We start from the raw sequence: 109,742 nt of genomic DNA, 5'->3' as shown, positions 1-109,742 counted from the left end.
CCAACAAATTCATTTCACTGCATGCAGACTCAAACTCTGCCTATGAAGTCAGGGTTCATTCCTCTTCTCAAACTTTGTTTTCACTGACTCACTGTCTCTTTATAATGTTTTTGGCAATGGATGTAAAGTAGGAGACAATTTGGCTCTCTCTTCAAAGTCTCTGAAAATTATGAATATATGGACTATTCAAAATACGATCCTTTTGCAGCTCTGGGGTCCTTCAACTACTTACTGACAATATGAATTGTTCATAATTAATTCATCATATTCTGTGCCCTGGTTTGCTAAGTCGTGTGCTTCATGGTTACAGAGCAACCAATGACATCATGCGTGTGGGACAAGGTCATAATAATGATTAGTTAGTTCGACATCTTACAACATTGATTATATAATTCAATACCTGTGTTAAAAACACCTTGAAAACTGATGCCACTGCATTATTTACTTTCTAAAAGTGTATCTGTCTCTCTAAAGTGCAGGTAAATGGACTTTCTCTCCATCTCATTTCATGTAGCACAACCAAAACTTCATAGATAAATTCATTCTCAACATCTGGAAGGGCTCTGCAATATGCACAAATAGTGCCGTGAGTGATAATTCTTCTCAAACATATGCACAAATAATTAACTTGATCCAACTTCTATCGCTCACGAAACAGCAGTGGCCAATGTCATTTAATTACAGCTCTCTGATGTTATGAAAATGAACACATGGCTCCTGTTGAAGATTCCACTAAGGTTTATGCTTTCTAGTCATAAAGGAGAAAATCTGGTCCTATCAATTGATCTACTCTTTAGATTAAGATAATCGTTGTGAGCTTTGAGGCTTGATTGGTCGGACAAATTTAGACATGTTGCTGTAGTATTTCAGACAAAAACATTTGGTTACACTTTACTTCAGTAGTCCACTTTTCTACTAACTATAAGTAATTTTGCAACTACATGTCAACTAACAGTCATTAGACTAACACAAAGTCATTAGAGTATTAGGTGTTTGAGTTCAGGTTAGTAGAATAAGTTGACATGTACAGTACCAGTCAAAAGTTTGGAAACACTACTATTTTTAATGCTTTTGAAAGAAGTCTCTTATGCTCATCAAGCCTGCAGTTAAAAAAAAACAAAAAAACAGTAATATTATGAAATATTATTACAATTTAAAATAATGGTTCTCTTTTTTAATATACTTTAAAATGTAATTTATTTTTGTGATGCAAAGCTGAATTTTCATCAGCAAGTACTCCAGTCTTTGGTGTCTTATGATCCTTCAGAAATCATTCTAATATGCTGATTTATGATCAATGTTGGAAACAGTTGTGCTGCTTAATATTTTTTTTTATAACCTGAGATACTTTTTTCAGGATTATTTGATGAATAAAAAGTTAAAAAGAACTGTATTTATTTAGAATAGAAATCTTTTGTAACAATATACACTACCGTTCAAAAGTTTGGGAACAATAACTATTTTTTTTTTAAGAAATTAGTACTTTAATTCAACAAGAATGCGTTAAATTGATAAAAGGTGATGGTAACGATTTATATTGTTAGAAATGTTTTTATTTTGAATAAATGCTGTTTTTATGAATAAATGCTGTTAACGTTTTACTCATCAATGAATCCTGAAAAAAGTATTCCAAAAAAAAATATTAAGCAGCACAACTGTTTCCAACATTGATCATAAATCATCATATTAGAATGATTTCTGAAGGATCATAAGACACCAAAGACTGGAGTACTTGCTGATGAAAATTCAGCTTTGCATCACAAAAATAAATTACATTTTAAAGTATATTAAAAAAGAGAACCATTATTTTAAATTGTAATAATATTTCATAATATTACTGTTTTTTTTTTTTGTTTTTTTTTTTTTAACTGCAGGCTTGATGAGCATAAGAGACTTCTTGCAAAAGCATTAAAAATAGTAGTGTTTCCAAACTTTTGACTGGTACTGTACTTGCAAAGTTACTTATGATCAGTAGAATGTCTGTTGGAGGACCATCACAATAAAGAGTTAGCAGATATTAAGCAGACAGTCTACTAATACTCTAATGAGAGTTAGTCGACATGTAGTTGCAAAGTTACTTATAGTTAGTAAAATGTCTAAAGTGGACCATCGAAATAAAGTGTTAAACTTAAACTTTTTTGTATGTTGCACTTAAAATCCGCTTGAAGATTTAATGTACATGATGCATCTGGTGATGATCAATAATGGCATCAACTCTGCAGCATGATGTCATGATTATGATGTAATAAATATAGAGTCAGAGACTCTAAATAGCAATGAAAGGACGGTTATAGAGTCATTTGCAGATTCACATATTGTGAGCGCTACTACAGGCGTGCTGATGACAGAATATGAAGGCAAGCAGCAGACAGACCTTGGACATGTCAAGCCATCTGTTCTGAGATTTTGAAATGAGATATTGATGTAACAGGTTTGATGCGTGCTCAGGGAAAACTTATTGAATCAAATCTGAATGAGTATTTGACATTTACACTTGGTTCTCACACTTATTCTCTGTTGCTCTTCTAAACACGTACGCACACGTATATTTTAGATGCAATATATATTCCTTCCATGCCATAGGATTGGCCGACGCTATTGATTTGTTGAGTTGTTGGGGCTGGTGCCAGGTTTGAATTCCAGCAGGTGCTGCGCATTGGTTTCCTTGGCGACAAACTTCAAACTGTCTTACGAGTCTTGTTCGGATTCTCTGTCCGTGAAGTGGAAAGCAGTGAAGACGGTCTGCCAAAACTCATCACATCCTCCAACATGTAATCCATCATCAGATTAGCATGTAGAGAGATTGACAAAATGCATGACTCTAAACCTGTTTGTGTGTGCGTGTGCGAGTCTTTGTCTTTAATTTGACTCTTCACTTTGAATGAGAGAACTGATCTCCCACCATCACCAGAAACACAGCTTCCAGTTGCACAGATGAACATTAATATGAATATTTGCATGGAAGATGCATTTCTTTGCATATTTTTATAACTCTGCATATCAAAGATATCTCCAGCTCTGTGTCAAGAATGTTACACTAAATTCCATGGTGATTTTAAAAAGCTGATAAGTCCTGTTTTAAAAGATATTATTCATATTATTCAATGTTATTCATTTATGAACTTGGAATGATCCCAAAAATGATAAAATAATTTTTAGCATTTAGATAATTGGTTAACTGATATTGCTTCAGGACCCAGATGTAATACCAAAATTGGCATTTGCTATTGTACAAAAGTAAAGAATCTATTTGTCCTTCCGTCTGTCCATCCATCCATCCATCCATGTTTTGTTTTGGTTTTCAGTGACGAGGGCATGTCAGAACAGACCCGAGTTTCATGTTTGGGTCATGGCCTACCGTTACAGTATTTTTGTTAATCGAAAGCTTAAAAAGCCTTTAATGAATTGCTCCAAGAATTCATGTTTGTAAGTCAGTACTGTAGCCCACGCACAGTAATGCCTACAGTGATTCCTATGAATATATTATCTCTGAATATCTCACATATTACATTTAAAATATAACAAATATTTACTTTGCGTATTGCTGCAATTTGTTTGTTTACAAAGCAAGAGCGGCAAATTTAAGGATGTACTTGTAAAGGGGAGTTCTGTTTGTGTTTGCCGTGTGATTTACTGTTTACTGCTGCCCACTTTACATTTAATTACCTTGCTTCACTTTTCCAATCTGGAAAACAAAAAAACAAGTGCTGTGAACATAGTGAACTTTTTGGCTGGCTTCCTTTTAATAGGGTTTTTAGAGGATACAAATTAAAACGATGTCCTGCTGCTTGCAGGCAGCCTCCAAAGAATATAATTAGCTGGAACATCGAGAAATCAAAATTATTCAGTGTTTCTGTTCTTTTGTTTGCTCTAATGAGATACGAAGAACATGTAAGCTATATTTGTGCAGCGAATAATTTCTCCAATGACTCATGAAGCAAGAAATGGGATGCTTTTCAGGAAGTGTGTGTGCGCTCTCCAGAGAGCCTTGCACATTATAGAGGCAAAACGAGTGCCCTGAATGTTGATATCAGGCTATTCACACCTGCAGATCTGCGGGAGGTTTAGCCACATCTGAATTCCAGTGCACAAGTCCCCCTTCTTTACTGATCCTGCAGTTGACCGTATGTAAATGTGGACTGCATCTGACTGGGTGTTGTGTGTATTATGCAACTCTAACTTTGCACTTAGCTTTTTCTGTGGCAGTAGTATTGATGGTAGCATTGTTGTTGGATTTTTATCAGCATCTCTTTCCAAATGTTGGCAAATGTGCAAAGTAGAAAAGATAGCTGGAAATGAAATCATACATTTGCAGCAGTTTATGCTTCACATTCAAATAAGTGCAAATAGCGTTAAATGCTATTTATATTTAGGTGCAAATAGTGGCAGATACTATTTGCACCTCAGTGTATTGTAGTATATTATAAAACATGCAATGATAACATATTCGGTGCATATGATTATATTTGTTTAAATCATAAATGGGTGCCGCTTTATTCTATATCTCTATAAAGCCCTCCACTACACCAAACCCTAACCGTTAAACACTTGGTGTACTCTCTAAATTCACTTTTGTAGATGGTTTGAACAGCATTTTCTTTCTCAAAGGAATTCACCCAATATTCATCAGTTCCTCACCCTCGAGCTTGATATCCAATGCTTGTTGGAAAAGAGAAGCATGAACATTTTTCGAAATATCTGGTTTTGTTTTTGACGGAAACCATACAGGTTTGGATAGATGGCATTGATAAATGATGGCAAAATGAAAGTTTTAGTTTAAATATCTTTTAGCAGTTTTGCTTTTTATGTATATTTATCTAGATTTAAGGATGTTTAGATATTCCTGATAAAAGTTACGTTTTTCTCCCCAGTGTAGAGATGTCCAGAAGTTTTGCAAATGGCAAAATGCTTACAGGCCAAAAATGTAAACTTTAGAAATCAAAAGTATCCATTAGCCACACATTCCCTTGCGTTTATGATTTCCCAGAGACACAGCCTATAAAAGCTAATAACAGGCATGTCAAAATCCTGACATTTTCTGTGCGGTATTAGAAAATAATTCTGCCAATAAATCCTAACATACACTTTGCTTCACCTGTTTAAAGCTCCTTTCAGATGGTGATTGAGGACAAACCTCTCCAGAGGACTCCATTCACTCCACCCTTCATTTTTGTCACTGAGCTTTTCCATCTTCTTGCCAAGTGACTTCATCAGTAAGTGAAGAAAACTCACTGACACTTATTGGTGAGCATGTAGTTGATGTGAGTACATAAAGGAGATAATGGAGAGATGTTTGACATATGATATAAAACTTAACTAGCCCAACAAGACCAACTCGGTCAACCAGCTTAATCAGAAAAATTGGCTTTGCTGATTTACCAACTTTACCAAACCGGCATGTGACCATATGATTTATATCGACAATAGTGACAATCGAGCTCATATTTGCGACTTTATTTTTCAGAGACACATCTTTGTATCTCACAAAATGATTTTAAATCAAACTGTGTCCTTTATATGTGGCAGTGTTACTTTATTTTGAACGTTTCATGTGAATTTGTGCTGGGACACAAAAGCAATTTGGTGTAAAAACAATTGTGAAAAAGTAAATTTCACAAACAATTACAAAGAAACAGCAAGTAACACATTAAATCAAACAGGAAATTTGCAGTTGTTTGAAGTATTTGTGTAGTGTATATGCTGGTCTTTTCAGTAGAGGAGGAAGTGACATCAAACAAACCCTTTTTTCTTTTAGGAGAAAAATGATGCCAGAAAGAGGCCAACTCCTTAATATCCCTGAGATCTCCTGTGTGGCTCTGATGACCCCTTTGTATCTATATGATGGATAAGGTAAAGCGCTCTGTCTTTAACTCATAACTATGCAGATCTCTCATGCACCACCGTTCTCACACACACACAGACAGAGGCAGGAATATCAGGAATCGAAGCACGTCCCAGCGCCCTGCGCTCTCCTCCCCGGTGTTTGCATGCGGCTCTGTCTGACTCCAGACCTGCTGCCGAGGTTCATTATGATCTTCTGTAACACCAAACCGCTGTTTGATCTGCGGCTCACTAGCTTTATTATTAAGACAAGATACCAGACCCCCCATCCCCCCCCCCCCCTCTCTCTCTCTTTACAGACCATAAAGACAGAAGGAGCACCTGCCCGCTATTGAGCGCCATCTCTGAGAAAGGCAGCGCATGCTTTTTAAACATTTTTGATTATTTCATAAAAGCGAGGGAACATCAATCCGTTGAATAAATATTTGAGGTGCTTTGGAGAAAGGGGTTGTGGATTTCCGTTAGGATTTGTGCTTTTGAGACAGTGAGATTAAAGATTACAGACAAACAGATGTCGTAGATTTATCACTTTAGACTTTTTAGATGCTTTAATTTTCAGTGAAATGGCTTCTAGTCATGTTTTGCGAGAAATTTGACCTCTAAATGTCAGTCATGTAGAAGAAGATGGAAAGTCTCACATTTTTGGTTGTTTTTTTCTTGTTTGTGTGGCACAGAAATTTAATAAGATCTGTCATCATCTCTCTCATCAGATACTCGCGTATACACCTGAGAGTGGAACAATGAAGGTCATTTTGACTTTGTCTTGTAACTTGTTTTGCATTTTACAATTGCACTTTATTCTAACAAATATGACTTTTATCTTATCCCTTAGATTTCTTATGTAACTGTGACTTTATTTCTCACAATTGCAATTTTTTATTTTTTACATTGTGACTTTTTCAATGCCTTTAATTTTTGCAACTTTACAGAATGTTTTAGTTGAGGCTCTATATCTAATAACTTTATATCTAATAAAATGTGATTTACATTTTTATTTCACAATTACCTGTTAAGGCTAAATCTATCGCTCCCATCCAAAGAAATGTAAAGGAGAGTCAAATCATGAGGTAAATTAAGATTATTCTGCATGACTTATTAAAATTCAGGTTTTATTATGACACTAACTTGACTAAGACACACTGAATTGATTAGGTTAAGGAGCGTTCACACAGACAGCAATTAAATTGAAAGTCACTGTTCTTTTGAATGACGGTGGATGTTATACTAAACCATATCTGTATCCGGTTATATATCAGGTGATGCCAGCTCTGATTGATAATGAATGACTTTCAGTTTCCTGGCCCATTACTTCACAAACATTCTCCTTGTGACGCACACACTCAAAAGGTGCATTAGAGTACGAGTTCAACTGTCCAATAGAGGTTCATGAGGAAAAATGAAGTTTGTTTAACTAGATTGTGTGCCTTCCACATACACTCCAGCCATCAAAGGTCCACGGTGTTCTCCACACATCACTGCGGGATGCGACACAAGACTCCATAAACCACATAACAAATTCACCCGCAGACGTCTCCGTTCAGCAAGCGTGAATTCATATTTCAGCTTCTAATCAGCATTTAACTCCTCTAATTCTCCTCAGTTAGTCTCTCCTCCGATAATGCGCCGATGTGTACATATGGACGGTGTGCATATGAGTGCATGTTTGTGTTGCGCTACAGCCCACCTGGGATTTCACATCAGGGTTGAAGAGTCAGCGCGCTGCAGTAAAGGCAATGACCCAATTAACAACAAAGTCACATCACCGGGTGGCCAAACAAGCTGCTTCAGTGAGGAACAAAAGGAGGAGGAGAGCCGTCCCACTTCCGTTTGAGGGGGGATAAAACACCGTCCGTGCGCGTTTCCATGGTGAACACCCCCACACGCCGTGCGTTTTGCGTGTGCTACCTTTGCAGGCATTAGTCATAATTAACAAGGCTACTCGAGAGATTATTTTCTGGGCAAACATTTTAATTAAAATTGTTCCCTCTGTTGCGCGCATGCCATCTCTTCACTTAGTGCCAATTTCCACCCCTCTGTCCTCTAAAAGCAGGGACCGCGGCGAGGGGGGCCCCCAGATGGTGGCTAACAGCGGGGACAGGGTGATCGAGTGGGGTAAAAGAAGAGAAATGAATAAACAGTGTGTTTGTTCTAATGAGATTCTCTCCTGGCCCAAACAATCAACTCGATTGCCCTCGGACAATAGCGGTCTGCCCCCTCCCTGGATAATGTTTGCGCAGTTGGAGTTGGAGTGAGCACCTGAAGGCATTGTGCTCGGATTTTAAAACAACTTGTTGTTGTTTAGGAAAAGGAAAGACAGAATAAAGAAAAAGAATTTGATGACATTTAAGGGGATAAATACTTGGGGGGAAAAACAAGCCTGTTTAAGATTGCACATGCACAAACAGACAATTATGATGGTTTAAACTTCATTCGCAACCTGTTTTATTACATAAACTGACATTTCTGGTGAAAACAGAATATTCAGTGTTTTACTCGTTAGGAATTGATCGGATTGTGAATATTGGTCTCTGTATGACAGGTGGTTGTAGGGGGGAAGGGATGAAAAATAAAAACTATTTGTGATGTTAGACAAAAATAATTGCTCATAATGAGACCAGAAGTGTTTAAATAGGATCAATTTTGGGTAAAATGTCCCTTTTACCCACCAATATCCGAAATCCTTTTCCTTGTGGGAACATTCGTTGGTCCCCATGAGGAAAACGGCTTATAAATCATACTAAGTGATGTTTTTTGAACATTTTTAAATTCTGTGATGGGTAGGTTTGTGTGTGTGTGTGTGTGTGTGTGTGTGTGTTTTAGTCTGTGTCTGGGTGAAGACATTATCTGACTTCCCATCTTGGACTCTTTCCTCTCTGATAGTCATGTTCAGGTTCATCTCGCTGCATTATATCAACCGTCACTCAAGCAAAAGCTCTGCCTTCTTTCTGCTCTTATCGCTGACATATCTTTTTATTTCACTGCTGCTTTTCACTGCATAACCTCCCACTGTCTCAAATTTACTTCAGTCTGAAGTCTGAGACACTTTCATTGTAATTGCACAGGAAAGAATGACCAGTACATCATTCAAAATGTCTCCTTTTGTCTTCCACAGAAGGGTTTGGAATAACATGAGTGTGAGTAAATGATGACAGAATTGCCATTTTTGTGTAAACCATCCCTTAAGCAACTAATTATCGACTATATAATGCAATCACAAGCACTGTTATAACTTTAACATACTTTTCTGTAGCTCTTACACAATATGTTGTTTTGCAGTAAATCTCAGTATTTGAGCTAAAAGATTTCAAAATGTGATTGGCACAGTATCATTTTTACAAGTCGGATAGGGTGTGAAGCTGGCTGCCCGGGTTTACTGTATGTGTGCTAAATGCAGACTAATAAGGGACCTGGCTGAGTGAAAGCTGAAAGCAATTAGACGCTGTAGAAATGAACCTGTCACTGCGTATGCCCATGAGTCTCATCAAAATCCTGATGAGGAAATTTGACTGCCAGGCACAAAGTTTAGAGGGAAAAGTCCTTGATGGAAAGGAGGGTTTTTCTGTCACTTCCCATTTTCTGTCATAATCACCCTGGTGCCTGATCTCTGATTGGTTACAATCCAGATGAGATCGAGTCCTAATGCCTAGACCCGCAGAACCGAAATGTAAGAGCTGTTGGATTCATTAGCCTAAATCCTCACATCTCTTTCTCTTTCTGCCGCTGTTCTCGTTAAACAGCGATTCCTGATTCTCCTCAGCAGCTCGAGCTGAAGGACGTGTCCATATTTGTTGTAGGTGAGCAGGAAGAGAGCCCCGGTCACTGCCTTTAGGTTAGCTTCAATCTGCAAAGTTAAAAAGCCAAATGGGTGGGAGCTTGTGAAACTGCCTCGGGCCTGCTGAACTTCTGCACCCTTACCATCCCTTTCATCTCACAAATATATGCTGCAATTGATGTGTACGCCTTGATCTTACTGCGTGGAGTCTGCTCCCTAAAGCGTGGACGAGCCGGGATAATCACAGTCATCAGTACAACTCTATCAGAGAAATACTTGCTAGGGTGGAGGGGGATACAGGGAAGATACGCAGGTGGTAAACTGAATGTTTTTGAAAGAGTTGTTTAGATGTGTTTTCTAGTGATTGTGCCAGCAGTAATTAATCTAAAAGATCATCTAAAGGAGATGAGCATTATAAGTGACTATATATATATATACAGACGCACAGATTTTTGTTATTTTAAAAGATCTTATTGGTGTCCAAAAAGATCTTATTTTTTGCACCATTACCTTTTTACATGATACCTGTAGTAGTACAGAGGCTTTCAAACATTATGATGCAAGGACTCCCAAATATCATGATCCTCTGTGACCAAAATATGTATTTTGCTGCTTAAATTATGTTTTTAATATGTGTTAAAAAGGATTATATTAAACATTTGTAGTTAACATCTTAAGTTGTCCCTGTTACATATTTCTCAGGCTCATCTGCATTAATCCAGAAACATTTGAACACATCTTTTTCTATACTTTTTTACCTTTCGTCCACACTGAGATGGTGTCTTTGTCCTGCAATTTGTAGACGCTCTCCAAGCAAATACATTTGAAAATGCAGTTTTTGCATTGTAGTGTGGGAAATGAAAACGGCTATTTGAAAACTATGACGCATGTTTGTAGTCATGTGATGTGACACATATTGTACATGTTGCTTAACATACATGTTACTTTGTACAATCTTCATATTACATTCCTACAAAGATGACAGAAAATGTACTCTCAGTTGCTGTCCTGCGGCAAAACATGAGGGCAATTGCGTTTTAAAGGGGTCATATAATGGTACATGCACTTTTACAAGTTGATTGTACTGAAATGTGTGTTGGCAGTGCCTGTACACAACCATCATAAAATGATAAAAATCCATCCAGTGTTTTTTTTAATCTTCTTATATATTTTCCCCCATCTCAAATCAAGCCGTTCGATTTTGTGATGTCACAAAATCGACGCCCCTCCCACGATTGTTGATTGACAGCAGCGTTTCAACACAGACCCGCCCTCGCTCGTGAGCGAGCTGTCAATCATATTCCGCGCGGACCGGCGCGGTCATTGTTGATACGCTGGAGCACTGTCTATGAGCAGAATAGCGTCTAAGCGATTGTGGTGTTCTGTTCTTGGGTGTAATAAGGAACACAGCAGTCATTTTGATGTTCCTAAATCCGAACCGCTGAAGACGCAGTGGCTGAGTTTTGTTTTCGAAGGGAATATTCCCCACGATCAACGTCAATGCTTTCATGTTTGCGCGAATCATTTCACACACCAGACTGCTTTACAAACGAGGTCAGTATAAAGCTGGTTTTGCTAAGAAGCTGCTCCTGAAAAAAGGATCGGCACCAACTATTCCTGTTCCTGCTGCACCTCCAGAATAACTGAAGTGAGTGTAACATTTTATTAACCTTTATATTAATATTTATATTAATCTTTGCAAATCACTTGCTGCACGCTTCACGATGAATGCGGCTGTTTACACTCAGGGTACATTACGGCATGTTTTCTATGTACGATGTTCTCAATATAATTCATAATCCCACGTTTATAATGCAACGCGTTATGGTTATTGTGTTATTGTGTTACAAACAGAACAGAGGGGCGGGGTGAGCAAAGCTCATTATCATTTAAAGACACATGCACTTAAACGGCGTGCTGAAAACAGAGCAGGTAAAATGAGTGTTTTCTTACAATACTAATGAGAATTTTTAATTAAAGTATATTACAAACTAAAGAATCACATTAGCTTGTACAAAAATGGCATTATATGACCCCTTTAAACCAGACATGGAGTGCCGATTGACCAGATATTTTGCTAAAAAAGAGATTGTGCTAGAAGAATAGCATCTGGTCTCTAGTCTGGTTTCTCTGTATCATGTCAGTGAGCTTTTATGTTTTACACATGTGCAGTAAGATCATTTAAGCATCTTCCGACGTTTCAGAAACTTTTGAGATACGCTCAAAAATGCTAGTGTGGACAGAGAACGTTTTGAAATGAAAACGTCATTTTCAGATGTATCCAGATCAGTGTAGAGGTACTGTAGCCTCAGAGTTTTTCTGTAGCCCTCCAGAGGTCACCAGTTTGAAAACCCCAACTCTAGTGAATGGTTCTAAAACAGGTAAATAATGTGACGCTAACCATTCATTCTTAGTGAATTCCCTCAGATAATGACTGTGCGATAGTACTTTTCTGCTGCAGGGATGTGCATTAGCTAGGCACCTGCAGTTGGACTGCGAAACCTGGCAGATTTATAGCAGAGGGAAAGGAGTCAGTCATAATGCCTCGTGCAAATGGACCTCCCTCATCATCCCTCAGGTCCTGGCACGAGAACGGAAAGAGGAACAGCTACTATATATACCCCACTGACTCCTGGGTAATCACATCCTGCTGTCGCCCAAAGAACTTCTGCTTTAATTGAACTCTTATTAGGTCCGCTGCCAAATCAAGCTCTGAAAACGAGAGTCTCCTCCCAGATGTGCTTTCAGCTGCCACTAGCCACCCAAACTCCTGGTTAGCGGCTCAGAGGAGACTAAATGAGGGCTCGTTCGTTCTCAGATCGCGCGCTCGAATGACAGCGTCATCACTCGGTTTCACCTCTGCGCAGACATTGCCCGAGGAAGATCATCTCTTTTATCGTCTTGTCCGTTTCACTATGTCTTTTTGAATACACATTTCTGTAATTAGTAGCATAGCAACATGGAAAGGGGTGAAAACTTTTCATATCCTACAAGCAGGACAATTACAGCTGCATTAACTTAGCTTTACAATTCAGTCTGTGGTGAGGAAACATTGGCAGTTGGTTTAGAAAAAAAGATCAAATGAAGGGGAATTTATTATATATATATATATTAGTTCACGAGGCTTAAACTTCCTGAATTAGGAGCTAATTAGAAGTGTGTTAAAATCACAAAGGAGAAAGGAACGGATATCTTGAACAATTAATGAGCTGAAAGATAGAGACCTCATCTCATTTCTATTCATCTATCTTATTTTATCCCCTTGTCGTTCCCGTTGCATGTGTTCCCTTTAGCTTTCTCCCTCTCTCTTGTTCTCTCTCGGCAGAGCCAGCTTTCCATTAGGCGTTTGTCCGCTGACTGGCTTTATTTTGAGCTTGGCGTCCTGCCATACTTACAGCATGTGTGTGTGCGCGCGCGTGTGTGTGTGAATGGCTAGAGGACCACCAGACCTCAAAACATTTTCATGAGTTTTATCGCCAGTGTCACCATGTGCCAATTAGACGTCCATAATTAAACAGGAACAAGGGTACAGGGCATCTGTGACAAAATGTGTGTATTTGCAGCTTATGCAACCTCTAATAGATCTTTCCTTGTCTTTTCTCTTCTAAAAAACAAAATTTGTTTTTGTCTACGAGCATCAAAGACACAAAAGAAAAGACTTGTTGTGTTGTCTGTTAACACCGAGTCCCACAATGCAACAGAGAGCTGAAGAGAACCTACATAACCTCTACTGTCACAATAAATTATACAGGCAATGATGCTCGGCTGATCAGTCTGTTTGTTGTGTTATGTTTTATGTTAAGTGTTATGTTTTGTTACGTTTTATGTCGGCTAATCGGTCTGCTTGTTGAAGTGTTTGTTATGTTATATGTTGTTATATGTTATGTTATGTTTTATGTTATTTTTTATAGTATGTTATGTTTTATGTAGGGCTGTCAAATGATTAATCGCGATTAATCGCATCCAAAATAAAAGTTTGTGTTCACATAATATATGTGTGTGTGCTGTGCATAATTATTTTGTATATATAAATACACACACATGCATGTAAATATTTAAGAAAAATGTGTTATTTATATATAAAATATGTATATTTATTTATAATACAAATTATATATAATATATATACATTATATTTAAGCAAATATTTCTTAAATATATACATGCATGTATACAAAATAATTATGCACAGCACACACACATATATTATGTGAACACAAACTTTTATTTTGGATGCGATTAATCGTGATTAATCATTTCACAGCCCTAGTTTTATGTTATGTTATGTTGTGTATTATGTGCTGTTTTGTTATGTGTTATGTTGTTTTATGACGGTTGATCGGTCAGTTAGTTAAAGTGTTTGTATATGTTGTGTCATGTTTTATGTGATGTTGCTATGATATATGTTATGTTATTATTAACTTATGTTATCTTGTTATTTTTTGTCTTATGATGTTATTATATATATTTTGTCTTAAGATGTTATGCTTTATCTTATATGTTTTATGTTATGAATTGAAGTCAGCGTTCTTTTAAGCATATTGCCACTTGTACTCTTTTTGTAGGCTTTTTACACTATGCATAACCCTAACCTTGTGTCTTTTTTAACCAATATGAAGCAATATTTCACACTTGCCCATGGGAAAATATGAAAAGTTTGAAACCTAAACATAGATGTAAGTCAGGGTTAAAATGACCATGACCATGAAACTGCGTTCACAACCAATTTTACTTCAAAATTTCCTGAGTGAAACAGGATATTTAGTGAGAGCGTGGGAAAAGGGGCGGGGCTTGATGGTGACTCTTGATTTGATTGGATAGTGAAAAGTCTTGATATGAAAGGGAGATGTGAAAAAATAAGTTGTTAAAAGATGTTTTAAAAAAGGACTTTGAGACATCAGATGAAAAGAAAACTCGTATCAGAAGCATTTTAAACAAAAAGCTCTTCACCTTAAAACCAAGAGTGTGTGTTCAGAAAGTAAATATAGTAACTTGTGTTAAAGTTTTTCAACCTTCATAATATATTTCCAAGACCCTTGTGATGGTACATCGACTTACAATAGGTTGAATGACACGTCTGCCATAGCCTGATGGGGTCTGTATCGCTTTTACTGGCACTACAGAACTTCGGGGTTTGGGTAACCCGAGCACAAAAAGAACTACAAAATTCGACTGCTTTACGGCATACCTCACTTCCCCCACCACCCCCCACCCCCCATTTCCTCAAATTCGGACGTGAGAGCCCAACTAGCGTTTGTTTGCCGGCTGGTATAGCGTGTGTATGTTGTTGTCATGGCCGAAGCAGCAACGAAACCGAAGGCAAAGGTTTTGTCGGAGGAGACTAGGAAGAGAAAAAGGGAGAGTGACAAAATCAAAGGCCGGACGAGGATCAATATTGATCCAGCGTTCGCTGGCTGGCGTGAGCTAAAGGAGGAGGAGCGGTGCCCGACCGATGCTGACTTGGCCGTCATGCTGTTGGACTATTAAGTATATTGCTTGCATACTATCTCTAGTTTTTCGAATTTGTTGTCTGCCTGGCTATGTTACGGAAGCTATCTGGTCCTCCATTTATCTTCATGAATCAAGTAATGCTAGTAGAGGAGCGAATTATCAATCTGGTAGCTAGTAAATGCTAACATGCTAGTTTTCTATGAAAAAAATAAAACCCTTGAAATTATATTCATATGACATGCTGAAATATATGCCACTGTACCTGGGATGAAGACATTTCACACGCAACGCAGGCAGTCTGCCCAAGACGTGAGAACTCCTTCTGCAGAGTTCGGGGGTATCGGCTTGTCAACAAATGCACGTGTATCCCCTGGTGTAACCATGACAGATTTTACGACAGTAGTAGAAGACAATACTGTTTCCCAACTGTAGGGGGACCCCGAGAGCAAAACTTACACGGTGTTGCTTTAAAAGCCCATATGAGGTGGGAAATCAGAAAATGAAAAAGAGGGGACTAAAGTGAGTGTTTGACACAATATTGGTATCAAGCAACTATAATGTGCTGTGCTGACATCACTCTGTCTCTGAGGTGGAGGACTGCAGTCCTATTAGAATATTGATAACTGACGCCAGCATGGAGGAGGAAGCATCTGTGACAAAGTGCTTTATCACTTGAGAGTGTGTATGTGTTTAAGCACATCAGTCATTAGCCTGAACAGCTGTTCTGAGCATCACACCACTGCTTCTAACAATAATCACCACATATACTGGAAAGCAGGGCTTGATATTAACACCCGTCAGCCTGAGCCCATCAAATGCGGGTGATTTCAGCAGTGGCGTGTCACACAGTCACTCCTACTAGCCACTTTGGCGTGTTGAATTTTATATATAAAATATATACATTTTTCAATTGTAGTCTTTTAAAAAGTCATCGGAAACAATAAACTAAGTGCAATGAACTGTTGTCAAAAATATCTGATATGCTTCCAATACAGATTTTCTGCAGAATAGATGCATGATTTCAGCTGCGCTTTCTCTCTCTCTCATCTCTCCGACAGCAAGTTGACATATACAAACACACCTCTTCCAAATGAAACGCACTTGTTTCATTTGGTCTGGATGAATATTATTGGTGTTACAGGGCATGAATTTCGGCGTGGGATTTCACGTATTGCGCATAATTTTAGTCATTTTAGTCACATAAAGCCGCCTCTCTGTATTAAATTGAGTTCTTTTTCGCTGCTTATTGTGTTTAAACAGTCAAATACACAAAATAATGTCAAAAGGCCAGTCTTGGCGAGTATTCACGTAAACACAGTCAGTTTTATTTTAAGTGAACGTATACAGTTGAGAAAGAAAATGCACAACAGTATTGAATCCGTGTGTCAGGTCTTAAAGTGACAGCAGCCTAATAGACCTGCTGCCAAATGATGAGATAATATTAAAAATATCTATATTGCAGTTTTTCCACATGGAATCAATGTCAAAACTGTGGCCAGTGAAAATGGTAACTTTGGAAAACCATACAGATCTGTTGTTGTTTGAATTCTTTGGGATTTTTGGTAGATCGCAAAGCTTACTTTGTGCACATTGACTTTGGAGATTTAAAAAAAGACTATAATATAATGTAATATAATATAATTTAATTTAATTTGTAATAAAATGTAATAAAATAAAATTGTATTTTATAGTATGATTTTGATATATACATTTTTTTATATAACTATAGCTTTATATAAATACAATGGAAATCTACTGAATGTCTTGTAAACATGTATAAATGCAAATGTCTGTTTTATTGCTCATTCTGCAAATGTGATGGTGGTGGAGAGGAAGGTGGTGTTACAGATACACAAACTCTGAAAAGAGGGAGGAGGCTGTTTGGAAAGAAACGAAAAAGAACAAAGAAAGAGAATGAGCAAGGGGTTCAAAGAGGGATTGGGAAAAAAGAATGCAAAATGGATAAACAGAGACAGAACGAGTGGAAGGTGGTAAAAGGGAGAATGAAAGAGTGTCTCTGTAGGTCTAATTTGCCTACTTTGATTTAATTTAGTAAATTTCTCAATTTCATTATGCGGCGAACAAACAACCTACTTAATATCGGGAACATGAACAAAGAAAAACAAAGTAGGAATGCATTATTTTAAACCACCTACGCTTCCTGGCTCACTCTGCCTGATGCAGATTAATGCATTTAGCCCTTGAATAAAAATAACCGAGACACAAAAATGCTATTTGATAATCGAGTCACGCTCTTTTTTTTATTCTAAATTAATTCGTAATTTGCAGGAAATGATTTTACCAACTGTACAATTGAACTTGTTCCATGGAGATTAAACGGTGTGGTTCAAAGTGAGGTTGTATTGTCACATAATTATATGTTTATAAACTGTTTATAAACAGGTCAGAGGTCAACCTATTTGACTAGTAGCAGCCAGTCAGTATGAAGTAAAGATTATCTCCAATGTCTTTTTTGAATTTGATATTGATCATAAAACGGTGGAGCTGCAGTTTTTTCTCATTAAATGTTTTGAATAGGACTTTTGATCAGTAATAAGACATGAGATGAAGACTCCAGCCATGACACTAGCCTAAAAAAACGTCTCCTCATGGGGGCTGACATGATCATGTGACCATCTAAATATATTTTATCTCAATAACCCCTTTATTATTGGACACTTTCGCACACAGAATAAATGAGTCACTGCTGACTGCAAATAGCACTTTTCTGCAATGTTGTTTGTCTTTTTCCTGATGCTGCATCCACTTCACTAGATGTCTAAGATGACTCAGTGCACATTTAACTTCCTAACTGACTTCTTTTTTAAAAGCATGTCTTGATTTAAAGCTGTGTATATTGTGCGATCCTAGAGCGGAAGTAAAAAGTAGGAAGTTTGGCCTCACATGGGAATTCTTGTTTTTGCAGGGTTGCTCCAGGGACGGGGACTTTCAACCTCAAAACACACACGCTGCACAGTAAGCAAAGCATGCCACACGCAAGCAGACACCTATTTCAGTCACGCATAATCAAAGCACAGTCTCCTATGAAGCGCTCTACATCCTGAAAATGCTCTAATCCACCGCACAAAGTCCCTGAAGAGTCAGTCAGAGTGGGTCCTATAATAGAGCGCATAGTTTTTCATTAACACGTATCTACTGCGTGTGTGTGTGTGTGTGTGGCTAATGGAGCCCGGGCTGGGCTCTTAACACTAGCGCATTCACAGAGGACTTCGGCAGATGGCAGTTCTGGCACTGACTGAAGCCTCTCTTCCATTCAGTGATGCACCAGGACTGACAAGACAATGCATTAACACTCATTTTACTCTAGTATGATGCTTCTCTACTGGGTTTGCTTCGGGACCCAGATTGGACATCAAGTGACAAGCCAAAATGGGTCTAAAATTATCATACAAAAGTAAACAAAATCATCCTTAAATAACACATTTGAATGTTTTAATATTGCACAAACTGCGCAAACCATGTTTGTTCTTGGTGCAAGTGAACCTGTATTGTATTTTGGGTCATATTTTCATGCATCCTGTCTATATTGGCATGGGTCAACTTGCATTTAAGGTTTACATTTCTGCAATTCATGCATTCCCTGGGAATCGAACCCATGAATTTGGCGTAGCAACTCTATTGTTTAACTCCACTGTTTACAGGAATGATTTGTGCCAAACTACTTGCACAACCTCAACAACAAAAGATTTACATTTATGCATTTGCCATACATTTTTTATTAGCTTTATCAGTTCATGCATTTCCTGGGAATCGAGCCCATGACTTTGACGTTGTTAGCTTTACTGTTGGAACTACAGGAATAATTTGTGCCAAACTACTTGCTACTCTATGACCTCAACAACAAAACATTTACATTTATGCATTTGGCGTACGTTTTTATCAATTCATGCATTCCCAGGGAATCAAACCTATGACCCTGTCGGTGTTAGCTCTACTGTTTGAGCTACTGAAATCATTTGTGCAAAAACTACTTGAAGGACATTTGACCTCAACAAGAAAAGATTAACATTAATAAATTTGACATGCTTTAAGTTTTATCAGTTCATACATTCCCTGGGAACCGAACCCATGACCTAGCAGGCTAATGAGAAGCATTTTCTCCTCTTATTTACTTTTCTGTCTGAACTATGCTATATTGTTAGTTGCATGGATTTTATTATTTTTATGTTCATTGCTTTCCCCCTTCTGTCCACAGCCCAGAACAGATTTTGGGGGTGGCGATCCACCGAATGAGATCCACAGTCGAAGTGCCTTTACCTCGGACACTTATTCACCCTTTTTCTCTCTGTCTACTATAAACTCTCTTGCTCCCTCTCTTTTTCTTCCACCGATTATTCACATATGTGTTCTTTTCTCATCTATAGCAATGACTTTGCATGTTAAATAATTGATCAGTGGAGAAGTGCGCCCGGCTCTCAATCTTTATAGAGTGCCCGACAGCATGAGAGAGAGAGCTATATAAAAATCAAAGAAATAATAATAAAGGCTGAAACAAGATGCCAATGGCATGTCATTCCCCGAAGCGCAAAGCGTCTCCAATAAGGCGCATCAAAATGTCAGGAGCACAGCAGCTGTTAACGTTAGCGAGGAGGATACGGGCCCGTAAAGTAAACTTTCCCCAACTTCCCTCAGACGAGGGAGGAGGGCTGATATTATGGAGGACATCAGTATGGAGAGGCAGACTGAAGCGAGCAGTCAAACTGTCAGATGGAGGCGGCCAGACGGAACAAAGACGTACAGAAAGACAATTATGACCGTGCGGCAGAGAGCCGCGGCAGAATCTCACAAACACACACTTGACGTGACACTGATGCGCACCGCTTAAACACACGCTCTCTTCTCTTGCACTCACATTTTGCCTAGTGCAGTTGGATAAGGGAAATTATTGCACACCTGAACCTGCATAATTGGAAATATTTCTTCTCTGTCTTTGACACCTTAAGGGGGAGCAAATAAGATGTTCTGCAATATGGCTTAGCCCAGTTGTAATTTATAGGAAGGAAAAGTCACCCTCAGAAAGGAAAACGTGTGTGTGTGTGTGTGTGTGTGTGTGTGTGTGTGTGTGTGTGTGTGTGTGCGTGTGCATGTGTTCAGCATAAGTGGGGGACTTATAACCAGTCCAGATTGTTCTTAAATGAACAATTAACTTGGTAATCTTCATTCCGTCTGCCACGGTATTCTTGAGATCAGTTTAAGGAGAAAAAAATTAATTGTTTATCTTGTAGGGCCAATTCAAGTAAAGGACAATTTAATAGTCTACTTAATCTATCGTCTATTTAATAGGCCTACAGGTAAAGTGGTTTTATATTCTGCAGGCTATAAATAATATATGGCAATGTTTGGAATAATGTATTTTTTATATATATGAAAAGCTGCATATTTTCATAAAAAAATATATATTTTATTAATTCTCATCCTTTCAAAGTAATTACAGTCAAAATAAAAGTGTGCTATAAATTTAGTATATCTTTATAGTCATATTTAAGAATGACAACACTGAATGATGACAATATATATTTTTTATATATATATATATATGACTTCATTGTAATGTTTTAAGCATTGCTTTCCAATGTCAACACATCTTCTAGATCTACATGTACCAGGCCATGTGCTCGTGTCTCATATAATGCGCATAGTATTGTAAATGTGAACAGATACATGATTTATTATCAGATATAAGCGAGTGGATTAAGGTGAGTGGTTCATGTGGGTAGCTGAGCCATCAGTTGTGTATGAAGATGATATATGTTCTATATTGCCACTAGAATAATATCTGTTAAACTTATTTTTTCTAAGCAGCAACTTTGTCAGCAGATATTACAGGGTTCTTTTGAGTTTATTGTCATGTTTGGATATATATGTATATATATATATATATATATGTGTGTGTGTGTGTGTGTGTATATATATATATATATGCATTTTTTTTTTATATATATATATAGGGAATGAATGGCTTTTATGTCATTATTGAACTCTTGATTCTGATTGGCTGACACAAGGTATTGATTAATATATCTGCTTGGCAGTGAAGTAGTTCCAGGTCCATTGACCGTGTTACACTTATTCTTTATCACCATATTCTTTAAGAATTGTTATAAAGGCAATTCTGTGCTTTTTCTGTGCTCTTTGTTGTGTTTGTCTGTTTTTACAAAAGAGCCTGTTATGAATGAAGACCTGAAAGAAATCTTTCATTTAGATTTGCTAAAAAATTGCAAACAGTGCAATTTATATTATGCAATTTACAGTGCAATAACAGCTATTTATATTTTTCGCACAGTAAGTTACATCAAATAGTTTATTATATTATATACAACCCATCTTAACTTAAGATATCAGTACTCATAATTGATGTGGAGAGAGCAGAAGTGGGCAGCCAGGGGCGCTTGCACAGACTGACACAGCAAACTAAATATCACTCTTACCCCTCTATACCTCTCTCTCTCTCTCTCTCTCTCTCTCTCTCTCTCTCTCTCTCTCTCTCTCTCTCTCTCTCTCTCTCTCTCTCTCTCACTCACTCACTCACTCACTCTCTTTCACTCACTCTCACGCTCACACTCACTCACTCTCTGTCTCTGTCTCTCTCACTCACTCACTCACTCTCTCACTCACACTCTCTCTCTCTCACTCACTCACTCTCTCACTCACACACTCTCTCTCTCACTCACTCACACTCTCTCTCACTCACTCACTCACTCTCACTCTCTCTCTCTCTCACTCACGTTCTCACTCACTCTCACGTTCTCACTCACTCACTCTCTCTCTCTCTCTTTCACTCACTCACTCTCACGCTCTCACTCACTCTCTCAATCTCTCAATCACTCTCTCACTCACTCGCTCACTCACTCACTCACTCACTCACTCTCTCTCTCTCTCTCTCTCTCTCTCTCTCTCACTCACTCACTCACTCACTCACTCTCTCTCTCTCTCTCTCTCTCTCTCTCTCTCTCTCTCTCTCTCTCTCTCTCTCTCTCTCTCTCTCTCTCACTTCCTTAGTTGCACTTTCAGCTGCACTAGAACTTGTAGAAAAGCCTGTAAAGCATCTCCTTCAGAAGAAAAAGAAAAATGTTCACCCCAAAAGCCCAGGGCTGTCAATGCCTTTGAAGTCTTACAATAAGTGTGTTTTCCTGAGTTACAGATACAGATAGACATACTGACAGTTATACATGTGCAGATTCCATCGGGAGAGAAGTCCTGGATCCAACACAGTCTCTGTTATTCTGCACGGCTCCAACAGGAGCACCGGGGAAAAATGAATAATAATGAGTGAATTGGATGTGATTGTTTTTTTTTTACTAACTTTCTCTCCCAGAGGACAACGTTTTTTAAATAACCTTATCTGTTTTTGTTGTGTTTGTTTTGTAGTAGATGTCCATCTTAAAATGTCACTCCTGTTACCATGATTTTGTAAAATATCTACTTTAAAACTGAAAATTAAAAAGGAGATATAATAAATTCTTTAAGACAATTTTTCCATTCACCATCTTGAGCAAGTCGAATTAAACCGTGAAACTGTCATCAATGTTACCTTTTGAATGCATAATTATATCCCAATAAAGATGACAATGTTTGTTTAATTTAGCTTGAGATGGCACAATGCAGATTATTAATTACGTGTTGAAAATCTTACCCAAAAAAATGCACCAACAACCTTATCAAGCTGGAAAACAGAACACCTGTTTAATGCCCCAAAGAATAAAAGATCAATTTTAAAATGTTTCTGCAATATTTCTGCCTTTAGACTGCACTGCCCTCTAGTGATCACCAATCATTAGTCACTAATGGGTGAGCACTGTGGTCTTTAACTAATAAATGCTGTGGGATTTATTAATATATTTTAAGATGCATAATGGAGCCTTCTTTATATCATTTGCATGCATCTGGCATGTATGAGAAGATGATGTTTGAGCAATAATTTCTAAGTCTTCAGGGGGTTCATTATTCATCATATGAATGAAATTTAAAGACAGATAAAGGGAATTATTAATGAATTAAAATACTCAAATCAACCGGTATAATTTTAATAATCTATCTAATGATAAAATTCTCAGGAATAAGAAATAAAATATATATTTTCTTACATGACACTAGTTTTTGCTGTCGTTCTCAATTTGTTTAATTAATAAAAAGGGGGTAAATAAAGTAATAGCATGGTAAAAACATGGTAACATTCAAAAGTGCATTCACTCATTATTGAGAAGGTTCTGATTAGATACAATATGGTTTTAGTTGAAAAATAATAAGTTATGGCTGTTTATAGTTACAGTTAAGCTTATGTTCCACCGGGTCCAAAAGGGACCCAGAAATGTAACTGTAAAAACAGTTTTTAATGCATTATGAGGGTAAAGCTTGTAACTTTTGTCTCTTGTAAAGTTAAAGGGAGTTCACCCTCAAATGATTATTTGTTTATTTTGGGGCAAACTATTTCTTTAAAGCTACACTGTGTAGGATTTTCTCCCATCTAGCGGTGAAATTGTTCATGACTACCAACTGAATATTACTTTCTAGCTCCTCCCATTCCGAGGGCGTTTTAACTCCTACGGTGACCGTATTATTTCAAATCTGCCGGCAGTCGCGAGTAATCTCCCCCTCGCATTCGTCACGGTGCCACTGAGTGTCAAAACGCGAAAGGCAAAGCTTTAATTTCCAGGTATGTCCCTCTTTGGCACATGTATTTTCAAGATGGAGGCACAACATGGCTGCCGCCATTCGAGCGACTCGCTCATAAGTATTCTAAATGGCAGATTCTACGCTTACGAGAATACTTGATTAGTTGGTAGAAGTAATTACACATTAATGAGCACATATGATTTTTGCTAAGAATCAACTTAAAAAATGACACAGTGTAGCTTTAATAACACTATTCCATGAGACCATGCAATCGTGTAACATTAAAATACAAAGTTGCAGTGCTCACACTGCTTTCTTTTTAATACCTGATTGGCGATTAAAGGACACATGTATATCAGAGGCACTGATTTGTTGCCATAGGAACTTAACTTGTCCTTTGGTGCCATCTGTGATTGTTCAGAAACCTCTTTGTGCTCAGCATGCTTCAGTTTCCAACTGTTGTTAATCCAGCATCTTAGATGTAAGCCGCTGTGTTAGCCGTCTTTTTAATACTGATACGTTGTATTTACGCTCTTGGCAAGAAAAAAAAAAGCAGAAACAAACAGTAGGCAAACTGAACTTCAAGGCCTGAAGATGTCACTTTATTAATAAACCAGCAAGCAAGACTGACAAAAAAAAAACAACAATGTGTTGAGTTACATAAAACAGCATAGCAGTCTAAATCTGCAGAATGAGCAGTACATGTTGACTTAGCCAATGAGTTTCGGTTGAGTCCCACACAGTAAAGATGTGGGGAATCAGGCTAATACCAGAGACAATAAGCACTGGAAAGGGAGTATGAGCGTGAAGAAAGAGAAAATGGTGTAGAGGAATAAATTCAGTGACACTGATGACGCAGCGTCCTGATTGGATGTGAGCTTTCAGCCTCTCTCCTGTCTGTTCTCTTCCTGAATTAGGTGATTGGCTAAATTCGGAATAGCATACTACTCATACTATTTGCTATATGGGGAGAGAGTAGTATGCTAGTGTGCTATTTCAAATTCAGCCATGTGCTCTTTCCTAAATAGCATACTAGTACACTACTCTTACTATTTCTATAGTACACAGTACAGTGTGTATAGTGTGCGTAGTATGCACATTTTCTGTATGCATTAAATATCGGATTACCTACTAGCTTTTTCCAAATGTGCATTAGCGCACGCTGCACAGAAAACAATGGAAGCTTGTTTCCGCCATTGCATATAAACTATGCCAATTGTGAATTTTTATCTCACAATTCTTTTTCTCGGAATTGTGAGTTTATATTTTGCAATTTGGAGTTTATAGCTCGCAACTCTGAGAAAAACAGACAGAATTGCGGTATATAAACGTGCAATTGCAAGGAACATTTTTCTAAATTGTGAAAAAATAAAACTCGCAAGAGAAAAAAAGTCTAAATTATGTTGGTGGTTTTTTATTCCATGGCTGAAACTAGAAAACAGAATGCCACATTAAAATGCACTCCACCTTTAATTCTAAATGTGTTGCAAATGAACCAGATGTAATATCTATGTTATCGTGTCATTACATGATCAGAATGCCAAGAGATTTTTGGGATCAAAAATGCAAAATAGTCATTTTATTTTCTGACACAACCATCGCTCTCTGAATTAAACATGCGCTTAATGAGGTCATGTGACAATGTGGCATACAACTGATTAAACTATTTAGTGGCATAATGCATACGTACTATTTTTTTAACAATAGCATACTGTAGGCTACAGTATAGTACCTAGTATGTTAGTATTCCATTCTGAACTCAGCAATTGTTGGATATGTGAGTCACTTTGTTATGAGTGCTGGTATCTGAGTTCACCTTGCGCATCTTTTATACTTTTGACCAAAACATAATGATGAAATACAAACTCATATCTGCTCATAACAACACTTCTGATGCATTATTTTACGATATGCATGTAACTGATGCGAAATGTTCTAAAAAGATCCCCTTCCTACTCTTCGATAGAGTGTATGTTCATGTGAATGACCCTGGGGATGATGCAAATAGATGCGATGCACTCAAAAATGAAAATATAGATGTAATCAAGTGAACATAACCATGTGAATTACCTTTCGTTACGGTATCAATGAATAGCCATACTATACATACCATATAAGTCAAAGCTGTCTAGAAGCCACTAAGAGAGGTGCACAAGAAGAAGCGAAATGACATTCCACACATACTTTTAAGATCTTTTGGCCAGGAGCCAATCAGCATTCATCATGAGGCTCAGGTTTTCACGACCTGAGTTGTGATTGGATGACTGCATATTTGGTGCATCTATTAGCCAATGATTTCAAGAATCCTCCTGAGAGTTTGTCGTAAGGGCTTTAGCATATAGAATATAGTCTAAATCATTTTAATTTCTAATTTTTAATAAATACACATTTCATAAGCGCCTTTGGGATATGGAATTAGCTCTGTACAATGTGCAAACGCAACAAGCACTGTGCTTACACTTCGGACTAGCACTGCTGATGCAATGTTAATGCAAATACACAAGAGAAAAAAAAAAAAGCCTCTTAGTAACTGTACTGAGAATTAACTTTCGAGTAGTTAATGAAAGCATTGATGAGCAAGAGATGGTGGGGATGGAAAGATAAAATCTGGATGGGGAACGTCCATCAGGTGACATTAAGCACAGCAGGTGATTGGTTGGTTGGTTTGTTGTTTGAGCGGTTAACGGATAGTCCAGTGTCGCTTCCTCACAGGTTAAAGTCAAAGGTCAGGTCAGACTTTGCCATCTTCTGTCGGTAAACACCGTCAAACTTTTCGTTCATGGACACAGTGAAAACGTCCTTCCAAAGCCCAAAACGACCTGAAGCAGATGAAAACAGAGTTAGAGGAGCTCTTGATTTCAACATTACCTCACACTTTTGGTTTCAACACTAGTTAAACTCTATTGGCAGCATTTGTGGCATGAGTTTGATTGCCAAAGAGAATAATTCATTCCTCAGTTGTGTTTTCAAAAAAAGCACTGACTGTAAAATCTTTCAACTTAAATATCATGCATATAATGCTGCTAACTTTTATATGATAGAACTTGTAGGAATTACATCAGTCAGACAGGTTAGGTAATCCATCCATTTTAAAAAGGACAATTTAGATTAACTATAACTATACACCTCAAATAATAATAAAAATGTACTGAATAATTTATGTTTTAGTTAAGTGTGTCACGCTTCACATTTCTTCTTCATACCTTCCGGAATGCTGGCTTGGTTTAATTGCATTGTAAGTGCCTATTTTTGTCTTTCTTTGATTTTATTGACAATTCAGATTTTTTTATGGTAACCAATATTATGGCGGTCGGATCCAGAACATTGCTTAAAGACTTGACATCACCCAGACTCACCTTCTTGTACCTCTCTCACACACATTTTCCATCTTCATGTTCACTGTTTATATAATAAGTACTCCCTACTGTACTGTATGTAGTGAGTAGTCAGCGTCATGCCAAGCCAAGAATCCATGCACTAAAAGAAAATGGAACAAGACACAAGAAAACAACAAAACAGAACTAAAGTGCAAATTATAAAATAATCTAAAAATAAATGACAAATCCTCTCTTTTATGTAAAGGGGGGGGTGGGGGGGGGTGGGGGGGGGGGGGTGGTTCATAAAGTTTATTAAATTATAACAAAATAATAGGATAAAGGCAACAGATAGCAACAGAAATTTCCATAGAAATAAAGATGCACCATGCATATTCACCACATGATGGCAGTGGTTCCCAAACCGTTTCTGGAAAATATTTTCATGCCCCCCACTGACGTGCGCCCACATAAAGACACTCTCAGACATGACCTTGCTTGAAACATTGTACAGTACTACAGTTCAACAAGCTTCTCTTTGTGTTTGTGATGTGAAGTCTCTTAAAGACAGTTGACGGCACCCATTGACTTCCATGGTATTTTTTTTCCTACTATGGAAGTCAGTGGGGTCCGTCAACTGTCTGGTTACCAATATTCTTTAAAATATCTTCTTTTGTGTTCAACAGAAGAAAGAAACTCATACAGGTTTGGAAGAACGTGAGGTATATTTTTGGGTGAACTATCACTTTAAGGCCGGGACACACGTTTTTTGTCTTATTTTTTGGTTGGCTCTTGTCAGACGCGTTTCAGCCAATCATGTCAAATCAGAGGCGGAGCTCGTCGGTGAGAGAGATCACTCTGATTGGCTGTTCAGCTTAGCGAATCAGCTAGTTCTTTGACGTCGGGATAGTTCGCCCAAAAATTATATTTAATCCATGATTTACTCACCCTCAAGCCGTTCGAGATGCATATGTCAATCTTTTTTCAGACGAACATATTTTCAGTTATTTTAGAAAATGTCTTAGATCTTTCAGTGGTTAGAATGTGAAGCAATGGGGTCCAGCTGCTTCAAGACCGAAAATGTGCATGCATCCTTCACAAAAGTAATCCATCCGGCTCCAGGGGTTAAACAAAGGCCTTCTGAGGGTAATCCGTGCGGTTTTGTCGTAAAAATATACATATTTAAAACTTTATAAACGAAAATAACTGGCTTCCGGTGGCGGTCGGCGCGCGTTCATGGAGATGGAAGCGTCGTGACGTAGAACGAACGTGACAGCGCAGCCAGAGAGCAGAGCAAAACAAAACTCTACGTTCGTTCTACGTCACGACGCTTCCTACGTTACGTCCTACGTCATATGCCAGCTTCCATCTCCATGAACATATGCCATATGCATCTCGAATGGCTTGAGGGTGAGTAAATCATGGCTTAAATATCATTTTTTGGCGAACTATCCCTTTAAGTGGCGTCTTAACTTGTTTGGCTTCATACTGTCAGAAGCTAATCTTTTGAGGCACAGCAGGCAACACACTGTGGTCTCTCTTTATTACCCACCGTTGTACAGGTGATTCCAAGGGCGAGATATGTCTCGTCATATTTTCTAGTCTTTAAAACACAGTGTCTACACCGGTCGTGATGGTTGTCGCGTCGCACAGCAACAGTTTGATGAGGCTGTCTATACTGGACAAAGCAAAAAGCCTGCGTTAGAAATAGAACGGGGCATCAGTTTACTGTCCGGGATTTGTCGTGTCGCGATGCATCCAGTGTAGAAAGCATCACTGATTATAATGGGTTCTGTTTGCTTTTTTCTCGCCGCGCCGCTCGCGTCTGGTGTAGACACGTTGTTTTGGTAGTTGTGAAGTTTAAAGTAGATTCATCGTCTGCTTTACGTTTACCTGGCACAGGCAGTCCTTTTATAAACTTGTCCATGCTTAGTGCAGAGCCATGCATATTTCAGTTATATTTCTACACGGCTCCCTGCAATACTCAATTCTGATTCTTCAATTACACCATCTAGCGGTCTGTTACTAAACGATAAAAACCACTACAAGTGATAACAGTACTGCGAGTCATCATGAGGTGATAAAATGTCAAATTAATATTTTGTGCTCAGTTATTTACTTACTGAAGAGGTTTCTTTTGCATAACAATCTTCTGAATGTATACTATCCCTTAGCCTTTGCTGCGCCCCCCCTTTATAGCTTCGAGCGCCCCGTTTTTCTCCTGTCGCCTGTCTCTTACCCCGGTAGATGGACAGGGCCTCGGAGTTGCAGCACTGCTCAATGAGTTGGTTACAGCTCTCCACCATGCTCTCCCGCTGGGCTTTATCACACGCGATACCCAGGAATCGAGCCAGCTGCTCCACCAGGGTCCCCAGATCCTCCAGAGTCAACAATTACAGGCAGCAGGAAAGGTGGAGAGAAAGAGAGAATGACAGTCTTTCAGTTATGTAATTATGACTCACACCTTGGTCGTACTCAGATGAATACATGAACACGTAATAGGCTTACATAATTAACTTTTTCAAATGATTTCAGGGACCTCGAGGTGCAGCTGACTTTTTATCTACCAGCTGTTCTGTGTCCAGAAAAAATGTATTTCTAAAAGTACATTATGCAAAGCAACTAATTCATGGATGTGCATCTTTTGCTATTTGTTTATATTTTATGTTATTTTAGTTTATTATTTATAAACTTATAAACAGTAATAGTTTAAGTAAAAATGTAATTAATATTTCTTATGAAGAACTTATGAAGTGTTGAAACAATGAAAACAACAATTTTATATATATGATGACTCTTTACAATAAGGTTTTATTTGCTAGCATTAATTATCTACATTAGTTATCAAACTAACAATGAACAATACTTCTACAGCATTTATTAATGTTAATCTCAACATTTCCTAATACATTATTGAAATCAAACATTGTGTCTGTCTGTGTTAACATTAGTTAATGCAATAGGAACTAACATGGACATTTTTAACAAAGGTTAAATGCTGTAAAAAAAAAATATATATATGTATGTGTGTGTGTGTGTGTGTGTGTGTGTGTGTGTGTGTATATATACATATATATATGTGTGTGTGTGTGTGTGTGTGCGTGTGTGTGTGTATATATATATTATATATATTATTATTATTATTGCAGCTTGAGGCAAGACATGTTTCCATATATATATATATATATATTGCTCATTGTTAGTTCATGCTTGTTAATGCAAATGGTGCCTTATTGTAAAGTGTTACCATATTTGATATTAACTTATATAATATCCTTTATGTTCAGCATATAGTCTCTGACCTCTGTCTCTGCTTAAAGAATAACAGACTCCTGAAACATGGTGTCCTATTTATCTATATGTTTCTAAACATTAGTCTGTTGCCTCTGTCACATGCAGTGAGTCTCTGTTTGTCTGTTTGTGCTTTCCTGCTGGACTATGAGCTCTCTTAATCACATTACCCCATAAAGATATGGAAACAACATATTCAAGCAGACTGACTATCAGTGATCCCCCTCCTATACACACATAACACACTACTATCTAACTTACCAGGTACTGTTAAGAATGAAATGTACTACCAACTGTGATAATGGGTGATTATTAGGGGCCTCTTTGTACTGATACTACATAGACAAATGTAAAAGAGGGTATGTTCAAAATAAAATACTAACGCACCGCTTACTGTTAAATAAGAAATAGTGAAGACTGAATATACTGTACACTACTATTTTTTAAAGATTGTATGAAGCGGTATGCGTACATACACGCTATGAGATCATTTACCATCTCTGCATCACGGTTTACAGGAAACTGTATTAAAGCGGAAAGTAATATATCAGTGTTATTATTGTTGACTAAAAGTATTTTTTTTTTAATTCGATACTTGAAATAAAGCTGAAATAAAAGAAAAATTAAATATACATTTTAATAAAACATATATTTAAAAACTTCAATGAATATTAGAAATGTTGCCTTGGCAAGTACCTGAAAGAAATTGAGGTACAAGTGCTAAAACTAAATTAAGCTAAATCAAACTAAATTGATTTCTAAAACTAAAATAAGAATGACTAAAAGCTATACTGTGTGTGTGTGTATATATACATATATAAATCACATACCAGAATTACTAAAACTTGAAAATATAAAAATAAATGCTATATATAATAGTATATAAATAATACTTAAAAAACACTGATATGTCTACAAAACATATACAGTCGAGTAATACATTTTTAAAAATCAATAATATTTTTAGTAGTATATTTTGCAATAACAAAATCGAAATAGAAAAACTGCACACTGTGGTAGGAGAAATTCTGTGCGTGTGTGTGTGTGTGTGTGTGTGTGTCTCAATGCAGCCGGTACCTTGTACATGTCCTCATATTTCAAAAAGAGAACATTAGAGTCCATGCGATGCTCCCAGAACTCCTGAACATGCTCAAACCAGGAACCGTATCCCACTGCAGAGACACCGGAAACAGACAAAAATAGTTTTCATTTTCATTCTCATACACATACACTTTCCTTTAGAGCAAACCTGTCACTTTTGTGTCATGTCTCTTACTCACACTTGTCGTTCATGAATCGCCTGCAGAACTCCTGGAACGTTCCCCGGTAGCTCATGGTTCGTAGAGAGCGATGAAACTGGTAGTAGGACACCACCAGGTCTTTAGGGTTCCTGGCCATATATATCACCTAGAGGACATACATTGATATGTTTGTCGAAAGGCATATTCATACCAAAATCTATACAAAAAGTGAATCACTGATGAAAAGTATACTATTTGTATACTACTGTACTACTCTTATGCTCATCAAGACTGCATTTATTTGATCAAAAATACAGTTAATATAAAAAGTAATATTGTTTTCTATATTTAATATAGCCTTTAATATGTAATTAATTCATGTGATGGCAAAGTTGAATTTACATCATTACTCCAGTCTTCAGTTACCCTGGTAATCCAGAGTTCTCGCGAGAGCACAAGTTGAGTTTGCTCAGCGAGTTACTCTGGTGTCTAGTAATGATGCTCATTAAATATGCCCCTCGGTCTGAGCTGCACCAATCACATCGGGTTATCTGATATAGGCGGGCCAGAGGCGAGCTAAACAGATGATGACAGCGCTGTGATGTCGAAGTCATTAGTAAACATTGCAAGATGGCTATGGATGAACACCAGTTGTTTGAAACGGCTTTGGCCGCTACAATGAACGAGTTAGACTTGGCTTTTTATCTAAAACAGGAACAGAAGACGGCGCTCGAATCGTTCCTTTGCAAGAAGGGCGTTTTTGCTGTTTTGCTGACCGGATACGGCAAGAGTCTAATCTACCAGTTAGCTCCGCTGGTAGCTAAGCGTATGGGGCTTGTTGTGATTGGTCGTAGTGTTATCCAATTGCGTGCAGTGAGATTTTCAAATGCACGCTTGGTGCCGCCCCTCGAGCTGGACGATTTTCATTAGTCGACGCCAGAGCATTAATCTTTTAGATTTAGGTCTGGATTTCCAGGCTAATTTGCTAGTAGAGAAACATTTCTTATTATTTTCAATGTTGAGAACAGTTGTGCTGCTTAATATTTTTGTGGAAACTGTGAACATTATTTTTTTTTCAGGATGCTTTGATTGAATAGAAATGTAAAAAGAAATCTTTTGTAATGTTATAAATGTCTTTACACTTCTAAACACTTTATTGCATCCTTGCTGAATAAAGGTATCAATGGTATGTATAATAATAGAGAAAGTTTTGCGTGAATAGGCCCTAATGAACGATTGGAAGTCATGATTAATATGTTGGATTGTGTTCCAGCTGACCTTGCCTTCTCCGTTGTGCATGGCTGTGGGCAGGAATCGGTACGGCAGGTGGCTTTTGATCAGACGAGGCGACGTCAGTTCCTACGTCAACAACAAATAAAACTGCGGTTTGTCAGTCAAAGAGGTCAGAGGTCAGCATTCTCATGCTGAAGGCCATAGTTTTGGTAAATATGTGCACGTGAGCGAGAGTTTACCTGGATAATCTCTAACCCCGGCTGTGGGTATTCCAACACAGGAAGCTGCTCATCAATATTCATGAGGCCGATTTCATCTGGGTCCGCACCCTGGCTCACCAGATACACCACCTCCTGTAACAAACTCGTGCCTGTGTGTGTGAGAGGCAGGAAGGAAAGCCATATCGGATGTATTATTGATGGGGAAAAGATGACTTTGCCTGCTGCACTTAACTGAATTGAGTATTAGTAAACGCATGCATTTGCCTGAATATAGCCTGACCTGCAACCCCAAAACCATTTTAAAACCATACTTTGGTTGACTTTTCTTTGATATCTTGATAATAATTATTTTCTTTTCTTTTTTATTAGTTTTGACCATCCCAGCTAATGAGGAGCAGCCCCTCCGTTTAACTCGTCCTACAGGATTACTATTGATAACAGGTGAAGATCTAATGTAAAGTTTTAATTTTATTTATCTATTTGTTATATATAAGTTTGTTCTGACATTTAGCTTTGATGTTAATAAAAGGATATTTTGTTTAATGTGCTGACCAACAGGAAGATGTCACATTCCAAGAAAACATCTTGCACAAAATGTACAAATGAAATATTTATAAGCCATTACAAATTAATTGTAAGAGTAATTATGCAAGACAGAAACACATGACAAGCATTAGACAACTGACAAAAGAGCCTTTAAAGCCGGACAAGTTTTATTTGGATCCTCTAAAAAGCCGTAAAAATGCAAGTTTGTGGACTGACCGTATTAAGTGTATATAATCAAGTAGATTTTATTTTCTCACTCTTTGTTTTGTGTGTGTGTGCGTGTGTGGAGGCGTATCAGTGTCCTCTTTCACTTCTTATTTTTGCTCATTTTAGATGAAAAGAACAGGCCGGCATGTGACTATCTTCCGTTTAGTTGAGGTTGTTTAGTAGTAGTTTTGCCAATTCAGCCGAACTCATTTTTCTTTAGGAGTTTTCAGGCCTTATGGGAGCACAAAACAAAGGCATAATGCAAAAATGACCTTAAAATGATCATAATGTGTCTCTTTCACTCTCATCGAGCAGCTTAGTTTACTCTTGGCTGATTTGAGAGCAGATAAGTATAAATTAACTTCATTAAATAACAGAATAAACACATAATGCCTTCTGACGGGCGCTTCCTCTTAAAAGGACAATCAAGTTATTCTAAAATGTATGTAATCATACACTGGGCCATAGCTAGGGTAACCGGGGCCCTGGTGCGAGTGGTTCATTATATATTATGCAATTATATAATTTAACCATATAACGTATATGCCGTATATATATATAGCGTATATATATACCTCCTACAAGAGGTATCAACCTCAAATGACATATAGCCAGTTGAGGTTCACCATTAAACATTCTTACAACCATTAATTTTTTCTATTTACAGCTATTGGAATAGTTATACAGATACAGACTTTGTGTATATAGCAACATCATTTTGCTTGTTTTTTGGGAGGGAAATCATATACAGTAGAGGCCAAAAGTGATGTCTAGCCTAGGAAAATTGACATCTTCACCCTTTATTAAAAATGTGTTAAAGATTTTGTAATCATATTGCATAGTTGTGCTTGGATTCAATTGTTCTTGATAACGCAATGAAACATGGCAAATTTTGCAGACATAATTTTTGGCCAAGCTGTTATACAAAGAAATCATTAACATATGCAAACACAAGAGAGAATCAACAAAATATTAATAACTGATCATGCTGTATGTATGCTTTTCCTGTGAGCATTAGTTTCTATGCATTCTGTATTTGCATAGTAAAATAAACCTGTAGCTGTGGTTTTTGCCTTTTTTGCCAAATACTTTTGCCAGATACATACCTTAACCATGTGTAGGGGTTTATTCTTCCCTCATATTTAAAATATTTTTTAAAGAACATATGTTCCTCATATTTTGATGGTTCAATCGAACTTGTAGGGTCATTAAAAACGAATCACTTGACCATTACTGTACATTAAACTCTCATTGACTGGATTCAGTACATCATTAATGATGATTAGAGAACATTCAATTCTGCATGCTAACTTTTACAGGAACAGCATACACAGAAATGAATACAACCCCACCAGGTCTCTCCCTGTTACATTTAATTATGTCAACAAAAAAAAATCTTGATTTGCTGCACAGATTCCTAGAATAATGTTTTGTAAACAGTGTTATGTTAGCTTCTTTAAAGATCTGGAACTAATTTCCAGGATTTTAAGGGCATAACAAACATAAGCAGGGTCTATGTGTCAGTACGACGATGACGTGGGTTTATTAATCCATTTTAAATCAATTTTACTCCTTTCTTGACAGTCAAATAAAAGTGATGAATAAAATGAGAATGTGTTTGATTTGCAACCGATTTTTGTATTCAAAATCAATCCGCTTCAAGAAAACACACCAACAGGGTCACATGACCCTCCTAGTGGCCACTTCCTCCCACTGGACTGGAAAACAAAATGAGTCACTCAAAAAAAAATTGATACTTTATGCACTAGCAAACTTCCTCGATTGATTTGGTTTTTTTTATTTGAGAAGTATCAAGAAGCTTGTAATGTTTGACTCCCCCATTCCCACAACACCTACAGTATCAACAAGGCAATGTCTGTTTACTCTGCAGATTCGACTGGCAGTGCAACGTGTGACAGTGTTGACCTGTCATCCATCACGGCCCCGCTGGAGACACACATTTCAGTGTGTAACGCAGCAGAGCTCGGCCTTCCCTCGGCTCTCCGGACTCAATTACACAGATGCTGGTGCGACACAACATCCTCTGCAGAGCCAAGCCATTTCAGACCCTATTCTCTCTCACTGCTGTCTGTCTGCCTCTCAATTCTTCTCTTTATAACGGTGCAATCATGGTGTATATATATATATATATGTATATCATTTAGACTGTCCTAATGTTGTTTACAAGCCAAGGATGGTTTTTCTTCTTGGCTTCTCAAAATTGCAAGCAGGTTTGAAAGCAATGTAATGCATATGCACGTTCCAGTCTAACTTGCTTTTTTTGATGCAGGACAACAAAAAAAGTTTGTCTGTTTTCAGCAGCCTTATTACACAAGTAAACTGACAAGCATGCGTGGGAGAGGGAGCAATATATCCTAAAAGGAAACAGCGCCTCTGCAGTGAATGAACACGTGTGGGCATGGCAAACATTTCATATTGCTGTTTTATTTCACATCAACACACAATACAAACACGCACCCAGAATTCTGATTTGTCATTCTTACTAACCAAACAGCACACAATCTCTAAAATTAGCAACCTTATTTTTTTTAATCAAACTAATCAGCTCTAAGATGTAAGGTGGCCATCAGACTCTCAGGGTGGACCAGACGTGATTAGGGGTTGATTTGATAATATTTTGAAAATTATTAATGTTTGAAACTAATAATATCGCCAATGCCATCCAGGCCGTTGATGAGACACACAGAAGTAAACATATTTTTCATCGTCTAGAAAGGCTATTTTCACTAAACAAACATGCTGTATAAATATGCATATTAGTGTTTGTTTTTATTCATTTTATTATATGAAATATGCTTTGATGCAATCTAAATCATATTGTCTAAAAATAAATATGCAAAAAAGTGACGTGCAGTGATGACCGTTTATTTTGGTAAAACACCTCTGCATCCGCTATAGGAAAAGAGCATGTAAACTGTAGCTAGGCTATATGATTTCATACCTGATTTGGGGTATGTAACGATCCATATGTCGCTACTTCTTAACGAAAAGTTGGCGATCTCGTCCATCTTGCCCCTGCAGAAAGGAGGGAGTCGAACTCCATGATATTCGAAGTATTTGCTCTCGTATTCAATCGGGGTGCTCGGCGTGTCCACCTCGCTTTCCGCCATGCTTTCAAACGATTACAGCACGAAAAGCTCGCAGGGATTGATTTTTTGAAAAAGATTTGGGGAGAAGAGGACGCATTTAATATCCACCAGCCCTTGATTGTTTGGTAAAGACGTGCCGCTTTGCTTGCGCCCTGACCTTCAGCCAATCAGGTGGCGTAGAGATGATGTAATAGGATTCTCTCAGTGATGCTCAGCATCAGCACCAGTCAGTCGTCCGGGGCGGATCCTCGAGCACGCCAGCTCTTCATCAGTTATGTAAATAAACAACGCGTTTCTACAAGTAAAACTATCGAATTGTGGTTGCTGATTGAGAAAGCTGAATCCATTCATGCTTTAATAGCCTACAATAATACACTCATATCACGTTTGACTGATTTCTCAGTCAAAGCACACATTTTATCGTGCATGTACACTTAAATACGAGTGTATATTGTAGCCAATATATCAGGCTATACGATCTATGCTATTTTTAGCATTATGTAATGACTAATAATGTTTGTTAATGATAGGAATATCAAATTAGAGTGTTTTAAATGCCTACTGATAACTTGGAGAACTAGTGTCTAGCAGTAACAAAAGCATATATTGAGCTGCATTCAATTCTCAGGATGATTTTTCCCTGCAGACATTCGTACTATAAGAATTATAATTGTTTAAATTTCATCATGAAGTATTGGTATTTGATATAGGCCTAAGTCTCAATTAAACTGCTTAAACCCCTGGTTTCACAGAATCCAGTCCGAGACTAAAATGCATTAATGAGCTGTTTTATCTGAAAGCAACTTGCACTAAAATCTATGCCATTGTCTCAAGATGATTGGTCTGGCTCGGCGAATGCATAGACTGTAAAAAAAAAAACACAATAGGGCGAATGTAACGCGAACCACGTGACAACGTTGTGGAGAGAAGGCGCAGTGTGGACTGAAGAAACAAGCCCCGCCTATTCAGGAACTTGCTTACTCCCCTTTTCTACCTTTATTATGCAGCAAGTTTCCTATTGGCTCCAATGCTGACAGACTCGAGAGCAAAACTCCTAAACAACAGCAAGCAACTCCTTCTGCAGAGACAAGCAAACACCTTTACAGAAGGCATGCTAGTTACAACGCGAGCAAGAACAGCCTGAGATTTTGCCGCAGTCATGTTTGATTTAAAGGAAGGGTGGAATCTGTCGTTCGCTGGATGCGGGTTTTTAGGGATCTATCACATCGGTGTTGCGAGCTGTCTTCTGGAGCAAGCGCCGTATCTGATCCGCGGGGCCACTAAGATCTACGGAGCCTCGGCAGGGGCTCTCACTGCATCCGTGCTCTCTACTGAGGCGTGCTTAGGTATGCAGATCATCAGCTTGTCCCTTTCAAAAGTGCTGTCTTTGTAGGCAGCTTACTAGACTTTTGAGTCATTTTGCTGATTTTAGTTTTCATGGAGATTTCTGCATTTTCCTGCCTTAAATGGATAGAAGAGACAGGATTGCTTAATATGATAAACAGACTGAATTTAGTCTTTTTTTTATTTTTATTTTTTTATTTTACTAAACTCATCTTTTTGGGGTATAGTCACCAAGTCACACAATTCCCACCAGACTTGATTTATGCATGAATTTAGACGGCAACTTATCGAATTTTTTAAGCATGCAAGCCTTGCATAATCAAATACAGTTAATGATTCTGAAACCATTATCATGTTTGGTAAATCTCAAAAGTGGAAGTCTGTGTCATATCATCTGCATGACTGTATTCTTTCACTTTCGTGTTATATCTGAACTAGAAAGCTGATTCAGGAGCTAATCGACCTTTGGTTTATTACAGGATCAGAGATTGTGTGTATTACTAAAAGCAAAGATGGAAAGATAATGTGCAATATCTGTATTACAGTTCATTTTTGTTAATTTTATGTTCTTGACTTCCTTTTCATATTTCTTAAATCCACTTTTTGTGTCCGTTTCTTTTCATTGCTGTAGAGAAGTGTTGTGAAGATGTCATCAACGTTGCCAAGGAGGCACGGAAGCGTAATCTGGGCCCTTTGCACCCAACATTCAACATAGTAAAGGTGCTACGTGAAGGCCTGTATCGCGACCTGCCGTCCAATGCGCACACGCTGGCCTCTGGGCGACTGTGTGTGTCACTTACGCGGGTCATGGACGGGCAAAATGTTCTGGTGTCGGACTTCAGCTCCAAAGATGAACTCATCCAGGTGAGGGCACTTTAACATAGAAACATGATTTTCTGTCAACACTTTTATTACTTTATTACCACGTTTATATACCGTTATCTATATGAAAATGATTTCATGGGGTCATAACCTGACATCACACTAATTCTCATGATGATAATGCTCTTAAAATGATGTTCCCAAGAATCATTAGGCAAATCCCAGTGCTTGTTCATTATTGAATATTGCGGTTAAGCTCATTTCAGCTATCAAAAGAGCTCAGTTGAACACATTTAATAAAGTACAAAAAAGCTGCAGATTCTGTCTGGGTCATAACAATATCATGGTATGGCTAGAGTGTTTTTTTGTTTTTGTTAATTGAAATAAAGCAGAAATAAAACACGAGATTAAAAACTTAAGACTTTCAAAAATGACAATTACAAATGCTGCTTTGGAAACTAACTGGAATGAATTAATTCATAGTTGAAGTACTAACATGGCTAAAAATAGAACTGAAAAAAAAAAAAAAATTATTAAAGCAAAATAGATTTTTTTTTTTTAAAGCACAAAATAACAAAAAATTTAAAATATAAAATTAAAAGCTTATTCAAAATCATAATACATACTATACTAGTATATAAATGCTGGGGATTGACACAAATTTCATGATTTGATTCAATATCAGTTAATTGGGGCCTGTCAGGTACAGTATATTGCAAATTTCCTCAAGGAAAAAAATATTTCTCAACTACAGTTGGTACATCACTATAATATTAAAGGTTAGAATTAACTGATTAGTAGGCTACTTGCATTTAAATTACACTTAAAGAAACTTTTTATAATAATGTTATAATACATTTTTAATTTATAACATAACATAATATGTTTCTACTATTTTTTTTATATATATAAACATTTAAATGATGGCTGTCATAAAAATATTATTATTAAAGAACAGATTAATGAATATGTAATATATTTAGCAAAAAGAGAGTCTAGCTGACTAACAAGTTTATATTCAGTGAATGGCTTTTCTGAGGTAAATGTAATATTACGTTACATTTACAAGCTGTTTCCTTGACGTCTTTCCAACGGTTGAAACGCTGATTGAGTGATTACATGAGACATGATTCAGAATTTAGTAAGTTGTACTGTATCTTTCAACATACCTTCTGATGTTCATTCATTTTTATTTCGTGCTGTAATTAATAGTAAAGCGAAAGAGATGATCAGTTCACGTGCGCTTCGCTCGATCTGAGGCGTTACAGCGATCTGTCACGCCACATTAAAGAGCGCCAAAATTATGTTTATTGTTTAATTTTTGTAATAAAAGTGACAAATTTGAACTCTGAGACTTTGGATATCAGAAGTAACAAAGCACAACGTTTATTGCGATTTATTGGATGGGAGGCGCTACAAAGCTTTATTTAAAAGATCGATTCTTGGGATTTAAGAATTGATATCAGTTCTTCAGAATGAGAATCGATTAAAATAGAGATATCGATATTTTTAACCCGGCCCTAATAAATAACACCGCTTTAACTCTATTTTCACTTTCTGTTTTCTCTCCATTCTCAGGCTCTTGTTTGTAGCTCCTTCATTCCCGTATATTGTGGTTTAATCCCTCCTGCCTTCCGTGGTGTGGTAAGTATTAAAGTTCATAACAGAAATGATGTCATTTTTAACTTCAGCCAATCCATGAGGCAATGCATGAGGTGACATGGCTAGAAAGTTGGATTTTATTTCATATGGAAGAATTGGGACATGATTGCAACTGGAGTTCATTGCACTTCAAAGAATTCAGTCACTGGGGCACACTGACCTAACACTGGCCTGAATAAGAGTATTAAACGTGCTTATTGTTTTGATCAAGATCTTCTGGTTGAACTGTTACCTAGTGTGTCTGCAAATAAACCACCCTCCACTCTATAGTCTGTACATTGTGTACTTGTTCTTTAGAAAGGGGAGGAGACTTCAATGTATAGAAATAGCTGAGAGGTCAAACAGTTCCTGTAAAGCTTCGTCTCTGTTTACCTTGACAGTTTCAGCCCAGTGCTGTTCATTATTTAGTTACTGTATGGAACAATGTTCCCTGGACTTCAGATGAGACTTTACTCATACACATGCCAATTACTAATCATGACTTGCATTAAAAAAATAATCAAGCCAGATTAATGAAAATCTATCAAAACTTTAAGTAGATTAAGCTGTGGCTAAAGTGGTTCATTGCGTAAATTTAAGCTGTGAAGTTGACCTATAAAGGCTGTTATATAAGTCTTGTGGTCTGATCACACCACCAGTCCTGAATCAGCCCACCCTGAACTCACAGTAGCCTGCAAATGCCTCATTACAAACAACACATGTCCCATCAGGGATCAATAAAGTGCTGCTTTCTGGCTAGCTATCATTTAGTCATTAGGATCTGGTGAATGTGGGGTGGCTTCCTTTATATATTTTTTAATATCATAAATGGTGAAAAAAATGTAAGCTCTTTTAGTCTTTTGTCAAAATAGTGGTTCTAAAATGTATTTGTATTATTTTATTGTTCTGTTAGTCAAACTCTAAATGTAAAACTTAAAAAGAACAGTGGAAGAGAGGCGAAGTAAAAGATTTTGGGTAGTTTTGACATTCTATATTGAAAAGTATAATTGTATAATCTGTACAAAATATATAATTATTATATATTCAGCTTGTTGACATTAATGTTGACATTAATTGAGAGGCTGCGTGTACTATTTGTACTTTAAATTTGGAAAAATGTACTAAACATCTGTATTTAAAAGAATATATATTTTATGCATAACATGTTCAATTATAAATGTATAAAACAAATACATATTATGTAGACATACATATACTGTCATGTGAAAAAGAAAGGACACCGTTTTGAAATCTATGGTTTTAAGTATCAGGACATAATAAAACATCATCTGGTCTATAGCAGGTCAACAACACATATTTAACAAAAATAAAGCCAGAATGGAGAAGACATGTGGGACAAATTAAGTACGCCCTATGATTTAATTGCTCATAGAAACACCTTTAGCGGCAATAACTTAAGGTAATCATTTTCTTATGGGACTTATAAGTCTCTCACATCATTGTGAAGGAATTTTTGCCCACTCTTCTTTACAACGTTGCGGTTTGTGGGCTTCTGTTTATGCACAGCTCTCTTAAGGTCCCGCCACAGCATTTCAGTCGGGTTGAGGTCTGGACTTTGACTGGGCCAGTACAACGCATTGATTCTTTTCTTTTTCAGCCATTCTAGTGTAGATTTGCAGGTGTGCTTGTGATCATTGTCCTGTTGCATGACCCAATTTTGGCTCACATTTGATTCTAGAATACTTTGGTATAGAGAGGAGTCCATGGTCGACTCAATGACTGCAAGATGCCCAGGTCCTGTGGCTGCAAAACAAGCCCAGATCATCACCCCTTCACCACTATTTTGGCTTTATTTTTGTTAAATAAATAATGACACAGTGTAATATGTCATGTCATGTTGTTGTTCATTTGAGGTTGTATTTACCTGATTTTCAGACCTGCCAAGAACCAGATAATTTCCTGATACGTAAAACCATAGAATGTGTGTGTGTGTGTGTGTGTGTGTGTGTGTGTGTGTGTGTGTGTGTGTGTGTGTGTGTGTGTGTGTGTGTGTGTGTGTGTGTGTGTGTGTGTGTGTGTGTGTGTGTGTGTGTGTGTGTGTGTGTCTATATATATATATTTATTTATTCTTTTTTTTTTTCATTCTCATCGAAGAATGATCAATGAGACCTAAAATAGCACATCTCTCTCTTTTTCTTTCTCGTCAGCGTTATGTGGATGGTGGAATCAGTGACAATCTGCCCCAGTCGGAGCTGAAGAACACCATCACTGTTTCTCCATTCTCAGGAGAGAGTGATATCTGTCCAAAAGACAATTCCCCCAGCTTCCATGAACTGCGTTTCACAAACACTAGCATACAAGTCAATCGTGACAACATGTACAGACTGAGCAAAGCCTTGTTCCCCCCAGAGCCCAAAGTAAGAACACCAAGCACACACATTCACATGCCTGAGCTGCAATGCAAATTACACAATCACCGTCTTACATATGCCTTTGAGAAGCGTGCTGTTAAATGCCTCATATTTATTGCTCAGTGGCTGTTAGATGCACCTTTGGTCTTCCTAGAACATGCACAGTAAATTGCCAAATTTCAGATGACTGTGGCTTGCTATTGGTCGATCTCATGTGAGTGAACGTCATCAGAGAAGAGATTAGATGTTGCTGCCAGTGGGGAGGGAAGTTGTTTTAATTAAAGGGATAGTTCACTTTGAAATAAATTTTTGATATGTTTTAGCTTACCTCAAGGGCATCCAAGATGTAGGTGTCTTTGTTTCCGCAGTAGTTTCAATTTTGATATTTTTAGGTCAAACCGTTCTTGTCTGTCAGTCATATAATGCAGGTCTATGGGGAATTGTTTTAATTTGGACTCTGTGCTTGTGTTTTGAGACAGTCTCAAAACACAAGCACAGAGTCCAAATTAAAACAATTCCCCATCGTCCAAATTAAACAATTCCCCATCGTAAGTACACATTGATGGCCTAAGACACGAAACGAGCGGTTTGTGTGAGAAAACGAACAGTATTTATATCGTTGTTATCTCTTGAACACAGCACACGTCCAAATGATCTGACGGCGCGGGCGGGTATAGATATATACATAGATGTCGCATTGGCTACGGTTTCGTTCCAATGAACTGCAGTAGCCAAGGCGACATCTATTTATATATCTATACCCGCCCGCGCCGTCAGATCATTTGGACGTGTGCTGTTTTCAAGAGGTAACAACGATATAAATACTGTTCGTTTTCTCACACAAACCGCTCGTTTCGTGTCTTAGGCCATCAATGTGTACTTACGATGGGGAATTGTTTCATTTGGACGATGGGGAATTGTTTTAATTTGGACTCTGTGCTTGTGTTTTGAGACAGTGACCATCGACCTGCATTATATGACTGACAGACAAGAACGGTTTGACCTAAAAATATCAAAATTGAAACTACTGCGGAAAAAAAGACACCTACATCTTGGATGCCCTTGAGGTAAGCTAAAACATACCAAAATTTTATTTCAAAGTGAACTATCCCTTTAAAGATTACAAGGGCACGTGAATTTAAAAAAAAAGTATTGATGTACACAAATAAATCATTTATAATAAATACTACAATATTCCATAAAAAAACAAGAATTATCAAATTTAGATTTTATGGTGACCCTAAAACGTATTTACTGTCAGATTAGCAGTCTCACTTTGATGGATATTTTGGATCATTTAATTTATTTTATAACAACATCTTAGTTTGCCATGATCATTTCTGTCATTTCTATCCGGTTTTAAATGGTTAAGAAACATGAATCCAGAGTTCATTCATGTTCATATTTATCCAAGCATCATTTAATTCATTTAATTTTTAATAATGAATTAAATCATGGTCTCTGCATGTGTTTGGCAGGTGCTGGCAGAGATGTGTCAGAGTGGGTATAAAGACGCCTTCCGATTTCTCCAGGAAAACAGTGAGTGCTTTTTATCTTTAGTATCTCTTTATCATTCAGACGTTATGCCAAATATGATATGTGCTGCGGTTTAGAAGATAACCGGTGATGTCTCTTTATAGATTTGCTCCAAGCGGCGTGTCCTAGAGCAGACATGGCTCTGATTCAGGCGTCTCCCACCTGCTGCTGCCCAGGCAATCAGAATCCTGTCGTGGTGGAAACCACAAAAGAGTGGGTTCTGCGGAGACTCCGCCTTTTGAGAAAACACCACTGGTGGTTGGATGAACAGCTTGTGGATAACCTTCCAACGCCCATTAAGAAAGGTAGCACTGAATTATACTTAATGTCAGATATTCCAGATATTACCTTTCATGTAGTGTGTGTAAAATAGCTGTTTGTGAATGTAAAAGCTCTGCAAAGTTTCAAAAATCAAAGTGCACGATAAATAGAGTTCTTGTCTCCCAAAAGAAAGAACTGATTCTGAACTGCTGAAAAGAGTCATCAGTAATTCCAGTCTTATGAATCTACATTTGTTACAAATTTGCATAATGGCTGCCCGCAAACAATGTCGACAAAGACCCGAGATGATGCTGTGTCATGTACTTTCAAAGGATGAGGACTTGAGCTTGAATTGATATGGTAAAACTGATGCCATCATTACTGTTGGTATCACTGTGTATCAAGTGCTGAAGATGCATGAAATTCAGATGTGGTAATGTGCGTTTCGTTTCTGACACTAGCTGTAAGCGGTAGACCAATCACAACTGACTGGGCCATCTGACCAATCAGAGCAGAATAGACCAATCACAACAGACTGGACCATCTGACCAATCAGAGCAGAGCTGACCTTCTCGGCTGCCAGAGTTGCAACTCTTGCGTCGTTAGAGCAGGGTGTTCAACGCGCCACCGTTTCCGTTTGAAAAACGATTTTTGTCAGGGCGTTTTGTTGAACGCAGCCCAGACTGAGCCGTCTGACCAATCAGAGTAGAGGAGGCTCTCGGAAAGGAGGGGTTTAGCAAATTGAGGTGATGCTGCAATGTATATTATATATGAAATATATTGGATTCATAGAAAAATATTGTAGGAGACCTCCAAAACAAAATTAGGAACCTTTAAAAAGCACAATTTGGGCAATTTTAAATGGAGGAATGTACTATTTAACTTTAAATTGTGACTGTGACTGTATTACTTCAGTCTATACTATGTGCATGTGTTAACAGTGTTTTGCGACGCCTGCAGAGAAAAGCATGGTCTACTGGCACAGGTGACTGGTTTGCTGCCGCTACGCGTGGCCTCCTATATGCTGATGCCGTACACGCTGCCGGTGGAATCAGCGTACTCTGCAGCTCAGAGGTCTTGAACTCTCTATTGCCCAGTGACTCCATTTCAGGCTCTGTTGATATCTGTATGGATGTCGGAGTGTTGTGTCCAGATGATTTTTTAACTTCGGCTGTGTGCTGTTCATGTTTGAAAGGTTTTGGGAGTGGATCCCAGAAGTCCCTGCAGATGTGCGCTGGCTTGCTGAGGTAGCAGGCGGTGTTTACAAACTGGCTTGGAAAGGTGCAGCGTCAGAGAAGAGCAGGTAAGATCCCTCAGGAATTGTTCAGTTGTTACTCTCAGCCTCAGACGTCACAAACCGTTGGCTGAACGTCTGATATTTTTATTTCTCTTAAATTTGAATAAATCCAAGATCATTAATTTTGTGTTTGGAATAAATATGTGAAATATAAGTTATACCTTAATTGAGAAATGAGAGATCAGTGTTATTCCACAAAACAGCCAAAATCAAAATGTCTTGAATGTCGTCATCTTTTTTATTGTGCAGTGACGCCCCCTTGAGAAGATGCGTGAGTGAACCGCCAATGGTAGATTTACAGATGCCCGTCACAAACTACAACGGACACATACTTCATTCTGCCAGCAACCTTGATAGTTACAACTGGACTTTTCCAGGAGACTTTAATGCGGCTTCTTCTCTAAACCCACCGGACGGTCCTATTAACAACACAAGCCCTTCCTCTAAGCAGATGTGCTTTATTGTTGGCTCACAAAGTAATCATGAGAAGCAAATGGACCAATGCAGAACCTTTTCAGCTTAGGAAACTATATACATGACTGCCCTGGTCATTCATATCAAATTTAGGCAATGGGAGAGATGAGCTTGGGTAGGTAAATGCTCTGGAATCCAGCGTCGAGAGTAAATATATCTTGTCAAGCACTCCTGTGATATTTTGAACAATCTCCAAATGTGCCTTTCTCTATTCAGAACCAAAGATGTGTAGTTTGATCTGTTGTATCAGCCTGTACCTTGTGTTTTGCTGATGTGGACAGTGTATGCATATTAGAGTTTACATTATAATTGGTGCTTGTACTTCTCTAAGACCTCAATATACTTTGATATGTGCCTCACAAGTCCATGCCACAAATGTGTACAATCAAATAAGACGTTTGGGCCCGTTCATCTTTTGATTTAAGATATCATGCATTAAAGAGCCTGTTCACCTTCCATTCTCTCCCCCTCACAGCACTTTATTGGCAAATGGTGACATTTGTAAAGAAAAATGGTACTGAACATGATGAAAGACAGAATGTGTTGTTATTAAAGAAGTTCAATATATAAAATAATGTAATTTGTGTATGTGTTCGTGTATAAAAAACAAGACAGTTTTAGAAGAAATACACTTTTAATATGTATATGTTTGCATGGAAAAGCTTTCTGTCATTGTGCTACAAATTCAGAATGTATTATATTTATTTAATTGATTACAACATTTTAATTTGTATGTGGCCATATAGTCATTTCACTATCAAAGGTTATTTGTAAAATAATTTGAAAAAGTAACCTTACAAAAAACGTTGCTTGCGGATTTCTGGAATGATTCATTCTGATTGGTCAATCGAAACAGAAATAAATATTTTGAGCATAAAACGTTTTATAGATAAACAGAAGTCAATCATTTGAAATAAATGTTAATTTGTAACTAAAAGTAACTTGGATTTTATATTAATGATAATACATTAAGAAATATAGTTCGGTATTAGTCTTGTTGCTGGGCAGATTGTTTTATACATTGTAATTTTTCTTAGCGGATACTAATCTACAAATACGATTTAAACAATAATAATAATTTTAACTCCATTAATTAATTGATTTTTCTACTAAGTAGCCGTATTCTTACAGTTAATTCAAAGTAAAATTGAAAGGATAATAAATTCATTTTATACTGTGTGTCCCTCATTTATTGACCGCTTTTTAAACTTAAAATTGGCATAAAATGACCGGACTCTCTTGAGTATAATCATAATAAAACAAACTAAATCAGACGCGCTGGCCCTTTAAACGCGTTACCCATAATGCACCGCTGCCTGCACAGTGCACACATGTAAGTTGTCAGAAAGAAAACTAGCAAAGATGCAGAACGGTAAAGTGAACGGAGAGGAGGATGAAGAGTATCAGGTCTTCCTCTCTCTGCACACTCCCGCTTTAAAGGCGGCAAGAATCCCTCCGCTTTACTGGAAGAGTTTGCATTTAAAACTAGCCAATGAGGTAAATTACGTACACAACCATCACTGCTATGAATGTGTGCCAGTTTGACAGCGTCTGGGAGTAGTTTTATTTTTATGAAACTGAAAATATTCATAAATATTTTTATTTAAATAATAGTCTTACTGTGCCACGATTAAAACCAAGTACCAAGACTCCAATGTTGTTTGAACTTGTATGGAGAGGTAAATGAATAGATTTTCTTTCTCGTTTAGGTATTTGACGCTGGTGAAGTATTTGGGATTATGCATGTGGAAGAAGAGGAAGATGAGGACAGTGAACGCAGAGCCAATCCTCAAGCTGAGATGGGTTATAAAGTGATTGTGACCAGCGAGAGTGGCCTGCAGGCTGCTGATCCCACCAGGTGAGGGCGGCAGGGAGTCATTTGGCGGACAGTCAGGGAAGTTTAATAGGTTTGAAGACTGTAAATATGTATTGGGCTCTCAGTTCTCTTATGTAACTAACCAGCCCTCCCCTCTCACACTATCATTACTCACTATATATATATAAAATACCCAACAAAACGTGACAGGTGTCAAAACCCACACAGGAAAGAGAAAGTTCACCGAGATGGAAACAGGGTCTTTATCTAATCTAGAACAGTTTCTTGTCACAAAGGCGAGTAGCATTTATTTGATTTTTTTCTGGGGAGTGCATATGGAGATGACACATATGCTTGGAGGCTGTTTGGTTTTGATTTGGTAGTCTAGACTTGATAAATATTGTTGTATTTCTATCCGGCTGTAACCTCTAGATCCTTTCTAAAACATTCCCATAATCTGCTGCAATCAAATATTGCCCTTACTTTTAGATTAAAGATGTAAGATGTCGATTCAGGGTCCTCTAACCAGTTCAATCTTGGATTCGAATGCACTGGGCGTTTGCCAATATTAATATTTCATTACAAAAATCATGGAAAAATTAAAAAGTTTTACGAATCACCACAACATGATTTCGTTTCATTTGAAAAAGATTCAGAATAATACAAAGTAAAAAATAACATAAATATGTATAAGTTTACCTGAATTGCGGTCCCCTGAAAAAAAACTTTTTATAGTAACCCTGCTATAGGCCGCCTTCTAACTATGGGCTGTCATTATAGAACAGCCAATTCCCTTATAAGGTAAAACTTTTGTCTCATCTTAGTCCTTTATTAACATATGCATAAGCACATATTCAAAAATATCGATTTCCTTTTCACACCCATTTTATGCAGCACATACACAAAAGCTTTATTTGGTTCGTTCTTCTATCGCTGCCCTTTTGTCCTTTCTCTAGTTTCACGCATTTTCTATTTCTGAGGCAAGCGATGTTCACAGTTCCCCTTTTAATAATACATGTGGCCCTAACAACCTAAACATGTTGCGACACACACCACTGTTAACACTTCTAACAATGACTCTTAAAGGGACTGTGTGTAGCTTTTTAGGTATTTTATTATCTAAAATCAATATTTTTATTAATAAATATGCCCTCAATGGTGTACAAATACCTATGCCAATGATCAGACTAATCCTCGTAAACGAAGAATTTATTATCTTTATATGCATGGGACGGGTAGGTCCACGGAGGCTTCCATGTAGTTCCGCCATCTTGAAAAACTATAATAGCAGAGAGGGACAAAAAGTACTAGGCCAACGCGTTTCCACAACGCGTTTTCGTTCAGAACCAGCGTCACGTGACTGAAGCCAGCAGACGCGGAGGAGCAGAGCAGTTGAGAGGCGCTTGTCACTGCCGCGGCAAGTTTAAAAGGCTGCACTGCACTGTTATTTACCGGTATACACCGTTCATTCATACATATGCTGAGTCACAGGATGAGTCCTCGTCCTCGAAAAAGTGCAAAATAGACCGTAAAAGGAAACGTGACCGGAGATTACAAAAACAAGGGTTAATGTCGGGATAGCTAATGCAGGAGAAAGCTTTCAAAACAAGAGATGCTGAAGTTGCCTGCTTTCTTCTCGACAGGTAAGTCAATGTTACGGTCTTAATTACAAGCTTTTTTTTCATTGCTTGGTTGTGTACTTTATTATATAGACAGTAGAACATTTATAGCAGGGGTCACCAAACTTTTTTCTCTGGGGGCCACATTATCGTTCCTGACTGTGATGGGGGGGCCGTGGCCGGGTCAGCTATATAACATAGAATTGTATGACCCAGACCAAAATGACCACCAGCAGGCCTTATTGTGAGATTACTAGCCTGGCACAGCCATCCCCACTACTATAGCCACACTATCAACACTTGATTCCTGGCACATATTTGTTTATCTTTACTAGTGGTTTGCAAAAGTTGTAAACGAGTCTTCACACTTTGTTTTAATTAAAGTTATTCTTCACAAATAATAGTTGGTCCACTGTTCTTTGAAAACTCTGCACTCTTTTTTAGGGGTGGAATGGTACACAGTCACGGTTCAGTTCATACCTCGGTTCAGACATCACGGTTCGGTACGAGTTCGGTACAATGGAAGGGAAAAGCAAAACAAAAATAAATGTCTTAAGCCTTGTATTTTTTTTTAAATAAGTTTTATTAATAAAGTAAAGGCATAGAACTAGTTTATTTGTAGTGCACTGACAATAGTTTTATATAATTAGTTTATTAATTCACTTAATAAAAAAGACCTTGATATGTTTGGTTATTGTACCTGAATGAATTGAAAATTAATCTGCTACATTTCAGATTAATATATTTGTTTTCCTTAATTGAATTAACAGTAACTTAAACACTTTGCAGTTTGAATTATGTCCTGCATAAACTAAATGACGGAGTATGTTTTTATGTTTCCACTGTTTGATCGCGGCCGCGCCTCACACTCACTCACACACACAAACACACACACACACACGCACACGCACACAAATATAAGTAAACACTTTACGACTTTTCGATCGCGCCCACACCTCTCTCAACAGATTCCAGCATTGCAATCTTTACATCTTTACTGCTTCAGAGCTAAGGCGGAGCTACAGATTAGGTGTCCCTAAAGAACCCGCGTATCTAACAGTAGTTCCGCATTACATTAATTAAATTGCACGCGAGTTTTATTTATTTTTATGCCGTGTATTCTCCGTGTAAATGTATGCACCAAACCGTGACGCCCGTACCATGATGTACCGTCCATGACGACTTTTGGGGATTGCCTCATAGGGCCAGTTCAAGTAGTGGGGGGCAGAGGGGCTGGGGGGCCAGTCAAAGGGGGGTGGCGGGCCTGAGTCGGCCCGCGGGCCTTAGTTTGGTGACCCATGATTTATAGTTAAAAGTTAAACAGGCTCTTTGATGAATAGCAGCTATTGAGTAAAGTAACGTTAGAGAAGGCTCTGATGATGATGATATCTAACAGTGCACGTACTTCAAAAAATATAACGAGTAAAGAAGGCATTATTACTAATTACCATAGTTAATGTTTTTCACAGTCAGTAATTCATACTGTAACATTCTTTTTTTCCGTTGTTTCAAGTTTCAGTTTGTTTTAAATAACAAACCTGTTCACCCGAAGAAAAACTCGAAGTGCTATTATAAGACATCCTGTCATAGCTTTTTGGTACATAACGGCTGAAAAAGTGAGGCGCTGGAGAGCATTATTCGTTTGAATGCAAAATACAATTTCACCACTAGATGGGAGAAATTCCTACACACAGTCCCTTTAAGTTCGCAGGTCAAGCTCAAATTATGCTTTGAGTAATTCGAGCTTGTCCTGCAAATTCAGCACATCCTCGCTTGAGCCATCTATTTCATTTTCAACCATAAAATTGTTCACAATGTGTATTATTTTCTTATTTAATCGTTCGACTTGTCTGATCATGCAGATAGTCTTTAATATTTACCTGTTCTGGGGATTTATCGTAAGAATTCATAATCATTTGTTCTCCATTTCCAGCATTTATTACAATATGCACACTCAAAAAAATAGAAGATTTATCTGGGTTAGTAGCAGGTGTCTTATGTCAGAAGTAGAGTTTTTTAAGGAAACTTCTACCACAATGATTTAATTTTGGGGTGAACGATTACTTCAACAAAATGTGCAATAGATGGAGGCAAAATGGTACAAACAAATTCACAAATGACAGTAATAAGCACGCTTTTAATCACCATGTTCTCTGCCTTTACACGAAAATGATACCAGATGGAATGTTGATCTATGCCATGATGCTGAATGATTAATGATGAAAAAGAAAAAGAAATATTTATTGCTTATGTTTTATCATTTAATCATGTAGATCTTAAATATCATATAACCAAATGTAATCAGTCATAATTTAAGAAACCATTATTATCATTTTGATGCGTTTACCATTATTATCATTTGGATATGCATGTTGAATGCTTTTCTTTATGCTTCAGGGTGAACTTTTCTTCCTTGATGTTTAAATGAGGTCAAAAGTCTATAAGTTTCCAGTAGACAGACCACAAATGCTCGAATGTCTCCGAATAAAGTGGTAAACGAATGTTATCTTGGCTAAACATCTTGCAGAAGAGACAAGTTGTGCAGTAGTTTTTTATTGTCTATTGTATTAAGATTAACAACTTCCGGACACATTTGACACATGTGTACAAGATCATGTCATCGTGGTAATTTGTCCAAAATATATTGCCATGGTACAAATCCATGAAAACATTGTATTACCATGGTGAAGGTTTTTGAGAGTTTTTTTTGTGTGCAGACATGAAGGCTGTTGATTGTTGTTACATTTCCGTTTATATGCGTTTACAGTTATGAATTTAGCAAAGCGACTTGCATGTATCAAAGCTATATTTATTATTATTATTTATTTCATTTATTAACTTTTTTCTGATCAAGCTCCCCCTTGGAATTAAACCTTGCCATTGCTAGCGCTAGCGCTAGCGCTATTCTTTACTCTATGAACAATAGCAGGAACGCTTGGATTTTTTTGGTTGATTTTGAATTTTTTTTCCCTCTTTTGGTTTGTAGTGTGTTTCTTGTAGATCACGCCTGGACGTACAGGGTGGAAAGCGCCCGGCAGCAGCTGCTGGAGATTCCTGGACTGCTGATCCGTATGGCCAGTCTGATGGGTCTGCCTTTCCACGGAGAGGCTCCTGATCCGGACATCGTGGATCTGGTCCTGGACAACATGTGGAAATACAACCAAACCTATCAGCTTGCCCAAGGGGTAAGAGAAGGAGAAATATTAAAGGGGCTATATGTAAGAAAATTCATGTAATAATAGCCTTTTTTTTGCCAATGTGTGAACATCTTGTAACGTAACCTAAATATCGAGACCTTACCCGACTTCCTAGGTTGTCCATGAAAGCCTGTAGACTGATTTTTATGTGAAGGACTCATAATGGAAAATCATTAGCATGTGATGTTTACATGCGCTCCTGAGAGCCTCTCTTCCGTTCTAAGACACATGAAATTAATCCTTATGTTCAGGATAATGCAGAATGTGGAGGCAATGTGTCATGCAAAGAAAAGGGATTCATTCAAACTATACAGTAGTCTCACATAACCAGATATATAGACATGATGCTGGTGAACAAGGGTTTCTGAATTCTACATATACCCCTTTAATCGATCTCTAAGTGTGAGATATGATGTTGCTCCTGAATTGTGATTTGATGATGATAAGGATGATGTTGCAGTCTGCAGAAGAAAAGGTGCCTGTGTGGTACATCATGGATGAATTTGGATCTCGGGTTCAGCATTCTTCCCAGCCGACTTGCTGTTTGGCTCCTCTGTTCTACTCTCCACAACAGATCGCTTACTCAGTGCTGTGGCCACTGCAAGACCTGGAGGATGGAGGTATGCAAACACTAAAACAAGTGCAAAATCAGAGCAAAGACACAACTTAAGAATAGTTTTGCATCTCAACTTTCTGTTGTACTTTAAAGCGATAGTTCACTTTGAAATTAATTTTTGATAGGTTTTAGCTTACCTCAAGGGCATCCAAGATGTAGGGGTCTTTGTTTCCGCAGTAGTTTCAATTTTTATATTTTTAGGTCAAACCGTTCTTGTCTGTCAGTCATATAATGCAGGTCTATGGTCACTGTCTCAAAACACAAGCACAGAGTCCAAATTAAAACAATTCCCCATCGTCCAAATGAAACAATTCCCCATCGTAAGTACACATTGATGGCCTAAGACACGAAACGAGCGGTTTGTGTGAGAAAACGAACAGTATTTATATCGTTGTTATCTCTTGAAAACAGCACACGTCCAAATGATCTGACGGCGCGGGCGGGTATAGATATAAACATAGATGTCGCCTTGGCTACTGCAGTTCATTGGAACGAAACCGTAGCCAAGCGACATCTAGTGTATATATCTATACCCGCCCGCGGGCGGGTATAGATGTATACACTAGATGTCGCCTTCGCTACTGCAGTTCATTGGAACGAAACCGTAGCCAAGGCGACATCTATGTATATATCTATACCCGCCCGCGCCGTCAGATCATTTGGACGTGTGCTGTTTTCAAGAGATAACAACGATATAAATACTGTTCGTTTTCTCACACAAACCGCTCGTTTCGTGTCTTAGGCCATCAATGTGTACTTATGATGGGGAATTGTTTCATTTGGACGATGGGGAATTGTTTCAATTTGGACTCTGTGCTTGTGTTTTGAGACAATGACCATCGACCTGCATTATATGACTCACAGACAAGAACGGTTTGACCTAAAAATATCAAAATTGAAACTACTGCGGAAACAAAGACACCTACATCTTGGATGCCCTTGAGGTAAGCTAAAACATATCAAAAATTAATTTCAAAGTGACCTATCCCTTTAATATAAATGTAATGTCAGATGACAGATACCAAACACAGAGTGCACTACACTCCCTACAATATATAAATGTCTTTTCCAAAATGTATTCTTGAGTGTTAGATCATTTGTCATATAATTTAGGTCATGAGCTAGAAGGTAAGGAATGTTCAAGGATGTCTGATGTCTCCAGCGTAGATAAGGAGCAGGGAGGGAGATAAGTGAGATACACAATACACACTGAGAGCAGGTTTTTATTCTCACGCTGAGTAATGGTTTTGCAGTATTCCCTCTGCAACATAAGATATAATACGAACATCGCTCAGCTGGTGCTTTTTTTTCAATGAAGCAGTCAAGCTAATTGCAGAATTGCTCTGAATCAAACACACGCCGTCAGAATCATTTGAATTGGTCAGGCAACACACTTGCACAGTAAATCGGCTCAGATGATTCGCTCGCTCACTGAACCACAGGTCATAATGCTTCTGTGTAATGTGTACTCGACTGCGGCAATGTTAAAGCAGTTTAAATGGGTTGTGATATGTCTATTTTTCATTGTTTTAATATGTTTATTGAGGTTCATTTATCATTTTAATAACATTTTTTACACACAAAAAAACAAATATGTGTGGAAAAATGGGTTTCCAACCCATCTTTTTTTAAGGGGCGGCTCCTTTTAGACTTGTCGGTAAACGGCCACTGTTATGATTGGCTAACGTCATTGCATAGGAAACAATATCGACGCCCCATTGCTGTTGCGTGTGAGTGTTGTGAAAACATCCATGTAAAACCATCATTCACAGACAAAGCATTATGGTTTACTTATGGTTTGCGACGCAGCTGCTGTCAGATCTAATACAGCTGGCTGCTTACAACAAAACTTTCTTTGCTAAATCTCCATTACACCTTGCCTCTTTTACAAAACAATCTGCAATCAAATGCACATTTCTGGATAAATTGAGTGTCACGATTTTTTTGTGTAAAATGGAGATCGCGATTCTTCCATGATTCTGACTTTGATTCAACTAAAACTAGAAATATTTGCGTAGTTTCCACCAAAGCTTGCTCTTTTTTTCTGTTGATCATTAAACCGTTACGCTGCCCCAGAAGTCTGTCTTAAATAAGATTTGTGAGGTGCCTTTGTTCACAAACGCCGGCTGCGAAGTCATTGCCTGACAGGGCAGGGAAGCAACAAGTCAGACGCCTACGTTTTCGGAAAACAGCCTTTATCTAGTGTGAATGGCCTGTCCTTGTCTACACTGATAACAAGCTTTCAGATACTTGTTTTCTTAAGGGAGAGCAGACTCCTCAATCTCCAGGTGTCTGCATGGTTTTGTAGCTTTGTGCCTTGTGCTCTGTGGTGGGAGAACTCAGCTCGCTCCAGCATTTCCTGATGGATTCTCCCTGTAGGATTTTAGCAGAAATACTTAGGCTGTGTTTAAGCAGTACATGGCTCTTTCCTTTTATTACAATGACAAATCTACATTAGAGTGAACAAGAGTAATTTACTGGAATAGGCCAATATCTGTTGTACTGATATTGATATCTGATTTGATAAGTATGTTTTTCCAAGTCACACAACTTCTGTAAAAATTCCAGAGCAAATTCCCTACTATTTTCCCACAAACGCAATGGTCCTCTGAGAAATCGAATCCCGTCTGAATGCGAATGCCTGTGATTGCCAGAATATTGTATTACAGTAAACTAACGCTTCTCCGCATGTCTTTTTTGACCTACCTGAGCTACCGTTCGCTCACCAATCTTTCGCACGCTGTCATTTAATTTCAATATAGACGGTATCCGACGAAAAAATGTAATTAATGAATAGAGCCAAATCACGGAAACTGCCCATTTTAATCTCAGTGTCAGGTCACTTATGTGGGTTTATTATTAATAGCCAGAAAACCACTGTTTTGTCATGTGCATTTGCATATATCAGGTATTTCTGATGTTAAATGCTGTAGTGTTTACCTCTAATTTTAACATCTGTCAATGGTTTATATATTCACTTATGTGTCACACTCATTTTTCATTGGCTTCTTCTAATCTTGTGATTCTTTGAGAATAAAAAATATTAATTATGTTCCAGGAACAGGGTTATTATCGTTACAACTATTAAAAACATTTCTGTTCATTTAAATAATGCTGAAATAAAATAAAAATGTATCTTTTTTGTTGTTGTTCAAATTAAGTTTATGATGCAAGGAGGAGATCCAGTCAGGTGATAAAATCTATTTTATCTTCTCAGCAGCAGACGATCAAATAATAAATAATATTTCATCCATAATCAGGATTTAAAGTGTAATAAAGAAACATAAAATGAACAGATAAAAATTACTTCTAATATTTCTAAATACAATTTAAGTCACACTCTGAGTATAATAATATTCTTGCTTAAAGAAAAGTTAAGTTGTTGAGAGATCTCTCTTTAAAAACACAGAGTCCAAGGATAGACTGACCTGTACTGAAATTGATCTCCCTCTTATACAGTTGCTTATATCCTCTTTTCATAGTATATCACAGCGAAACAGCCCCACAAAACATAAAGATGTCTAGCTTTTATGGCTTCACACCCTGAGATGTGGGCACATACACACATCGGTACCACCATATGTGTCAGGAAGTCGTTAATATCAATGCAATGCAAAAGAAAGAAACTGCTATACAACATCTTCAACACATCCACATATACATTTTATAAAATGTTCTGCCTCAATTTCCAGAACTCTGGCTTTCTCATTATTGTTCTGTATCTCCCCTCCTCCAGTTTAGCCTGCACCTCCAGTCTCCAGTCAGGACCCCTTTCTCTTTCCCTCCCCTCTCGTCTGACTAGATCTTTTCCAGATGTTTCATGTGCATTTTTCTTCTCGTCCTGTGGCTTCAGCTATGCTATAGAAAATCTGCAACTAAGACTATGTGACTAAACTTAACTTACAAAACAACATTTTCAATGAAAAAAAAAAAAGACCAATTAGACATCGTCTTTATTTTGGGGAGTAACTATTTTCTCCTTCCATCACATTAATCAACGTTATCTTCTCAGTCGCATGGTTCCATATATTTTCGCTCTTGCAGTGTATATATTTTAGTCGTGATTTCTATAATGAGAATATGATACATTTTACCCAGAACTGATTAATATCAGCATTTGGGATTTAACAAATTCGATTAACAATCCATTTGAATTAACAGGACGTTAGAGAAATTCGTATTTCACAGGCATACTTTGCGATATTAATCCCGTCTGAATCTGCCAAGTCGTGTTTTTCCTCACACAACTTCTGTAAAAATTCCAGAGCAAATTACCTACTATTTTCCCACAAACGCAATGGTCCTCTGAGAAATCGAATCCCGTCTGTGATTGCGAATGCCTGTGATTGCCAGAATATTGTATTACTGTAAACTAATGTAAACATGTCTTTTTTGACCTACCTGAGCTACCGTTCGCTCACCAATCTTTCGCATGCTGTCATTTAATGTCAATATAGATGGTATCCGACCATCCGATAAATAGAGCCAAATCACGGAAACTGCCCATTTTAATCTGTGTCAGGTCACTTAATGTGGGTTTATTATTAATAGCCCACATAATCTCCTACATTTTCATAATAAATTAAAATTATATCAATAAATAATAAATTAAAAGACTGCACAACACATGATCATTCAGAATCAGAATCATATTTGTCCTACTAGCAATTATTTTCTTTTTTTAGAGCAGTGTTTCTCAACTGGTGGGTCGCAACCCAAAAGTGGGTGTGCAGTCAAAGAAACATCAACTCTCAAACACTGACTCTTCTGTCAGACGCAGTTTAAGTAAAGAGTGCCTGAGGAAAAGCGTGTTGCCTGATTCAGTATCTGTGGTCAGATGAGATGTTGTCAGGCTATAGTGTCGTTGTTTGTGAGCATAATTGTTTGCACAATACAGCTCTCAACCTCTCTCTCTCTCTCTCTCTCTCTCTCTCTCTCTCTCTCTCTCTCTCTCTCTCTCTCTCTCTCTCTCTCTCTCTCTCTCTCTCTCTCTCTGCATGTTCACATCTGTATGTTCACATCTGTTTTTCGTTACTGTTATTCTCCGTATTGTGTTTGCTGGAAAGGATTTGCATGCAGGTATTATGTTTATTATATTCATCAGGAGCAGTTTCTGTATGTTGCATCAACAGTTCATGTTAGGAATACGTGTTTTCCATGGTAGCTGTTGTCTCTGTGGTATATGTGACATTTTTCATATTCAAATTTATTCAGTTTGCATGCGCTTTTGGCTTGGAGAAGAATATTTCCTGATTGGAAATCAAGCAAAGCATCTTTTGTTTCACTCTGCCCTAGTGATGTGATGCTGTTTTTGAAATTGGTCTCTATAAGATCAACCTAACGTTTTTATTCAGTATGGTCTTTTGAAAAGGGCATAACTCTTCCCCCAAACTAAAATTGATAGTGAAATGAAAAAGGCCTGTGCACATTATAACGGATATCAAGACACAATGGGCTAACAATCAGACACAATGGGCTAACAATTATGTAAATTATTTTCTCTGTTTGTATTATCAGAACTTTGAGATTTTGTTTTTCCATTTTGGAATTTGTTTTTATTTGTTATGTTTAATCATTGTTGATTTTTATTTTTTTATTTTTTTGGGTGTGGAAATGTGAAAATTTTCTTTTAGAGATGGTCCTCACTGCAGAACACGAAATCCAGGGGGAGGAGTTGGATCCAGATCCAACTCCTCCCACCTTACATATACCTAAACCTACCCATCTCCACCCCCAATCCCTAAACCTACCAATCTCCACCCCTTAGATCTGGATCCAACTCCGCCCCCTGGATCTCATGTACTGCAGTGAGGTGCTACTGGTCTTTTATTCACTTCTTTTATTAATTTTTCCTTTTTATGTTACATGATTTGTCCTGTACATGTCCCATCAGAATTGATTACGTGGTGTACCTTAGTATCAAAATATGTTTTCATCCTGTTTCCATCTCTGCAGATAATGCAAGATCTGCGATATTCTCTTAATGGTGTTAAAACTAAAATTGCTCAAGTTATTCCGTGTGCCTTACAAGGACCATAGTGACTTAAAAAGACCAGCTAGGGTACATTTTGTCTTGAGTGCATCACTAAATGGTTGCAAGGTTCAAAAGGTAACAGGAAGGAAGTAGGGCTTCTGCTTCTGCTTCTCTTTTTTCCTCTCCTTGTATTCTGCAAATATCTTACTACTTTTTCTCTATACTCTGATCTTTACAAACTTCATCTGTGAAATACAATACTTTGGATATTAATGCTCAGATTTATTTTTCTGTCTTTTCTTGAAACTTATTTGCTACATTTTAATAAGATATATTTGAATATTTCTTAAAGGGTTTGTTCACCCAAAAATGAAATTTTTGTTATTTATTGTCGTTCCAAACCACTTTGACGCTTGAAAAAGTTCATAACGAGATCATAAAACTAATCCACATGAATTGAGTGGTTTAGTTCACATTTTCTGAAGAGACTCAATCGCTTTATATGATGAACAGAAATAAACATTGATCAGCAAACATAAACAAGCTCAACCGAACCTGCTTGACGCGTGAGAACAAACCTTTTTGTTTCTCGCTGAAGCTCAAACGTGCTGCGTAACACGAGAATGAACCTCGTTGGTTCTTGCTGAAGCTCAAACGTGCTGCGTAACATGAGAATGAACCTCATTGGTTCTTGCTGAAGCTCAAACGTGCTGCGTAACACGAGAATGAACCTCATTGGTTCTTGCGGAAGCTCAAACGTGCTGCGTAACACGAGAATGAACCTCGTTGGTTCTTGCGGAAGCTCAAACGTGCTGCGTAACACGAGAATGAACCTCATTGGTTCTTGCTGAAGCTCAAACGTGCTGCGTAACACGAGAATGAACCTCGTTGGTTCTTGCGGAAGCTCAAACGTGCTGCGTAACACGAGAATGAACCTCATTGGTTCTTGCTGAAGCTCAAACGTGCTGCGTAACACGAGAATGAACCTCATTGGTTCTTGCTGAAGCTCAAACGTGCTGCGTAACACGAGAATGAACCTCATTGGTTCTTGCGGAAGCTCAAACGTGCTGCGTAACACGAGAATGAACCTCATTGGTTCTTGCTGAAGCTCAAACGTGCTGCGTAACATGAGAATGAACCTCATTGGTTCTTGCTGAAGCTCAAACGTGCTGCGTAACACGAGAATGAACCTCATTGGTTCTTGCTGAAGCTCAAACGTGCTGCGTAACATGAGAATGAACCTCATTGGTTCTTGCTGAAGCTCAAACGTGCTGCGTAACACGAGAATGAACCTCATTGGTTCTTGCTGAAGCTCAAACGTGCTGCGTAACATGAGAATGAACCTCATTGGTTCTTGCTGAAGCTCAAACGTGCTGCGTAACACGAGAATGAACCTCATTGGTTCTTGCTGAAGCTCAAACGTGCTGCGTAACATGAGAATGAACCTCATTGGTTCTCGCTGAAGCTCAAACGTGCTGCGTAACACGAGAATGAACCTCGTTGGTTCTTGCTGAAGCTCAAACGTGCTGCGTAACATGAGAATGAACCTCATTGGTTCTCGCTGAAGCTCAAACGTGCTGCGTAACACGAGAATGAACCTCGTTGGTTCTTGCTGAAGCTCAAACGTGCTGCGTAACATGAGAATGAACCTCATTGGTTCTCGCTGAAGCTCAAACGTGCTGCGTAACACGAGAATGAACCTCGTTGGTTCTTGCTGAAGCTCAAACGTGCTGCGTAACACGAGAATGAACCTCGTTGGTTCTTGCTGAAGCTCAAACGTGCTGCGTAACATGAGAATGAACCTCATTGGTTCTCGCTGAAGCTCAAACGTGCTGCGTAACACGAGAATGAACCTCGTTGGTTCTTGCTGAAGCTCAAACGTGCTGCGTAACACGAGAATGAACCTCATTGGTTCTTGCTGAAGCTCAAACGTGCTGCGTAACACGAGAATGAACCTCATTGGTTCTTGCGGAAGCTCAAACGTGCTGCGTAACACGAGAATGAACCTCGTTGGTTCTTGCGGAAGCTCAAACGTGCTGCGTAACACGAGAATGAACCTCATTGGTTCTTGCTGAAGCTCAAACGTGCTGCGTAACACGAGAATGAACCTCATTGGTTCTTGCTGAAGCTCAAACGTGCTGCGTAACACGAGAATGAACCTCATTGGTTCTTGCGGAAGCTCAAACGTGCTGCGTAACACGAGAATGAACCTCATTGGTTCTTGCTGAAGCTCAAACGTGCTGCGTAACATGAGAATGAACCTCATTGGTTCTTGCTGAAGCTCAAACGTGCTGCGTAACACGAGAATGAACCTCATTGGTTCTTGCTGAAGCTCAAACGTGCTGCGTAACATGAGAATGAACCTCATTGGTTCTTGCTGAAGCTCAAACGTGCTGCGTAACACGAGAATGAACCTCATTGGTTCTTGCTGAAGCTCAAACGTGCTGCGTAACATGAGAATGAACCTCATTGGTTCTTGCTGAAGCTCAAACGTGCTGCGTAACACGAGAATGAACCTCATTGGTTCTTGCTGAAGCTCAAACGTGCTGCGTAACACGAGAATGAACCTCATTGGTTCTTGCGGAAGCTCAAACGTGCTGCGTAACACGAGAATGAACCTCATTGGTTCTTGCGGAAGCTCAAACGTGCTGCGTAACACGAGAATGAACCTCGTTGGTTCTCGCTGAAGCTCAAACGTGCTGCGTAACACGAGAATGAACTTCGTTGGTTCTCGCTGAAGCTCAAACGTGCTGCGTAACACGAGAATGAACCTCATTGGTTCTCGCTGAAGCTCAAACGTGCTGCGTAACACGAGAATGAACCTCGTTGGTTCTCGCTGAAGCTCAAACGTGCTGCGTAGGTTCTCGCTGAAGCTCAAACGTGCTGCGTAACACGAGAATGAACCTCGTTGGTTCTCGCTGAAGCTCAAACGTGCTGCGTAACACGAGAATGAACCTCGTTGGTTCTCGCTGAAGCTCAAACGTGCTGCGTAACACGAGAATGAACCTCGTTGGTTCTCGCTGAAGCTCAAACGTGCTGCGTAACACGAGAATGAACCTCGTTGGTTCTCGCTGAAGCTCAAATGTGCTGCGTAACACGAGAATGAACTTCATTGGTTCTCGCTGAAGCTCAAACGTGCTGCGTAACACGAGAATGAACCTCGTTGGTTCTCGCTGAAGCTCAAACGTGCTGCGTAACACGAGAATTAACCTCGTTGGTTCTCGCTGAAGCTCAAACGTGCTGCGTAACACGAGAATTAACCTCGTTGGTTCTCGCTGAAGCTCAAACGTGCTGCGTAACACGAGAATTAACCTCGTTGGTTCTCGCTGAAGCTCAAACGTGCTGCGTAACACGAGAATGAACCTCGTTGGTTCTCGCTGAAGCTCAAACGTGCTGCGTAACACGAGAATGAACCTCATTGGTTCTCGCTGAAGCTCAAACGTGCTGCGTAACACGAGAATGAACCTCGTTGGTTCTCGCTGAAGCTCAAACGTGCTGCGTAACACGAGAATGAACCTCGTTGGTTCTCGCTGAAGCTCAAACGTGCTGCGTAACACGAGAATGAACCTCGTTGGTTCTCGCTGAAGCTCAAACGTGCTGCGTAACACGAGAATGAACTTCATTGGTTCTCGCTGAAGCTCAAACGTGCTGCGTAACACGAGAATGAACCTCGTTGGTTCTCGCTGAAGCTCAAACGTGCTGCGTAACACGAGAATGAACCTCATTGGTTCTCGCTGAAGCTCAAACGTGCTGCGTAACACGAGAATGAACCTTGTTGGTTCTCGCTGAAGCTCAAACGTGCTGCGTAACACGAGAATGAACTTCATTGGTTCTCGCTGAAGCTCAAACGTGCTGCGTAACACGAGAATGAACCTCGTTGGTTCTCGCTGAAGCTCAAACGTGCTGCGTAACACGAGAATTAACCTCGTTGGTTCTCGCTGAAGCTCAAACGTGCTGCGTAACACGAGAATGAACCTCGTTGGTTCTCGCTGAAGCTCAAACGTGCTGCGTAACACGAGAATTAACCTCGTTGGTTCTCGCTGAAGCTCAAACGTGCTGCGTAACACGAGAATGAACCTCGTTGGTTCTCGCTGAAGCTCAAACGTGCTGCGTAACACGAGAATTAACCTCGTTGGTTCTCGCTGAAGCTCAAACGTGCTGCGTAACACGAGAATGAACCTCATTGGTTCTTGCTGAAGCTCAAACGTGCTGCGTAACACGAGAATGAACCTCGTTGGTTCTCGCTGAAGCTCAAACGTGCTGCGTAACACGAGAATGAACTTCATTGGTTCTCGCTGAAGCTCAAACGTGCTGCGTAACACGAGAATGAACCTCGTTGGTTCTCGCTGAAGCTCAAACGTGCTGCGTAACACGAGAATTAACCTCATTGGTTCTCGCTGAAGCTGAAACGTGCTGCGTAACACGAGAATGAACCTCGTTGGTTCTCGCTGAAGCTCAAACGTGCTGCGTAACACGAGAATGAACCTCATTGGTTCTCGCTGAAGCTCAAACGTGCTGCGTAACACGAGAATGAACCTCATTGGTTCTCGCTGAAGCTCAAACGTGCTGCGTAACACGAGAATGAACCTCATTGGTTCTCGCTGAAGCTCAAACGTGCTGCGTAACACAAGAATGAACCTCATTGGTTCTTGCACGTCAAGCTTGAGCTTCTGTTTACCACAACTGATGTGTGAGGAATGTTTATATGTGAATAAAAACATACATTACTGTCAATGGAGGAACAGAAAACTCTCAAATTTCATTAAAAATATCTTCATTTGCATTCCAAAGATGAACGAAAGTCTTGCGGGTTTGGAACGACATGAGCGTGAATAATTAATGACAGAATTTTCATTTTCGGGTGAACTAACTAAAAATTTTGACACTCTTGTGTAAGACTTCCCTTGTTTAACTTCTTTCCGTTTTGTTATGTGCACATCGTGGACACACCTAGACAAAACAAGAACTAGACCTTAGCTTGGTACACTCGCACAAACCCAAGGCATGCACATACATTAGATCGCTCTTACTTAATACTATATTTCTTAATATGCCATGTATCGTAAGGTCTGATCTTTGAGTACTATGATTGGATGTCCAGCACATCCTGGATGTTATTGCCTTATCTTGTGTGTATAAATATGACCCATCTTCCTTAATAAATAGGAGAATGCTGTGGTATGACACTGGCTTTGCGTGTACTTGATAATTCTCCCGAGACATCTCACGCTGCTGCTGCCGACACACATGCACATGTTTCCAACTGATGAATGATGATTGATAGCATTGAGGCTTCAGATAGTCTACCTGAAAATTAATCGAACAATTTATTATTCCTTATTCAAATTTGATCTCTAACATAATCATTGCTCGTCTGCCTGGATCTCACTGCATCACTCTGCAACCTCAATATTTTGTGTTATTTCATATATTTTTTAATTAATGTGGTTGCTCATACCAACTTACTAGCTTTATTGTATTAACAAAAACTAGTTTGGGACTGCTATCACAACACACTTTATGTATACTACAATTTATGTGTATTAAGTAAAGTGGCACGGTACTTGTGTGTGTCAACCATGTAAGGGGGGTACAGTTGTAAGACCCAGGACCAGATATGATGAAAGAAGACCAGGAGTCGTGAAGTTCAATCAAATAGGTAAAAATGAGAATGGTGTCTTCGAGTCCATATGTTGTATATCACAGAGTTCAGAACCTGCAAAGAACATCAAACGCACACAACACTGACGAACAACAATGCTCTTCAAGGCTGAAGAAGGCCTGAGCTCATTATCAGAAGAGCAGTACACCATAACAGACTGAAAACACATTTCACTCCTTAGAAAAGCAGGAACGATAATATGAGAAATACACATGAGGATGTTCACTTAATGAACATAAGGTGAAATTATGTATAAATTGACCTTCGAACTTATACAAGTCACCCAAGACAGATATATAGATGCAGATATATGGATATAGTGACCCTCGAACTTATACAAGTCACCCAAGACAGATATATAAGCAACACATGGATACAGAGTCCTTCTCGCCGCTCTCTGAATCCCAAGAGAATTATCATCAAAAGGCCCCTTGCATGTGAACACAACCCAAGCGCACACACTGGAATGCACCTAAAAGAAAATGGGTAAACACTTACAGAAACCATATGGATACATGGATATACATGATTGTTGAATTTTTTATAAGAATAAAGTAATCATTCAAAAGGATATATATTTAAACTGAAGAGACAAGGGATTCTGACCCCAACCCTTCAACAATTTTTGTTAAATAAATGTTTCATATATATATATATACTACCGTTCAAAAGTTTGGGGTCAGTAAGATTTTTTATGTTTTTAAAAGAAGTATCTTCTGCTCACCAAGGCTGCACTTATTTGATAAAAAAAAACAATAATAATAAAAAAACTGTAATATTGTGAAATTATGACAATTTAAAATGACTGTTTTCTATTTTAATATATTTTAAACTGTAATTTATTCCTGTGATCAAAGCTGAATTTTCAGCATCATTACGCCAGTCTTCAGTGTCACATGATCCTTCAGAAATCATTCTAATATGATGATTTGAAGCTCAAGAAACATTCATTATTATTATCAGTGTTGAAAACAGTCGTGTAAACATTTTTTTTCAAAATTCTTTGATGAATAGAAAGTTCAAAAGAACAGCATTTATTTAAAATAGAATATTTTCTAACATTATAAATGTCTTAACTCATCCTTTATTTTATTTCTTTCCCCCAAAAATAAAATTGAAATTCTTACTGACCCCAAACTTTTGACCGGTAGTGTTTAATGTTACAAAAGCTTTAGATTTCAGATAAATGCTGTTCTTTTGAACTTTCTATTCATCAAAGAATTTTGAAAAAAAATTATACACGACTACACAACTACACAACTACACAATACACGACTGTTTTCAACATTGATAATAATAATGAATGTTTCTTGAGCATCAAATCATCATATTAGACTGATTTCTGAAGGATCATGTGACACTGAAGACTGGAGTAATGATGCTGAAAATTCAGCTTTGATCACAGGAATAAATTACACTTTACTGTATATTCACATAGAAAACAGCTGTTTTAAATTGGAATAATATTTCACAATATTACTGTTTTTGTTTGTATTTTTAATCAAATAAATGCAGCCTTGGTGAGCAGAAGATACTTCTTTTAAAAACATTAAAAATCTTACTGACCCCAAACTTTTGAACGGTATAGTGTGTGTGCGTGTGTATATATATATATATATATAATTGCAGCTTGAGGCAAGACATGTTTCCGTGTTGTGTAAATATGCAACTGAGGCATTATCTAATTAAATATGCACTAATTTGCATACATTTCTAGAACAAAAATCTGAACATTGGATAAAGCCAGGTTCAAAATTCTCGTTTAATTATTTATTTTATTTATTTTTGACATATTAGAGTCTCTTTTTATCACTCCAGAAATCAGAAAATACTTTCAACTGCCAATTTTTATTGTTATTTTTTTCACCATTTATTTTTAGTAATAAAATGTATAAAATCAGGCAAATATGAAGAAACCCCTCTGTAAGACCCTTCAGAATATAGATAGTAATAAAACTGTAAAGGTTGGTGTATGTAAGTGTTACTGAAGTGGAGATTTCTGACTCAGAGCTGGAGAAAAAATGTGGGGCTGTCGTGGCCTAATGTTTAAAGAGTCAGACTTGTAACCTGAAGGTCCTACACAATAACCGTTTACATTTTTTTGAAATGAAAGAAGTCTCTTATGCTCACCAACATTGTTTTCTTCTTCAATTTTATTCAAATAAATGCAGTTTAAAAAAAGTGCAATCGAAAAAATACAGTAAAATACATAATGAATCATTACAATTTAAAATAGCCGTTTTTTATTTAAATACATTTTAAAATGATAGTTTATTCCTGTGATCAAAGCAGAATTTTCAGCATCATCACTCCAGTCTTCAGTGTCACAATATTCTTCAGAAATCATTCTAATATGATGATTTGCTGCTCAAGAAACATTTCATATTATCATCAATCTTAAAAACCGTTGTGCTGCTTAATATTTTGTGGAAAATGTGATCAAAAAGATTTCTCGAGATTCTTTAGATAGAAACACCATTTATTTGAAATCTTTTGTGACATTGTAAGTGTCTTTACTGTCACTTATGATCAATTGAATATGTCCTTGCTGAATAAGCGTATTTATTTCCTTAAAAAAATAAAAACTTACTGACCCCAAACTTTTGAAGGGCAAAGTAAATTACCAGCTTTAAATTATACATATAATAATATTTCATTTAATAATAATATAATTTGACTTAAGTCTGGTGATTTGTGGGTTTGTAGAAGCATATCTCAGAACATGTTTGGACCATATGTGTCAGGAAATTGTTAGTCTCAATACATAATTTACATAAAAGAATGAAGCTGCTCTTGCCCCTACATGCAAGATGTATTTACTGCAGACATGATGGTTAAGATAATATATTGTATCATTTTAACAAAAACATTTGTTCTACCGTGCCACAGTCTATTGGAAACTTTAGACTTCTGCTCATGTCTTACAGAAAGAACAAAAGGTTAAGATTAATAAGTGAAAAGAGCATTGAACATACATTTCAAATGATAATAATGATAAACACAACTAACTATATAATTAATTAGATTTGATTAAATTATTAAACAAACAAGATATATAGAAATGTTTCCGTTTTCTGCTTCTCCCTTTCTCTTTTAAATCAGGTACCTTCGGTTGATTCTTACATCTTTACTGAGTACGTCTGTCTTTATTGACTGGCTGTTTTAGTGAGCAGGTACTCCACCTCTTTCTTTTTATCTCTTGATTGAGAAGATCAAATAGATTTCAATCTCTCTGACCTAAAGCTCCGCGGGGAACAAAGGGGGTTATACCTCAGTGGAATGACTCGGGCCACTTTAGGCTGTCCCTCATGGAGATAAGTGTGCTTCACATGTCTGCGCATCATGACAAAAGGCAGATCAAAGATGCTCCAGAAAGTCTACCAATCAAAAATTCAAGTGAGATTGGGAGAAATGGCAACCCTAGACGAATGTTAAGATCAGAATGAAGAGTTCAGATGCAAAAGCCTCTAAGTGCCATCTGAAATTTTCTTCTAGAATGATCATTTTTATCAAGCTTGTATATTTAAGTTCAGTTATTTCACTTAAATGACAATTAATAGGTCATTTTCATTGTCATTTAAGTGAAATGACTGAACTTAAATATACGAGCTTGATAAAAATGATCATTCTAGAAGAAAATTTCAGATGGCACTTAGATCTGAACTCTTCAGATGTTAACAGGGCTTTTCACACTCGAACGACATGTTTGCTTTCACGCTCCACGGGAAACAAAGGAGATTGTCGTTCACACACATTTTAGAGGTCTTTTACCGCTTGGTACTTATGCCGTCAGTTCGTGTATTCATTTGATCTTGAAAAGTTCTTAACAGAGCAAAACCTGGCATATGAAATAATAGTCCAAAAACTGTGATATATAAGGCTGTTATGGCTCATATATAGTAGAATATGAAGCTCACACCCAAAGAAGAAGAAAAAAAAAAACTCGGTTTCATTCAGAGGACCAAACTGAGGAATCTAAATATGCAATTGATGCAGTTGCTGATATTTATATTGCCAAAAAGTAAGATTGTTGTTTATGATATAAATTGCTGAAATCTTTATAACAGCATAGTAGGCTACTTATATAAAATGCATTGAAATATCAGTTGCCACTCTATATCTCCCAATATGATGTCTAAGTAAGATTATATTTCAATATTCAGTTGTATGATCAAAGCTCTAGTTGTATTATGAGGGCAAAACATATAATGCCATACAATGGTGATTTAAGAGATGAAAATGTTCATCAAAAGCTTGATATTCACATTTTAACATGAGATAACAAATATAAAAGTCATGTTTAGTTTATAAAAATCATATAAAAGTATTTTGCAGCAAAAAGTATGTATTTCTCAGCACACGTATATGAAAATATGTGAATCATAGTTATGTTCATAGAGAATTCTCCACATTTCCTAAATCCATGGTAAATAAGAGGATGCCGCCTCTCATTAACTGCGATGGATTATCACGATTAATACCGTTCCAAATTATCCTACATCCTAGCCTGGGTGCCAGCCCGAACCCCGCCCACAACATTTTTTGGTCGGGAAGTTCGGTCTGGACTCGATCCGTTGAGGAGTAATTATGCTCGGCTACCAGAAGGCCGAGCCAATCAAATTGCCAGGGCGGGCTTTAATCGATGATGGACAGATGATCTGCGGTTACCTAATCACCCACGTCACCAAAGAGCGCTTGGGTTGAATTGGTTTTCAACAAAGACAACTGCACCAGGAGAATTGAGATGTTTAGATTCCGCTATCGCGTCTGTTATAAAAGAAATCGACAGGGCATTCATTTTAAAAGACGAACAGAGAACCGCAATCAAGGCATTTGTCGATCGGAAAGATGTGTTTGCCGTCCTTCCTACGCGATTCGGCAAAAGTTGATTTTATCAGCTGACTCCGATGGTCGCTAAGAAGATGGGACGCAATGAAAACCCTGTGGTCATTGTGGTTTCTCCTTTGGTCGCACTCATGGAGTGCTTTATTATTACTTTACTCATTACTTGGTAACACTTTACTTGAAGGGGTGTGCATAAGACTGACATGACACCTTCATAATCATGACATGGCAGATGTCATAAATATGAAGGAGGTCTTATGCATGTTTATGACAACTGTCATTAAGTGTCATTTGCTCAATTATGACATTTTTAATGCAAATATGACATTGTTTGAGATGTCTTTGTTATGACAACTTGACATAAACCAATACATCATAATCTGTCAGTGTCTTTGTCATGACAACTTGACATTACCAAGATAACATAAATTGTCATAAATATGACATAGCAGATTAATTATCAAATTTAAGAAACCACTTAGCTTTATGGGTTAACATTTCATTAAACTGTCAGGTGGTTGGTTTTGACATTGGCTGTCATGAGGCCATTATAACTATGTCATGAATGTTTTTCTTGACCTCAACTACAGTGGTACAAATTTTATTTGTCATTAAAATGTTATAATGGCCTCATGATAGCCAATGTCAAAACCAACCACATGACAGTTTAATGAAATGTTAACCCATAAAGCTAACTGGTTTCTTAAGTTTGATAATTAATCTGCTATGTCATGTGTTGTGGAAATTCTTTTCCCAACTTTTATCAATAATTGTAAGACAGTAGGATATCTCAAAGGTTAACAAAGATCAGCTTTATTTCTTGCAAGAAAAAGGCTGTTCACACATCAGTCAGAGTCTGATATGAGAAGCGCCCCAGGGTTAGTTCCCTTGCCGAGGTTATATACCCCTAACACATCCTGGGTAGGCTTCATTTGTCTCAAAAGATCGCTTACCTTAAAAGGAAACAATTTCGTTCAAGATCTCTTGTCTGGCATAAATTATATCTAGACAGAACAATACCATGCCTACTACAAGTTCCTGTTTTTAGCTGCAGCTTTTTCACACATTTTGCTTATCTCTATTTCTATCAAAGCTGCGCACATACTTTTCACACTTGAAGTACAACAATAGGTCACTTTGAGTACACATAAGCCCCTTTCACACAGAGATTCCGGAAAATACACGGATAAAGTGACCCGGGATTTGACCCGGGTTCGTTTGATTTTGGTTCATTCACACTGCCAGTGATTTGCCGGAATCAGAGAGCGCGTTCACACACAACCCGTGTATGTCCCGGAAAGACACGTGACATCGATGTGACTTGTAATGTCTCAGCAGCGTCTTCAGTTTGCTTATGAGCTGCGATTTCTCTCTCGAGAAACCACGCTTGTGCATTTATTTCTCTGATTCGATCATAAAATTGCGCATTTCGTACCGTTTCACAGCTGGCGAACGATCCCGGCTTCAGCGTCATCACTACGACACGGCATTATTACGGCTTTTGTTCACACAGCGCGCGTCCCGGGACTGAACACGGCAATGTTACTAGGTCCCCAACCCGGCATCGATCCCGGCTTTAAACCCGGGTCGTGTTTGCGTTCACACAGAAGGCGTTCCGGAAATTTGCCGGCAATTTCCCGGGTTCAATGTGCTGTGTGAAAGGGGCTATAGTCTCTTTGCTACCCTGAACATTTTGTTCCTGCAAGCTTATATGATTATATTTCTTTAAATGCTTATGAGTAAAAATAAATGTTCAACGTTAACACAAGTTGCACACATCTGAAAGTAAAAAACACATCTAAATGTAAAATTTCCAATACACATGTTTATGACATATTTATGACAGGTTGTGTTGTCTTAGTAATGTCAAGTTGCCATAACAAAGACATCTCACACAATGTCATATTTGCATAAAAAATGTCATAATTGAGCGAATGACACTTAATGACAGTTGTCATAAACATGCATAAAACCTCCTTCATATTCATGACATGTGTCATGTCATGATTATGACGGTGTCATGTCAGTCTTATGCACACCCCTTCAAGTAAAGTGTTACCCATTACTTTACTACTTCTTCCTGCGTGTGTGCAGTTGAGCTCTGTTGACAACTATGCTTCGCTCACTGCGTTGCTCTGATTGGTTGTAGGTCTATCCAATTGAGTGCAGAGTTTTTTTTTTTTTTTTTCTGGTTCGGTTAACGCCTCATAATCAAAGCCCTATGGAGCAGTAGCAGACTCACATTCTGCCTAGAATACGAGTATGACGAAGTCAGGCTACCTACATCCTATCCAGGACATATAGATAATCCCGCGGTAACTAAAGAGCCTATCCTTTAGTCGTGTCCTCAAGAGTTAGGCGATCAGTCTCTACAAATTCGTATTCTATTATAAAGATAATAGATTTCCCCTTCGTAGTATAAGTCTACCTTTTTAGGTTCTCTTCAACCGTGTTCGCTATACAACAATAACCCTGTCGTAAGATGCCTCTTTGGCTAGGCTTTATTAATCCATCTAATCTCACAGTGATTATTCTTATATCAAAAGAATGCTCACCCTTTTGTCGTTTCCTCCAGTTAGGATCTTCCTGATCCAGATAGAAGAATGTGACACGTACCCAAGAATCCAAGGTCCAGTCAGATGGTTATGATAAATGTTTAACAATATTTATTAAAAGAATCAAAATGAAACGAATACTTGTTACAGATTACAAAATGAGTACTAACTAACAGAGAGGTACTAGCTAGGCTTAAAGCTTCTTGCATCTGATAACTGCTGGCGTATCAGACTGGAGATTGCAAGGAAGAGCGAAGAGTACTGTCCAGGTCTCTTTTATAGTCTGAATTCAGCCGTCTTCATCATAGTTACTGTAAGGCACATGACTGCTATTTCAATATCACGCGTGTATGACTGCTGGTCCCAGCAAGTGTAGTCCTGCTATTTCTGTACAAGCATGACTATGTCTAGCCAGCGGCTTGTTCTCCGAAGATCCAATAGTTCCTTTGTATTTGTGGATAATGACCCTTGTCATGTGATTTGAGAGAGGCAGAGATCAACAGCAACCATCAATTTTTAGATGGTTATATTCTTTATTAACCAAGTCAGCTCGTGGGCTGCATCTGTAGTTACAGATTTCTTATTGTGACCCTTTCTGCGTTGACGTCGAGTTGCAGGTTGTTGTGAGATCTGATATTATCTCATCTCCTGATTAGCCTCATTATAACTTAAGTTATCTAGAATAGCCTTGTGCTGTCAGGTCAGTTTCTTAGGATTAAATCCCCTCGGCTTGTCTAGCATATATCAGCGTGCCTAGGAATATTGTACTCCCAATGTGTCACAATACATGTATACAAGTTCTAACCTATAGAACCAAAGTTATGCTTACCTTCCAGCAGAATCTGGTCCAAAGGTGTTCTTTGAAGAATAGAAGTCTTGTTCCCTATTCCTATAATGCTCTGGTATGATATTTATACGACTATCTCGTGATGAGCTGAGATATACAATAACGATACTTATCTTTATAAAATAAAATTTATTTATACAAAAGATTAAGACACTGGTTATACAATACAACAGGTTTGTAGCAAATCAACAAAAGGTTACAGGTTATAACTCATTCAGCTCTATCCTATTCCAGGGCAGTCCTGTGAATGGATTCACAAAAAGCTAAATACCTATTCTACAGTTTAGCAGAATTAATTAACTTGTCCTCCTTTGAGTTTAGCAAGTTAAAGATACCACAGAGCAATATCAAGTCAAAGAGTAAAAGTATAACTGAAGATGGGCTATATTCTCTTCAGGGCTTCAACGACATCAAGATCAAAAAGAAAAAAGCATCGATTGATACAAAAGCACTCATATATATAGGAACGTTTTAGTTACATCAGTTCCTGTGCCTACGCTGGGGTTTTCCCCGAAGAAGTAAAACCATGTGACTAATAAATCACTTGACAATGTAAAAAACATGTGACATCCCTAAATCATGAAACAATGTGACTTTCAGTACTTCATTGTATTAACTCCTGGGAATTGTGTTCAATTTATGTTTACCCCAAGTGTGCATTCATATCGGTATTCTTTCTTCCTTTCCTTCCCTTCCATCTCGGGAACCTGTGTGTGTGTGTTCTAGCGTATAGGTCCGGAAATGGAGATGTATTAGTTAGTGCATTATAAACAGCACCTTCTCCTGCAAGGTGTAAATGAAGCGAAGGAAGTGCCACTCTCAGGTGGGCCTCCCTCAACACCCCAAACATAACTTAGCATACAGAAACACCAGTACCTATTGGCATACGGAAGGCCAGTTTGACGTCATTTTGGTTAACAGTACACATAATTCTAGCAATCGTGTGCAAATGTGTATATTTAAAGACAATATCTTGCGTTAAAGGGATAGTTCACCCAAAAATGAAAATTCTGTCATCATTTACTCACCCTCAAGTTGTTTCAAGCATGTATGAATTTCTTTCTTCTGCTTAACAGTGAACACAAAAAGAAGAAATGTCAGTAACCAGACAGTTCATGGCCTTTATTAACTTCCGTGGTATTTTTTTTTTTTCATACTCATCTGGGTGTCTGATTCTCCTGGATGCTGTTCTTTTGGCATCCTCACATGCTTATCATATACATATACAACCCCTGCAGTGCAGACACAACATTAGATAAAACATAGGCAATGTCTTTTTCCTTCAAGGTTGAGTTGCAGCACATCACTGGAACACAACAATACATCCACACAAAGCAAACTTGAGCTGATATAAACTACTAGTTAAAGATTCTCATTCATTCATGCAAATCTCACAAATCTACTGTCTCCAGCTGTTTTATGGGAGGTCAAAATAAACACTTCTGGTGCGAATGGTAAAGGGGTTTTCATTCCCGCAGCAGCAGAACAGTCAGGACAAAGGAAACAATGCCTGTTCTTCAGACGCGGGAGATGCCCAATAAAGATCGTTGATAAGATTTGTCAAGCTTGGGGCACAGGAAAAGGTCCAACGAAAGCTGAATAAATACTTTGGGTGCTAGATGTTTATTGTTCTTTTGTTCCACTTGGGCATTTAAAGGGAATTGGCAAACCACTCAAGGAAGCAGAACTTCCCACACGGTTGCTTTGTGTCTCTATTGCTGATCCTTTAAACAATTTTTGATAGTGCATTTTGAAAAATGTTTGTATTTTATGCTGATCAGTTATGTATCCTTTTAATTGATGTTTAACTCAGTGTTTAAATAAATGTTACATCTTGCTTTATTCTGAATAATTCTGAAATCATTATTTTAGTAGATTATAAGGAGGCTGATGCTACCCCAAATCTTAGTCAGGGTAGATCAAACTAAAGGCGCATGTATGAACTGAGCTGTAGGCTCGTCATCTGATTTAGCAAGTTGTATGGAAGTGGCTAAAATAAACTAAAAACAATCTGTATGAGTGAGCAGTAGGCAACCGACTTAAGAGGTATTAGCCAACCCTGCATCCACTGACTAAAGTCAGACCTGACAAGTTTGTGTCAGAATTAAAATTAGGAAGTTTCATTTTTAACTGGAGTTTACACTGACAATGTAACCTTAGCCATATATTGCTCAAAGGTAATAACTCTGATGCACGACTATAGCGACCGAATAATTTTTCTCACTTGAAGTTCAAAGAAGAAAATAATAAGTTGGAAGAAACAAAGAAGACAAAGCAAGATTGCAAGACATCTACCTAGACACTTTATAGGCTAGATTATGTGACAGGGAAGTACCTTATTTTGACCATTATTGGAACTTTTTAAAGGTCATGTGAATGTCTAGCAGGTCACGGTGACATGTCAAGGTGCAGGATAAACTTGATGAATTACTGTGGTTTCGACTCCAGTCTGAAGTGATCACTATCGCTGGGCCCTAAGCATATGTGAATGAGTTCCTCTTAAATCTTTGCAGAAATATAACATCAGAAAGCCACAGATGTCTTTACAGCTATCATGAGAACAGCTAAATAAAAATAAGAACAAAACATCAAACTTTAGAACTCTTGATTCATTTGCATGATGATCAAATCAGTTAATTACAAAATAAGTGGAAGCCAGACTAAATGAATAAAAACTGAAGATCTGGCTCACGCTAGTAATAGTCACCTCTCAGATAACAAAATACAGATATTTTCCTTTACATTAATAGCAGAATGTATGCAATAAATTTCAGGAAACTATGATTCCCTATCCATTAAATAATAAAAGAGAAAGGGATTATAAATCCACCCCTTCATTACAAAGTGGTTTTATTCAAATTCCTGCCTTTGATTTGATGAGAGTTTTGACATTTATCAGATGAGGTGACGCGTGATTTTGCATACGGAGAAGCAGACGCTTTGGTGAGGAGATGCCGCCTGTTGCCATGGCTACCCGATGACCTTGAGGCAGTGAGCGACGACATCCGGGAACCGTCTGACCTTTACTATGAAGTGAGTGAATTTAATCATCTTTAAAATGTTATTTGGAAGTGTTTGTCTATGTGATATCTTATTTGGTTGTTGGCATTCTGTAATGGAAATTTGATTCTTACTTATGCTTTTGTAATGGAAACTTTATTCTTGCTTATCTTGAATGCATTGATGGATATAAGCTGCATAAAGCACTTAGGCTTGAGTGAAATATGGTGGGATATCTTGTCCCTAGTGGGCTGTGTTCCCACATAAAGGAAAGGAAGTGTTCTGTGTTCTAGTGATTAATTACTCTGTTTTTCATATCAAACTCTGTTTTTTTTTTCTGTGCACGCATAAGAGCAGGATCAGCAGAATTGAACATGCCATATAGGGTAATTTGTTTGCTGATACACCAATAACAAATGAGACGAGAGGTGTTGAGGAAGGGTGCGGATGCTGAAGAAAGTACTATATTAACTTTGAAAAGAGGAGGACACTTTGCCTTCTCATGCTAGACATTGTCTGTGTGTAGAACGCCTTTCTTGCAAGAAATAAAGCATTGCTTATTCACTTTTGAGAGGTACCACTGTGTCTCTTATTTGATAAAGTCTTAGGATAAAGAAATTTCCACGACAATTCCTACTTGTAATATGTCAGTCTGTTTAGGTGTTTTTGTGGACATCATTTTGATCCAGAAAAATCTTTTAAGTACCATTTTCTCTCTACATCACTGAACTTTTCCAGACGATTCTACAAGAGAACAAAGAGAAGCTTCCTGTAGACATCCAGCCTTGTGGTGTACCAGATGGGAAAGTTCTAAAGTAAGCCTTTATGTTGAATGTCAAGTATTGTTTGATTGTGGTCTTTGCCACTCTAAAGTCTTATTTTCATGTCAAAAAATGTTCTACATTATTTTGTACAGTATAAAATCCATTACGTCTATGGAATGTCCCCATTTAGATAGCTTAGTAAATGTGTGTGTGTGTGTGTGTGTGTGTGTGTGTGTGTGTGTGTGTGTGTGTGTGTGTGTGTGTGTGTGTGTGTGTGTGTGTGTGTGTGTGTGTGTGTGTGTGTGTGTGTGTAAATGAGGATCTGGAACATGTCTCTGCATGTAACAATTACAGCCCCTTAATGAACCATTATAAATCTTGGGTCACAGTGTGGGCAGTGTTCTCTGTCTAGATCCTTCATCCTCAAAGGCTGGGGAGGTTTACAAAAACTGCTAGGCTTTAAAGGGTCTTGGTTTTTTATGTTAACAGATATGTACATGCACTCATTATAATTGACTGTATTATTAAGGGAAAAGTGTTAAGCTAAGATAAGTGTTTAGCTTTTCTCCACATTTATTCATGCAAATAAACTCTTTTAATCCCACTGTGCAGTATTTATGCACAAGAGCGTTTGCGCGCTGTTCGTTCACCTCTGGCTTTGCGTTCTGCGTATCCTCCATACAGTAGAACAAAAGTATTGTTTGCATTTCCCCCACAATGCGGTCAGAGCTGGAGTTTGACTACCAACACATGGAAAATATGACTGTAACATTATTTAATATATAACAATACAGCGGGCGTGAGATCGGTTTCACAAACGCCGCAATGAGTTTAACAACACTTGCAACACGAATCACAGTTTATATCCCGAGTGCGATCAAGTGTCAAGTTTTTATGGACATATTTCATATACTCTAGTCTAGAGCTCCAAACACGAACCACAAATGCAAACATAATTCATCATGTCTTCTTCAAATGAAATATGTGCAAATAAGGACCATGCAGCGATACGTATGTCTCATGAACGCAATGACACGATTAATTATTCTGATACACACAAGACAATGTAGACCAAAAATTCAAAGAAGAATGGACAAAAAGTAATTGATGTAAACTGATGTGTGTTATTTCTTCAGAGATTGTAGTGCTTGTAAACTTAATTAAAATATTATTAGACCTTTTCTTCCTCATTTTCAGATCGACCAATTAGGCTTTAGCTCAAAGTTATAATGCTTAGGTGTTGTTGATATTTCTAAGGATAATTTATCAAAACGTATATGATTTGTTCATGATGGTGTTGGGGAATTGCATCTGCCTCATGCAGAAGTCTGTATGCTGTAATGCCAAGCAGAAACTAGGTCACAGGGTTTTTTAAGGATGTAAAAGTACCCGAAAACCTGAAGGAGGGATGCAGGTGGTTGTTATATAATATGTTTGAGGTTCTCCACCAATAGAAAGAAGGCCTCAGGGAAAATGTTTCTAACGGTGGCGATATCTCGAGGAGGAGCAAAAAAGATAACTGTACAGATGCCTATTGGGTACCTACCTAACGATAAGAAAGAGAAACATTTTCAGAGATACAAAGCCGAGTTGGTCTGCAGACTAGAGACTAGAGTTTGTCCTCACACACTCTTTTAAACAGTTTTCCAAATGCTCTTCCCCAAGATGGGGTCAATACATTACAGACACAACACACTTCTTTATCAACTTTTTTGACTGTGGTGAAGCAGGAAAAAGAAAAATTATATATCTTCCTATTAATCTATGTCTTAAATGTAGCTGATTGACTCAAGGTGAACTTTTGTACTTGCTGTTTTTACTGTCTTAAAGAAGTCAAAAGTCTATTGTTTTGGCAAAAAATTTCATCATGTTGATATGTTTCTTATTACTATAATTTTGATGTGTTTACGCTTATTATAATTTGAAGTGTATGTTTAAATGCTTTTCTTTTATTAATCTATGTCTTAAATGTAGCTGATTGACATTAAAGGTAGGGTAGGTAATACTGTTCAGAAACACTTTTTTTTATACTGGGTGAAATGGTCCTTCCATCCTGATAGTAGTCAATACATTATGTGTTTAGAAAAAGGAATGAAAAAAATCAGACCTCTGTAGCAGCTGCAGGACAGTAAAAACTCTGACCAATCACTGCCATTCGGTGCGAATGTAAAGAACCAATCAGATGCCTTCATGTCTCGTGCCCGCCCCGAGCCCCATTGCTCGCGCTGCCCTGCGTGCACTCATCACATGTCACCGTTCCCGGAAATATTCAGCTCAAAGCATCTGCATATGCAGTCAGCGAAGGCAAACAAGGCAAAAACTACTTCCTCGGACCCTGCCCGCACTCTTGAACGACCTCCTCTGCTTCGCCCTCAACCCCGGACCTGTCCTCGAACCGACGATGCGGTACTTGTCTCCGGACTCGGAGTGTACGTTAGTCTTCATTAGAGTCAACAATGTTTTCATCATGGAAACTCTTACATGCAAAACACCGTATATGTTATGAATCTTACACAAAATTCATCTTCATCACAGTGTAACTGATGGTAATGGAAAAACGTGTATCAATGCAACCTGTTTTTAGTTTTGCCTTATAAATATAGCTCGTTACCGAATGAAACTTTACCATTATCGATATGCTAGCTTGATAGTGAGTACTAAAAGAAATCTTATTTGTTTATATTCATAGTGATAAAGTTAGGTATTTTATTACATGTGATTCTGACATGATGTCACTGTATGTACTGCGCTCCTTCCTCTCCACTCGTCTCAGGTAATAAATGCGTCTTGTTCCAGCCTGAGCGTTTGGCGTCGCGCGTTCATGTGTTTTGGGGGCGTGGCTTTGGAAGGAGCTCAGAAGGGAGGGGGTGGAGTGAATGGAAATAATGAGCTGTGTTTATTGCAGATTAAAAGGTCTACAGTCACTTGATTTTTATATTTTCTTTTTCAGAGTACTTACATTTTAATTATGTATTGGTATATAAAGACAGTTTAAACAAATTTGGAATGTTTTTTTTTTTTAGAAAAATGATTACCTACCCTGCCTTTAAGGTGAAATCCGTACCTTTTGTACTTGCTGTTTTTACTGTCTTAAAGAGGTTTTGTGGTGGCAAAAAATCATATTAAACCCTCATCACTGCGTAAGAGACACTCTGAATCAAATTGTCTTTAAAAAGTATTTCTTCTTGCAAGAAGGCCCAGTCACCACACAGAAGTTACGCTGTAGGGTGAGTGAGACACAGACAGGAAGAGCTGGGAAGCTCTTATTCAGCAGGGCTTCTTTCCGCCACACATTCCATAGATAATGGACCCACTGTTGCATATGCTTCGATTCATCACTAGCTGATCCTTAAGACCTCTGGGGTCAAAGGTCCCTTCCCAGCTGACACCAAATGTCTCACTCCTGCACTTCCACAAGTCTACAAACATACATAAAGTTCCTGTTCACATACATATGTTTCCCGTTACCATACCACACTACAAACAATATAAACATGTGACTCACATTCCTTTGTAATATCTACTGAGAATCAATGAAAATCCAATTTTTCCATTACAGTATGTACCACCAGACAGACCACAAAGAGTTCAAAATTTTTAGAATAAATGGACATGCTGATTGTATCTTAGCTGAACATCTGTTTGCAGTGTGTCTGTATTGTGTATGGTATTAAGATTGACAAATTTCTGACACCTCAGGGGTATCAGGCAATGTGTGCGAGTGTATGAGTGTCTCATATTGAGCACATTGCATTCTCTTACAGGCCTCTGCACACACACACACACACACAGTCAAAAACATGACTATAATAGAGTAACTCATCATAAATGGCTATATTCACATTGATCATACCTGATTAATTTATGTTCTGAAATATTCCAATAGTATTCACTTAGTCTTTTCCTGTATGCACAAATCAGGGTCTACACTGAGATGAAGCAGGTTTTAGACCATCTGAAACATCCACGTTTCCAATTCACTGAAAACGAGGAAGAGGCTGACGTAATCTGGACCTTCTCCCATATCCGAGATTATCGGTGAGCAGATTTACACACACGCACACTTCAGCCCTATCCCTGAACCTAACCCTCATGCAAACCTTTTTTGCAATTTTGAATTTTAATCAAGACATTGTTCATTAAGCTATTTTTACTTTGTTTTACTTGATGGTGGGCGGTTTCAGGTTTTTATCCTTGTTGAGGACGTATGGTCCCCAAATGTTCCACAATTTGGGCAAAACCTGTTGCCCAATTGGTGATCTGTCACTTTTCTTGTTTCACTTAAATACTTTTGTTTGCTCAACTGACTAATAGGAAACTGAGTGAGGAACGGCCTCATGTCCTGCTCAACCAGTTCCCCTGTGAGACGGTGCTGACCACTAAAGACTGCCTGGCATCTGTGGCATGGAGAGCCAGGGGAGGTCAGGGGGCTCCGTGGCTCCCCAAGACCTTTAACCTACAGACTGAGCTGCCTCAGTTTGTCAGACATTACTTACAAAGACAGGAGAGGTGAGCGTCTGTCCGATCATAGTGCTGCAAAACTCATTTGTAACGGATTGTGGTAATTCTCTCACACTATGTAATCAGACTAAACGTGCTAGGGAAAAAGAGAAACGGCTGGGAGTCTATTCATTCGTGGAAACAGCGCGACTGCCTGAACAGAAAAACGCACACACATTTATATTTAAATATTACATAGTTGCACAGAATAAATTTCCTTCTATTTGACTGCACATCAACAGTTTCCCATTGTTAGCCACTTCCAAAAGTCTAGACTTCTTAATCATACGACGGATCTAATTAAAGCATACTCTTGCTCCACTTCCTTTTGTGGCTGTTGTAAGATGGTCTTTTGAACTTCCTAAATAATGCACAATACTTTTTGAAATTTCGACATAAGGATGAAACTTAAAATCAGCATGAAAAGGGAGTTGCGATAGTCTTTCCTTCCCTATTTTGTCACTTGAAACGGCTTCTCGAACAGAGAAGATCTGATGTTCTTGACTTTTTCAAGAAGATCTTCTTGAAGATCTTGTTTTTTTTCCCCATCAGGAATTGATTGGATTGGATGGTTATGGTTTGCTATTGTTGTGATCTCATGTAAGGCCAGGTTGAGAAGAGATGACGCTGCAAGTGCAAGCCTATACACAAGAAACATTATTTTGTAGCTGAACAGTGACTAAAAAAGGCTGGGCAAGCAATATCTGAGTCTTCTACCAAGGGCATGATGAGCAGGGAACTTGTGTCCAGTTATCTGAGGCCCTTAATATCCTTAGTCATATTTATAATTACTAATAATAGTAGATTATATACAATATTAACTATAGTAAATGTAACATTTTAGAATAATATATTGAAGAGGACCCTTTATGCTGTTTTACATCTTCTACTTTCTTTAGTGTAATGTCGCTGTTTGAGCATAAAAAGGCCTACAAAGTTATAAAGCACAAAAACGCCTCAATTGTAGTCTTGAGTTTTCTTCCGGGAACGTACATATCATATTATCCCTCATTTAAATAATTCCTGCCCATGGAAAAGGTCAAATAATGATGTGAGGCCTGGTTGAGTTGCTAAAGTATTGTGTTAAAACTCACCGTTATGGTAAGGGGGCGTGACATTTCTGAAACACGCTGGAAGCGGTTGACCAATCACAACACACTGGTCTAGTGACAGAAGCTTTAAATATCTGTATTGTTACAGTTACTGATCGTATCAGTATTCTTTAACAATCTTCTCACAATTTCCATACACTGTTTTTAAAGAAAACATTTCTCTCTCCATCAAGAAATTTCCATCACTGGATACAAAGCAAATTAACATTATAAATCTCTTTTAGTCTAATATGACATTCTGCATAAAGGATGGTCCTAAGATGAGGTCTGAAATATCAAGCTTACGTGTTGTCTATTATTATAGTAGTGTATAATGTTTGTCAATGATAATTTCAGAGGACTGGAAAACCACTGGATCTGCAAACCTTGGAACCTGGCCCGCGGTCTGGACACACACATCACGAACAACCTCAACTACATAATCAGACAGCGAGAGAGCACCCCAAAGGTATACATACACACACACACACACACACACACACACAAGCCTGTTATCCCACTTTCTGTACTGAGTCAGCGCCCACAGAATTACATAGAAAATAATTCTGTCAGGACCACTATCGTTAAATGCGATTGACAATTAGCATACAGTTTTGATTGGCGGTATGGTTCCGCTCTCTGGGCAAGAACTCCTTGCGCATCCATGCAGCCTATCATGGATAAGAGCAGAGAGAGCAGCGATAACCCCCCTTTGGGTAAACAGAACAGAACCAACATAAATGTAAGCAGATATCATTAATTCGAGATTTTAAAGTACAACATAATTCGAGATTTTATTCTGATTCAAGGGCAATCAGAATGCCAAATCCTGACTGGACGAGAGGAGGAGCTGGGGATGGAGGAGGGTAATTAGCTCCTGACCTAATTAGCTTGATAACGATCCATTCAACACGCTGTCAATAATTCAATCTGCCGTGGTCTATTAAAAGAGCAGCACAAAAGATGGCCTGTTGTACTCCAGCCACCCCATGACTTACTACCAGCCTTCTTTTCTGGAGTTCCCCTCTCTAAGAGTCTCCCTGAAGGCTTAGCCTCTGTCACATGCGTTATAAAACAATGAATGGTCCCTTCGGGCAGACCAAGAAAACAGTATCTTCTCCCCCGTCAGGGTTAAATGTCTTTTGGACATAGCTGGAATGCACAGCCTCAAATATTCCCACGACACTGAAACAAAACCTGGAGACAAAACAACTCCTCCACTCAGACCTGAGGAAGAATGAACTACTTCACATTTATTGCAAAATAATGAAATTACAGCATAAAATCAGCTATGCAAAAAGAAAAGAAAAGGCTCTTGCTATTCTGTTCCTTTTATAATAGAATCATTCTCTGAAACTTTTTTCTGACCCACCAGGTGTTCTTTCCTTGTCGCCTACTTTTTTTTTTTTTCTTTCCTCTGTATTCTTTGACGACATTATTTTTTGCTTGTGGTTTTCACACTTCATATTTACCCCCTGTGCCCTATCAGCAACATTGTAGAAAGCTGGAAACATTTATATCTATATTACAAACAAAGGAAGTCACTTAGACTGTGACTTTCAAATTAAGCAAATAATGTTTAATCATTTCTTTAAGCCAATAGCACTGCTTATATAATGTTTAGAGCATTTCTTATGGCGCTTTTCCACTGCATGGTACGGCACGGTTCGGCTCGGTACGGTTCGACTCGGCGCGGAACGGTTCGGCTCGCTTCGCTTTTCCACTGCGTGGTACGACTCGACTCGGTACGGCACGGTTCGGTTCGCTTTAGCTCGGTTGCTTTTCCATTGCAGTTAGTACCGCTTCAAAATGGGTGGGACTGATCGTTATAGTTGCCGCCTCTACTGCCATGACATCATCGTAAACGCGCCACATTTCAAACGCACAACACAGGGGATGGTGCTCTTGATTCTCGGCATGTGGATGTTTTTAAATTAAATTACGTTAAAAAACGTTCTTATAATGGTTTACTATATGGAAGGAAAATTTTTAACGTGTAATTAAACGTTGCGTTCATATTCTGGGCTCATCTGATTTTTTGTACATAGCATAGCCTACTTTATGATTTTAGTATCATAATGATTAATAAATGCACGCACAATTATCCGTGAACTTGATTTGAACAAATGCCTTTCAACTTGTGTGTGCAAAATTCAGAATTAAATGAATGTGCAGCAATCTTTACAAATAGAGAGTCTAGGTAGCCTGACGTTGTCATACTCAGATTCTAGTCAGAATGTGAGTCTGATACTTCTCCATAGAGATTTGATTATGGGGTGTGTCTCAACCGAAGCAGGAAAAAAAAAAACTCTGCACTCAATTGGATAGACCTACAACCAATCAGAGCAACGGAGTAAATGACGCATGTTCTTCATTCATATTTTCAACCAACAAAATGTCGCGGCTCTCTGTTCCTCTTTTAAAATGAATGCGCTGTCGATATCTTCTATAACAGACGCGATGGCGGAATCTACACATGATGTTTCATAAACAAAGTTCGGGAGGAGCACGTACAAATAATCAATCCAATATCAACTTGTCATCAAACAATACCATGTCTAACGTTACCCTATCTATAAGCATGAGGAAGCATATTCACTCTGTAAACTTACCTAACACTCCTTGACAGTTTTTCAGCATCCCTCCACCACCCCGAATCCTCACTCTTGTCTTGTTCTCTCACAACCAGGAATACGGGGGAGTATGGCTACCGAGCCCACAGCCCTCTCCTTGGACAGCACGTCATATACGCATTTATTCTATCGACTTATTTGTAAATGGGAACTAGTGAAATCTCAATTCTCCAGCAGCAGTCGTCTTTGTTGTAAACTAATTCAAATCAAGCGCTCTTTGGTGACGTGGATGATTACGTTACCGTTGCTCATCTGTCCATCATCGTATAAAGCCCGCCCTGACAATTTGATTGGTCCGAACAATTTTTGTTCGGGCATAATAGCTCCTCAACGGAGCGAGTCCAGACCGAACTTCCCGACCAAAAAATGTTGTGGGCGGGGTTCGGGCTGGCACCCAGGCTAGAGTCTAGGCCTAATGTAGCCTACTGTTTTAAACTACTGCCATTAAAAAAGCGCATTTAATGTTAATGTTATGTTATTTTTTTCCATCTGCCTATGTTGATTATGAAAAGTGAACAGCACGAGACGAGTAGAGAGACATGGAGCGAGTCAGACATAATTTTGACCACTTCATTAAGTTTTGTTCACTTTGTTTTCTTTAAAGTGAATTTCGTTTTGTATAAATTGTATCTTAATTTTAATAATTTTTTCATCAAACAATTGCCTGGATTGAATAAGATGCAAAATAGACAATTTAACCATTGAGGCGCCCGAGCGGTCACTTGCATTGTACGTTAACTGGAGCGCATCTCATCCTCAAATACACAAAGCTTGAAATGTCTTTAAACGAAATAATTCAAAACAAAAAGAAATAGGCTACTCTCTTATGTAATCCATTATGTGCATCGTCAACTTCATCTTTGCCATGCACAGACACTGACAGAAAACACTATTTTATAAATAAAAATCAGTGCACGCGTTTTAATAAAATTAAAACTTTAATTGTGATCATTAAAATAATTGAATATTAAATAATTTGTGGCCAATTTTTGCTCATTTATTAATAGTAGGCTATATATATATATAGGCTATATATAGGCCTAATTTTATTAAATTGAACAAGCGCAAAATTCAGCATTCAATCAAATATTCAAAAAGACTTAATAATAATAATGTTATTTCAACATAATATCTCGTTATTTCGACATAATGTGCGTGCAACAAGCAAGATGTGCGTTTGTAAATCCGGGGACGCGTGCACTGATTTTATTTATAAAATAGTGTTTTCTGTCAGTGTCTGGCAAAGATGAAGTTGACGATCGCCATATTCTGAGAGAAATAACATTATTATTAAGTCTTTTTGAATATTTGATTGAATGCTGAATTTTGCGCTTGTTCAATTTAATAAAATTAAAACTTTAATTGTGATCATTAAAATAATTGAATATTAAATATTTTGTGGCCAAGTTTTTCTCATTTATTAATTATATATATATATATATATATATATATATATATATATATATATATATATATATATATATATATATATATATATATACATACACACACATATGTGTGTGTGTGCCCTCAGCACATGCGTTAAAAATTATCCGGCGCCGCCCCTGACTGCAAGAAACAGTTTACAAGAAACTTTTTAACTGCAAGACACTACAGCGTTGGCTGTTGTCTACTGGCTATTTAAATCTAGCGGGTTTGTCTCGTGCATGGTCTCCTGTCGCAAATACAATGACACTGGTAGTGACGATTCTGTCTGACTAATCAGTGATCTTCAGTGTTTTCACGTCACATTTTAGTACCGGTACGGTACGCTTGGAACCTCAACAGAGGTGGTACCATTTAAAGCGAGCCGAAGCGAGCCGTACCGTACCGTACCATGCAGTGGAAATGCGCCATAAGCGTGCCGTACCGAACCGAGCCGTACCGTACCATGCAGTGGAAAAGCGCCAAAGCGTGCCGTACCGAACCGAGCCGTACCGTACCATGCAGTGGAAAAGCGCCATTACATCATTTAAAACCACTTATTTTGTTTTAATCAAAAAGGCATCTCTCATAGCAAACCTTATAGTAAAGTGCTACCATGCTTTTCTATGTTTGTTCTTAGTTGTTGTGTATGATAATTGGAAATTAATACTTTTATTTAGCAAGGATACATTAAAGGCATAGTATGCAAGTTTCACCCCTAGAGGTTGTCGTAGATTTTACCCTAAACCTAACTAAGTCCCATCTCATCTGACCTAAGTCTACCTGGGCCTATAATATTTATACTCTAGCGCGTCTACACATCGACGGCGGCTGAGTCTAATCCAATACCCTAGCGCGTCTACACATCGACGGCGGCTGAGTCTAATCTTATACTCTAGCGTGTCTACACATCGACGGCGGCTGAGTCTAATCTTATACTCTAGCGCGTCTACACATCGGCGTCGGCTGAGTCTAATCTTATACTCTAGCGCATCTACACATCGACGGCGGCTGAGTCTAATCCAATACCCTAGCGCGTCTACACATCGACGGCGGCTGAGTCTAATTTTATACTCTAGCGCGTCTACACATCGACGGCGGCTGAGTCTAATCTTATACTCTAACGTGTCTACACATCGACGGCGGCTGAGTCTAATCTTATACTCTAACGTGTCTACACATCGACGGCGGCTGAGTCTAATCTTATACTTTAGCGTGTCTACACATCGACGGCGGCTGAGTCTAATCCAATACCCTAGCGCGTCTACACATCGGCGTCGGCTGGGTGCTAATACCTGTTCCCGTAACTAGCTTACTTCCTGCGCAGGAATAATCGACAAACAGACCTCAGCAAATGTCCTTTAAATGCTTTAATCACGGCCGGAGGATCTCTCGAGCAGTTCTCAGAGAATTTTCCCCAAGAAGAAGCAAGGCCGGAGGATCTCAGACAAATTCCATTGAGAATCCCACCAGCTAAAAGAATACAACAGTTTTTATAGAATAAGGAGGTATGGTAAAAATGGCATGCTGCATTACATAATTTCCCCACAATTTGATTGGTTCAAATTTAGTCATCTGTCTAGTTTCAATTCCCATACAGTATTTGCTATTTATGCACTCACACAACCAAAGTAAAATGGGCATGGCAACACAACATACAACATTCAAAAACAGGACCGAACGTTTTAGTACATTGTGTTTCAAAGTGTTATCATGTTAGACCTAAAAAGAGAAATAAGGTTAGATGTTAGAAACATGTTTAGTTTAATATACAGTTTATTAAAAATCCACCACAAGGTCACTTGTTCAAAACAATTACAAAGATGTATCTTTGGCGACAGATCCCGTAGCAAATGATACTTATTAATTGTAGTCCATCACAAATGTGCAAAACTAGCTTGCTAGAGGCTACCAGAGGTCGTCGGCTTGGACAACTTCTACTTCCTCATTTTTTCAGGAAGCGCACTGTGTTTCTACTGAGAGCTGCGAAATTGCAAATTTCTCTGGATTTAAATATTGTTGGAAACATTTAAGATAATGTAAGTACACAAGTCAACAGAAAGATCAAGTCAACAGAAGTCTGCGCTGCACAAATGCGTTTACCATGTGTTGCAGGTTTTCATATGTGGTTTTGGTAACTTACAGCAATGGAGATATGAGCTGTGTGTTATCTGAAGATTTTAGATCCAGTCACTGTTCTCTACCAGAGCTGCTGCCGTCAGTTTTGTGTTCGACACGCACTCTTAAATGCTCCGCTCTCCACCCAGATATAAAAGCTGCTGTCAGGTATAGACGATTTGACAGATGAACTCGCGGCTCGATTGGACTCTTGACGTATCTAAAGTAAATAGTACAATGGTAAATGGACTGCATTTATATAGCGCTTTCAACAGACCCATGGCCACCAAAGCACTTTACATATTGCCTCACATTCACCCATTCATTCACTCATTCATACACCGACGACATTTCGAGACTCGAGACTCAAAACTCCAAACTCAAAGAGACTCAAAACAAACTCCAAAACTGGCGTTGTGAACAGAGCCTAGTGTGATTTGATGTACATGTCTGTGAAAATTACAAAAGCAATGACATCTGATGACATTATGTTCCTTCACACCCATGAGGGCTTAACCTGTGTGTGTCTCTCTCAGGTGGTGAGTAAGTATTTGGAGGACCCTGTGCTGTTTCACAGAGATGAGGTGGGCATGGTGAAGTTTGACATCCGCTACATGGTGCTGCTGCGCTCTGTGGAACCTCTGCGTCTTTATGCATATGACGTGTTCTGGCTGCGGTTTGCCAACAAGTAAACCTCCACACACTTTCCACATCCTTTTGACATATCTGGGTAACACTTTATTTTACAGTGTCCTTGTTACATATCCTACATGTACTTAAATTACTTACCAGTAAATTATGCATAATTACATGCAACTAACCCTCAACTAAATCCTAATCCTACCCTAACCCTATAGTAAGTACTAGGGATGTCCCGATACCACTTTTTCACTTCCGATACCTATGCCGCAGCTTTGGCTATTTGCCGATACCGATATCAATCCGATAGCCTGCCTGTTAATTTTGCTGCGTTCACACCAAACGCGAATAGGGCGTCAAATTTGCGTCTTTCGCGTCTAGTTCGATGCTTGAACAGTTTGAATCCATTTGCGCGTCCAAAGCGAATAGGACGCGCCGCGCGCGTATAATGATAAAGTGAGCGTTTGAAGCAATAGACGCGCGTTCAGAGCTAAGGCGGGGCTACAGATTAGGTGTCCCTAAAGAACCCGCATATGCGCGTATCTAACAGTAACGTTAGTTCCGTATTACATTAATTAATGTGCACGCGAGATTTATTTATTTTTATACCGTGTATTCTCTGTGTAAATCCATGCACCGAACGTACGTTCAGTAAGAATACATACCGTTCCACCCCTAATGGGTATCGGATCATTGGTATCGGATAATTTTTTTTCTCCCCTCCGATATCCGATCTAGCGTTTTGGGCCAGTATCGGCACGATACCGATGCCGTGGATCGGATCGGGACATCCCTAGTAAGTACATGTAGTTGCTTAATATTACTCAGTATTTAGATATATAATTACACTGTAACAATGACACCTTAAAATAAAGTGTAACCCATATCTGAAAACCCTTTGTCCAGAACAAATCATTCAGTATAAATGGCATGTGGCTAAGTATTTTATTGCAGTCGAAATAGCTCCATAAACAGTGGGAAACCAGGTCACCTAAAGGTCAGGGAGATAACAGATCTGAATGTCCTGATGCTCACAATGTGTTGCTGATAACCAACAGGAATTTAGCTTGATGAATGAGAAAAAGTGAAAGAATGAAAGTATAAAGGTATTGAAAAATAAGAATGTGATATTTGATGATATATGATTGTTTGTGTTTTATTTGTACTTTTAGTTCGTCATGATATCAGTAAACCTGTCTATGCATTTACATTAATCATACAACACCATGTCTGCATATTTTCATACATCGCCTGCATTACAGTGCTTGTCTTTCTGTCCAGACCTTTCTCGCTGGATCACTTTGACGACTATCAAAAACACTACACAGTGATGAACTACGCCAAAGATGTGCAGCTCAAACAAGTACAAAAACTCTGCTTAGGCTATATGCTTAGGTCTGTAAGGTTGATCTCAGATGACTTAGATGTTTTTGTTTCCCATCAGATTCACTATGATGAATTTATCCCTATGTTTGAGAGCCAGTATCCACAGTATCCATGGAAACAGGTTGAGGTATGGCTTTATGCACTTCAAATTTTCCATACAGTGGTCCTGTTGTGAAATAGTCTCAGGTTTGGTTACTCATACACAGATCTCTTACACTCCTTTCTATTTGTAACCTACACAGTGTTCCCACTTCAGGTTTCACATCCTAATTCTTCTGTTTATGAACGTTTTAAAGTACCCCTGCAGTCAATAATTGTATCCAATAAAACTAATCTTTGATAATCACAATTGCATATTTAAACGTTTTTTCCTGTTAAAAAAAAAAGCCTTAAAATAGCTTAAATGTAACTCTACACCCTTGCTTCATTTAGTATATGCGGATCTATGAAATTAGTCCCCGCCTCCAGTCGTGTTTCCACTGTCACTTCCTGGGCTTGTTTGGGCCTTCTCAAGGGGGGGTTTTGACCCGCTGTATAACTTAGTCCAAAGCGGGCCAATTGTGGCTTGAGGAGTGGTCATGAACAAAGACAGTGTTTATCTGAGTCAGGAGATGTTCAACACAGCTGCTCATTTCCGATGTTTTCATATCAGGCTACCAGCTAACCTCAACATTTAAGATTTAAGCATTTAGGGAGGAAGAGAAACCCACAACTCTCTCTCAAGGTTAAGTTACTCCAGACAGTTGCTGTTATCTGCCCTTTTACCGAAACAGCAGATTCCTGTGAACATTCACATGGTTCTTTCTTCAATAGAATGATTAACGTCTTCGAAAGGGAAGAAACTAGAGAGTCTCTCTGACCTTAACCTGTGACCTTAAGCACTTAAATCATCAGTGAACGTGACAATATGTGCATACTTGAGTGCGTGTAAATTATATAGTACTTCTAGAAGAGACGAAAGAATTAAAAACAACTGATTAAATCACATTTTCTTATAAATGTATTATACTCGCTCAATAAGGGATCAGTACTAATGCAAGGAGATCCAGTCAGGTGATAAAATCAGTTTATATTTCTTAGCAGCAGATGATCAAATAATAAATTAGAAATAATAATATTTCATCCATAATCATGAGTAAGTGTTCAATAAAGAAACATAACTTCTAATACTTCTAAATAAAATATAATTCTTGCCTATAGTAAAGCAAAGTTGTCAAGAGATCTCTCTTTCTGAAAGTCAGGTTGCAAAGGAGCCGAGGTCTCTGAGGTCTTCCTTTATATACAGTTAATTTAGACGAGCAATGCCAAGTTCCTCTTTCAATTGCCATTCGCAACAGGATAACCTCACCAGACACAAATGCAATATCAGATATCTGCCCTTTGTGGTTTAGAGGTCGCCAGGGTGAAAGTACAGTTTGTCATATCCTTTTATGACATGGTATACCACTGGTAACAAATTAACCAATCAAAGTCAAAGTTGTTGTGCAAAGTTATTTGTTGTTCTTTTGAATGTTGTTTGTTGCAGGCAGATATCTTTAAATCGTTCTCGGAGCTCTTCCAGGCAGCTTCCTGCCGTCCTGCTCCATACGGGATCTGTGCGTACCCCTCCTCCAGAGCCATATACGCCATCGACCTCATGCTGAAATGGGACCAGACGGTGGGAGGTAAATCCTATAGACGCTCAACACACTCCCCTATATGCATGCTACATAAGTTCAGATTAGAACACCTTTTACTTAGATTTTTGTTTTGGAGAGGAGTACAATAAAAAAGCCATGAAGGTGTTATTTAGTCTCGGTGCACGTGTAATCAGCAGAAAATAATTTGCCTCTGAGATTTGAATTGCCTTGTTTTGTAGTGGTAACATAATGGACATAAACGAAACATGGTGACCCTGAGTCAAAATAAATTCAGAGCGAGGACATGAGGACATGTGTCATGGGAAAAGAAGTGGAACTTCCTTGTATTTGAAAACGCAAAGGACTCACATCGGTTAAATTGCAGAACTCGTGTGATTTTTCTTTTTTCAGGAGAACGTGTGATGCAGCCTCAGATACTGGAGGTGAATTTCAGCCCAGACTGTGAGCGGGCCTGTCGTTATCATCCCAGCTTTTACGACCACATGTTCCAAACACTGTTCCTGGATCAGACAGACCAGTGTCCTGTCACTCGGATTTTATGACCAACCTGAATTCCAGCGCTAAAATAACATCTCTACGTGTACCATAAATAAAGACGACTAAAGCCTCTTTAACACAGCGTTTATGTCATCAGATTGCTGTGGTCTATGTAGCAGTTACACAGATGGATCACTTGTGTGAGGATGTGTGGATTGTTCACTCCTGAATCTGATAACTTTGATTTTAGTGTCTTAATGGAAAACTCAGTATAATGAACATAAACATAAGGAAATGAAGCTAAGTTCAAATAGTAATATAAATATGTTTATGGAGAATGGTATGTTTCATTAATATTTGTTAGAGCTTTTCTTTATTTCAGTCAGGAATGATTCAGCTGAGGGAAGATGTTTAAGCATCAACATATATAGCTTACACCTTAAAATAAATTCAACAAGCTTTTATACATTTTCAAGGAGTGGTGTAGTGATCATCCAATAAGAATATACATTACATTATATATAAGTCCTTTTATGGAAAAATCTCCATTCCATCCTGCTTTCCAAGATGAAATACATGCATACAGAGTGTATATGATGATATAAAAAACAGATATGGAAAAGAGCAATATGTAATAAATAAAACGTATGTAGGCCCACCAGACAAAGATACGAGATTACCTATCTGGCCTTTGTGGTTTTGAGGCCCCTGGGGTGAAAGTACATTGAAAGTTTGTCATATCATTCTGGACCATATGTGATAAAAATTGTTAGTCTCAATCCATACGCACACGCTGCTTTTGTCCCCTTTCCTCATACTAGATGTTTCCTCTGCAGACATGGTATTTAAAATTACATCTCAGCACTTTAATAAGTCTATCTATTCGAAACTTTAGACTTCTGCTCACCTCTACAGAAAGAACAAAAGGTCAACCTAAATCAACTACATAGAGACATCAAGAATAACAGGTGAAAAGAGCATTAAACATACATTTCAGATGCTAATAATAGTAAACACAACAAACTATATGATTCCTTAAGATATGATTGGTTAGATTTGATTAAATGATCAAACAAAAGATTCTACTTCATCAGTAATAATCAGTTTTTAATGAGAGTGGGGCACAAAGTAACGCTTTTTGACTTTCTCAGTTTGTGTAAATCTCCTTATGGTTCAGAGTATTTGATTTTTTTTTTTTTCTCATTAATTTCTCACATGTCTAGTACAATTATGTAGTTTTGTTTTATTAATACAGTATATACTTTTTTCTTGATATACCCCGAAAGAATGGAAGTGAAATGCATAGGTGGGGTACATTGTAACGTGAGGGGATCTAATAAAAAAAATATACAAGACAAACTAAAATATTTTCTAAATACAATTAAAAAACTTGTTCATATAAAATAATGGCAATTTTTAATAATTAAATATAAACTCATTTTTGAGTTTTGACTACGAACACTGGAAAACACAGCTATACAGCATAGTTCAAAACAAATAAATAATTAGTCATTTCTGAACATTGACTCTCAGTCTTTATTCACCTTTTTCTCATGTTTTCTCAATAAAATTAATAAAAGTATAGAATATAATAGCATATTTCTAATAGGGGCACAGTGTAACGCAGTGTGACAACATGTCCCGCCTGCACAACTGGGATTTAAACCCTGCTAGTGTCTTCTGCTAGTTAGCGAAGCATTAACTATCTCAACTGTTAAATAACATATTGGAGATTAAAATAATTTTAAATAAATACAAAAAATAAAGATGAAAAATTAACTTAAGAAATGTAGCCTAATTTTGTTATGGTTTAATAAATGTCTATGGATATCTTACCAAATAAAAAAATATTCTGGCGCAATTTTTTCTCTAGGCTATAGTGTTGATATGGCAACTAGTAAATACACCAAGTTTCGTCATGCAGCATGCTAGCATGTGTGGAAGTATTTAAAACAAGTGTGTTACAACTAGCCCCGTGTTACGTTGTGCCCCGCAGCCTAACAATAAGCAAGTCAAATTACCAAATTAAATGGTTGTATCGATTCGAGAATACGAATAATCATGCGCAGATCTATCTATCATGTAAAATACCCGTCAATGTGCAGATCCTGCGGCTCATTCGCATATGAAAGAGTAATTAGCGGCAAAAGGCGCCAGCACTAGTGAGAACTACTTCTCACTTCAGGTGGTTGAGACGATCATCACCATCAGCTGAGGAGTGTTGCGCCCAACCCCCATCGAGGCTATTTATCACCGCCATTTGTGCCATTTGTGTCTTGAAGAAATGCATGTGTTTCTATAAAACTGGTGCAACAGAAAAGAAAAATAAATATAATATAATCAAACATATTTTATCATATAGTATTAGGGAATTTCATTTGTCATGTAAAAAGTCTATGCTGATGTAGCTATCAAGCACAGGACCAAAATGCTGTACATTAATCTAATGATGAGGCTGAAAAAGCACTGGAAAAGGTTATATAAGATGATTTGGAAAGAGATTTTCCACCAATAGAAAGTAGGTGGAGTTATTTTTAATTGTGGCAAAACTAAGAGAAGAGGCGAAAAGAAAAGATAGCTAAAGGTCTCCATTGGATCCCTAGCGATAAGAAAAAGGTATGGCAAGATGAACAGCTGGCATCTCACTTTATTGCTTGCTCAATAAAACAAATTCTTCTGAGCCCTCGAACTTTCTTGAGACCCGAAAACTGAAAAGACCGAGAAACTTTGAATCTGCTACAACAATACTCAATCATATCTTCTTGTGTTGATTTATCATCTGTTTCCTTTGATGGTTTTGCTTCTCAAATAGTATCAATGGTGGATCTATATTTTTGACTGTACCTTTTGTTCTGAAGATGTAAGCAAATTTCCAATAACTGCTGGAACAAGTTGTTTTTCTGTAAGTGTATAGTATATTTTAATGCCACGACTACAATGCCCGAAAAATTTAGATATACTAATCTGCATAAGTACTGTCTCTTGAGGCATAATACCAGAATTTTCCATCATGTGTGTTGTCTAGCAAGATGTTTGTCTGTTCTTATGCCCCAAAGATGTCAAAACTATCTAGTTTTACAGCTGTGGGCCCCAAGAGGCGTTACTTAAAGGAACTTGCCCTTGCTTATCTGATCAAACTCATGTTTAAGAAGTGTGTTTCCATGTTTCTTGTTTAGCTAGTCTCTCAAATCTCTCTCCTTCTCACACTCTTGCTGCACTGCAAGAGAGCTCTCGTCCGCTTTATTAGCCTTAGGCGAGAATATTTTACTCCGATATTAAAAGTGATTTTTAACTTATGTTTATTTTCCTTATTAAACTCTGAATTCTGAATATTCCAAAATATTTTATTCATTTTTTGTTTTTCCATCTGCTATTAAGAAATAAAATTGATTTCTATCTGCATTCCTTCATCTGACTGGATCTCCGTGCATACACCACAGAACATCTCAGAATTGAGAATAATATTCTGAGAAGTGTGTTCAATGTCCTCAATATAACTTCCCATCTTGAACCGCTTTTCTCCAAAAAGCCAGTTCCTAAATTACATCATCCTGCAGGAACTTCTGGTGGGGCGACTACGGAGCCTTTAGAGGGACGTGGTGGTGGAAAACTTTTGTGATGGGAGAATTTTTTATTATTATTTTTTTCAAATCTTTTGCGTTCCCCCGAGAAACGTAAAGAAATGTGGTCAGTGCTTAACTCAAGGTGGAGTTTTATATATTCACAGATTCGAACTTCTCGGATCAATAACTCGGCTAAACGTTGTTAAAACACAAACTTGTTTACAATCGAGCTACAACCAAATTTCCATCAAAACGGGCTTTATAATATAGGCTAAATGGATCTCTATGAGCAGGCGGCTGAGAGACAAGTCCGAAGGGACCAAAAGCATGACTACAAAAATAGTCATTAACTTCAATGGTACAAACTGTGGTGCCACCCAATTCAGTTTACACATCAATACTGTCCAACTGGTCATAGGCTATTCCACTGCTTTTGCACATTTTATATTATGAAAAATATTCAATAACTTCACTGTAACACCAAATTTAGTTCACACATCACTGCTCTAATGTTGGTTATACAACACTTTAGTTTGGGAAGTAATTGCACATAAAAAATAAGAATAGACCTATTCTTTACTAAATTTATATTGGTACTGTATAGCTACAACCATAGCTTTTGCATTATATTTGCTTACTGAATTTGATGACATTACACTGTATAACAGTATGAAGTTATTGCATATTTTTTCTAAAAAGGGTGAAGTTGTTGATTTTGTTTCATAATAAATAATCATAAAAATTATGCATTTTTATCAAAATAAGTATTGTATAACCAGCAGGAGAGCAGTGATGTGTGAACTGAATTTGGTGAAAGTATATTAGTCCAGTCATTTTAAGTCAAAATGGGGGTCAACCTTGAACAAATTGCAACAGAAGCAAACTCAACTGATTTTGTAAATATCAAATATAGCCTATTCATACGCCTATTCATTCTTTTTCTTACGTGAATAGGGTAAAATTTTTAACCTTTAGATATCACCATGAAAATTACTGAGTTGATTACTTACATCAAGACAAACAAAAAATGTATTACAAGTTTTTTGAAATTGTTTGTTAACATGGACAAACGGTGCACAATCTAATTACGTATGTGCTAATTTGCATAAATACCACAACAGGTCTAAACATTGGGTATAGCCAGGAGAAAATGTCTTGTTGAATCTTGTTGACACATAACAGTAAAAGACTTGATGATCTGGCTTTTTCCATTCAAATAAATACTGTGAACGATATGTCATAATTATCATCTTTAAATGGTATGGGTAATTAGCAGACAGCTGCAAGTTTAATATATACAAATTTGGTTGGTCTAGTCCAAACAAGTCTCTGAGTAACTGAGAAAAATGCAAAAAGTGTTGCAACTTGTCCCCGGTCTCCCCTATATGCAAATTAGCACATACGTAATTAGATTATGCACTGTTTGTCCATGTTAACAAACCATTTCAAAAAACTTGTAATACATTTTTTGTTCGTCTTTTCAGTCATTTTCATGGTGATATCTAAAGGTTACAATTTTTACCCTATTCACGTAAGAAAAAGAATGAACAGGTGTGAATTTGGGTCTTTTTCGAAACTTTGCCCTAATGGGTTTCTATTGGGCTTTTTTTCTTTTCTTACTCAGGACATATTGAGGATACAAAATCAGTTGAGTTTGCTTCTGTTGCAATTTGTTCAAGGTTGACCCCCATTTTGGCTTAAAATGATTGGACTAATGTGGAACTTCTTGACTTGAGAGATTTTTGGGGGATAAAATAAGATTTTACAGCAAAAGCAGCAGCACAAACAACAGTAAGTATAATACAGTAAACTAGGCCAGAGGGACTGCATCACGAGGGCTCCCCAGGAAACCCGAATTTAGCTCAATTGGTGCTCAAGGGTGAAGAGAAAGCAGTATTATATGCTAAACAGTGTGAGCAGACTTGTGAAGGACGTTGTTTGCATATTTATCACATACATCTTAAACTAAAAACCACATGCATGTCATGCAGAATGTTGCAATAAGAGCAAAATGCATCAAAACCACACTTTAGATATGTGTTTCACATAGTGTCACATGTGTGGGAAGATTTATTGTTATGAGGCTGGTAGCCTAATTGTCCAGAAAACTTCTAAAATGCTCAGACGTTTTCTATTCGCTGATAGAGGACATTGGGATCCTATGCATTTTACTGTTGCTCTTTTGCAAGGCGTGTGTTTGGATGTTGTCGTTACAGGTGGTGGTTATCAGTAGATGTTTCTGGGCTGTGATTACGTCAGTCCTAAACGTGCTTGTCGCACATCTGCAGCAGGATGTTGTGGTTTTCACCCCCCACCCCCGCAGGCTTTATATTTCCCTTTAACGTTACATGTATAAAATGCGTGCATGCTCACAAAACCTATTTCAATTGGGTATTAGTATATGCTACATTGAAAAAATGGAATTAAAATGCTATTATGCTATTAGGACATGTATAAAGCGAGAAAGAAAATAATAAGCTTAAGTGAATGTCACAGAATAGTGATCGATCTTTTCGCACTTGGGTGCATTGTTTAGCTACATAGTGCTGCTTATTAACAATGCTGAAAGAAGATAACAATTTCAATTGGGTATTAGTATACCTATTTCAATTGGGTATTAGTATATGCTACATTGAAAAAATGGAATTAAAATGCTATTATGCTATTAGGACATGTATAAAGCGAGAAAGAAAATAATAAGCTTAAGTGAATGTCACAGAATAGTGATCGATCTTTTCGCACTTGGGTGCATTGTTTAGCTACATAGTGCTGCTTATTAACAATGCTGAAAGAAGATAACAATTTAAAAGTACAAGAAACAAATTCCTTTGCTTACATGTGGAAATTTACATATATACCCACCCACCCCCACCACCCCCCATAGGTGATAAGTGATGGGCGGAGGATGTCTTAAGACAGCCCCTTCTTTTGTCATGCATTGGCATCTGCACATTCTGCAGATTCTGTACAACATGTGCTTGGGTCGCGCCCTCACAACACGAACTGAGTTCCGTCCGCGCTCATCTCAACTTCCATGACGATAATGGATGTGCAAGTTTAATGCAACGCGTTAAAACCAAGAGCGTTCGGGATTCTCATGCGGATTACATCTTTGTTTTGAACAGGATAAGTTTGGAGATCCAAAAGTGGACAAGGAGTCGATGTCAGAGATGCACTAGTAAATTGTGAGTATCGAAGTATACGGAGTTAGGACAGTTCAAACTTAAATGGGAGGGTCTTAGAAGTTTCGAGAGTATGTTAAAATTGCCTGGTTTGTTTTCTGGAAATGTTTCTATCTTTTTTTTTAATCCACCCATGTTGTTTTGATGAGATGCATAATGTTACATACATTATCTGCATAATTTTTGTTTTGTTTTTTTGCATCGTCCTACATGCATTGCCCACACACACACACTTAGGTATGATAAGTCGTTAAACGTGTATTCATCTGAACTTTTTATGTCACTATTAACCCAGCTTTTAATCACTAAGTTATTTTATAGAGAGTCGTTTCTTCAAATCAGTAGATGCAAGCAGTGTCTGTCGCACGAGCCCCGATTTATTTTACTGATAAACAGAGTTGGGCAGATTACTGGCAAATGTAACATTAGTCCGTTAACTTCACTTATTACAAATGACTTGACGAAAATTAGTATTATTATTACATATTACTAATATATAGCCTACTACTATTACTATTACATTGCCTGCCGAATGTATAAAGTGATTATTTCCGAATTCGCCATTCAATAATAAATCTCCAATAAACCATGAATCGGTTAGTCTTGACTGGCAACGCCTTTCGCCTCGCGCTCGCGCCAGACGATTTCGAGCAGAGCGAGAGACCTGAGAGTGAAAGCGCCCCGGTGAAGCAGAGAGAAAAACTAATGACCTGTTCAGGTCTTAGTCTCCGTGCAGGTCAGTTTCAGAGAGCAAAACTAATGACCTGTTCAGGTCTCAGTCTCCGTGCAGGTCAGTTTCATCTGTAATTGTAAAATAGGCTAGTTTTGTCTTTGTTTACTTTTAAGCATTAGCGGAGTTAACATTATCACCCCATTACTACCTATGCTTAAGAACATCATTATCTATTGTAAAGTTGCAGTAGTAATTTAGCTGGCAAATATTCACATCGTTTTATAATAGGTTTAGAGCGAGCTAGGGCAGACAATAACACAACAAATTAACCATGGCTTTACCACAAATAAAACCATAAACCATGGTAACGATAGTTAAATCATGGTAACCACAAATTAACCATGGTTTTGCTACACTAACCATAGTTTAACCATGGCATTTGTTGTAAAGCTCTGATACAAATGGTAATTTATCCACCCAAAAAACGTTACTATACTTTTACTATGATATCACAGTCAACATTTTAAATGATTAAGATTTTTCTATAAAGATATTTTTTTTATGATGTAGTTGTACTAATTTTGACATTTAGGCAATTTAGAAAATATATATCTTTTTAAATCTCGAGTATCTGAGTCATTTAAAGATAAAACAATAACACATGGTCATAATGTATACTCTAAATTGAACTAAAATAAATGTATGCCTACAGTGATAGCAAAGAGCGCTATCTACAGTTCCTTGAAACAAAACCTGCAAATGCATCCAGGTGCAGCTCATAAAAGACTCTGTATTTCTATGTATCAAACCAATAACAAGTACAAAAACGGCACTACATTACCAGGTTCTTTTAAACACGTACCCTGAAAATAGTAGATTTCTATTAGAAATCCAGTATGTTTGTGGTATGGTTTTGGGAGCAAAATGAGCAGAATTAAGACTAAGAGACTGCTCCTGAATTCATGACCACATATCAATACCCGTGGTGTGGTTATGGAGTGTGATATACAGTAAAACTACATAATATGGTTAAAAAATCTTTAACACATTTTTAATAACATTTAAAAAACGGTTGAATATGTCAATTTGTCTAGGCTGGACATCACTTTTGGCCACTACTTTATCTACTTAACTACTACTATATCAGTATGGTATGTGTTTGTATATATATATATGTATATACATACACTACACACATACCATACTGATATCCAATACCGCCACTGCCTCCGTGCCCCTAAAAATATTGGTGGTACTTATTCATTAGCTACTAATACTCATTCCAGTAGTAATTTGAATATATTCAATATTATATTATATATACACACTATTGGAAAGAGTACTAGTATCTAATGAAACGTTACTAGTGAAAAATACTCATCAACATTTCATATTTAATTCCTTTTTAAAAGAAAAAGTACTAGTAACATGCAAATAGAGGAATAAATGTTAAAGCCGTCTTATAATAAATGATAAAATGCAGCTGAGGGTATTTGTAGGCTCTGTATATAAAATGGAATGACATATTGAACACAGACAACAGCTTGAGTCTGTTCTTCTGTGAACTTCCACATAATTACAGAAGCCTAATATTACACTAAAAAGAATGCTGAACTATAGTTAGCATTTGAGGTCATGACTAGTCACAGGTCAAAGGGAACAGGAATATGGGCATCCTATTACAATGAACAACAGCTGCCGGTGTTTGAGGAACAGGGGTTGGTCGCACCATCTATGCATTACAGCTTAGCCCAGTTTTAAATGTTTGACTCAAGGACTGTCAAAGGACATTTATTTTGAGTGATATCTGTAAGGTTGCAGGGACATTTTAGGCATGACATTAAAAAAACTGCTTGCAGCAGCATTGATGAGATATAATTTTTTAATTTTCTTTTCTTTATCATCTAATCCAGGGTTTCTCAAACTCAAGCACAGTTTAGCTCCAACCCTGATCAAACACACCTGAGCAAGCTAATCAATGTCTTCAGGATCACTAGAAACTCACAGCTAGGTGTGTTTGATCAGGGTTGGAGCTAAACTGTGCAGGACAGTGGCCCTCCAGGACCGAGTTTGAGAAACCCTGATCTAATCAATCATATTTTAAATCATGTAAGATCATGTTCCTGTGTTCATCATTATATCATCTGAAATATCAGCATCAAAGTACTGCGAAAGTAAATCGAAAAGTATACGGAGCCGCCTGCTCTCTAATCGCTCTTGAGGTCACTTCAGTGTCATACACTGATCGGTCTGCGCCGCGCCGCTTCAAGTCGAACACACCTAATGACTTAGGCCTATCAAACAGATTTCTAGAAAACACATCCCCCTTTTCCATATCTCTGCATATTAAGCTAGGACAATTCCTTCTTAAGTGTTATTCCTTTGATTTTTAATGTTATGTGACCCGATTTCCATATTTGCTTTTATTAACATATTTTTCTTTGTTTAGAACACTTGTTGAGTAACTCAGCATAAGAGCAAAGGCAGCAGCCATTGAGGAACCTTTACCATGCAGGGATACACATGGCGTTCAAATCAACGTCCCCCGCCACAGTACCTAGAACGTCCTTCACATCAGTACCAAGAACGTCCTCCACCTCAGTACCAAGGACGACCTCCGCTTCATTACCAAGAACAATACCCGCCTAAGTACCAAGATGTCAGGAATGAACAACCCAATATGTTCCAGGCACAGTTATACCAACATTATACCACATCAGAGACAAGATATTCCAATGGACAACAAGAGGCTTCAAATCATTGCCAATCTTTTCGATCAAACTTGCATGGATATAATACACAGACAAACCAGGCCCATCCTCAATACCCATGTGCAGCCTCCAACACACAGCAGTACTACCCATCTGAAAACCCAAACACAAATGGGTATTATGCCCAATTCGGGACACAATCAAACGTTTCCTCCTCTCAGAACTACGGAAACACAGGGCACAATCAAGCTCACATGTATCGGTCTCCACAGTCAGACCATGGCAGCTCTGTGGGTAACAACAGCAATTGGAGATTCCACATGTACAACAATGGCAGCCCTTGTTCCATGGACAATCAGCAACAACTTCAACCTCCTAGAACGGCTCCTCGTCATCATCAACAACAACACTCTCAACACTCTAGACAACACTCAGGCAAAAAACATAAAATGCACCAGCGGACCAAAGGACACCATCCACAATCCTCTTCTCGGGCCCATAACAATGGAGTTTCCCAAAGAATTTCCAACAATCAAGCTCAGAGCCAAACGGTGGCCAGTTATACCTCATGCAACTCTACAACACCACCTTCTGCAGCACAGAGCGAGATTTCATTGCCTTCCAATAACTTAAACCAAAGTCCTGTTGCCCATAACCAGCCAGAACTACGGTCAAATGCAGGTCCAGATGTTTCGGCAACCCATTCTCAAATTAATCAAAGCACTGAGCAACAGTCTCAGGGCACAAACGGTGGGACATATAACGTTAATGAGACCTCTCAAATGACATGGACCAATGAAGCCCAGCCTCAGCCCCAGTCTAGATTTGTTAATTCGCTAATATATAAGTTACTGAGTTCAAATGACAACGAAAAAGCTGGTAAGCAGCAATCAGATGAAAGAAATGCACATCATAACACTTATTCAGAACAGTCTGAGGTTTGTGCAACCAACAAGACTGATCATCATTCACATTTTTCTGAACCTAGTGTCCAGTGTACAGTTGAACCCCCAAGTAAGAGAATGAAGTATGCTGTGGTTCAGAGAGACTATTGGAACAAAGAAACAAGTGTTTCCAAAGACAGAAGTGATTTTGGAGTGCAATCTCTCCAACCTGGTACCCATCAGACAGGTAGCAATAAGAACAGACGTAAAGAAATGAGTCAACACAACATTCAGTACAGTACGGACCCAGCGGACTGTCTTGAAGCGGTGTTTGCACTAAGGAAAGTCTCACAACAAGTTCACAAGGCAATAGCCATCGTTCCACCCATTTCCCAGCAGACCTCAAACACTGCACAGATGGCTGATACCAGCCCAAAAAAAGCTGACAGTCCACCGTTAAAGATTGATTCCATTTGGTCAGTTGTTGAAGAGTCTGATGCACAAAAAACTGCAGATGACAAGTTGTCTGAATACCCCTCACCAACTGCCCAACAGGAGGACAAAAGCCTTGAAATTGAGACTACAAGCAACATTGCAGAATCTGATATATGCTCTACTAGCCCAGTTGAATGTCAAAATAATGTTCAGCAAGGTGACTGTGATTCAAGTGATACCTCATTTGACTTGTCCAGTGTGCCAGTGGTTAAGTACACACTAGAGAAACTAATGGACTTAGTGAAGTCTTTAGAGATGACGGAATTATCAACCGAATATCCAGAGAAATCGGAGAGCTTTTTTGATACGATCTTGAAACTCTTTTGGAATGGGAATAAAGCCAATTTTGTGGAGACATTGAAATTATTTAGAAAGGAGGTAGAAGAGTACTCATCTCTAGAAATCATAAGGGATTATGAGTCTGTGGTATTTGAAAGCATTGAAACTGAAAACCTAAAAAAGCTCGCTCATTGCGACGTTCTCAATGATGAGATGTATTCATCGTCTTCTTGGTTAAATGTTGATGGACAGCCAGCTGATATTGAAAAGGTGCTTTCAGAGCCACTGTTGGATGACATAACTGCGATCAAGACGACATCACAGTTATTTTCAGATAACACTGGTATCACTTTAGCCAATTTAGGTGTGAATTCCCTCAAAGATGTGCCCACGGTTTCATCCGATGAAAAAAGTGTAAAGCCAGACACATGTAGTCCAACAGCTCTTTTCACACCCCAGTCAGGAAATGACAGGGAGGAAATAGCCACAGAAAACAATGGCCATTCATATGCAGGGCTGTCTGGAATTACATCTCTGAGCAGCATCTCCATTGAGAAAGAGACACTTCTGAGCAGCGTCTCAAGTGAGAAAGAGACATTTCTGAGCAGCGTCTCCAGTGAGAAAGAGACACTTCTGAGCAGCGTCTCCAGTGAGAAAGAGACATTCAAGAAACAAGAGGGCATCAAACAAAACCACAATTTTACCACAAAACCTTCAGATAACTTCCAGAAACGTACAGGCTGCAACGATGAAATAGAAGTATTCAGACAAGATCATAATGAGCAAACACGTCACAACGTGTCTGTGTCAGATTCACTTCCTCTGAGCCCTGAAGACAATGTTTCAGATGGTGTAAAAAACTCTGAGGAGTCTTTTTCTACTGAGACTCTTTGTAATTCAAAGGATACATGGCAGATAGAAGATATTTCAGAAGATGAAAATCCAGGCAATAAGGAGGCTCTTCCTATCTCCTCAGACATTGGGCTGGTAGAAGATATTTCAGAAGATGAAAATCCAGGCAACAAGGAGGTTCTTCCTATCTCCTCAGACATTGGGCTGGTAGAAGATATTTCAGAAGATGAAAATCCAGGCAACAAGGAGGTTCTTCCTATCTCCTCAGACATTGGGCTGATAGAAGATATTTCAGAAGATGAAAATCCAGGCAACAAGGAGGTTCTTCCTATCTCCTCAGACATTGGGCTGATAGAAGATATTTCAGAAGATGAAAATCCAGGCAACAAGGAGGTTCTTCCTATCTCCTCAGACATCTGGCATGTGGAAGACATCTCTGATGATGAAAATCCAGGCAATAAGGAGGCTCTTAATAACTCCTCAGACACTGGGCTGGTAGAAGATATTACAGATGATGAAAACACTGGAAATAAGGAGGTTCTTTCTGTCTCCTCAGACATCTGGCATGTGGAAGACATCTCTGATGATGAAAATCCAGGAAATAAGGACACTCTTAATAACTCCTCAGACATTGGGCTGGTAGAAGATATTACAGATGATGAAAACACTGGAAATAAGGAGGTTCTTTCTATCTCCTCAGACATCTGGCATGTGGAAGACATCTCTGATGATGAAAATCCAGGCAATAAGGACACTCGTAGTAACTCCCCAGACGTATGTGTGGTGGAAGATGTTTCCAATGATGAAAATTCAAGGGATGATTCCTTGTTAATGGAAATCACAGTGCTATCATCTGAAGATGCTAAAACATTTTTCCAACAGTTGGAAGATGAACCTGTATGCGGCACCAAAACTACTACATCAAAATTTGACTGCCCAGATCTTGTAGAGTGCTTTGATGTACCCAGTGAGCCTAGCCATGAAGACAACAAAGCAGATATTTGCTCTCTTTGTGGTACCAAAATGGCGATATCCAATTTCACTAATGTGACGAACAGTGATGGTGATCTTTTCTGCTTCCGGTGTTGGGAACAGGCACCATTGTTGGAGCTAGAAGAGCAGCCATGCTCTCCTATGACAAATGAGGCTGATGTACTGGGCTCCCCTGCTAAATCAAACAAACAAGGCCAAGATTGTAGTCCGCTATGTGTTAAACTGGAATTCAATGAGCTAAATGTGGCTTCAACAAAGGAATGCATTGTGTATGAAAGGCTGACAGGACAAAGAAGTGACCATTTGGTAAAATCAGAACAAAATCCGCCATCTCTTGAACCGAAAGACAAGGAGCTAAAGGTTGCTTCACCAGAAACTTGCGTTGTGAATGAAGGACAAAAAAGAAACACTATGGTAAAATCAGAACTGGGACAAACCTGTAGTCCACCATTTCTTGATCTAAAGGTCAAGGAGCTAACTGTTACTTCAACAAAAAAATGCATTGTAGATGAAGGACTGGCCGAACAAAAAAGAGACACTATGGTAAAATCAGAACTGGGACAATATCGCAGTTCACCATCTCTTGAACTGAAAGTCAATGAGCCAACTGTTGCATCAACAGACGAACACATTGATGATGAAGGAATGGCGGGACAAAAAAGAGACACTATGGTAAAATCAGAACTGGGACAAACCCGTAGTCCACCATTTCTTGATCTAAAAGTCAAGGAGCTAACTGTTACTTCAACAAAAAAATGCATTGTAGACGAAGGACTGGCGGGAGAAAAAAGTAAAAGTTTGTTCAGATCGGATATGAGACAAAATTGCAGTCCACCATCTCTTAGACCGCAAGTCAAGATGCCAAATGTTTCTGAACGCACTGAAAACGAAAGACTGACCGAACGAAAAAGAGAAAGTATGGTCAAATCAGAAATGAGAAAAAATTGTAGTCGACCATCTCTTGACCTAGAAGTCAATGAGCCAACTGTTGCTTCAACGGAGGAACGCACTGAAGAAGAAAGACTGGTGGGACAAAAAAGTGAACGTTTTATAAAATCAAAACTGAGACAAAATTGTAGCTCTTCATCTCTTGAAACGCAAGTCAAGGTGCCAAATGTTGCTTCTCCAGAGGATTGTGTTGCAGATGAAGGACTGACTGGACAAAGAAGTAACAGTATGGTAAAATCAGCGACACAGAAAGTGCCTGAAATTCAGAGGCCAGCTGATCAGGAGAAAAAGGAGAAAACCAAATTAGCCAAGCACCAATGCAAAAAACCACCTGCTTTTTTAAAGCATAAACTAAAATCTGGCAGCACTAGGACCGGTTCCGACGACTCGGTGCTTTTCGCTCCAGATATTGTGGTTAAAAAGATAGCAAAAAAACGCCCTAGAGGTGGGAGTCAGGACTGCGGCAAGGTGAAGGAATTGAAAGAACACAGGAAAGAAAGACAAGATCGTCCTGACAGAAGAACCTCACCTCACCCTAGAGAAAAGCTACAGAAAGTTAAGGAGAAAGTGCCCGGGCATTCAAATGACACACCACACCAAAAGTCCAAAACGAAGCTTGAGCTGTGTGGTATTCTGTCAGTGAATAAAACGAAACCAACTGAGCCAAAGAAAGTGAGATTTGACTTATTTGGATCCAACGGAGAAAATGTTCCCGAGCGGCGTTTTTCTGCCCCCGCTACCTTAACAGTCTCCGATAACTTCAAAGAGTATACCGATGGGCTTTCTGCGAAACAGAAAGTTCACAACCAGTGGAGCAGCACCTTTATACCCAAAACAAAGACCTTTTCTCCCAGATCACCACCGAAGAAAAAGACTCCGAAACCTCTGGATTGCATTAACATGACTGCATTAAAAAGCCATTTGACTCACAGAGCCTCGCTCCCGTCCAGTAGCAAGAGAGAGACGAAACACTTTAGAAAACCAGGTTTTCATCAAAAGCTTACAAAATCACTAAGCAGCTAGCCCTAGATGCTTGACTATTGCTTTTACTATGTTTACGTAAATGTTTACACATAGCGGTGGCTTGAAATGTGTGACAGTTTTCTGTTGACGACAGCGATGGATGTGTTCTTTGTATTGTTATTGAAACTTTATTTTTCTAGAGCACCATTGTTTGTAATATACTCCCCACTGTATGTGACTGGACAATTACTGCAATCTGTTATTTTATGAGAATATTTTTTTATCGTTATTTTAAGTACTTCTTGATGTTGTTACAAAGTGTAAAAAATATAACATTTGTATTTGGAAATAAATGCCAGTTTACTGGAAAGGCAGTTGTGTCGCTTAATAAATCTGTTGAAATTACACGTTCTCTTCCACTTGTTTAGCGCTTCTTTGGTTATTTATTTTGTTATTGCAGAAACTCAATGTCTTAGAACATTATAGTTCACATTACTCATTATAACTTTTTTTGTACAATTATGATCTACAGTACAGGTCAAAAGCTTGGAAACATTATGTTTTTGAAAGAAGTTTCTTCTGCTCATCAAGCCTGCATTTATTTGATCAAAAATACTGAAAAAAAAAGTCATATTGTGATATATTATTACAATTTAAAATAATTGGTTTTCAATTTATTATACTTTGAATTATCATTTATTTCTGTGATGCAAAGCTGAATTTTCAGGATCGTTACTCCAGTCTTCAGTGTCACATGTGACATCCAGTCTATCACATGATCCTTTAG

General features: G+C 38.1%; 4 protein-coding genes across 5 annotated transcripts; 3 read left to right on the top strand and 1 right to left on the bottom strand.

The window, feature by feature from the left end:
* Window positions 1-24,274: 24,274 nt before the first annotated feature.
* On the bottom strand, window positions 24,275-37,026 carry sult4a1 (sulfotransferase family 4A, member 1). 2 transcript variants are annotated; one of them, XM_084407582.1, is made up of 7 exons: window positions 36,714-37,026; window positions 33,017-33,147; window positions 32,823-32,903; window positions 31,584-31,710; window positions 31,381-31,475; window positions 29,252-29,390; window positions 24,275-26,517 (listed from the first exon to the last, which is right to left on the bottom strand). In XM_084407582.1, the coding sequence occupies exons 1-7, from the start codon at window positions 36,880-36,882 to the stop codon at window positions 26,405-26,407; spliced, it is 855 nt and encodes a 284-aa protein (XP_084263708.1). In that variant the 5' UTR covers window positions 36,883-37,026; the 3' UTR covers window positions 24,275-26,404. The 2 variants fall into 2 exon arrangements, 1 of the variants encoding a protein (XP_084263708.1); XR_014627133.1 differs by lacking the exons at window positions 24,275-26,517; window positions 29,252-29,390 and adding an exon at window positions 30,955-30,987 and having other exon boundaries at window positions 31,208-31,475; window positions 36,714-37,013.
* Window positions 37,027-37,887: 861 nt separating this feature from the next.
* pnpla3 (patatin-like phospholipase domain containing 3) lies at window positions 37,888-47,483 on the top strand. Its single transcript, XM_084407491.1, has 9 exons — window positions 37,888-38,207; window positions 38,837-39,069; window positions 40,606-40,671; window positions 42,837-43,046; window positions 44,519-44,579; window positions 44,681-44,881; window positions 45,779-45,911; window positions 46,033-46,140; window positions 46,384-47,483. Exons 1-9 carry the CDS (start codon window positions 38,021-38,023, stop codon window positions 46,655-46,657), a joined length of 1,473 nt encoding a protein of 490 aa, XP_084263617.1. The 5' UTR covers window positions 37,888-38,020; the 3' UTR covers window positions 46,658-47,483.
* Window positions 47,484-47,889: 406 nt separating this feature from the next.
* ttll12 (tubulin tyrosine ligase-like family, member 12) lies at window positions 47,890-93,544 on the top strand. Its single transcript, XM_084407479.1, has 14 exons — window positions 47,890-48,105; window positions 48,318-48,466; window positions 53,030-53,228; window positions 53,701-53,860; window positions 76,639-76,772; window positions 77,478-77,554; window positions 81,425-81,541; window positions 81,818-82,012; window positions 83,452-83,563; window positions 89,807-89,958; window positions 91,191-91,272; window positions 91,354-91,422; window positions 92,821-92,959; window positions 93,326-93,544. Exons 1-14 carry the CDS (start codon window positions 47,971-47,973, stop codon window positions 93,475-93,477), a joined length of 1,872 nt encoding a protein of 623 aa, XP_084263605.1. The 5' UTR covers window positions 47,890-47,970; the 3' UTR covers window positions 93,478-93,544.
* Window positions 93,545-99,924: 6,380 nt separating this feature from the next.
* LOC311289384 (uncharacterized protein) lies at window positions 99,925-109,325 on the top strand. The gene is made up of 2 exons (XM_084407369.1): window positions 99,925-100,160; window positions 103,280-109,325. Exon 2 carries the CDS (start codon window positions 103,340-103,342, stop codon window positions 109,013-109,015), a length of 5,676 nt encoding a protein of 1,891 aa, XP_084263495.1. The 5' UTR covers window positions 99,925-100,160; window positions 103,280-103,339; the 3' UTR covers window positions 109,016-109,325.
* Window positions 109,326-109,742: the final 417 nt, after the last annotated feature.

Source organism: Rutilus rutilus (genome assembly GCF_951802725.1).
Source record: "Rutilus rutilus genome assembly, chromosome: 4".
Lineage (NCBI taxonomy): Eukaryota > Metazoa > Chordata > Actinopteri > Cypriniformes > Leuciscidae > Rutilus > Rutilus rutilus.
The sequence above is the reverse complement of the archived record's forward strand: the minus strand, read 5'-3'. Positions and strand labels throughout refer to the sequence as shown.

Excerpts from the sequence above, each read along its gene's own strand:
- pnpla3 (XM_084407491.1), top strand. The coding sequence starts at position 38,021 with ATGTTTGATTTAAAGGAAGGGTGGAATCTGTCGTTCGCTGGATGCGGG. Across the intron at positions 44,580-44,680 it reads CCGATTTCTCCAGGAAAACA|ATTTGCTCCAAGCGGCGTGT; the intron begins GTGAGTGCTTTT and ends GTCTCTTTATAG. Across the intron at positions 46,141-46,383 it reads GCAGCGTCAGAGAAGAGCAG|TGACGCCCCCTTGAGAAGAT; the intron begins GTAAGATCCCTC and ends TTTATTGTGCAG.
- ttll12 (XM_084407479.1), top strand. The coding sequence starts at position 47,971 with ATGCAGAACGGTAAAGTGAACGGAGAGGAGGATGAAGAGTATCAGGTC. Across the intron at positions 53,229-53,700 it reads CCTATCAGCTTGCCCAAGGG|TCTGCAGAAGAAAAGGTGCC; the intron begins GTAAGAGAAGGA and ends ATGATGTTGCAG. Across the intron at positions 89,959-91,190 it reads TGGCTGCGGTTTGCCAACAA|ACCTTTCTCGCTGGATCACT; the intron begins GTAAACCTCCAC and ends CTTTCTGTCCAG.
- LOC311289384 (XM_084407369.1), top strand. The coding sequence starts at position 103,340 with ATGCAGGGATACACATGGCGTTCAAATCAACGTCCCCCGCCACAGTAC.
- sult4a1 (XM_084407582.1), bottom strand. The coding sequence starts at position 36,882 with ATGGCGGAAAGCGAGGTGGACACGCCGAGCACCCCGATTGAATACGAG. Across the intron at positions 31,711-32,822 it reads TGCACAACGGAGAAGGCAAG|GTGATATATATGGCCAGGAA; the intron begins GTCAGCTGGAAC and ends TATGTCCTCTAG. Across the intron at positions 26,518-29,251 it reads GGCCCTGTCCATCTACCGGG|GTCGTTTTGGGCTTTGGAAG; the intron begins GTAAGAGACAGG and ends CATCTGCTTCAG.